The 144,179-nt window shown below is 41.8% G+C and overlaps 2 protein-coding genes and 1 long non-coding RNA gene across 3 annotated transcripts; 2 read left to right on the top strand and 1 right to left on the bottom strand.

The window, feature by feature from the left end:
* The first annotated feature begins 36,235 nt into the window (after nucleotides 1-36,235).
* LOC309502198 (E3 SUMO-protein ligase RanBP2-like) lies at nucleotides 36,236-139,967 on the top strand. The gene is given in 26 exon segments (XM_082174476.1): nucleotides 36,236-36,423; nucleotides 53,044-53,111; nucleotides 53,198-53,309; nucleotides 54,300-54,452; nucleotides 54,580-54,792; nucleotides 83,319-83,461; nucleotides 84,917-85,112; nucleotides 85,191-85,491; nucleotides 105,328-105,397; nucleotides 105,399-105,498; nucleotides 105,914-106,095; nucleotides 106,176-106,299; nucleotides 106,920-107,081; nucleotides 107,149-107,286; nucleotides 107,401-107,532; nucleotides 107,737-107,931; nucleotides 108,018-108,101; nucleotides 116,710-116,848; nucleotides 117,561-117,613; nucleotides 119,058-121,275; nucleotides 121,675-123,696; nucleotides 128,400-128,489; nucleotides 135,058-135,221; nucleotides 136,984-137,257; nucleotides 138,087-138,421; nucleotides 139,502-139,967. Coding segments are annotated over 26 exon segments (8,046 nt in total). The 5' UTR covers nucleotides 36,236-36,351; the 3' UTR covers nucleotides 139,808-139,967.
* Nucleotides 37,159-40,504, bottom strand: LOC309502203. Its single transcript, XR_014207188.1, has 3 exons — nucleotides 39,639-40,504; nucleotides 38,722-38,755; nucleotides 37,159-38,473 (listed from the first exon to the last, which is right to left on the bottom strand). It is a non-coding gene; the product is annotated as an uncharacterized lncRNA (long non-coding RNA).
* On the top strand, nucleotides 74,328-81,042 carry LOC309502195 (ranBP2-like and GRIP domain-containing protein 3). The gene is made up of 4 exons (XM_082174472.1): nucleotides 74,328-74,560; nucleotides 76,026-76,221; nucleotides 76,300-76,600; nucleotides 81,002-81,042. Exons 1-4 carry the CDS (start codon nucleotides 74,409-74,411, stop codon nucleotides 81,025-81,027), a joined length of 675 nt encoding a protein of 224 aa, XP_082030598.1. The 5' UTR covers nucleotides 74,328-74,408; the 3' UTR covers nucleotides 81,028-81,042.
* Nucleotides 139,968-144,179: the final 4,212 nt, after the last annotated feature.

Raw genomic sequence — 144,179 nt, 5'->3', positions numbered from 1 at the left:
CCCCTGGGGTCGGCGGTATCGCCGGCGATACCAGCTCGCTTTTTTTTTTATCAGTTCAAAAGAGATTCATTTTGCTCTGTTGACTTTGATATTACAAACAAGTTTCATACATCAATCGATTCTGTTAAATGTGTATTATTTTTGTGTATACTCACAATAAAAGCAAAGTGTTGTGCTTTTTGCCAAATATAGAAAAATAAACACGAAGCGAGTTCTGCCTTCTCTCTGTCAGTGAAGTCCATTCTGAAACGCGTCCGAAAATGAACAATAACTCAGCGAATACTCAGTCAAACAGGCATACAGACACACAGGCATGAAGCTTGAATTATCTTCTTTTAAATGAAGCAATTTTTATTAAAAAACAATATTCTCTGTTTATGTAATCTTTATGAAAAGAGAGAGATGTCAGTCGTTCTCATCTCAGCTCATTACGTTTTAATCTGCCCCGCCCACGGAGAGCGCGCGCTATTCAAACGCAAATGACTGAGACGATCCCATACAAACTGTGAACGCCCACATATCAGCTCGAGAAAACACATCAAGTTTATTCAGATAAGTGTACTTGTCTACACTGTCTCGCAGCGCTGTGAGGAATAATAATAATGGAAAATGTACCTCAGAAGTGCTGGTATTTCGAGGAGCAACGGATGGAATACTGTAGTAAGTTTTTTTTCATCCTCAAGTAAATCGCGTTTCTGTGTGAATGAATGAACGCAGAGATGCGCTGTTTACCACAACTCGCAAAAAGACGGTTTCAATTTGAATTGCGTTTCTGTGTGTGAATGAATGATCTGCTTTTAGCAAACTATTTTGCTATAAAAATCGACTGAAATATGTTGAAATAAAATGTATTTGTATAAGCAACGTATTAAACTGCAAATTAACATTTATATTCCTTATAATAAAAACGAAAGACCTATGTTACAGACAAATGAAAGACAACATTTCGTTGATTAGTTTTGGATAGATTACACATTTTTACAGTAAAATATCTGCCACCTCAAATAAGCTTTTGTTTGCCAATTTTTGCTAATATGTTAAATATAGTATGTTTTGTCAATCTAGGCTATATTCAAAGTAATGAATCCTTAACTTTGAAATATGTAAGATAAAATGTATACTTTAGTTTTTACAAAGAAAGATTACACTTCAATTGTTGTTGTAATTGTAACCTTTTTAATAAAAAAAATATATTTACAAGGTAGATGTAAACAAATTTTAAAAGGTAAATATAAGCCTTTTCTTTAAAAAAAATTTATTGTGTTTTATTATTGACAAATTTGGGGAGAGGATACATATTCCAAAACTGAAAATACAGTATGAGAATTAACTGCACAATTACTAGACATGTTTTCCTTGGATATTAAACAATTTGCAAGCAAAATTTGTGAAAAAAATTAAATTAAATAAAAATAATGGACATGCTTCCAACTGTGAACCAATTTGGTAGAATATATATATATATACTGTATATATATTGCTCTTGCATTCTTTCTTGTGGCTATAGGTGACACACCTGAATGAATGGCTCATTAAGTATGCGGGCCCCATTGTCTCCTCAGGTGTGAATCACTAAATATGCATGATGGTGTTGAATCGTTGACGCCCACTCGCATATGGCCTTTACAAACAAAAGTGTTTTACAAGATTTAAATCAATGTATTGTGTTATGTGAATGATTAGGAAGGATGATTTTCACATCATTTTGAAGAAAAAAATCTAGGCAACGACATCCATTAGTCAAAAGTCTTATTGACACGTATTTAGTATGTGTTTTGTGGCCTTATTTCAGAAACTTTAGTTTTTAGTTTTTTCAATAACCGTGCATAAACATTATTCTCTCAAAAATACAAACATGTACATGCATGTTGCTCACATATTATGGTAGCCCTGTTTGTGCTAAATAGAGTGTAATTATACCTTTGCCATTAATATGTTTATAAGCAACTGAAAAAAGCACAAATGTCAGGGCATGTCAGAACATCTCAAGGACCCCAAAAAACCCTCAGACCCCAGAGGGTTAAGAAGAGGATCTATGACCTCTGGAGGCATCTCTTTCAGTAGCTTAGTCAGTATAGGGTCTAATATACATGTTGTCGGTTTAGATGATTTAACGAGTTTAGCGAATTCTTCCTCTCCTATATCAATGAATGAATTAAATTTTCCCTCAGGGACACTACAATGCACTGCCTGATGTGATACTGTAGTAGATGGTTGCATAGTTATAATTTTCTCCCTGATATTATTAATCTTATAAGTGAAGAAGTTCATAAAGTCATTACTGCTGTGCTGCTTGGAAACTTCTGGGCTTGAAGCTTTATTTTTCGCTAGTTTAGCCACTGTTTCAAATAAATACCTAGGATTATGTTTATTTTCTTCTAATAGGGTTGAAAAATAAGCAGATCTAGCAGCTTTTAAAGCCTCTCTGTAAGCAATCGAGCTCTCCTTCCATGAAATGCGAAATACCTCTAGTTTTGTTTTCTTCCAGTTGCGCTCCATCTCTCTGGCTGTTCTCTTAAGGGCTGAGTGTGCTTGTTGTACCACGGCGTTGGACTATTTTCTTTAATCTTCTTTAAGCGCAACGGAGCAACTGTGTCTAAAGTGCTGGAAAAGAGAGAGTTAAAAGTTTCTATTGCAATATCTAGTTCTTCAAAGTTATTTGGGATGCTGAGATGATGAAACTGATTAGGAAGATTATTAATAAAGCAATCTTTAGGGGCAGAAGTGATAGGTCTAACATATGTGTAACACGGAGTCGGCTTTGCAGCCTTGGCTAAATGATGTTTACACGAGACTAGATAATGATCTGAGATGTCATCGCTCTGCTGCAGAATTTCAACGGCATCAACATTGATTCCATGTGATAATATTAGATCTAGAGTATGATTACGACAACGAGTAGATCCTGACACGTGTTGTCTAACTCCAATAGAGTTAAGAATGTCTTTAAATGCCAATCCCAATGCATATTTTTCATTATCTACATGTATAATAAAATCACCAACAATTATGACTTTATCTGCAGCCAGTAACTCTGATAGAAAGTCAGCAAATTCTTTGATGAAGTCTGTATGGTGCCCCCCAGCTAACAAAAATATGTCCTAAGAACGTTGTGGGAACGTTGACTTGAAACGTTCTAAAAATGTTGTAATGTCCAGTGTGCTTAATGTTGCTGGAATGGTATTTTAATGTTAGAAAAACATTGCTGGAACGTTAGCATAATGTTGTTGGAACGTTATCTTAAGGTTAGCATAACGTTGCTGGAACATTAGCACAACATTGCTGGAACATTATCTTAAGGTTTGCATAACGTTGCTGGAACGTTATCTTAAGGTTTGCATAATGTTGCTGGAACGTTATCTTAAGGTTAGCATAACGTTGCTGGAACATTAGCACAACATTGCTGGAACATTCTTAAGGTTAGCATAACGTTCATGGAATGTTATCTTAAGGTTAGCATAACGTTCATGGAACGTTATCTTAAGGTTAGCATAACATTCATGCAACGTTATCTTAAGGTTAGTATAACATTGCCGGAACATTGGCATAACGTTGCTGGAACATCATCTTAAAGGAGAAGTTCACTTTTAAAATGAAAATTTTGTCATCATATAATCACCCTCATGTTGTTTCAAACCTGTATGAATTTCTTTCTTCTGCTGAACAGAAAGGAAGATATTTAGAAGAATATCAGTAACCAGGCAGTTTTTGGGTCCCATTGACTTCCATAGTATTTTTTTTTTCCTACTATGGAAGTCAATGGGACCCAAAAACTGCCTGGTTACTGATATTCTTCTAAATATCTTCCTTTCTGTTCAGCAGAAGAAAGAAATTCATACAGGTTTGAAACAACATGAGGGTGATTATATGATGACAGAATTTTCATTTTAAAAGTGAACTTCTCCTTTAAGGTAAGCATAACATTCCTGCAACGTTCTTTCCCCCAAAATGTTATTAACAATACAACATTCAAAGAACATTAAAATGTCCACTTTCTTTCAAGTTAAAATGTTATTTTAAGGTTAAAAAAAAATTTCTGCACAATTCGTCCGACTTTATTTTTTATTAACACAACCATGTGAATTATAAGCGCACACTTTTACAGCACATCAAAAAGTAGAAAATTTCATGATTATCATACATTTTAAACACTACATTAAAGCTTGAAAAAACAACAACAAATACTTTCATATAAGCATTTACATGTAATGAAAACGGTGTTTAAGGGTTAGTTCACAAAAAAATTCTGTCAGTAATCACTCACCCTCATGTTATTCCAACCCCGTAAGACTCTTCAGAACACAAATTAAGATATTTTTGATGAAATCTGAGAGCTGGCTCACTCCTCAATAGGCTTCTAGGCAATTTTATTCTGGCGAGTTAATCAAGTGACGACAATAATTTTTATGCACAAAAAAACAAAATAAAGACTTTATTCAACTATTCATTTTCTTCCGTATGGGCCTCTGAGTGACTTCACTAGTGCTGGGAGAAAAAATCGATTTACCTAGGTATCGTGTTGTTGTTTTTTAAACGATCTTCAAATGGATTAAAATGTAAACGATTATTACAGAATCGATATTAATTCAAATTAAATTGCTTTATTTTTGTCCTTGCTTAGAGACGAGGTTGACCTAAGTAAGTCACTTTCATTCCAACTAGGGATGGAAATGGTTAATCGATTATCGATTAATTGTCGACAAGAATTTACTCAATTAAATTAATTGTCGGCTAATTGACCTATGGCTAAACCACGCCCCCTCAACTCACTCGTACAAACAGTCAACATTCGGTAACAAGCGCTATGGCAGCTGTCACAGTAGGAGACATTTCACAGGAGGCAATTAATGATTTTTGGAGACAGAAAGATTATATATCATCTCAAAGTCACCAAAAGGGCCTTAACTATGCATTGGAGGGTTATATTAATCATTTTATTTTGAGAAGGTCGATGAAAAGCTTCAGCTCCAGACAAAGATTTAACGTTACAGGTCAGTGTGTAAACGTTTGGTGCTATTTCGCTTTAAACGCTTGCTTTATATGCGCGTCCTATACGCTTTGGACGCGCAAATGGGTTCAAAATGTTTCAGCGTCGAACTAGACGCGTTACGCGCGAATTTGATGCTCTATTCGCGTTTGATGTGAACGCAGCATAATGAACAGGCTGCAATGTCAAGATTGCGCAATCCTGGAATGTGTGTGTGTGTGTGTGTGTGTCAGAGAGAGAGAGGCGCGGGCGCGACCGAACAGTGGAAACTTAAAAACATACTCCATTTTGTTCATACAGGACATCATTAAAACTGCAAAGTGTTTAGCCTACTTATATTTGTGTAAAACACAACATTGTGCTTTTGTCAAACTGTACTCTTGTCAAACTGCAACGCAGCTAGAAGCTAGGCTAACGTTACGTTAGAGATGTTAAAGATAACGTGCTGCTGCTGCTAATGTTTCAAGTTTTTCATTCAAGTAGTTTACCAGATAGATTATCATATGTAGGCTTAATATTGTAGACTAAGCCTACCCATGTAGATTTTTATTTAAACTTTATTTTATGTTGCTTTAAGAGGCTACATGCAACTTTTTCCCCAAAATAAACGTAACAATAGCCTTTTTATTTGACCATTTATGACTCAAACATCTCCTGATGAGCATACTGACACCTTGTCCGCTCACAGTGGGTGCACCTATAAGCCTGTATCCTATTTTTCCTATTTTCTGTCGGGTCGGATTTTTCGCGCGCTGTCTGCGGATGTGACGTTAAGCGCGTTCATGTTAAACGTTTCAGATCACTCTGCCACCACCGCTAGTTAGCAAACAAACTTAGTTTCTCAAACAATATATGTATTTGACTGTTCTTACCTCTGTAAACATAATGTTGACTTCTTTGCAGCGGATGACTTGTGAAGTGTGCACGTACGAGAGCGAGCAGAAAGAGCAGTTCCGTTTTTTTGGCCACAGGTGTCAGTCGCGAGTTTAAATTTCAGAAAATCGCATGTAGCCTCTTTAATGTTTCACATGCAACAGGTGAGCCAGTGCACAATTATTTTTTATGTATTTTCATTTTCTGTAGATAATTTATTTTGTTAAACTACAAAAATTATCCCAACTGTTACAATAAAACATCAATTAAGCAATATAACATGCATTTTTATTCAGTAGCCTATAAGCAATATTTAGCTTTTTATGACACTATTGATACCGTGAGAAATTTACATTCTCAGGAAAATAGCCGCTTATCAGTTAATCGTTAATCGACCGATAAGGTCAATCAATTAATGATTAATGAATTAATCGATAATTTGCATCCCTAGTTCCAACAAAGGATGAAATGTGTTGTTAAATTTTGAGTGTCGAGTAACGTAATATCCCTTTCAAGTGGACGCGTAAAAGCGACGTGAGATTGAATGCATTGATAAGCCATCACGCTACTCATATACTGGGAGAGAGATAAGACAATAGAGCTGCACGATTCATCTTTAAAAAAATGTGATCTCGATTCAAACACCCACACGATCTGCTTCCATTTTGTCTGTCTATTAAACCTTTGACAAAATCATATCGCAACATTTTAAGCTGTGCTGACCCGGAGAGAGTCGTCATGAAACAGCTTCACAATTAGTCTTTTTAACCTCACAGTATCATTAATTCTCCACCCCATCATCAACGAACACCACTAACAGGGTTTATACAGAGATTCTTAAATTGAATTTACTACCTTTTTACCACCTATTTTACTACCATCACAATATTTTTACTACCAACACGGCTTCAAACTTCAACTGTAGCAGTGTTAAGTAAAGTGACAAGTAAAGACATGAAATATCTTTCCAAAATGAATTAATAACATATTTAATCACAATTTAATGAGGCAATTATAACTTAATTTCAACACTGGGAGGGAGAGATAGAGAACCAGAGAGACTTAAACCTCTGTCTTTGGGTCCGACTCAAAATAAAAATAAATTCATGGAAGTTTAGTAAGGAAATAGGCCTGCACACGTAAGTTACCCTAATTGAAAACCATATAGACCAGGGGTGTCCAAACTTTTTTTAGTGAGGGCCAAATACAGAAAAAAAAACAAAGGGCCGGGCCACACACTAGAGGTGACATATTGACACAATACACAATACTGTATTTTTACAACCTGGCTATAAAACGCTATAAATCCATCCATATTTTTTTCCAAAACGCTATAAATCCATCCAAATTTTTTCCCAAAACGCTATAAATCCATCCATATTTTTTTCCAAAACGCTATAAATCCATCCATATTTTTTTTCCAAAACGCTATTAATCCATCCAGATTTTTTTTCAAAACGCTATCAATCCATCCATATTTTTTTCCAAAACGCTATAAATCCATCCAGATTTTTTTTTCAAAACGCTATAAATCCATCCAGATTTTTTTCCAAAACGCTATTAATCCATCCAGATTTTTTTTCAAAAGCTATAAATCCATATTTTTTCCCAAAAAATTGTCTTTTTAAAAAGTATTTTGTCTTTTATTTCGTGTTTGCATTTGAGGAAAAAAACATGTTATGTAGCCTAACCGTTCGTTCTCCATTAAGGATGCTTTTAAAACTTTCACAGAGACATCAAACAGAAAACACAAAGCCTCTCTTTGAAACGAATTTCGTTTTGTATTAATTTTATCTTAATTTTAATCCATGTTTCATTATTTTGTATAATCACAACACGTTCAGACATGAACCGAAACTCAGCGTATAGGTAGCCTAGGCTACTCGCCTCACAGACCTAAACAAATTAGAAATATCCTATATCTATTATCTACAGAAAGCTTGAAATTTCTACTTTTAAACAGAACCATTCAAAACTACATAAAAGTAGGCTATAGGCTAATCCGTAAGAAATGCATTTTTCTCCGGCGCGTTCACTACTGCGAAGATCGCGAGTCAGTGTCAACTTCATCTTTGCAGCTGACACAGAAACACTTGTTTATTAATAAACAATTAAAATGTCATAATATTTTTTTTTTACAGCGTTTAGGTGCCGTTTATATGAACGCGTCACCACTGCATGAGAGAGAGAGAGAGAGAGAGAGAGAGAGACAGAGAGAGAGAGACACACACACACGCAAGGTCTCTCCCTCTCTGCCGGGCGCTCGCTACACGGTTTGCATGCGCGCTTTTGCTCGCTCGCTCGCTCTAGATTCGCAGGAGATTTTAACTAATTTCCAGGCATCATAACATTACAAAAGGCAATTGTAATATTTTTTTATTACTATTTTGGTATGATGAACATTGACCCGCCAGTGTGGCGGATAGCCTTTTGAGATTTACTCGCCAAACGGAAAATCTGACCGCACTTGGCGCTTGTTAATTTCGGACCCTGGCTGCGGGCCAATAAAAACTGGACCGCGGGCCGAAGTTTGGACACCCATGATATAGACCCAGAGTTAGATGGGGCTTTGAAAATGTACTGCCTCGTCAGATGACGTTTACTACTTTTTACTACTTTTTACTGGCCTTAATTTGGCATAATTTAATTTACTACCTTTTACAACCCCGCGGAAACCCTGACTAACCACTCGGTGAGTTGCACAGTTTTGAAAACGAACGTTATTAGGGTTGTTTTAAGGACATGTTCGTGCATGCCCGTAGACAGCCACTCTGAAGCCATCAAAGGCGACTCTAAACGAGTCAAAAAGTCGAGACAGGACCCATCGTCAACATTTCTGTGTCCACCACTCTAGTTCATCCAAAACAAACCAGAAAAGAGACTCAAAGTGCTAAATATCAGAATTATCCTTTAAGGGGTTGGAACAACATGAGGGTGTATAATTACTGACAGAATATACATTTTTGGGTGAACTAACCCTTAAATATAAGTAGTGTGGGGGTGCCAAACTAGCACTGTGGTCCAGTCTCTTCATGCTGTGGTCCAGTCTGTGGTCCAGTCTCTTCATGCCCTGTCTGTAAAGTGAACAGATTGACTGATGTTACTAATGGTGATTTATTATTTCATAAACATTTAATAATAACAGTGTGACTACTCCATAAATGTTAACCCTTAAGTTATTTAGGCTGTGCTTTCAGTACTATAAATATTAAACCACACAAGATTAAAATGTAGGTTACAAATGTTATACAATGGAAAGGTTTAATAACACATTGTAAAGGATTAGCTACACCTGAAAATGAAAACTATGGAAGCTTATGTGTTGCAATATTCAATTTGAAATGTAATATGCAAAATGACAATGCAATATGTAAAATGGCAATGCATTTCTGAATTTAAATTTTCCCATACATTTGTGCAACGTTTGGTGCAAAATGAAAATGAAAATTTGATTATATAATTTACATTTGCCATTTCATACACTAGTTTTAATATGTAAATTGAATATATAATTTAACGCTTTATATGTTTCAAAATTAAAATTAAAATGTATTACAGAAATGATTAGATATGTTTAACATGTTCATGCAAAAACTGTGGCAAAATTGTAGTTTAAATGTAATTTTTTCTTAATTGCATTTACACTCACAGTTAAGACACTTGCGATTGCATTTCCATTAAGCGTCCCGCAATGAATGTAGCAAAATTCAATGTGCAATTTGAAAATGCATTCTGAGCCGATCACGTGCCCGCCCCGCCCTGTCAAGCATGCGTGAAGGCGTGGCTCGGCAACAGGTAAACATACGCTATGGTGCGTATCTAGAGGTGTTGGAAAGAAACAGGGCGGTGGCAGAGCTGATACGAGCGTTAAATTCACTAGCAGATGAAGTGGAGCGCGGACAGAGAAATGGTAGTGTTTCCGAAGATTATTACGCGTCTGCAGGTGATAGAACCAGTATGATGTTGGACCATCTGGGTCTGGGAGAGTGTTCTGCCTATCAAGCGTCGTCGACACACATGCTGTGCTGCTGTTGTCTGATGCTGGACTGTGTTGATGGTTTCGTTTTGTATAAAATATTGTCATTGTCTGATACGCTTATCTTTATTCTTATTAGCCTATTATTAACTGTAATACCCAATAATGTTGGAGATCCTAGTTTTTCCTTACAAATGCATAGGCCTATTACCCTGTGATCACATAATATGACAAAGCTCCATTGGTATTCGGTATTAATAGCTACCGAAAAATAAATGTGACCGCTCTTTATTTATCTATAACTGACTGTAATGTTCAATAAAGTGACGAATGTGATGTGACCATCTCTGTTTATTCAGCTGTATAATCATAAAATATGAGGCAGATTATGCGAGTCCCTTTCCATTTTATAAAGCATATTGATAAGGTATTACATGTACATGGTCACGGAATCTGACGGGTCAAATTCATCAACCTAGCCTTTTTTGGGTGAATGTGGAGCAGGTCGAGGGCTGGTGGCGTCATTGTCTATAATTCAGTGTCTAATATTTTAAACAACTAAGCAGCACACAAAACTTTAACCGGCACAAACGAGACTATTTTGGGTCAATGTGGAGCAGGTAGGGGGGCTGAGTGACCTCAGAATGACCAATAAATATTATTTTAATATTTAAGAAACCGAAGCAGCACAAAATAAACGTTTATCGGCGTAAATTAGAACAAACATGAGTCTATTTTGGGTGAATGTGGACTATTTTTGCATTGGGTTGGGGGCGGGGCCAACTTCACGCAGTGATTGACAGGGCGTGACGGGCACGTGATTGGCTCAGAATGCATTTTCAAATTGCACATTGAATTTTGCTACATTCATTGCGGGACACTTAATGGAAATGCAATCGCAAGTGTCTTAACTGTGAGTGTAAATGCAATTAAGAAAACTGCCACAGTTTTTGCTTGAACATGTTAAACATATCTAATCATTTCTGTAATACATTTTAATTTTGCTACTTATAAAGCGTTAAATTATGTATTCGATTTACATATTAAAACTAGTGTATGAAATGGCAAATGTAAATTTTATAATTTCATTTTCATTTTGCACCAAACGTTGCACAAATGATGGGGAAATTAAAATTTAAATACAGAAATGCATTGCCATTTTACATATTGCATTGTCATTTTGCATATTACATTTCAAATTGAATATTGCTACACATAAGCTTCCATAGAAAACTTCCATCATTGAGGAGAAAATAACATAACGTGCATCAAATTTCTGTACCTGCTAAACTTTTCTAATTTGTACTAATTTGCCATACTATGGAAGTAGGAATATAATACTTTCATTGTATGACAATAGCAGCATTGAGAAAGGTCTTCTGAAGCTTTTATAATAAAATTATAAAAATGTATAAACCAGGGCTTGGCATTAACCCTGGTCTTGTACTTGTCCTTTGGACAAATAAATCGTTCATTCAATTCACTCATTCACACAAAAAAGTAGCTTGTCCAGGAATATATCATTTTTTTGAAGTAAGGTTATTAATCTGTGTGTAACATAAGTTAACGTTATGTGTGCGGCTGTATGCTTAAATTAAAAGAGCACATTAATATAAAACGGTGATTCAACTGACTTACCTGCGAATTAAGCGGTTGCGTGACATTCATGTTAATAGAGGCATGATGGCATTATAAAACCCCAATTTGCCCTCCAGGTGGGCACTCCGTCACATGAAAATTATGAATTAACCATCCAGTGAATACTTTTTAGTTTACATCCATTCACATTGAAAAATTGCCAGCAAAACTTTTACAAAACCTCAAATCAACACATAAGATTAAAAGCCTAAAGTTACAGCTAAAGTCTAATCAACCTAACCACACCTCTAACGTTAGTTAACGTTAGCCTAAAAGTTGAGATGCTAACGGACTTTTCCCGAAGACACTAAACCATTTCTATAAAGTAAATATTCAACGGAAGCGTGTCATTTACATGAAAGAATGTGTCAGAAACATTTTTATGTACTATTTGTGTAATGTTGGTGACTAAACTCACTAAACTTACCTGAAATTAGCGAAGACAACAGTGAGAGACGGAGTTGCTGCTTGTCGTCAGTTGAGCTCTCCCCGCCCGTTTCCATGGTAACTCAGTTCAAATCTGGTTCAAATGTAACTGGAGTGCGCGCGCCAATTAAAAGACGTAACGTTAGAAGTCACGCAGAATTTACATAAAAGAAGAATTAATGGAGGGAATTATTTGATAATCAGATAAAATATCCTGAAATGTGAGGTTAACATTATTAAGTGTATGCTAGTGGCCATCACCAAACTGTAAGTGTAAACGGAATGAGTATATGAAGCATGAGTGTATGTTTACAAAATCATATAGGTTATAATAGGCTATGATATAATGTACTATGAATATGTAATAGCCTATAATATTATATAGCTTTATAAATGGTTAATGTGGTGTAGAAATAAAATTGCAAAAACATTTATTAAAAACTAAACATGATATAGGCTAAGGCATGAATATATTTTGTGAAATATACACATATTTACAGATGTAACATGAGGAACAATTTAAAAGATGTATGTTCAATGTATTTTTGAAACAATATTTTCAAAATGTATTTCAATATATTTAACAGTGCTTCACATATGTGATAGCATATATATATACATACATCTATCTATAAATTATAGGAAGGTCTGTCTGTCTGTCTGTTAACATTTTCAAACTTGACAGGTTTTTTGCTACGGGCACAAGTAAGTGCAGTGTAAAGTTTGATGTTGTTTGGATTAGAAATGCAAAAGATATTGTTAAATAAATCAGTAAAAGAAGGTAATTGTTTAAACATTCTGGCATAAACACTCTGTCAGCTACTGCTACACTGTTTACTTCTGAATATTGTATTTTATTCACAGCTTTTCTCGGAGTTCACTGTGTAGCCTGCTCCCTGAATCGTGTAGTTAAATTTTCCTTGGTGCTTTCTTCCATGCATAAATAAAAATGTCACTGAACTTTTGCTGTGTAATTGTAACAATGAGCACTCAAACACACCAAAACAAAAATTATTAAAAACACACACAAAAACTGATTTTGCACGGGCAGTTTGCCATCATTTGTAGTAACCTATTCACACTGTTTGCTCAAGCGTAGCGTTTTCTCTGAGTTCACTGTGTAGCCTGCTCCCTGAATCGTCACACTTACTCATTTGTGCATGTTAACCGAATCTGTAAGTCAGCTATGCTGTTTACTTCTGAATATTATATTTGATCAGATATTATATATATCTGAATATCATTCTGGTGCTTAACATTATCACTACTGTGTAATAGTAGCATGCTATTAACCAACAAAACATATCCTATTCAATGCGTTCACAATCTCTTTCACGGGCATCATTTGTAGTAGCCTATTCACAAACTGTTTTTACTCAAGCGTAGCATTTTCTCTGAGTTCACTGTGTAGTCTGCTCCCTGCATCGTTTAGTTCAATTTTCCACATTTATTTTATGTCATTATTTCAGGATCAGTATTTGCTTTCTACTATACCCAAATAAAAATGTCACTGAACTTTTGCTGTGTAATTGTAACATTGAGCACTCAAACACACCAAAACAACAATTACTAAAAACACACACCAAAAAAAAATATTTTGCACAGGCATTTTGCACTAGTTAATATTAATTTATTAATAGGCTATATAGTGCTGGTTTATTGGGGTGGTGTTATAAACTACTGTGATGTTTAAAATGTTTATATGGATATATATAGTCAAATTATACAAATCTAGTGATTGTAAACTGTTAAGAAGCAAACAACATGTTCCCAGAACGTTTTATGATAGCCTAAATATAACATTCAGAAAATACAAATAAAATTATAGGGATGTTCTGAGAACGTTGTTCTAAGAACGTTTTCTATCAACGTTAGAGAACTTTCATCAATCACAAATAACATCATAAAGACGTTCCAAGAATGTTGTTCTAAAAACGTTTTCTATCAACGTTATGAGAACTTTCATCAATCACAAATAACGCCATAAAGACATTCCAAGAACGTTGTTCTAAGAACGTTTTCTATCAACGTTATGAGAACTTCCATCAATCACAAAATAACGTCATAAAGACGTTCCAAGAACCATGTTCTAAGAACGTTTTCTATCAACGTTACGAGAACTTCCATCAATCACAAAATAACGTCATAAAGACGTTCCAAGAATGTTGTTCTAAGAACGTTTTCTATCAACGTTATGAGAACTTCCATCAATCACAAAATAACGTCATAAAGACGTTCCAAGAATGTTGTTCTAAAAACGTTTTCTATCAACGTTATGAGAACTTTCATCAATCACAAATAATGTCATAAAGACATTCCAAGAACGTTGTTCTAAGAACGTTTTCTATCAACATTATGAGAACTTTCATCAATCACAAATAATGTCATAAAGACGTTCCAAGAACCTTGTTCTAAGAACGTTTTCTATCAACGTTATGACAACTTTCATCAATCACAAAATAACGTCATAAAGACGTTCCAAGAATGTTGTTCTAAGAACGTTTTCTATCAACGTTATGATAACTTTCATCAATCACAAATAACGTCATAAAGACGTTCCAAGAACGTTGTTCTAAGAACGTTTTCTATCAACGTTATGAGAACTTTCATCAATCACAAATAACGTCATAAAGACGTTCCAAGAACGTTGTTCTAAGAACGTTTTCTATCAACGTTATGACAACTTTCATCAATCACAAATAATGTCATAAAGACGTTCCAAGAACCTTGTTCTAAGAACGTTTTCTATCAACGTTATGAGAACTTTCATCAATCACAAATAACGTCAAAAAGACGTTCCAAGAACCTTGTTCTAAGAACGTTTTCTATCAACGTTATGAGAACTTTCATCAATCAGAAATAACGTCAAAAAGACGTTCCAAGAACATTGTTCTAAGAACGTTTTCTATCAACGTTGTGAGAACTTTCATCAATCAGAAATAACGTCAAAAAGACGTTCCAAGAACCTTGTTCTAAGAACGTTTTCTATCAACGTTATGAGAACTTTCATCAATCACAAATAACGTCATAAAGACGTTCCAAGAACCTTGTTCTAAGAACGTTTTCTATCAACGTTATGAGAACTTTCATCAATCACAAATAACGTCATAAAGACGTTCCAAGAACCTTGTTCTAAGAACGTTTTCTATCAACGTTATGAGAACTTTCATCAATCACAAATAACGTCAAAAAGACGTTCCAAGAACCTTGTTCTAAGAACGTTTTCTATCAACGTTATGAGAACTTTCATCAATCACAAATAACGTCATAAAGACGTTCCAAGAACCTTGTTCTAAGAACGTTTTCTATCAACGTTATGAGAACTTTCATCAATCACAAATAACGTCATAAAGACGTTCCAAGAACCTTGTTCTAAGAACGTTTTCTATCAACGTTACGAGAACTTCCATCAATCACAAAATAACGTCATAAAGACGTTCCAAGAATGTTGTTCTAAGAACGTTTTCTATCAACGTTATGAGAACTTCCATCAATCACAAAATAACGTCATAAAGACGTTCCAAGAATGTTGTTCTAAAAACGTTTTCTATCAACGTTATGAGAACTTTCATCAATCACAAATAATGTCATAAAGACATTCCAAGAACGTTGTTCTAAGAACGTTTTCTATCAACATTATGAGAACTTTCATCAATCACAAATAATGTCATAAAGACGTTCCAAGAACCTTGTTCTAAGAACGTTTTCTATCAACGTTATGATAACTTTCATCAATCACAAATAACGTCATAAAGACGTTCCAAGAACGTTGTTCTAAGAACGTTTTCTATCAAAGTTATGAGAACTTTCATCAATCACAAAATAACGTCAAAAAGACGTTCCAAGAACCTTGTTCTAAGAACGTTTTCTATCAACGTTATGAGAACTTTCATCAATCACAAATATCGTCATAAAGACGTTCCAAGAACCTTGTTCTAGGAACGTTTTCTATCAACGTTATGAGAATGTTCAGCCATCACAAATAACGTCATAAAGACGTTCCAAGAACCTTGTTCTAAGAATGTTTTCTATCAACGTTATGAGAACTTTCATCAATCACAAATAACGTCAAAAAGACAATCCAAGAACCTTGTTCTAAGAACGTTTTCTATCAACGTTATGAGAACTTTCATCAATCACAAATAACGTCAAAAAGACGTTCCAAGAACCTTGTTCTAAGAACGTTTTCTATCAACGTTATGATAACTTTCATCAATCACAAATAACGTCATAAAGACGTTCCAAGAACATTGTTCTAAGAACGTTTTCTATCAACGTTATGAGAACTTTCATCAATCAGAAATAACGTCAAAAAGACGTTCCAAGAACATTGTTCTAAGAACGTTTTCTATCAACGTTATGAGAACTTTCATCAATCAGAAATAACGTCAAAAAGACGTTCCAAGAACCTTGTTCTAAGAACGTTTTCTATCAACATTATGAGAACTTTCATCAATCACAAATAACGTCATAAAGACGTTCCAAGAACCTTGTTCTAAGAACGTTTTCTATCAACGTTATGAGAACTTTCATCAATCACAAATAACGTCAAAAAGACGTTCCAAGAACCTTGTTCTAAGAACGTTTTCTATCAACGTTATGAGAACTTTCATCAATCACAAATAACGTCATAAAGACGTTCCAAGAACCTTGTTCTAAGAACGTTTTCTATCAACGTTATGAGAACTTTCATCAATCACAAATAACGTCATAAAGACGTTCCAAGAACGTTGTTCTAAGAACGTTTTCTATCAACGTTATGAGAACTTTCATCAATCAGAAATAACGTCAAAAAGATGTTCCAAGAACCTTGTTCTAAGAACGTTTTCTATCAACGTTATGAGAACTTTCATCAATCACAAATAACGTCAAAAAGATGTTCCAAGAACCTTGTTCTAAGAACGTTTTCTATCAACGTTATGAGAACGTTCATCAATCAGAAATAACGTCAAAAAGACGTTCCAAGAACCTTGTTCTAAGAACGTTTTCTATCAACGTTATGAGAACTTTCATCAATCACAAATAACGTCAAAAAGATGTTCCAAGAACCTTGTTCTAAGAACGTTTTCTATCAACGTTATGAGAACGTTCATCAATCAGAAATAACGTCAAAAAGACGTTCCAAGAACCTTGTTCTAAGAACGTTTTCTATCAACGTTATGAGAACTTTCATCAATCACAAATAACGTCAAAAAGACGTTCCAAGAACGTTGTTCTAAGAACGTGTTCTATCAACGTTATGAGAACTTTCATCAATCACAAATAACGTCAAAAAGATGTTCCAAGAACCTTGTTCTAAGAACGTTTTCTATCAACGTTATGAGAACGTTCATTAATCACAAATAACGTCATAAAGACGTTCCAAGAACCTTGTTCTAAGAACGTTTTCTAACAACGTTATGAGAACGTTCATCAATCACAAATAACGTCATAAAGACGTTCCAAGAACGTTGTTCTAAGAACGTTTTTTACTCAACGTTACAAGAACGTTAATAACGTTGTATGAACGTTCCGAAAACATTATTTTAATAACGTTTTGTGCTAACATTTACACAACTTTTAAAGAACGTTAGTGAAAGTTCTGGGAACGTTCCCTGTTAGCTGGTGGCCTGTATACAGTAGCCAGCACAAATCTCAAATGTGATTTATCATTTACACTATATATTGTTACATTAGGCACCAACATATTTGAAACTAGACTTCTTAGTAATTCTGAAGATATTTGTCATGATTCCTGTCTTGTGTTCCCCTTGTCTTGTGTGGACTTTTGTTATTTCCTTGTCTGTGTCATGTTTTGTAGTCCTTTGTAGTTTTTCTTGTTTATTAGTCTCCCCAGGTGTTTCTGATTAGCCACGCCCCCTTGTTATCTTGTTTAGCTTGTTTGCCTGTGTATTTAAACCTCTGTGCTTCAGTTGTTGGTTGTTGGTTGTTGTAGCTGTTTCATGTTCCGTTGTTTGCCCTGGATTACCTGTTTGTTTTATTAAAGTTGTGCTTGCATGTGGATTCTCTCTCTGCTTTGTCCTTGCCTATACATTACAGAACCACCGACCATAGAAATGAATCCAGCAGCACAAATTGTGTGTCTCCGTCAAGGAGATCGACCCATCAAGGACTTTGTGATGGACTTTTTAGAGCTGGCTCACTTGACCTGTATGGACAAGGTATGTCTAATGATCTTTTTTCGTGGAGGACGATCTGAGCCGCTCAGCTCTGTAATGCCATTGCATGACCCTAGCTGGGCTCTTGAACATTATATGATGTTTTATAAACAGTTTGGGAGGAGCACGTTCAAATAATCAATCCAATCAACTTGTCATCAAACAATTACTGTGTCTACCCTATCAGCATGAGAAGAAGCATATATATATTCACTCTGTCAACTCACCTAACATTCCTTGACAGTTTTTCAGCATCCCTCCACCACCCTGACTCCTCACTCTTGTCTCATTCTTTTACAGCCAGGAATACGGGGGAGTACTCTGGGTTCGGGCCAAATACCGATCCCGGAGCCCTCTCCTCGGACAGCACGCCAAATACGCTTTTATTCTATCTGACTTATTTGTAAGTGTGAAATAGACTTAGCATTACAGCTGAGTGGCTTTGAATTCACTGTGGGAGTCGCAGTGGATGAATGTAACATGGCCGCTGTTCCAGAGCCTCATCCTGTCATGGCTGCTGCCGAGCCTGAGTTCCACATCACGTCTGCCGAGCCAGAGACCGTTCACGTCCACGTCACGTCTGCCGAGCCAGAGACCGTTCACGTCACGTCTGCCGAGCCAGAGACCGTTCACGTCCACGTCACGTTTGCCGAGCCAGAGACTGTTCACGTTCACGTCTGCCGAGCCAGAGACCGTTCACGTCCACGTCACGTCTGCCGAGCCAGAGACCGTTCACCAGAGACTGTTCATGTCTGCCGAGCCAGAGACCGTTCACGTCACGTCTGCCGAGCCAGAGACCGTTCACGTCCACGTCCACGTCACGTCTGCCGAGCCAGAGACCGTTCACCAGAGACTGTTCACGTTCACGTCTGCCGAGCCAGAGACCGTTCACGTTCACGTCACGTCTGCCGAGCCAGAGACCGTTCACCAGAGGCTGGTCACGTCTGCCGAGCCAGAGGCCGTTCACCAGAGACCGTTCACGTCACGTCTGCCAAGCCAGAGACCATTCACGTTCACGTCACATCTGCCGATCCAGAGACCGTTCACCAGAGGCTGTTCACGTCACGTCTGCCGAGCCAGAGACCGTTCACATTCACGTCACGTCTGCCGAGCCAGAGACCGTTCACGTCCACGTCACGTCTGCCGAGCCAGAGACCGTTCACCAGAAGCTGTTCACGTTCACGTCTGCCGAGCCAGAGACCGTTCACGTTCACGTCCACGTCACGTCTGCCGAGCCAGAGACCGTTCACCAGAGGCTGTTCACGTTCACGTCTGTCGAGCCGGTACCGGTAGGTACTTAATTTCAATTAGTACTTACTTGACGAGCGCTAAAAGAGTAGGTACTTTATAGCCAGATCTCGTTAAGTATGAATGTGAGCTGTACATCATCCGCCATGTTGACGTTTTCATGTGACCTACGACGTTATCACAAGCTCAACAACTTAAAAGATATGAGCAACAGGTTTAACTCATCTATCTTGATGTTGACGAAACTTGCTCATTTTGTGTCTTGTTGAAGAAACAGCTGCCCATTTATTTTGTGAATACATTTAGGGATGATTTAAGTTCTTATATTTTAAACCCTACTAATGTGGCCCATCATCATCTCTTGAATATGTTGTTAATTTCTTTATTTTATCTAAAAATGTTCACCCACAAGCAAAAGTGGCTTAAATCTCCTTTATGTTTCCCTCCTTTTCTTGTTGAATTTACCTCTCGTTTCATCCCTCAGGCTTATAAATAACAAATAACAAAAAAACAAAAACATTTTATCACTCATGTGATGTAACACCGATGTCTCGTAAGGGCAGAGTGGAGTGATGGAGGGTCTCGTAAGGGCAGAGTGGAGTGATGGAGGGTCTCGTAAGGGCAGGTGGAGTGATGGGGGGGTCTCGTAAGGGCAGGTGGAGTGATGGATGGTCTCGTAAGGACAGAGTGGAGTGATGGAGGGTCTCGTAAGGACAGGTGGAGTGATGGAGGGTCTCGTAAGGGCAGGTGGAGTGATGGAGGGTCTCGTAAGGGCAGGTGGAGTGATGGAGGGTCTCGTAAGGGCAGGTGGAGTGATGGAGGGTCTCGTAAGGGCAGGTGGAGTGATGGAGGGTCTCGTAAGGGCAGGTGGAGTGATGGAGGGTCTCGTAAGGGCAGGTGGAGTGATGGAGGGTCTCGTAAGGGCAGGTGGAGTGATGGAGGGTCTCGTAAGGACAGGTGGAGTGATGGAGGGTCTCGTAAGGGCAGGTGGAGTGATGGGGGGTCTCATAAGTCTCTTAGCGCACTATGAAGACTCTGAAGGCATAACTTAACTAAAGGTATACCATTTCTAGACGTGTTCCCCAAACCATACCTCAGGAAGCTGCTTAGGATATGCCGCCTTACGTGCGACGTTACCCGGTGCTGTCCGTGGCGATGCTGCTGAATTGGTTGATATCGATGGCTCGAGAATCAGTTATTCTCTTGTCCAGGCGCTGCTTCACTGCATTATGTGAGAAAGTGGTGTTCTTTATAAAAGAAACACTTCAGAAATAGTTGAAATTGCATTTATTAGGACTCATGGGATATAATAAAAAATAATCCAAACTATAACAGCCTATAATAGCCTAGTCTATATATTTTAAAATTGTATCATATATTGCTGCAACAATAACCATTTAAAATTTGTACGTGCTTTCTTCTCTTTCCCATTTTTGTTCGCTGAGGTGGAGCTCCGATGAAATATTGTTCTTGTAAATACTTTCCAGCATTTCAGTATTAAAAGTGTACATCTTGCGTACGGTGCTCGGCAGTGATCAAAAAGGATTTAAACAGTGAATTTTGAATCTCACTGTTCAGATGTGGATTCAGACGGCAATTAAATTCCCACACGACCTGTTTGTCAAAAACCAGTAGGTAATTTTGCCAGGGATTTTTACGCAGGTTGGGTGAGAAAAAACACTGACATTATGGATTCGGACGGCAATAAAATCACTTATCCCTGTTTAAAATACCGTACAAGCCCATGAGAAACAATTAGCATCCGAATAGGACTTAACTGACAGTAGCCTATGCTTTCACTGGCCTTTAAAAGCGCTCCGTGGACGGCGCCGTCTTTTAGAACAACTATTCGCTGTATCGCTGCCATAGTTTGAGCAAACTCCCCACCACAATCATTCCCTTTAAATAGACTATTAAGCCTTTAATGTTTCGCCAGCTGATGTACCTTTGGATAATATAATTATAAATCTAACAACAATCAGTGTAATGACAATTTTATTCTTTGCATGAAAACACTTGAATTAGCCTAATTGAACACTGTCTGGGTGTATTAACTTCAGAATTATATTCATATAGACCTGCAACAGTGATAAGGTAAAGCTAAGAGTGGTCCAGACCAACCTTCCGAACGTATGACTTACAGAAGGTGTACTTAACTAAGAACGTTTCGGGAAACGCGTATTAATGGATAAGGTACAGCTTAATGTGTAACTTAAGAATGACGTAGCATTAAGAAGGTTTCGGGAAACCCAGCCCAGATAATTTATGGTCATGTGACCCAGTGAATACCCGTGATTCATGTTAAAGCTAGATGGCGGGAGAGTTCGAGTTGTTTTGTTTGTGATATATTTACACATTTTTGTCATGTTATGTTTAAAGAAATGTGTTAGGTAATGCAGGGTCAAAGATGGCACATCAAGTTTTAAAGTTGAGAGCAGAGAAATAGGCTACACACTCATAGGCTATATATATCTGGGTGATCGGGGCACAAACTAACGTGGGGCTAGTTGTCACACACTTGTCTTAAATACTTCCATACATGCCAGCATGACGAAACTTACTGTATTTACTAGTTGACATATCAACACTATATGGAGGAAAATTTGCGCCAAAATTCAGAAATATTTGGAAGATATCACTGAACATGTATTTAACCATAGCAAAAGTCATTTTCGTACTTATGTTATTTTTTCATCTCTGTTTTTTGTGTTTATTTAAAATGAAACTCCAATCTGTTATTTAACAGTTGAGATAGTCCTTTAATGCTGATCTGACAGCAGACACACTCGCCGGGTTTAAACCCCAGTTGTGCAGGCGGGGCATGTTGTCACGCTGCGTTACAATGAGCCTCTATTAGAACTATTCTATTATATTTTATACTTTTATGAATATTATTGAGAAAACATGAGAAAAAGGTGAATAAATACTGAGAGTCAATGTTCAGAAATTATTCATTATTATTATGTTTTGAACTATGCTGTATAGCTGTTTTCCGGTGTGTTTGTTGTCAAACTCAAAAATTTGTTTATTTTTAATTATTAAAAAATGCCATTATTTTATATGAAAAAGTTAATAATTGTATTTTATTGAGGAAATATTTTAGTTTCTCTCGTATATTTTTTTGATTAGATCACCTTTTTTTTTTTACTGTTTTTTTTTTTTTTTTTGGATTTTTCAAGTTAAAACAGAACAAATAACACTGTCGTTGTTTTCGTTCAAACAACGAAATCGACATCTGGAAGGAAGGGGGTGAGGGTGATTTCCAGTTTTTAAGCACAAGTCTCTTAGCCATGACCATACCCATCATTAGAGCCTGTTGTAATGCTCCTGACAGGCATGCGGTGTGCTGTGAGAGGCTAAAGATGGCGAGTTCAGCATCCGGTGAAAGAGAGTATTATTGTGAGCCTTGGAGTAGTGGCGGCGCCGGGGGGAGCTAGGTGGTGCTGTAGCTCCCCCTATAATAGCCATAGCACCTGCCCAGCACCCCCAAGAAATGTCTGTAATTTATTATATTTATATTTTAATGTCATGTTTGAATAGTCTTTTTCATGTTGTTAAAAATAGGAATTAAATAAAATTTTGCGAGCATGCAGGAACGGTAACGTTAGTGAGTTGTCGTCCAAAAAAATGGATAAAGCAAAAAAGCTGTCGGGGACTAAAAATAGAAAAAGAAAGAGGGCAAAGGAGATGGCATGTCAATTGATGCGACAGCAGCTAAATAAGTGGATGGTGAAAGGCAACAGGGAGGATTTAAAGTGTGACATCCAGGCATAGGCTATTGGCCATCGGGATTACCGGGAGATTCCCGGTGGGCCGACGTGCTTTTTGGGCCGATACATCTTATACTTTTTTTTTTTTTTTTGTCTTAATGGCCCATAAAACTCATACATCGGCGGCCCATTCATTTTGTTTTGCTTAATTGGTGGTGCATGGGTTAGTGCTTTATATACATGGTTAGTGCCGGTGTAATGCATTGATCAAAAAAAGTCGGCGTTAGTTTTTTTCTGACACCCCATGAAACACGTAGATCAGCGGCCCATTGGTTCTTTTCTTGATTGACACTGGGCTGGCCCAATCACATCTTTAATATGAAGTATTACAAATATACTCTTTCAAGTATAGAAATTAGTACAAAACTAATAATGAAAGTTTCCTTTATTTTTCAGTGCATTTGTTTTACAATACATGGCTATTACTATCATGGGATTAATATTATAACTATTATGATGTAGTAGTAGACTGACACTGTAACTAAAAGAGGTTTGGATTTTTCTTTGTTTAATTTGCACACTGAATATGGGTTGGAGCTTTTAATTTAACTCTCAAAGTGCACCAGATTGATGATTGCCAAAATTGTTGCTGCATACCCCTCTGACACTGGATAGTTGCGTCCCTGTCTATAGCCCTTTCATTAAAAACTTTTACATATATATATATACAGTATGCTTATAGTCGTGGAACGAGTATAGTTAATGCGGGCGTGTACGCATGTGTATACCAAGGGTGGTCCGATGCGACCTCCATAATGAAACGCCCCAAAATTCAAAGCACCTTCTCTTAAGTGTTGAGCATCCCCATAGCACCTGCAACAGAAAATCTCTGGAGCCGCCACTGAGTACCAGTCAAAAATGCTTGACCAAAATCCATGATGCAGTTTGGCTTTAGTGTAGTGTAAGCGGTGAATAACTTTAACTTGGATCAGTTGGAATCTGCTGTTGACTGTCTCGTAGCCAAGCACTTGTCCCATGGAGAGCTCAACTCCCAGGCCTCTTTAAATCTTACAGTAGCTGAGAGACAGCTTTCAAATAAACAAACACATTTAGAAATTAGATGCCTAGAGACAGGAGGATTAAAAAGGAGTTCCGGGAGGAGTTCAAAATTAAACATTTTGGACTTACATTTTTCATTCATTCATTTATTTCGGTTTGGTCATTTACAGATCATTCAAACAAATCATTCGAAACATGAAACACAATAGATGACCAGGTGCAGGCAGAAGCTAAAGCTTATTATGCCTGCCCTTAACTTTAGAATCATAAATGCAGCACAATAATGACAACATCTGTTCAAAAAACTAACACATTAATGGACCATTGTCCACACCAGAAGCAAGCCTATTTAATTAATTTTCATTCTGTTGAATATTTTTCCATTGTTATTCTCTTGTAAATATTTTTTAAACTGAAAAATCGACGTGGCTTGTTTTAACTCATTACAGCAACTATTCCATAATTTAACTCCTTTATTTGATAAACAGTGTTCTCTTAATGTAGAATGTACTTGTGGTTGATTAAATATACATAGTCCTCTGAGATTATATTTACTTTCTCGCTGGATAAACAATATTTGCAAGCATTTAGGAATTTTATTATGTTTAACTTGGTAAATAAACTTTGCCGTGTACAAATCAACTAAGTCATAAAACTTCAAAATTTTTGATTGAAGAAACAGTGAATTACTTGGTAAATTGTAAGGTGCATAATTAATTAATCTGATAACCTTCTTGTGTAATAGGAAAATTGGATTGGTTCTAGTTTTATATGTATTTACCCATATTTCAATACCATACGTTAGGTATGGTGTGACAAGTGAACTATAAAGTAAATGTAATGCATTTTTGTTCAAAATATATTGCAACTTATACAAAATTGCAATCGTTTTTGATACTTTCTTTTGTACGTTTAAAATATGCGGTTTCCATGTCATTTTACAATCAATAATTACTCCAAGAAATTTTATATGATATACTCTTTCTATTTCATTTTCGTTAATAGTAATCCTGATCTCATTATTTATCTCTTTATTACTAAATACCATACATTTCGTTTTATTTAAATTTAGTGACAATTTATTCAAATCAAACCAATTCTTTAGTTTATATAATTCTCTCTCTACCACCAACACAAGCTCTATAAGATTTGGGCCAGAACAATAAATTGTTGTATCATCCGCGAAGAGAATAAAATTAAAAACATCCGATACTTTACAAATATCGTTTATATATAACAAAAATAACTTGGGGCCCAAAACGGAGCCTTGCGGAACGCCACAATTAATTCTCTGTAAGCAGGACGCAACTCCATTTAAATTAACATATTGAAAACGGTCTGTTAAATAATTTTCTAACCAAGAATGTACATTTCCCCTAAATCCATATTTTTCCAGTTTATGTAATAATATTCTATGGTCGATGGTATCAAAAGCTTTCTGTAAATCTAAAAAAATTTCGATGGTATGTCATTTTTTATCTACTGATTGCGATATATTTTCTACCATTTTAACAACTGCCATTGTTGTTGACCTATGAGCTCTGAAACCAAACTGATGTCCATTCATTATATTGTTCACTTCAACATAGCTATCTAATTTTTTAACAAATAATTTCTCTAATATTTTTGAAAATTGTGACAACAGAGAAATAGGTCGATAGTTACAAAACAAATGTTTGTCGCTACCTTTGTACAATGGGAGAACTTTTGATACTTCCATTTGATTTGGGAATATGACCAGTTTTAAAGGATTGATTACAAATATATGTAAATGGATAAATAACATTTTCAATAATATTTTTAACCATAAACATATCAAGCCCATCATTATCAATTGACTTTTTATTCTTACAGTCTTTCACTATTTTCAATATTTCATCTTTATTAGTTGGGTTTAAAAAGAATGAATTTGGACTTTCATATGTAACCCCCATTTCCATTGCATTGTTTGGAATGGGTACAATCTTCTTTGCTAAATTATAGCCTATATTTACGAAATAATCATTAAACTCTTTAACTATTTCCTCCGTGCAACATATTGTGTAGTTGTCTTTATTAAAGTAATTAACACTATCCGTATTGCTGTGTTTTTTATGTATTAAATCCATGTTCCCTGAATGTTTTGTCAACAATTTTGTGTAGTAATCTTTCTTACTATTTCTAATTATATTAACTAGTTTATTCATATGTTTTATATTTACTTTCAGCATCTTGAGTTCTGGAATGTATACATTTCCTGTATAGTAAATTTTTCTTCTTGCAGGACTTTATAATTCCTTAAGTAAACCACGGTTTCTGCATATTACATTTATATATTATCGTTTTAAATGGGCAGCATTTGTTATAGATTTCTAGTAATCTCTCCAAAAAAATACCATAGGCTTCATTTGGATTTTCATATCTATAAATCTCATCCCAGTTACACTTATTTAATTCCATTTGCAGTGTTTCAATTGCTTCAGATGTTCTATGTCTCACTGTTCTTGAATATATGGTTGGACCTGATGGTGATTTAAACACATTTTGAAAACATGCAAAGACAGGCAGGTGGTCACTAATATCGGTCATTAAAATACCTCCATCAATTTTACCAATATCATTTGTAAATATATTATCAATTAATGTTGCTGATACTGTTGTTATTCTTGTTGGCTTTGCTATCACTGGGAATAATGTACTATTATAAAAGGCATTATTAAATTCTGTGGTCTTCTTATGTCCACCTGGATTAAGCAGGTCAACATTAAAGTCACCACAAACAATATTTGTCTTATTTCCATTTGAGTTGAACATGTTTCCTACAAACTCATTAAAAATATCCAATGATGAACCAGGGGCCTGTACCATGAAGCCGGTTTAGGTGGCTAGCAGGGATGTAGTGGAGGCTAAACGCACGTAAACGCCGTTTACGCACCTCCCAAAATTTGGAAATAGCGTTTGCCCAAAATTTCGTGCTCTAAATTTCACGATATTTGAGCGGACTTTGCTTTTCCAGTGCGTGATCGCCGATCGGCACATGATGCGAGCATTTGGGCCGTTAACCCTTTAGGCGCCAGAGGTTTTTAGCCAGACAAAATCCCCTTGCCTTTCCTGATAGTTACTTGTATGAAAGATACAGATTTTCCACGGAAGGAATGTCTTATGTTTGCGAACTTCTTGAGCCGCACATAAAGAATTTAACACGTCGAATTCATGCACTTACTGTACCGCAAATATTGCGTTTTTTTTTTTGTTGCAAGTGGTACATTCCTCCACGGTGGGTGACGCACAGAAGCTATAGGGGAAAACACATTTTGTCGAACCATTCGTAAGGTGGCCCTCGCTCTGCAGGAGTACATGAATAGTTTCATTAATAGTGTTCCCCGGACATTTATCGACCATGTCCATAAAAGAGGGCTTTTATAAAATTGCCGGTAAGATATATTGATAGGGTGACATCACATGAACACATTTTTTTTTTTTTTTCAAAAAGCAAATTGCACAAATGTACTATACAATATAATAAATGTTAAGAATTATTTTAAATCTTTATTATTATTCTGTTAATCTTATGATAGGATTCCCTAGCTTTCTTAGTAGTACAAATACGTTCTATATTTATGTAAAATTATGTATGTATGTGTAGCCTGTGTGTAATATAGCCTATTTTTATAATATATAAAAAATGTGCATGTATCATTTTTTATACATTATAAAAATAGGCTATAGGCTATATTACACATACATACATAATTTTACATTAAATATAGAACGTATTTGTTTAACTTACACATTAACAATCAGCAATCTTTCTCCAACAGTCTTCTCTTGCTTTGGCAGCAGAGACCGTATTGTTTCGAGCTTGAAATACATATTTAAATTCATCGTAATTATGAATGATTATCTCTTGCTCCTCCGCAGGAAAATATATCACTCTCGCTCTACTACCCGCTATTGGTTGTTCAGTGTCGACGTCACTCTTTTATGTGCACGCGCGCGTGGAGTAATCATAGCTTGAGGATCAAAGCCTGAGTTGACAGAGAAAGTTGATGAGCTGCATCATGGTACCAATAAAGCCTGATTACATCGGTTTGGTTTTGTCAACTCAAAACTAATCCTGTAACCCCGAGTTTGTTCCGCTACCTTCATGGTACAGGCCCCAGATGTTCTATATATACAACAAACAATTATTTTCTTTTGTTTTTCCATATGAATCTCAACAGTAACACATTCCAATATATTTTCAATAGTGGTTGACATACTAGCCATTATATACATTGCAAACTTGAGTCCACATAAAGAGCGACTCCACCTCCTCTCCTATCTTTTCTATTCATTACAAACATTTGATATCCCTCTAATTCTACATCTGCCAATTTGTCTTCGTCCAACCATGTTTCAGAGACAGCTACAACACTAAATTTTGGAAGCAGGTTCAAAAAGTCTTTGATTTTTGAAAAGTTACTCCACAAACTTATACTATTTAAATGTATTACAGAAAAGGCATGTTTCATATTCACTCCTCTCTTAAACTGTTCTTCCGTATAATAGTGACAATTTGGCTGACTACACAAATATTTGTCCGGATCAATATCTCGTTCAATGTCATACTTGCTATAATTTGTATCATCTATCTCGACACCTAGATGTAATATATTGTCCTCATCAATATTAGGCTACATACTGCCATTTATAAAAAATAGACTAATAACAAAAACAAACGTTAACTAAAATAAATACTCTACAAGTCCGTACGATAGTCCTCATGTCCATTAACAACAAAAGAAATAAATCTTCATAAAGTTCATCACCCATTTTTGCAAAGAAAATTGTAATCTTCTTATCTTGAAAAGTGGTCTGATCGACGGTATTGAATAGGTATCTCGTGCAATTTACAATTAGAGTTACTTGAACTGTTCCAAATCTTTTGTTTCCCTTACCGCGATCACCTTTGATTCTTCTGGCATCCCATTTGTACGGACAAGAACACGACCATTTCTGGTCCATGTCGCCTGTATCTTCTTTTGTTTCCACAAACTCCTCGCTTGCCTCGCAATATCTGCATTCTTTCTGGTAAGGTGTTCGTTAATGTACACGCCACTTCCCCTTAGCTTGCGTGCTTGTCGCAGTAAATCATCCTTGCGCTTTCTGTTCGCAAAGCAAACTACTATCGCCGGATTGGCAGGCTTTCGCTTACTGGGAAGCAGGTGACAAGCCGATATATCCTTCGTGTCAATGGTGATGTCCTTTGTTGCAAGAAAAATTTTCACTTGTTGCTCCAGTGTTTGTAGCTCCTCTGCCGGTGTGTTTTCCCCCTCCATAGCGCGCCCGGTGCCAGCTGCAGCTACTCGGGCGTAACTACGGTGCTTTGTTTCCAATCCATGATTACTTCGTCTACTCGCATACTGTTCTAGGTCATCAATTCTTCTCTCTAGCCCATTTATGACCTCATCCTTCTCCGAAAGAAGTACTTTTAGATTCTTCACTTCATCCAACAGCGTCACTATCTTATCTTGCTGCTGCATCAGGGTGAAGATATCTTTAGACATAGAGTTTAGCGATCTCTTGATTTCTTCCAACTCATGGTTTACTTCCACCTGTGGATCTATTCTCTTAGGCGGCATATTTGATCCAGTTGAACATCAATAAATGACGATTTTAGATCAATTTTAGATCAGTTTGCTTCTTCTGGTTCACCAGCGTGCAGCGTGCTGATCACATGACATATAACCATATAAGATAACATTTTAATCTGTCATATGGTCATGTCACAATGGCCCTCATTTATCAATCTTGCGTAGAAACGGGCGTATATGTTGGCGTAAGATTATGCTTACACTCCTCTCACCGCCTGATTTATGAAGCTGTGCTTACCTTTGAAATCCAGGTGTACGCAATACCTGCCTTTGATAAATGCCGCGGCTGAAAACGATCGTCATTAGAATAACACGCCACTATATTCAAGTCTCCGCTTCCCCCACGCCCTCATTTTACGCCATGGACACACGGAAGACGGCAAAGAAGAGAAACTTGGATGAGCAAATGACCTATCACAATGCATTATTTTACAGCACGTGTTTTGAAACAATTAGCATTTAATTTCGTATCACGTCACATGTATTGGGGTGTACAATAGTGATGATGATGTGATGTGGAGTACCATTCATTCACATGAATAATTGCATGACAATTTGTAATATTCTTCTTATTATTATTATGGTTTTTATTATTAATGACGCTTATTGTTATTTAGAAGAAGAATGTCGTTATTATTATTATTATTATTTGTATTATTATTATTACAGTATTATTTAAAAGAAGAAGAATGTCATTTTTATTATTTTGTCAGTCTGAGTTATTTTTTGGTCATTGAAAGCCTTTCATTACAGAACCCAGTCCGTGCGCACCTGCCGGGCCTAACCATCGTTTCAAAGAATAGTACGACGGCGAGCGCGTCGAGTATAGAGTATTACCAACGCATTCTCATCCTAGGGCGTCATATTTGGGGAGGTGCGCGCGCAGTCTGCGGAGACTCGCGCTGCGGAGCCAGGCCAAAGTATAAACAAGGCTTGAAACATCAGGTAAACCGCACAGGCTCGCAACTGAAGGAATACATATGCCTACAAATCAAATGCTTTGGTAAAGTCACACAAATTAAACATTGAAGTCCATGTTGCACAAAAATAAACACTGAAGTTTATAATTACTATATTGTTTTGTTTTTTGTTTTTTTACAGTGGGTCATAATATATCATATATTTTAGTTTGTCAGTGCGTTTTGTGGTGTTAGGAATTGTTTTTCTGCGCATTTCCACACTCAGTCAAAACGTGCGTACACCACCTCCTGAGCTGGCGTAGGATTTGAGCGTGCCGTACGCCAACGTCCATATTGATAAATCTCAAAGTCACCATGGTTTTGGGTGTACGCTAGGTGTACGCTGGAAATTTGGTGTACGCACTTTTGATAAATGAGGGCCAATGTGCCCAACCTATGGGGCATGTTGTCACATTTCACTTCCATTCTTTCGGGGTATATCAAGAAAAAGTATACACTGTATTAATAAAACAAAACCACTTAATTGTACTAGATGTGTGAAATTTTGTGCCAAAAAATAAATAGGCTACTCTGAAGATCCAAAGTAGATTTACACAAACTGAGAAATTCAAAAAGCGTTATGTTGTGCCCTGCTCTCCCCCTATATATATATATATATATATATATATGGGTGATTCTTAGACTATAGTCACTTTTATGTACTTTGGTCATATTTTTAAAAATACATATAATTTTGGACAAATTCCACTTTCTTTGTCAAACTAACAATAAAACCACCTTAAAAACTTTTTACCACCTTTCTATTATGATTTTTTTCATACTTTTCAACCTCCTTATAGGTGTCAAAATCACTGTTTTCTCCTTGTCCCAGACCCAGTCTTTTAAACTTCAACATTGAAAATACAGTTTAAAAATATGACTTATCTGGTAACTATGAATATACCGAAATTAAGCACTAGTAAAATAATTAAAATACATTATAGTATTTAATGTGAGACCACTATCAATATTACTTTTTCACATCTATGCATTTGGCAGAAGCTTTTATCCAAAGCAACTTACATTGCATTTCAAGCTACACATTTACATTCTTATCAATTCTTGCTTTCCCTGGGAATTGAACCCATGACCTTGGTGTTGCAAGTGCCAACGCTCTACTGTTTGAGCTACAGGAAAGCTCAATTTATACAAAATATTGCTGTCCCACAGATTAATGTAAGTTTGTGTGAAAGATCGTTTAGGTGGTTTCTATGGAAATGTTCAGTGACATCAGAGCACATGTTGGACATGGAGGCAATTAAAATTTTCATCAAGAACAAAGGAAGAAAAATCAAGGTAAATATTGCTTGATCAGTTCATATATTTATTCTACGTCATTTCCAAACATGCTGTACCTTCAAGGGTGTTTTTAAAAAGTAAACAAAAAAAAGTTAAATAAGAGTCATTTCCACCACAGTCATTTCCAGCACACTGCCCTCTGTGGTGGAAATGACAGCATGTGGTGGAAATTACATTTATGGTTATAAAGTACAATTGATTGATTATATTATAATGTATTACAATACTTTTTATATTTATATTTATATTATGATATTATGTATATATATATATATATATCCCTCCTCCTTGAACTGCCACCTTATCGTGGCGGAGAGGTTTGAGTACCCGAATGATCCTAGGAGCTATGTTGTCCAGGGCTATATGCCCCTGGGAGGAGTTCGGTGAGGCCTTGGAGAAGGACTATCGTTTGGCCTCGAAGAGATTCTGGCAAACCACCCAGCGCCTCAGGAGGGGAAAGCAGTGCTCTACCAACACTGTCTACAGTGGAGGTGGGCAGCTGTGGACCTCAACTGGGGATATCGTTGGATGGTGGAAGGAATACTTTGAGGATCTCCTCAATCCCACCGACACGTCTTCCATTGAGGAAGCAGAGGCTGAGGGCTCAGAGGTGGACCCGTCCATCATCCAAGCTGAAGTCACATAAGTAGTCAAGAAGCTCCTCAGTGGCAAGGCACCGGGGGTGGATGAGATCTGCCCTGAGTACCTCAAGTCTCTGGATGTTGTGGGGCTGTCTTGGCTGACACGCCTCTGCAACATCGCGTGGCGGTCGGGGACAGTACCTTTTTAAAAGAAGGGGGACCGGAGGGTGTGTTCCAACTACAGGGGGGTCTATGCCAGGGTATTGGAGAGGAGAATTCAGCTGATAGTAGAACCTCGGATTCAGGAGGAACAGTGCAGTTTTCGTCCCGGTCATGGAACACTGGACCAGCTCTATACCCTCTACAGGGTGCTGGAGGGTTCATGGGAGTTTGCCCAACCAATCCACATGTGCTTTGTGGATTTGGAGAAGGCATTCGACTGTGTCCCTCGCGGCGTCCTGTGGAGGGTGCTCTGGGAGTATGAGGTCCGGGGCCCTTTACTAAGGGCTGTCCGGTCCCGGTGGCTGCGTGATCCCTTAGAGATAGGGTGAGGAGCTCGGTCACTCAGGAGGAGCTCAGAGTAGAGCCGCTGCTCCTCCACATCGAGAGGGGCCAGCTGAGGTGGCTCGGGCATCTGTTCCAGGTGACTCCTGGAAGCCTTCCCGGCAAGGTGTTCCGGGCATGTCCCACCGGGAGGAGGCCCCGGGGTAGACCTAGGACATGCTTGAGGGATTATGTCTCCCGGCTGGCCTGGGAACGCATCGGTGTCCCCCCGGAAGAGCTGGAGAAAGTTTCTGGGGAGAGGGAAGTCTGGGCGTCTCTGCTTAGACTGCTGCCCCCACGACCCGGCCCCGGATAAGCGGAAGAAGATTGATGGATGGATTATGATATTTTTTTTTTTATTGCTAAATTATTGTAACGACAATGACTATGACATGCGGTCACATGCTGTTCAAATTAGTAAATCCTGATCTCCAAGTCTGCTTGAACGGTCAAAATTGCATCTTTGTGGCTCCCCCGAGGGACATTTGAGTCACATAAGGAAACCCTGTTTTCTTAGAATCCCCTCTAAAACCCCCATTTCAGCTCTGGACTCCCTGTGACTTTTACAACCTCACAGACTCGTGACATTCCAGAACACACACACACGTACACACACACACACACACACACACACACACACCAACATCCTTTTGTGTTTAACTTAAAATGTGTGTAACTCAGACTGGTATCTGAACTTCCTGAATGTATGTGTGATTAATGTTGTTTTGATCATATAGTTCTGATCTTCGAGTGTTTGGATCTGAAATGTATTTTTGAAGGATGTTCTCCCAGTAGAATCGCATTCCGTAACCCGAGCTCATTGGCAGGTCATAAAATTTGACCACAGAGCTATCCAGCCCTATGCATGAGATAACAGGGTCGCAACATTCCAACACACACACATACAAACACACTCTGGACTGTGAAACAGAAACCCCCTACAGAAAAGGACTTTTACCCATAAAGTCACTCTTAAAGGTACTAAATATATAAAGTTGTGTGTTAAGAGGTGTGTGTAAACCATAGGAAAGCATATGTCCTATTTGTGACCTTAATAGAACTGCTATTGCCTATACAAATGCATAATAATGTATCGTTGCATGGCTACAACGCCTAGATTCTATTTTTGATATCTCTGTAATCCTCTCCAGCTAACGGAGTTGAATTCCAATAACAGAATTCAGTGATGCGCATTGTTTTATAAGTTCATATGTATGGAGAAAATCCTCTCCAGTTAAAGTCAATCATGACTCATTCGAGTGGGCGTGTCTAACCGGACAAAGGAATCTTCCCGCTCGAAAAATCTCGACAGCTGATTCGTCCTACACGAAGGAGGGGACGGCACCTGGGACACTGATAAAAGTCCAAAATCTCTTCTCTTCGCTCTCTCTTCCCCCTCTCAACTCATCCAACTTCTCTGGACCCTCTTCCTCGGCGCAGCGCTTCTCCAAAGGAACATCTGGAGGAGGCCCTGGCCTTCTCCATCGAACGAACCCATGTTCGAGTCGTAACAGCCGGTCTTTGCAACTAAGATTTCCAGCCTCTCCCATCCCGGGAGACGAATCTGAACTTTCTCGGTAACGTTAAATTCAAGTGAGCCTTTACATCGTTTTTCGAAACGACCCAGAAGACAAAGCTAGACGCAAACCAGCCGGACACGCGCACGCGCGCGTCCCCTTTTCAGCATCACACTGAAAGAGTACCACATCTCGCAAGTATATTGATTCCTATAAAAGCTGTTCCAGGTGTCTAGGTCTTAGGTCTGTGATTTAAGTTACCCTCTATCTTCCCTCTATATCTTTCTTTCTTTCATTTCATTTTCATTCTGATCACGCTATGTTTATGTTTTTGTTCGGTTAAATGTTTAAATGTTTGTCTGTTTTATCGTTTGCATTTTACGTACGTTTATATTTGTAGCTTATAATCTCTAGCGTGTGCCATTTTATTAATAAACCCATTTATACTTTTAACTGTCTCTGTGTTTGAAAACCCACTTTTTATAAAGTCAATGAAACAAAAGATCTATAAAGCTACAGGCTCTATATTATAAAACTACTTTGAGTAGTTTTAATTTATAAACCCAAAGAGGTTTTGTCTTCGTGGCCAGAAGACAAACTTTCTTGGAGTTTTGTAAACAGGAATACTTCTTCTTAACTGTAATGATCAGACAGTACAGAACGAGGCATTTCCTATAATTGATAAAGTAAATGCATATGCGATTTATGAATTATGACCATGCGTTATAAATATTAATATTGCCAAAATTCCCTATATTCTTGAGCTAATTCGCATTAACCCAGAGGCATTTACGCTACATTATATTACTATATATTATTATATTATTCATTGATTTCATTTTTATCTATTTTTATTTAAGTATGCACTGTAACCGTTCATCTGTGAGACAAATCAGTTTTCTACATCAAACTCCTCAGTACTCAGGTGGTTATGTTTAATGACTTGATTAATTCACTGTCATTTCCACAACACCCTGTCATTTCCATCACCACACACATTTTTTAAAAATATTTAAAAAAACTCATCACACATTAAAATTGTATCCACAATTTATGAGATCATGCTCTACTTAATATAAAAATTCAAGTTATTTATTTTGTAATAAGCTCTTGCCCAAACCAATATTACATTTCAGAGTGTGACAGGTGTACAGTTCAGCATTTTGTCCTTAGGGCAGTTAATTTATCTCATTGACAAAGGTATAATTATTGTACATTGTGGAAAAACTGATTTAAAAAAAAACTGATTGTTACAAAAACGATCTTAGACAATTCTTGAGTGACATAATAAGTTATTCTATTGTTAAATAACAGCTGTATATTGAGATGTGGTGGAAATGACATTTGTTCATTGCAGGTCGGAAAAAAATAACAATTTCTCTTGTAATCTAAGTTTGTCCTCTCTAACAGACCTTAAAACTATACAAATTATTAAACTTATGAGACTGTGCTAGTTTTATGCGACTTTTGAACAAGTTTTTTTTTTTTTTACTTCACGAAGCCCTAGTTGAAGAAACGCTCATGTATGTGTGTGTATATATATATATATATATATATATAATATCGCCCACTTCAAGGGCTCCCTTGGAAGGGAGGAGGGCAATAGGGATGATCACTTCCGCTTGGAATGTTCCCTAAATTGTGCCATTGCGCGATAGTGTGTCATTGGTCATCACAGACGCTGCTCCGTGTTTAAGTGATACTCCGCTAAAACAGCGACGGAGAAGGAGAGTGTGTGACAGGAGCGTGTGTGACAGGAGACATGAAGAGAAATAAAGCGGAGGTGGAGAGATACATTTCTATAGTTCAAGGCTCCTTTCCCTCTCAGAAAGAGGTAATTATGATGATGTCAGGAATAAGACGACGGTGTCTTCATTGTTATCTCGTATGAACTTTCCTTTAGTAGGTCATTGTTTCAAAGTCACTAAGCTTCGCTTTTCTCTTTTCCACGCAAATGTTGTCAGAAACGCCTCAGTGAAGTGGCTTTCAGAGAGGTGTATTTTTTTGGTTCTGTTTACAGTACACCTGTTCACTTCATGCGTTTTTTGCTGATCCGATAGCTATCTGATTTGTCAAAAATATTTGATTTACACTTGGTCACATTTAAATGTGTCTCGGGAAAATGGATATAAATCCGACCTTCAATTCCTGCGCTCTAGACTATGCAGTTCTCCGTTTCAACTGCATTCACCGAAAAGCAACAAATATGAGCTGGAATGTATTTTTCAACAGCTAATTTAAAAATCAAAAACTGTAATAGGAGAGAGCGGCAACAGCACTGCTAAAATAATTTAGTTTCTTTACTTTTAATGATGATGACTGTGTATTGAACATCTGCGACTTATTGTAGCTGACTTTCACTTTCAGTTGCGAGTTTGCTGAATAGATACCTACCCAGCTAACACACGACGTAACAGTTACGTAATGTATTCGTACTTTTTGGTCATATGACTTGACGAATTGACGACCTAACTAATTTCATTACCATTAAATAACCAACTCAGAACGTCGCCTCCAGAGGTGGACAGTAACAAAGTAGGCTACATTTACTGCACTGTAAAAAAAAAAACCGTGAAAAAACGGTATTATTCCGGCAGCTGGGGCGCCAGAAAATTACCGTAAAATAACGGCAAAAAACAATCTCGTTAAAATACAGTAATTTTCCATAATTAAATAACAGATTATATCTTTAATATTACATAAAATCTTATGTAATTATTGGGATTTTTAACGTTTAAAAAAAGTCATATACACCTTTAAAACAATTAAATACTGTAAATTTAAGGTTTTATACAATTATTTTATATAATAATGCTGTCTATCTACAGTAATTTTCTTTTAATATAGTTTTTCTGTGTAAAATAACAATGAAATTATGTATAAAAAATGCACACAAGTACATAAATTCAAATACAAATGTTTGTAAATTTACAGTTTTTATTTTTATTTGTACCGATCCAATTTCACAACATCTCTAATTAAGTTCTTAATAATAGCAAATGTACAGTCAATTTCTTTTAAATTAACTAAATGTATGAGTACAGAATACCTGCATATTTACAGTATTAGTAATTGAACAAACACTAAACATCAAGATAAGTGATTGATAGGAAATAGATGCTTAGTATATAATTTAGAACATGTAAATATATCCACAATAAAAAGCAATTACCGTATACCTTTACAGTGTAACTTATTTTAACATTTACAATTACATTTTATCCAAAGTGACTAACCAATTAAGATAATAATTAAAGATAATAAAAAGCAACAAGTGCAGTGACAAGTCCCAGTTAGTCGCACAGTACACATAGCAAGGTTTTTTTTTTTACAAAGATATAGTATTATTGGGTGAAGTGTTTATGAAAAAGATGGATCTTTAGCAGTTTCTTGAAAATGTGTTGAGTTGCGCCGGTCATTCCACCACCAGGAAACAGTCCAGGTAAATGTCAGTGAAAGTGGTTTTGTGTCTCTTTGGGATGATGGCACCACAAGGCGCCGTTCACTTGCAGAACACATGCTTCTGGAGGACACATAGATCTGAAGCAGTGAGTTTAGGCATAGGGCTACCTTTAAAGACAACTCTTGCTGCAGCATCTGGATCAGTTGCAGAGGTTTGACTGATACTGGAAGAGCTGCCAGGAGAGCATTACAATAGCCCAGTCTGGATAGAACAAGAGAGTTGTGTAGCTCCGATAGGAAGGGCCTGATCCTCCTAATGATAAGGCAAATCAGCAGGATCACAGCAAGTATGTTTTGGCTGAAAGTTGAACCATAAGCAGTTCTGTCTTGGCAAGGCTGATTTGAAGGTGAAGGTCATTCATCCAGCAAGAATTTTCCATCAGGTAGGCTGAGATGCGAGCAGCAACCGTCAGATCATCTGGCTGGATTAAAAGGTAGAGATATGTGTCATTAAGATATTAGTGATAGGAAAAGTCATGTTTCTAAATGACAGAGCCTATAAAAAAAAAGAAAGAAAGATGGGTGGAATCTAACACAATCGTAATCTTGCTGTAGCAAATCCAAACCTTGTGCATACTTTTAGTGCAATCATATGGAATCAGAAGACTGTTATGAACATATGGAATCAGAACCATTATGATTTTTATGTTTTAATGAATTCTTCCCATACCTTGTTTGCCATGATCATCTGCTTTCCACGTGACCTGAAATCACACACACACAAGTTATTTTAAAACTCAGTATTAGATTTACACATGTCAGAATATGTTCCATTGGGACAATGCAAAAACTCAACGGACTATGATCTTGAAGCTGAGCTGGAAAGGCCAGCTGTAATATTTTGAGCTGCCATGTGATTTTAGCTAAGTTACATTTATAGAAAGTAACATTAAATGAATATGATTTACTGTGACCTAGACCTAGATACACCTAGGGGTTCATCATGTTGTATTCCTATTCTAGTCTTCCTGTTCTAGGCTTTCCTATATCATCAACAAGTACGTTAAGTTACAGACAGTATTTCGATTTCTTAACGGTCTTAATAAAGTTAGTCATGTTAACTATTACGATATAAACAAAAGAAACACAGTAGGCCTATTTTTAGTAAAACTGTGGCTATTACAATGGTAAAAAAATCAGCTAAAAACGTGTTTACTACAATTTTACTATAATAAAATAAAGTAAAAAAAAAATGTTTACAAAAAAAAAAAAAAAAAAAAATTGAAAAATAACGTTTTCAGCTTCCAGACATGGTTTCAAAATGTCCCGCCATTTAAGAGATTGGTTTAATGTTACTGACTATCATAACGAAGATTTTATACACAATTATGGACTTTAATATGAATAACAAGTCTACTAAAGATTGTTTTAGGTCTATAAGTTAACAAGTAAGTTAGAGTGGGTTCAACTGATCTTTCTTAACACAGATCGATAATTGAAAAGACCCATGCTGCATTTGTGTTTTGCCCTCGACGCCAGTTATGACTGAACATAATTTAAGAATGCTAACGTTAGCATGGAAACAGTCTAACCACTTAACACAAATGTAATATAAAATATCATTTACATGTAGTATTAGACTCTTACCTCAGCCGTTGATCGGTCGGGATGAGGTCTGCTGTGACGAACCAGGCTCACTGAAAAAGGGCGCGTTATTTCCGGACTGACCGACACCAGACTACAACTAATATGTGTTCAGCAGCGCTCCTGCTCACGGCTGCTTCTGTCGAATACGATTATAGCTCTGAATTCAAATCTCCCGCTTGCCCTTGACACAGATCGACGACAGAGACAGATTTGTAGCTAACCGTTGTGGGCTGGGCGGGACTAAGCAACGAAACGTAATGGCGGATAATTTGAATCTGCGCGCGGCCGCGCGCGCGGGCACACACACACACATTCAAACGCACACAAAGCCACGCAATGTGCAGCAACGCAGATTTGGAAAAACGATTCATAAAAGACATAAAATATAGGCCTAAATGAAATTTACGGGCAAATACAAATGATGATCAAAATGAACATCTATTTGCAAGACAAAATTAAAAGATTATAAATAATTAAATAGGCCTGCCTAATGTGTGGACAAATCTTAAAACTCACTTTAACCCCCACATGCTTAATAATCTTTAAGGAAAACATGTTAAGTGACTGCTGATTTCTGCAGTTATACCTTATTTTCTTTGTTTTCTAATTCCACAGAAATAATCTGTAAAATATTACTTAATTTTTTATGTAAAATTACACATAACCCTATAAAATTACAGATAATTTCCTTTAAAAAACGTTAAATTAATGTAAAACCACAATAAAAGCAATTACCTGTAAATTTAATAGTGGATCTTTAAATTACAACAAATATCTGTAAAATAACAGGTATTCACTGTATAATGACAAAACGGCAAAATTCTGTAAAAAATACAGACAGTTTCCTGTAAATTTACAGTTTTTTTTTACAGTGTGTACTGTACTTAAGTACACTTTTTTGATAAGGCCTATCTGTACTTTACTTGAGGATTATTTTTTTCTGGGAACTTTTTACTTTAACTTCACTACATTTGAAAGGCAAATATCGTACTTTTTACTCCACTACATTTCTGTCAAGGTCCTTGAGTAGTAAACGTCAGTCAGGGGATGTTTTGGTTGCAAGGGTTGCATTTAGGTTGGAAATGAAAGTCGGATTTAAACCGATTTTCATTTTCAACAACAATACAATGTCTATATCCAACGTTGGAGATTAATGTCAATCTGACGCTGGATTCTGATATAAACCTGATTTTAATTTTCAGCGTTGGGTTTGGTCTTCTAAATGTGAATTTTGACATTGTTTTGGAGCACACTAGCTTACAGATAACTGTAAGGATAACATATTCATACTAAAAGCCAAAAAAACTTTAAATTGGGCACTATTTGATGAAACCATTGTGGACGTTTTTGAGTGCACTTATTCAATCTCACATTCAATCCCACTACTGGAACTGTGTTCTTGAAATAAATGTGATATTGATATGAGGGAAGGCAGGCATAGATTCAGAGGCATAAGATACTGTAAGTATTACACACAACAATGCAACAATAATAAAACAATGCATTGACATTTACTTTTTACTTTTGATACTTAAGTTCTTTTAAAAACGAGGACTTTTACTTAAGGAAAAATCGGTCCTTACAACTTTTACTTGTAATGAAGTAATATTTGACCAGTAGTGTCTGTACTTTCACACAAGTAAGGAAGTTGTGTACTTTGTCCACCTCTGGACGCCACTACGTTCTCCTAACATTATAAGATTACTAAGACCGTTCCAGATAGGTCAAGGTCACTTTTATTTATATAGCACCTTAAAACAACATTTCTGCTGACCAAGGTGCTTCACAAAACACAATAAAAATAACAGTCACACAAAAATACAGAGTATAACAATTTTAATTAGCAACTTAAACCATACATTTTAAAAAAAATCAAGATTAAGAATTAACTCACTAAGACTAACATATCCAAAGTTATTAATAGACCTGAGAAAAAAAATATATATATAAGTTTAAAAAATATATATATATAAATATAAGTTTTTTAGAGATGACTTCAATTCAGATAAAGAAGAAGATAGCCTAGCAGATTGAGGTAGTGAATTCCACAGCTTAGAGGAACATATGGAGAAGGCTCTGTCTCCTTTAGATTTCAAGCGAGACACTGGGACGATTAATAGTTTGTCAGAGGATGATCTGAGAGATCTTTGGGGAGAGTATGGACAAATAAGGTCTGAGATGTAAACTGGAGCCAGACCGTGCAAGGCTTTAAATACCAAGGTTAAAAGCTTGTAATCAATTCTGTATTTAACTGGTAGCCAATGTAAATGTAACAAAATAGGGGTGATATGCTCAGGCTTTTTCTTCCCCATTAAGAAGCGAACTGCAGCATTTTGAACCAGTTGCAGACGTGATAGGGAAAACTGGTTAATACCAGCATACAGAGCATTGCAATAATCAAGTCTTGTTGAAATAAACTGGAAAAAACTGGCTCTGACAACAGAGTTCATTTGTTTGTTGAATTTTAACTCTGAATCAACCACAACACCCAAGTTCTTTACATGAGTGCGGATATTGGCTTGCAGAGGTCCTCTAAACTAGAGCTCAGGACGTCCACCAAATGGGGGGAGCCAAATAAAATGACCTTAGTCTTGTTTTCATTTAACTGGAGAAAAGGATCGCCCATCCAACTTTTAATGTCATTTACACAGGTTAACAAATCAGATAAGGACGTAGACCCAGGTTTTATTGACGCATATGATGCATGTATCATCCGCATAAATGTGATCTTGTGAGATTCAAAAGTGTAATGAAGAGGGAGGATATATAAAGAAAAGAAAATCAGGCCCAAAATGGAGCCCTGCGGCACTTCACCTGTGACAGAAGCAGGCGATGAATGAAATTGACCTGTCTCCAAAGAGAAGCTCCTCTCAGAGAAATAGGACTCAAACCACTCTGCTTCACTTCAGTGTAACGACGAATTATTATCTTTTTTCCGAAGTGTTAACAACTTAGTGTTAACTAATAATTGTTGCAAACTGGTACTACCAACAAAATATTAGTGCATTCCTGGAACTGGGCGTCGTTACACTACATCCTTATGCATCGCTTTCTGCCAGGACTTTTACGGGCTTTTCCCAAATAAGTGAAGTGATGTCGACGTCAGGGTTAGCGGTAGCATGAGCCGTCAGGCAAGTGTTATTTAAATAAACTCCTGATGTACCTAGTTTGGTACTATTCTGGGCATTATTAGTGGGGTAATTTACGAGATACATCCTTGGCTCCATTAGCGCCTGCACTAAGCCATTCGGCTGATATCTCTAGATAAGCTCTAACTTTAATAATGTTCGACCAAGGGAAAAAAGGCTTCTGGGGGGTGTTTGGCTCGAGGTCATGGTGCAAAGGACCCTAGGTTGAAATTACTCCGAACTATCCCTTTAACAAGCTCCTCACCTAACTTCTCCTGTATTCTACATTTACATTTACATTTATTCATTTAGCTGACGCTTTTATACAAAGCGACTTACAATTGCTATATATGTCAGAGGTCGCACGCCTCTGGAGCAACTAGGGGTTAAGTGTCTTGCTCAGGGACACATTGGTGTCTCACAGTGGATTCGAACCCGGGTCTCTCACACCAAAGGCATGTGTCTTATCCATTGCGCCACCACCACCCCTATTAGAAGACTATTCTATTAGTCTTCTTATCTGAAACTAGTAAAGCAGCATCATCCGCAAATATAAAAACATACTACACTCACACACCTCTTGGATATAATTTATATATAACAAAAATAAAAGAGGGCCAAGTACACTACCCTGTGGGACTCCATTATTCACATTAATACTCTCAGAAAGTATCCCTCCAACATCAACCTTTTGCACTCTCCCTCTTAAACACGACGCCATCCATGAATTTACAGTACTCAAAAAACCCATAGCACTTAATTTATTCAATAATATTGAATGGTTCACCATATCAAAAGCTTTTTGATGATCCAGCAAAACCATTCCACACAAATTTCCTCTATCAATCTCTTTCCTAATAAAATCTGTCAAATATAATAAGCAAGTATCTGTTTAATATGTCCTTTTGAAACCAGATTGAAAATCATAAATTAAACTATTCTTGCTAACATAATCATAAATCTGTTTATACACAACTTTTTCTATTATTTTAGAAGCTACACTCAGAATAGAAACTGGTCGATAATTACTTGAATCCTGTCTGTTACCCTTCTTATGTATTGGATTAATTGGATTATGCGTGTTTAGATGTAGGTTGGATGTCCAGATATCGGACATGTGTCTGATTTTAAAACCACATTTGGAAGTTGCTCAGATCAAATGTGGAAAAAAAAACCCAGATCTCGTGCGTATATTTGCGTTTACACGTGTGCAACAAATTCCGATCTGTGTCAGATGCGAGTAAAAAATCTGATTTTGTTCAGTTTTTACTGATGTGGTTTGAGTGAATCCGTCTCAAATGCGTTTCGGAGGGCATTTACACCTGATCTGAGTGACCAGGTGTAACAGGCCCTTTCACTCGGTGTTTGTTCTGTGACTTTATCCTGTCCTGAAGAGAAACTCTCTTTTACTGCTTTAGCTGAAGTTGACCTTTAACTAGAACAAAACCTTTAATCCTTGCCTGTTCTAGCTCATCATATTCTGAACCATGTTCAAAACTTTATTACTAGCACGTGTTTATTATTTCAGATCAATCTCTTGTTCCTTGCTTTGGATAAAAGTGTCTAAGTTAATAAATGTTACTGTAGATGTCTACTTGTTCACTGTAAACCCATATAATTGAGCAGAACTCAACATTTGAGGTTATAAGTTACATCTATTATCAAGTTTATAAACTTCATGATTATCTTCAGATTTTGATTTAGTTAATTGCACGATTTGAAGTGTTTAATAAGATCATAACTCATACAGTTTTGGGGCGCGTCTCTAATAAATGGAGAAATGATGAATGTTGATGGACTGATTGATTGTGTTATTGTAATGGTCTTGTCTCTGAACACTTACAGATGATGTACCTGTAGGGCTGAGTAAAAATAATAGATTTCTCAACATGTATTAATCAATGCATGCTGATGAATAGTTGTCTTAATCTGCATACCCTAGTTTTGCACTGATGTAAAAAGACTGACTGTGACACGAGACCTCATGTTGGTCAAATGTTTTCATTGGAGGTCGACCAATAGTGGATTTTACCGATACCGATAACTAGGTTGGACCGTACATGCCAATAATGATTAATCAACCGATAGTTTTTTTTAAAAAAGATACTGGATAAAAAAACAAACATAACACTCCACAGTAAACAGTGCTGAACTTTATTAAAAAAAAAACAACAAAAAAAACATTACTGAATCATGAAAATGTGCTAAATGAAATCAATATATAAATATATTATAAGAATAAATATTGAAGTAAATAAAATATATTAAAATAAACAAAGGTTTCTAGCAATATATGCTCTTATAAGACCTGACCTGAACGAACCATCAACAATTAATTGGGTGGGTTATTAAATGCACCAGTTCAGTTAGAGTCTGGAGGATACTCGCTTTTGTCTTTGCATTCCTTTGGGGATTCCCTTTGTCAGTGTTGCTTGAAAAGGGGGTTTCCCGGGCTGGCGGTCTCCTTGTGTCTGGATTGTTGGGCAGCCAATCACGTGGTGTGTTGGCGATGGATGGAAAGTCTTGTGAATGAAGTTGGAAGCTGGAAGCAGGCTTTGCTGTTGAATCGTTGACCGAAACTTTGCAGCAAAACTTAGTTTCTTTTCTTTTCCGCTGAGAGTCTCGGTTCTAAGTAAGAGAAAGAAAAGTGAAACAAGAGTAGCTAGATGGCTTGAATGAAATTGTTTAACTCATGTTCTTCTGATCTTGATCTGCCTCTTCATTTGCTCGTCTAACCGTCTACATGTCTCATCTAAGATTTTAAACTCAAATGTTTGTCCAGCCTCCTGGATGAGTTCTGACCAATTAGACACTATCTTTAGTTCAGAGGTGGGTGATTCTTCCCCTCACTGTAATCATGCGTTATCTGTGGTCTCCAGCTCTAAGCAGAGAGTACAGTTCAGACATGATTTCTTATAATAAGAATGACACATCTTACACAGATTTCAATCAAGTTATGAACAGACACACACAATGGTACCAAGCAAGACACCCACAAATAAAAATTCTGTTCTCATTTACTCTCCCTCATGTCGTTCAAAACCCATATGACTTTCGTTCATCTTCAGAACACAAATATTTTTTTGATGAAATCTGAGAGATTTCTATCCCTGTATTGACAGCTACACAACTGAAACTTTGACACTTCAAAAAGTTCATTAAGAGATCACAAAACAAATCCATGAATTGAGTGGTTTAGTCCAATTTCTTTCTGAAGAGGCACGATCACGTTATATGATGAACATTTTTATATGAACACACTATATATGTGATGAACACATATATAGGCTTTTATTCACATATAAGTTTGATCAACTCGCACATCAGTTGTGATAAACTCGTGTTACGCAGCACGTTTGAGCTTCAGCAAGAGCCAATGAGGTTCATTCTCGTGATACGCAGAACGTTTGAGCTTCGGCAAGAGCCAATGAGGTTCATTCTCGTGTTACGCAGCACGTTTGAGCTTCAGCAAGAGCCAATGAGGTTCATTCTCGTGATACGCAGAACGTTTGAGCTTCGGCAAGAACCAATGAGGTTCATTCTCGTGTTACGCAGCACGTTTGAGCTTCGGCAAGAACCAATGAGGTTCATTCTCGTGTTACGCAGCACGTTTGAGCTTCAGCAAGAGCCAATGTGGTTCATTCTCGTGTTATGCAGCTCGTTTGAGCTTCTGCAAGAACCAATGTGGTTCATTCTCGTGTTATGCAGCTCGTTTGAGCTTCTGCAAGAACCAATGTGGTTCATTCTCGTGTTACGCAGCACGTTTGAGCTTCAGCAAGAACCAATGAGGTTCATTCTCGTGTTACGCAGCACGTTTGAGCTTCAGCAAGAGCCAATGAGGTTCATTCTCGTGTTACGCAGCACGTTTGAGCTTCAGCAAGAACCAATGAGGTTCATTCTCGTGTTATGCAGCACGTTTGAGCTTCAGCAAGAACCAATGTGGTTCATTCTCGTGTTATGCAGCTCGTTTGAGCTTCTGCAAGAACCAATGTGGTTCATTCTCGTGTTACGCAGCACGTTTGAGCTTCAGCAAGAACCAATGAGGTTCATTCTCGTGTTATGCAGCACGTTTGAGCTTCAGCAAGAACCAATGTGGTTCATTCTCGTGTTATGCAGCTCGTTTGAGCTTCGGCAAGAACACATGAGGTTCATTCTCGTGTTACGCAGCACGTTTGAGCTTCAGCAAGAGCCAATGAGGTTCATTCTCGTGTTACGCAGCACGTTTGAGCTTCAGCAAGAACCAATGAGGTTCATTCTCGTGTTATGCAGCACGTTTGAGCTTCAGCAAGAACCAATGTGGTTCATTCTCGTGTTATGCAGCTCGTTTGAGCTTCTGCAAGAACCAATGTGGTTCATTCTCGTGTTACGCAGCACGTTTGAGCTTCAGCAAGAACCAATGAGGTTCATTCTCGTGTTACGCAGCACGTTTGAGCTTCAGCAAGAGCCAATGAGGTTCATTCTCGTGTTACGCAGCACGTTTGAGCTTCAGCAAGAACCAATGAGGTTCATTCTCGTGTTACGCAGCACGTTTGAGCTTCAGCAAGAACCAATGAGGTTCATTCTCGTGTTACGCAGCACGTTTGAGCTTCAGCAAGAACCAATGAGGTTCATTCTCGTGTTATGCAGCACGTTTGAGCTTCTGACGTTTGAGCTAATGATTTTACTCATCATTATTTACAGGCCTCCAAAATACTCTCCAGCCTTTGCTGAGGACTTTACAGAATTGTTATCAACAATTACCTCAGAGTTTGACTGTTTTGCCATTGCTGGAGATTTTAACATTCACATAGATAATGCAGAAACCAATATGGCAAAAGAAATCAAAACTGTTTTAAAAACTTTTGATCTGAAGCAGCATGTACATGGACCCACACACAATCATGGACACACTCTAGATTTACTTATTAGTAAGAGTCTAAACATCTCATCGATTGTCATTAAGGATGTAGCACTGTCTGATCATTTCTGTATTTTCTTTGATATATTGATCTCTCCTGCCATTGAAGCTAGATCTGTGTCTGTCAAGAAGAGATGCTTAAATGAGAACACTAGTGTACTATTTATGAAGGCTATATCCTTAACACCAAGCATATCTGCTGACTCTGTTGATTTTCTCCTTGATTCTTTAAACTCAAAAGTTAAAAGTGCAATTGATGATATTGCTCCTGTGAAAGTCAGGAAGAAGAGTGGCAGACAAAAAGCACCTTGGAGAAACTCAACAGCAGTGCAAAATATGAAAAGACAATGCAGAAAAGCAGAGCGCATGTGGCAGAAGACAAAACTTGTAGTCCATTATAACATCTACAAAGACAGCCTTCATGCTTTCAATATGGAACTAGGCAAAGCTAGACAGACTTTCTTCTCAAATATTATAAACTGCAATTTAAACAATACACACACTCTTTTTGCTACTGTAGAGAGACTGACAAACCCCCCAAGCCAGATTCCCAGTGAAATGCTCTCAAACAGCAAGTGCAGTGAGTTTGCTTCTTTCTTCTCTGACAAAATCAATAATATCAGAAAGGTGATCAGCACATCCTTGAGTTGCGCTGGGGTCAGACAGATCAGACCACCTGAGAAAGTAGTAACTTTGTCTGATTTAAAAAAAATTGATGGCAAAATTTTGGTAGAAACCGTACAGCACCTTAAAACATCAGCATGCGCTCTTGACACACTTCCCACATCTTTTTTTCAAAAGTGTGTTAAACAGTTTAGAAGCAGATCTTCTAGAAGTGGTAAATGCCTCACTTCTTTCTGGGAGTTTTCCAAACTCCAAACTCATAAAGATAATAAACGATATTCGCCTAAATACTGATTCAGGCAAATTATCAGTGCTGGTACTACTCGACCTCAGTGCTGCATTTGACACTGTCGATCACAACATACTTCTTGACAGGCTGGGAAACTGGGTGGGGCTTTCTGGGATAGTCCTAAAATGGTTCAGGTCATACTTAGATGGGAGAGGTTATTATGTGAGTTTAGGAGACCATAAGTCTGAGTGGACATCCATGACATGCGGAGTCCCTCAAGGCTCAATTCTTGCGCCACTCCTGTTCAACCTGTATATGCTCCCAATGAGCCAAATAATGAGAAATAACCAAATTGCTTACCACAGCTATGCAGATGACACACAGCTGTACTTAGCCCTATCGCCTAACGATTACAGCCCCATTGACTTCCTGTGCATGCATTGATGAAGTCAACAGTTGGATGTGCCAAAACTTTCTTCAGCTAAACAAAGATAAAACTGAAGTCATTGCGTTTGGAAACAAAGATGAAGTTCTCAAGGTGAACGCATACCTTCACTCCAGGGGTCAAACAACTAAAAATCAAGTCAGGAATCTTGGTGTGACACTAGAATCAGACCTTAGTTTCAGTAGTCATGTCAAAGCAATAACTAAATCAGCATAATATTGTCACAGTGTCTGGTTTGTGTTTCCCTGGTTAACCACTAGAGGTCCTCTTCCCCCACGGTGTCATTCACTCTTACTACATTTCCCATCATCCTGTTCTGTCACTCATTGATTCATTGCACACAGCTGTCTCCCGTCACCTTGTTAGTATCTGTGTACATGTATATATATACCCTGTTTGTTTCAGTGTTTGTCACGGAGTCCTTGTATTATGTCAATGCACTTCCAGAGGTCTTCTTGTTTCTTGTTTCTTGTTTCTTGTTTCTTGTTTCTTGTTTCTTGTTTCTTGGATTGCTTTCATGGTTTTGACCCTTGCCTGGACTGGATACGATTGTGGATTACCCAATAAAGAATACTGCACTTGGATCTGTCTTTCTTGTGTGTGTGTCGTGACAACTATCATCTAAAAAATATTGCAAGAATTCGATGCTTTGTTTCCAGACAAGACTTAGAGAAACTTGTGCATGCTTTCATCACCAGCAGGGTGGATTATTGTAATGGACTCCTCACTGGCCTTCCCAAAAAGACCATAAGACAGTTGCAGCTCATACAGAACGCTGCCGCCAGGATTCTGAGCAGAACCAGAAAATATGAACATATCACACCAGTCCTCAGGTCTTTACACTGGCTCCCAGTTAGATTTAGGATTGATTTTAAAGTATTATTACTGGTATATAAGTCATTCAATGGCATAGGACCTCAATACATTGCAGATATGCTCACTGAATATAAACCCAACAGATCACTCAGATCATTAGGATCATATCAGCTAGAAATACCAAGGGTTCATTCTAAACATGGTGAGTCTGCTTTTAGCTATTATGCCAGCCACAGCTGGAACCAGCTTCCAGAAGAGATCAGATGTGCTCCTACAGTGGTCACATTCAAATCCAGACTCAAAACACATCTGTTTAGCTGTGCATTTACTGAATGAGCACTGTGCCGCTGTTCGTCCGACTGTACTGTACTGTACTGTATTTCATTTTATTTTTCTAAACTGTTTTAATTATTCTTATTTCTTTTTATTATTTTAATTTCTTCTATGTAAAGCACTTTGAATTGCCATTGTGTATGAAATGTGCTATATAAATAAACTTGTCTTGCCTTGCCTTGCCTTCTGCAAGAACCAATGAGGTTCATTCTCATGTTACACAGCACGTTTGAGCTTTAGCAAGAACCGATGAGGTTCGTTCTCGTGATACGCAGCACGTTTGAGCTTCGGCAAGAACCAATGAGGTTCATTCTCGTGTTACGCTGCACGTTTGAGCTTCAGCAAAAACCAATGAGGTTCATTCTCGTGTTACGCAGCACGTTTGAGCTTCAGCAAGAACCAATGAGGTTAATTCTCGTGTTACGCAGCACGTTTGAGCTTCGGCAAGAGCCAATGAGGTTCATTCTCGTGATACGCAGCACGTTTGAGCTTCTGCAAGAACCAATGAGGTTAATTCTCGTGTTACGCATCACGTTTGAGCTTCAGCAAGAACCAATGAGGTTCATTCTCATGTTACGCAGCACGTTTGAGCTTCAGCAAGAACCAATGAGGTTCATTCTCGTGATACGCAGCATGTTTGAGCTTCGGCAAGAACCAATGAGGTTCATTCTCGTGTTACGCAGCACGTTTGAGCTTCGGCAAGAACCAATGAGGTTCATTCTCGTGATACGCAGCACGTTTGAGCTTCAGCAAGAGCCAATGAGGTTCATTCTTGTGTTACGCAGCACGTTTGAGCTTCAGCAAGAACCAATGAGGTTCATTCTCGTGTTACGCAGCACGTTTGAGCTTCTGCAAGAACCAATGAGGTTCATTCTCGTGTTACGCAGCACGTTTGAGCTTCGGCAAGAACCAATGAGGTTCATTCTTGTGTTACGCAGCACGTTTGAGCTTCTGCAAGAACCAATGAGGTTCATTCTTGTGATACGCAGCACGTTTGAGCTTCGGCAAGAACCAATGAGGTTCATTCTCGTGTTACGCAGCACGTTTGAGCTTCGGCAAGAACCAATGAGGTTCATTCTTGTGTTACGCAGCACGTTTGAGCTTCAGCAAGAACCAATGAGGTTCATTCTCGTGATACGCAGCACGTTTGAGCTTCGGCAAGAACCAATGAGGTTCATTCTCGTGTTACGCAGCACGTTTGAGCTTCGGCAAGAACCAATGAGGTTCATTCTCGTGATACGCAGCACGTTTGAGCTTCGGCAAGAACCAATGAGGTTCATTCTCGTGTTACGCAGCACGTTTGAGCTTCGGCAAGAACCAGTGAGGTTCATTCTCGTGATAAGCAGCACGTTTGAGCTTCGGCAAGAACCAATGAGGTTCATTCTCGTGTTACACAGCACGTTTGAGCTTCGGCAAGAACCAATGAGGTTCATTCTCGTGTTACGCAGCACGTTTGAGCTTCAGCAAGAGCCAATGAGGTTCATTCTTGTGTTACGCAGCACGTTTGAGCTTCAGCAAGAACCAATGAGGTTCATTCTTGTGTTATGCAGCACGTTTGAGCTTCAGCATGAACCAATGAGGTTCATTCTCGTGATATGCAGCACGTTTGAGCTTCAGCAAGAACCAATGAGGTTCATTCTTGTGTTATGCAGCACGTTTGAGTTTCAGCATGAACCAATGAGGTTCATTCAGCAAGAACCAATGAGGTTCATTCTCGTGATATGCAGCACGTTTGAACTTCAGCAAGAACCAATGAGGTTCATTCTCGTGTGTTACGCAGAGCATCAAGCAGAATCGTTGAGCTTCTGTTTATGTTCGCTGATCAGTGTTTATATTTGAGTAAAAGCCTAAATTAAATACGTTCATCATATAAAGTGATCGAGTCTCTTCAGAAAATTTTGACTAAACCACTCAATTTATTTGGATTAGTTTTACGATCTCTTTATGAACTTTTTGTCAAAGTGGTAGTTGCGTAGTGGTAGTGTTTGTCCATATCGCACAGCCCTAGCATAGGGTAATGTCTGGCAGTTGCAGTTTGTTCTTGGGTGTAAATTGCAGAAATGAAAAAATAACTTGACTGTTTTTGGGCAATTCAAATAGGGACGTTATCTTATTGATATTGATGGTTATCCAATGAGATTAATGGTAAATAGTTGGCAAAGCTGTTTTAAAATGTTATTAGTTACTCTATTTTGTAATTGCCAATTCCAATGCCACCTTGTAAAGTTACTGTCAGTGTTACTGGACACTTTTATTTCCTTATTTAACATTGTTGCTTCCCATTGATGTATGTTAATCCGTTGCTACAAAGTGGAGTTCTGAGGGTCAGACCACCGTTTTTTATCTAAGTTCTAGTTTTTCTATTAAACCACATAGCTTATCATTAATTAATTAAGATACAGTATGCTGTTTGAACATGGATTTTATCTATTTATTTTATCGATATTATTTTACATACACAGATGTTTCATGGAACGTTAGGTCATGAATATTTGCCTCAAAAGTCATGCAAAAGTCATGGAAATGTATTGGTAGAAATGTGTACGAACCCTGAATTATCCATTTGAGTCGCAGTGCATGATGGGAACTGAGCCCCACCTAGACCGTGTTGAATGCAATCAAATAGTATGAGTGATCTCGCTCAGTATTTCTCATTAAGTGCAATGAACTTTGAGTTCAGCAGCTTTTCCAGAAACTCCGTTCATCAGATGTGCCAGATTCATGAACTCTGTTCTAAATACTCATTTAGATTCATTCATTTCAATTTCATTGAAGTATAATAGTTTCCTCTGCTCTGTACATTTAATTACTTTCAACTTTAGGGTTTACAGTGTTAAAGATTTAAGCTGAATATTATATGGTATACAGTTCATATATACATCATTACACAGATATTGTTTAATTGTGAGACTAACCTGTTTTGTGTCTTGCAGAAGTCAGTGCAAGGGTTTGTGTTTGCCAAACTATACTTTGAGGCTAAAGAATATGAACTTGCTAAAAGGTAGGCTAACTCCTTTGCTCTGTCTTCTGTATAATGCCTGGTTTCTCTGTGAAGTGATGTGTTTCTCTTACACCATTGGGTCATAGGCATGTTTCTGAGTATTTGACTGTTCAGCCAAAGGATGCTAAAGCGCACGAGTTCCTCGGGCAGCTGTTCGAACGGGACGGGGAAACGGACAAAGCAGTGGGATTTTACGAGGTTTGAATTCCCTTCACTTACTCTGACATGTTTCCCTACAGCTTAGTCTTGGAATACACACTTCAGCTGTGGAGTTTAACGATAATAGTGCTGGAAAATATACATACAAATATATCTGAGAGGTTTTCAATGCTGGTTTTCCGGAGTGTCGATACACCGGTAACTCCTGCGTTTCCTCTCTCACACACACTACAGTCTGTGAGTGAAGCGCGGCTCTGTGTTCATTTACACGCCGTCAGCTCATGATCCGGTGTTTTCACCGTCTCAGAGCGGCTTCACAGTAAGTGAATGCAGTGAACTCCATCTGTACGTGAGCTGCCTGTCCAAACCTGCTCTGGGTTCATCAGCTGAAGCTGTTATTACCTTTTAATAGCCAAATAATAGTTAGAAAAGAAAAAAATTTAGATATCATTCTGCGTATGTGATAAACATCGGTTATGCTCATCTTTAGTAACTCTATCTTGAGTAAAACTGCTCTATATTGAAGTGCTTACAAAACACCTGAACCAGAAGTGATGTGACCTGTTTTACAGAAATGGACGTTTGTTGATCATAACCCGTGTTGGTTTATCTCGTGGGTATCAGTTTCTCACATTCAGTTTACATTTACATTTACATTTACATTTAGTCATTTAGCAGACGCCTTTATCCAAAGCGACTTACAAATTAGGACAAAAATTCAGCGAGTCATCATAAAGAGGCAAAAACAACAACAACGCAAGAAGTGCTCAAAATACGAAGTTCAGGTATTATTCAGAGTAGCATAAGCCTGATAAGTGATGTTTCAAAGGGAAAGGATTTTTTATTTTATTTTATTTTTTATTTTTTTTATAAGGTTAAGTGCTCACGGAAGAGTTATAAAACAGTTAGTCCAGGTGAAGCACATCAAGATTATTCTGCCCTTTGTTTCCAAGGTTGTTGTATTGTTGAACTTCTAATGCACTTTTAAAGTTTAAGCATGTAATGCTGATGTTTGTTTCTGAACTCCAGCGTTCAGTGGATCTGAATCCGGCTCAGCCAGACCTGGTTCTGAGGCTGGCGGAGCTGCTTTGCGGGAAACCAGAGCCTGACAACCGGGCCGAGTTCTGGGTGGAGGAAGCTGCCAAGCTGCTGCCGGGACATCCCAACGTCTTCAACCTGAGGGTCAGTGCACACATCCCATCACATTGCATCCCATCGCATCGCATCACATCCCATTTAATCACATCACATCGCATCACCTGCTCTCTCTCTCTCTCTCTCTCTCTCTCTCTCTCTCTGTTTGATGCAGGAGAAGCTTCTGAGCACACAAGAACAGCTGTACGAGCTGCTTCAGTCTGAGCTCAAGCTGCGGCCCGACGACTCCTACATCAATGAGCGGCTGGTGCGTCTGTACAGCGCAGACGGCCGGCAGGAGGCGGTGAAGCACTGTCTGGAGGTGGAGAAGACAGGCCTACTGAGGGACCGTCTGGAGTGGTACGAGCTTCTGGTCAGCACCCTTCAGGTCAGTGATCGTCTCATTTCCTCTTATGTTAGACGAGCTGACTCTTAACTAGGTTGCTTTTTGGGAGAGTTTACCCAAAACTTGACAATTTGCTCATTTATTCCCCTTCATTCATCAAACACATGAGACTGTACTTCATCTTGTGCTCTACAGTCATTTATGACAGAAAAATATTATGTTTGGTTTATTTAGAATTTTTTACTTTTGTAGAATGGTTTGAAACTTGGTAAAGGTTTTGGCACTTGCTATGTGAACACAAAAAAGAAATCATGGATATGATACGAAAAGGCTAAATGGTCCTGAAAAAATCATCACACTTGTGTTCCTCGCGGTCAAAAATGAGTGCATTGGAAACGAATGGGAGACTGATTTCATCTAGTGAAAACATTTGGTACTCCGACAAAACAAAATCTTGCTGAAAGCGAATTTTTTGAGATATCAAGCTCAAATTTGTAACGCAACTTATTTCGATTTTTGTAATTTTTTTTGCAGTTTTAGAGCTAAAAGTGTTTTTGAAAATCTATATTTCATATAAAAATTTAAAACGCCTAGGTTACGACTGTAACCTCGGTTTCCCTAAAGAGGGAACGAGCGTTGCGTCGAGATTGACACTATGGGAACACTTCGCGTGATGACGTCTTGAAGTACATGTAAAAACATGTAAAATCCAATGGTGTGACGGAACGTCAGATGCGGGTGACGTCACAAACCAGGAAGCTATAAAGCCTGCTCGAAAACAGAGAGCGTCAGCTTCGTACAGTCTGAAGTAGTCGCTGACAGGCATGAAGGAGATATGGCAAGGTGACGCAATGCTTGTTTCCTCTTCAGGGAACCGAGGTTACAGTCGTAACCTAGGTGTTCCCTTTCAAGGGAACTCACGTTGCGTCAAGATTTACGCTATGGGAACGTCTGTACCAATGCCACCATAGCTACCAGTGTCTGTCCAGTGTGAAATCCAGCGAGCAGCACTAGGACGACAACACCTGAGACCCTGGCGAAAGTGTGCGGTGAGGACCATCCTGCCGCATCACCGACGTCTTGAAGAGAAACTCCTGATATAAGGGCCTTGGAGGCCACCATACTCCTGGTAGAGTGAGAACGAACAGCCATAGGGGAAGGCTGTCCGGCTGACTCATAAGCAAGTGAGATAGCCTCAACCACCCACTTGCTCATTCTTTGCTTAGATGCGGTGGACCCCCTGTTAGGGGACCCAAAACACACAAATAGCTGATCAGTTTTACGCCACAGGGCAGCTCTGTGGACATAGGCATCTATCGCCCGGACTGGGAAGAGCAAATTATTCTTTTCCTGGTCCAGATTCTGGAAGGGAGGAGGACAGAAGGCCTGCAGAACAATAGGTCTGACCACATTAGTGGGGACCTTAGGAACATAGCCTGGTCTAGGATGAAGGAATGCTTTAACCATGCCAGGTGCAAATTCCAAGCACGAGGGAGCAACCGACAGTGCTTGCAAATCTCCTATCCTTTTAAGAGAAGAAATGGCGAGGAGGAACAGAGCTTTCAAGGTCAATAACTTGTCAGAAACCTCCTCTATTGGCTCGAAGGGGGCCAGGGAAAGGCCTTGAAGGACAATGGCTAAATCCCAAGTCAGCACCCTGGTACGAGCTGCAGGCCTCAGCCCCAGAGTGCCATGGAGGAAACGAGATACCAGAGGGTCCTTCCCTAAAGACATTCCACCCAAAGGAATGTGGTAAGCACCTATGGCCGCCACATAAACCTTTAACCCTCTGAGGTCTGAGGTGTTTTTGGGGTCCTTGAGATGTTCTGACATGCCCTGACATTTGTGCTTTTTTCAGTTGCTTATAAACATATTAATGGCAAAGGTATAATTACACTCTATTTAGCACAAACAGGGCTACCATAATATGTGAGCAACATGCATGTACATGTTTGTATTTTTGAGAGAATGTTTATGCATGGTTATTGAAAAAAATAAAAAATAAAGTTTCTGAAATAAGGCCACAAAACACATACTAAATATGTGTCAATAAGACTTTTGAGTAATTGATGTCTTTGCCTCGAGTTTTTTCTTCAAAATGATGTGAAAATCATCCTGCCCTTATCATTCACATAACACAATACATTGATTTAAATCTTGTAAAACACTTTTTGTTTGTAAAGGCAATATGCGCAAGGGGCGTCAACCATTCAACAGCATCATGCATATGTAGTGGTTCACACCTGAGGAGACAATGGGGCCCGCATACTTAATGAGCCATTCATTCAGGTGTGTCACCTATAGCCACAAGAAAGAATGCAAGAGCAATATATATATATATTCTACCAAATTGGTTCACAGTTGGAAGCATGTCAAATTTTTTTATTTTTTTTTCACAAATTTTGCTTGCAAATTGTATAATATCCAAGGAAAACATGTCTATTAATTGTGCAGTTAATTCTCATACTGTATTTTCAGTTTTGGAATATGTATCCTCTCCCCAAATTTGTCAATAATAAAACACAATAAAAATTATTTAAAGAAAATGCTTATATTTACCTTTTAAAATTTGTTTACATCTACCTTGTAAATATATATTTTTTTATTAAAAAGGTTACAATTACAACAACAATTGAAGTGTAATCTTTCTTTGTAAAAACTAAAGTATACATTTTATCATACATATTTCAAAGTTAAGGATTCATTACTTCGAATATAGCCTACATTGACAAAACATACTATATTTAACATATTAGCAAAAATTGGCAAACAAAAGCTTATTTGAGGTGGCAGATATTTTACTGTAAAAATGTGTAATCTATCCAAAACTAATCAACGAAATGTTGTCTTTCATTTATATTACATAGTATATTACCATTAGTCTATATGAATAACTGATGCAAATAATTGTAGACACGTGCTGTAGGCATATATTGTGTGTAATGGGCCATTACGGAGATAGCACAACGCAAACATTAACACATTTGCAATTCATCAGCTGGGCATATTTACACATTTCAGCACATACACACATTTGCAATAGATATTTGCAAGCACTCTTCATTTAAATATAAATTACTCTGAATGGAAAGTATGGAAATGGTCCAACCAGTAAAATCTGTAGCCTACGTTTATTTAAAATAGCTTGTCAACTAATTTCTCTGTACTGTAGGCTAATTGGCCTACGTGTTGTAGCCTAGTCATTAAATAAAACAATTTAGTTCATATTTAGGTTTAAATAAAATCATAATTTTTTTTTATTTCATTTATGTTGATTATGTGAAAAGTGAAAAGCATGAGTAAGATCATGCGCAATCGCGAGACAAATGGATTGGGCAGAGAAGATTTTGACCATTTCATTAAGTTTATTTTTTGTATAAAGCCTTTCTTTAAAGTGAATTTCGTTTTGTATTAATTGTATCTTAATTTTAATAGTTGTTTCATCAACCAAATGCCTGTATTTAAAACATAAGAATTAAAAATAGCAGGAACTGGAGGCCTCATAAATGAACCCAAACTCATAAGCTTTGCCTAAAATACCAGAGAAATATATAGAAAGCTCGAAATGTGTTATTTTAAACAAAACTATTAAAAACGAAAGAAAACAGACTGCATGAAGCCTCTCTCCTACTTTATAAAGCATAGCCTAGACAATTTAAATATAATTACTCTGAATGACAAGTATGGAAATGGTCCAACCAGTAAAATATGTAGCCTACGTTTATACAAAATAGCTTGTCAACTAATGCAAGTAAATTTAAAAAGACTTACTCATCCGAAATATCCACGCCTGGATCAAGTCGCTCTTCAAAATACAAACGTTCATTGTCAGAGTCCTCTTCTTCTTCTGAGGAAAAAGTGAACTCTTCATCACTATCCAGGACGAGCTGAAGGGCTGTGTGTCATCTTCCAACGGCGCAGGAAAGTGAATGAATGAAACTTGCTGGTTTTAAAGCATTTCAGGGGGCTTTTTACCTTATTTTGCATAGATCACCTCAGCACATTATCTTATGAATAGCGCGCTCTGCGAGTGGGTGTGAACTCATTTCAGGGGGCGTTTACCTTATTTTGCATATCACCTCAGCACATTATCTTATGAATAGCGCGCTCTGCGAGAGGGCGTGAACTAATTACAGATAATTAGATGAGACGGGAGAAACGTCTCGGTTACGTATGTAACCCTCGTTCCCTGAGTAGGGAACGGAGACGTTACGTCGGATGACGACGAATGGGGTTTCGCTTAGAATGCCTATCAACTTCGAGTATATAAAACGAGCCAATGGCAAAGAAATGCCATGGGTCTGCGGAATTTGCATAGCGTAACTCCGCCCCACCCTAGGGGTATATAAGGAAGTACGCTGCAACATGCAGATATGTCTTCGCTGAGGAGCCGAGACTGAACTCAGGCGTTCCAGCGGTACAGCGGAAGTGGCAGGGAGACGTAACGTCTCCGTTCCCTACTCAGGGAACGAGGGTTACATACGTAACCGAGACGTTCCCTTTCGTTGTCACTCCGAGTTACGTCGGATGACGACGAATGGGGTTCCCAGTGTAATCACGCCACCTCCCGACTGTCTTCCAGTGCCCTGCGTAAGTGTGAGCTCCCTGTCGTGAGACTGGCACGGACGAAGGACTCCTACTTAACACAGGATTAAACCAAGGTACACTGGGAAGCATATCTCAGTGGAAATATGCAAACATGCCCAACCCAAAGGGGGGGACTTGGAATACACATATGACCCCGGAGGGCTGCATATGGAGAAATACTGGGGTATCCAGCCGCAGGTGGAATATCTCAACCCCAGGGGTGGCAAGGTGGCTTGCCAAGGGAAAGACACATGCTCAGAGAGGCTTACAGTGGAAATACACATGTGGGGGTCGCCCAGAGGGGGAACCATGCACATGGAGGCACCTAGCCAAGCGCGAAAGCTGCCGGTGGCAACTCTGGCGATGACATCGTCAGTGCTGGAGGAGACTCAGGGCTTATGAGGCTCACCTGAGGAATAATCGCACGTATCCCATCCGTGGAGAGGAATGGCGAGCAAGCGAAGACACCTGAGCAGAATCTATTACCGGCTAGTTGAAGCGAGTACACGAGAAGAAACTGGCTCCACTCGGAGATTGTAGAATCTCGCGAATGTGTTAGGTGTCGCCCAGCCTGCAGCTCTGCAGATGTCTGTTAGCGAGGCGCCATGCGCTAGAGCCCAAGAGGATGCCACACTCCGAGTGGAGTGGGCCGTCACACCAAGGGGGCATGGTCGACCTTGCTGCTGGTAAGCCAAAGCAATGGCGTCCACTATCCAGTGAGACAACCTTTGCTTGGAGAGAGCCTTTCCCTTCAGCTTCCCACCATGACAGACAAAGAGCTGGTCAGAGGTCCTGAAACACTGCGTTCTGTCTACGTAAGCACGGAGGGCGCGTACTGGACAGAGCAGTGCCAAGGCTGGGTCTGCCTCCTCCAAGGGCAGCGCTTGCAGGTTCACCACCTGGTCTCGAAAGGGTGTGGTGGGAACCTTGGGCACATATCCAGGCCGGGGTCTCAGGATCACGTGAGAATTAGCCGGCCCGAATTCCAGGCACGCTTCGTCAACCGAGAATGCCTGCAGGTCCCCTACCCTCTTGATAGAGGCCAATGCAACCAGGAGCGCTGTCTTCATAGACAGGAACTTAAGCTCCACTGATTGCAGAGGCTCAAAGGGAGCACTCTGCAGGGCAGTTAAAACCACTGAGAGGTCCCAAGAGGGAACGAGAGGAGGGCGAGGAGGATTCAGTCTCCTCGCTCCTCTCAGGAACCTGATGATCAGGTCGTGCTTTCCAACGGACTTACCTTCGACTGCGTCGTGATGTGCGGCAATGGCGGCAACATACACTTTCAGGGTGGAGGGAGACAGCCTTCGCTCCAACCCTTCTTGCAGGAAGGAAAGCACGACACTGATCGGGCATTTCGTGGGTTCTTGATGTTTAGAAGAACACCAGTTGACGAAGAGGTTCCACTTCAACGCATAGACATGTCTCGTGGACGATGCTCTAGCGGAAGTGATGGTAGCCACCACCGCTGGTGGTAGGGTACTCAAACCTACCTCGTCCCGTCCAGGAGCCACACGTGGAGGTTCCAAAGATCGGGATGAGGGTGCCACAGGGTGCCCCGTCCCTGAGAAAGCAGGTCCTTCCTCAGAGGAATAGGCCAGGGAGGTGCTGTCGCGAGGAGTACTAGTTCTGGGAACCAGGTGCGGTTGGGCCAATACGGGGCAACCAATATCACCTGCTCCTCGTCCTCCCTGATCTTGCGCAAAGTCTGCGCAAGAAGGCTCACTGGGGGAAACGCATACTTGCGTGGGCCCCGCGGCCAGCTGTGCGCCAGTGCATCCGTGCCGAGCGTGCCCTCGGTCAGGGAATAAAACAGGTCGCAATGGGACGAGTCGTGGGAGGCAAACAGATCTATCTGAGCGTCCCCGAACTGATCCCAAATCAGCTGGACCGACTGGGGATGGAGTCTCCATTCTCCAGCGAGAGGCCGAAACCGAGACAGCTCGTCGGCCGCACGGTTCAGCTCTCCCGGGATATAAATGGCTCGAAGCGACCTCAGATGCTTCTGACTCCATATAAGGAGGTGGCGGGCGAGTTGCGACATACGGCGGGAGCGTAGACCACCTTGACGGTTGACGTACGCTACTGTGGCGGTATTGTCTGAACGGACTAGTACGTGTTGACCCCTGAGCAACGCCCGGAAGCGGTGCAGGGCAAGGCGTACAGCCAGCAACTCGAGGCAATTGACATGCCAAAGGCGTTGGGGACCTGTCCAGGAGCCCGCGGCAGCATGTCCATTGCACATGGCGCCCCAGCCCGTGGTGGAGGCATCCGTTGATACAACAACATGCCTGGAAGCTCGTTCTAAGGGCACTCCGGCCCGTAGAAAACTGAGGTTCGACCACGGGGTGAAGGTCTGACGGCAGGCCGGAGTCACTGGGACTCGGAGCGTGCCGTGTTGCCATGCCCACCTCGGGACTCGATCGCGAAGCCAAAGCTGAAGCGGTCTCATATGAAGCAACCCGAGCGGCGTAACTGCGGCTGCGGATGCCATATGCCCCAGGAGCCTCTGAAAAAGTTTCAGTGGGACCGCACTCTTGCCCTCGAATTGACGAAGGCAAGTCAGCAGTGACTGCGCGCGCTCGCTCGTAAGCTGCGCGCACATGGCGACCGAGTCGATATCCATACCGAGAAAAGAGATCCTCTGCACGGGGCAGAGTTTGCTCTTCTCCCAGTTGACCCGAAGGCCCAGACGAGCTAGGTGCCGGAGCACTAGGTCCCTGTGTTCGCAAACCTGATCTCGAGAGTGAGCTAGGATCAGCCAGTCGTCGAGATAGTTCAGGATGCGAACCCCGTGTTCCCGAAGGGGAACAAGGGCTGCCTCGACGACCTTCGTGAAGACGCGAGGAGACAGGGCTAGCCCGAAAGGGAGAACCGCGTACTGGTATGCCTGCCCCTCGAAAGCAAACCGTAAGAACGGTCTGTGTCGAGGAAGAATGGAGACATGGAAGTAGGCGTCCTTCAGGTCGATCGCTGCAAACCAATCCTGCGGCCGCACACATTCGAAAATGCGTTTGGCCGTGAGCATCTTGAACGGCATCCTGTGAAGGGAGCGGTTCAAGACGCGCAGGTCCAGGATTGGCCGTAACCCACCGGTTTTCTTCGGTACAATGAAGTAAGGGCTGTAGAAGCCGGACCTCATTTCGGCTGGAGGGACAATCTCGATCGCACCCTTCGCCAGTAGGGTGGCGACCTCCGCTCTCATGACAGGGGCATTGCCACCGACCATTGTGAAGCGGACTCCCCTGAAACGGGGAGGAGATCGCGCGAACTGAATCGCGTAGCCGAGCCTGATGGTCCTCGCGACCCAGCGGGACAGTCTGGGAAGCTCTAACCAGGCTCCCAAAAACTGTACCAGCGGGGTCATGCGGACCACAGACGTACCCTCGGTGGTGCAGCGAGGCGGAATGACCGGCCCAGGCGTGGGTGGCATAGCGGCCCGGTGCGGGGGCACGGTCATTAGCCGCGTCCTGCCAGAGGATGCCAGGGGAGGACCAGCGTCCCACGGGGGCATGCTCTGGCAGGGGTCTGGCGACAGAGGGGGATGAGAGTGGCGAGGCCCGTGAGCGTCGCGCACTGCCATCCGAGAACTCTGTGTGCTCAGAGATGGGTATGTCAGTTCTGTCTTTAACCACATTAGGGTGCTGCCCGTCGAGGGACGAGCAGCGGGGGTGGGAAAACCAAGGATTCTCCCCCGGCCCTCCACCGGGGGAAGGAGCGGCCCTGCTACCGTCTCCTGTACAGAACTGAGCGCCAACTCTGAGCAGCCCGTCTCAGGAGCGCCGCTTGGCCTGGCGTTTAGCGGGGCGCGGGGCTGGAGGGGGCTGTGACGCCTTCCTACGGTTTCCTCCACGAGGCGGCCCAGATGGAGGCTGCTGCTGGGGCCGTCCGGGAGGGAGGGGAACCGCGGGAGGGCGTCCACGGCGGCGAGCGGGCTGAGGCGCCTGTGCCGACGGCTGGGGGGCAGCAGCGGGCCGTCGGGGCAGGACATGCTTGAGAGCCTCAGTCTGCTTCTGGGCAGCCGAGAACTGCTGGGCAAAGTCCTCGACTGCCCCGCCGAAGAGGCCAGCCTGGGATATGGGGGTGTCGAGGAACCGGGTTCGCTCGGCCTCCCGCATATCAGCCAGGTTGAGCCACAGATGTCTCTCCTGGACCACACAGGTGGACATCACCTGACCCAGGGAGCGTGCGGTCACCTTCGTCGCCCGGAGAGCGAGGTCGGTGGCGGCACGCAGCTCATCAAAGAGCCCTGGGTCAGTCCTCCCCTCGTGCATGTCACGCAACATCTGGGCCTGGTAGACCTGGAGTGTTGCCATGGCATGCAGTGAGGAGGCTGCCTGCCCCGCAGCTCTATAGGCCTTCGCCACAAGGGTGGAGGAGAACCTACAGGCTTTGGAGGGGTGCTTTGGGTCACCGCGGGAAGAAGCACTCTGAGGACACAGTTGCATCGCAACAGAGCGTTCAACCTGGGGAACCCCAGTGTACCCTTTGACAGCCCCCTGATCGAGAGGAGGAAAGGCGGAGGAGGCCGTCGAGCGATCACGGGAAGACAGGGGTGCCTTCCAGGACCTCGAGACCTCCTCATGCACATCCGGGAAGAAAGGAATCGGGGTGGGGCGCTGACGAGGATCAGCGGCCGCACCCAAAAACCAATCGTCCAGCCGCGAGCGCACTGGACCGGGTGGCGGGGACCACTCGAGCCCAATGGCCGCGGCTGCCCGGGAAAGCATGGCCGTCAGCTCGGGATCAGACTCGGGCAATGCTGGGACACCCGAAGGTGGCAGCACAGCCGAATCTTCCTCTCCCGAGGACTCCTGCCCACCTTGTGATGCAGCAATCGACATAGAATCCTCCTCTGGAGCGCCGAATGAGACCCGCGGCAAGTCAGAGGACTGTACCGCGGGCTCATTCGGACAACTCGCGGGTTGCACGGCGCTAGAGGACGGTGTGGAGCGTGGAATAGTCGGCGCTTTGTTCCACACCGTAACCCTCAGATCACCCTGGCCGCCAGCCGAAGTACCAGCCCTCTCGGAGCTGCTAGATCGGGGTGCGGATGAGGGGACTCTCACACGAAGATCATTGAGTCTCGATCGCAACCGTGCGATGGGCATGTTCCCGCAGTGGGAACATGACTCATCCACAAACGCTGCCTTAGCGTGCTCAATACCCAGACACACAAGACAGCGATTGTGCCCATCAGAGTCAGAAACCAGAAGACCGCAACCAGAAGTGCACGGGCGAGGCATCTTTAAAAAGACGTGCCGCGTGCAAGCTCTTTTAGAAAGGAGATTTTCTCCACAAGTGTTGAAGCGACCAGGGAGATGAACACACAAACTCTGGCAAATCACTGCACAGATAAGCAGGGAATGTGCACTCGCTGGAACTCGCTGTCACACCAACACCTGGAGAGAGGCTCGTCTCGAAGAGAATAGAGATAACTCAGAATTGGCTGTGGAGTGAAGTGAATCAACTTGGCTCCGAAGCGAAAACATATCTGCATGTTGCAGCGTACTTCCTTATATACCCCTAGGGTGGGGCGGAGTTACGCTATGCAAATTCCGCAGACCCATGGCATTTCTTTGCCATTGGCTCGTTTTATATACTCGAAGTTGATAGGCTTTCTAAGCGAAACCCCATTCGTCGTCATCCGACGTAACTCGGAGTGACAACGAAAGGGAACTGTACTTCACTTTAGTTTCATACAGATTACATTGCAGGAGAATATTTGTTTTGAATGTGAACTGTTTTATTTAAAAGTAGAAATTTAAAGCTTTCTTTAGACGCATGTTTCATGGTTGTGTGATAAGTATTCGCTGAGTTGCAGTTAATTTCCCAGACTTGTTCCAGAAAGATTTTTGCGGAGACAGAGTGAGCTGAAAGCGCACCCTGTTTATTTTATTTATTTAAAAATAAAAACAAGGTTTTGATGTTAATGTGAGTGTACACAAAAAAAAGAAGACCCTCTATAGTTTATAATCATGTATTTATTTTATTTATATGACCATAAATGACGGATTTTTTTAAGTTTATGTTGCTGCTATGTGAAAAAAATCCAGCAAAACGCGTGGGCGCGTTTCTCGACCTCAGAGGGTTAAAGTGGACGGGGTTAGACCTGCAGTGAACTATTCCTGCAGGAACTCCAGCACTGTACCATCTGGGCAGTTAACTGGGTCCAACTGACCATCACTACACCATGAAGTGAAGACTCTCCACTTCAAAGGCATAAAGTTTCCTTGTGGAGGGAGCTCTGGAGTGTAGAATGGTCTCTACAACCTCAGTTGAGAGACATGTCCCTATGAGCTGGGCCCCCTCAGAGGCCAAGCCCACAGGTTCCACATTTCTGGTCGGGGGTGAAATATCGAGCCCCCTGCTTGGGACAGAAGGTCCCTCTTGACGGGTAGCTCCAGTGGAGGCCCGTCGAGGAGAGACACAAGGGGAACCATACTCTGCCCGGCCAGCTCGGGGCTATAAGAAGTAGGCGAACCTGGTCCCTGCCTCGGCCACGTCTGTACCATAGCATCCAGTCCCAGAGGAGCTGGATGTGTGAGGGAGAACCAAAGTGGACAGTGAGACGTCTCTCGAGACGCAAACAGATCCACTTGTGCTTGTCCAAACACCCTCCATATCTTCTCCACCACCTCGGGGTGGAGCTTCCATTCCCCGGGCCTCAGCCCCTGTCTCGACAGAATGTCTGCTCCTAAATTCTGGGCCCCAGGGAGGACCACAAGAGGATTTGGCATGCCAGTTTGCATAGAGGGCGTGAGCTCAAACCCCCTTGGTGATTTATATAGGTGACTACCGATGTGTTGTCTGTGTGGACAAGAACATGGTGTCCCCTGAGATCTGTGAGGAAATTCTTTAGAGCAAGAAATACAGCCAACATCTCCAGACAGTTGATTTGCCATGAAAGATGATGGTCCTTCCACAGACCTTGAGTTGAGCGACCCTCTAGGATCGCTCCCCAGCCCGTGAGAGAGGCATCCGGCATTAGCAACTTGCGACGACAAGAAGCTCCCAACACGGGACCTTGGGACAGGAACCACGGTTTCTTCCACATAACCAGGGCACGTAAGCATCGCCGCGTGACCTTGATTGTGCGAAAGGGGTTGCCCCTCAGGGAAAACCCTCTGGTCCTGAGCCACCACTGCAGGGGCCTCATGTATAGCAGTCCAAAAGGTATCACGTTGGAAGCTGCTTCCATTAGACCCAACAGTCTCTGAAACTGTTTGACAGTGAGTGACTGGCCTAGCTTTATACTTTTCACAGCCGAAAGGATGGATTCTATACGTGCCGGTGACAGGCGCGCCTGCATTGACATTGAGTCCCAAACCACGCCTAGAAAAGTGGTCCTCTGAAGTGGAGAAAGCACACTCTTTTAGGTGTTTAGCCGTAACCCCAACTCTTTCATGTGGGCGAGAACGACATCTTGATCCCGAACCACCAACTGATGCGACTGAGCTAGAATCAACCAATCGTCGATGTAGTTCATAATCCGAATACCCTAAAGGCGCATGAGAGCCAGAGCTGCATCCACGCATTTGGTGAAAGTGCGGGGTGATAATGCTAGGCCAAATGGAAGAACTCGATATTGGTAAGCTTTGCCCCCAAAAGCGAACCTCAGGAACTTCCTGTGACATGGAAGGATGGAAATATGGAAGTATGCGTCCTTGAGATCTATCGTGACAAACCAGTCCTCGGATCTGATCTGTGGCACGATTTGTCTCAGTGTTAACATTTTTAACTTTAGTTGCATAACAGACTCGTTTAGAACTCGAAGATCCAAAATGGGACGCAACCCCCCGTCCTTTTTTGGAACTATGAAATACCGGCTGTAGAACCCTGTTTCCCTGTTGGAGGGAGGTACATATTCTATGGTCCCTTTCTCTAACAGAGTCTTCACTTCTTGTTCCATAACCAGAACCTGCTCGGGGTCCACAAGGGTGGGTAGGACCCCCAGAAACCGAGGGGGGCGAGACCCAAACTGTATTTGATACCCTTTTTCTATGGTCTGCAGTAGAGCTTAAATCGGGCCCAAAAAATCAAGCCCGACCCAGCCCGAGCACGTTGTGTCCGAGCCCGGCCCGACCCGACACGTTTACTGTAATTATGAGCCCGAGCCCGATTTAAACCCGACCATTTTTAATATGTGGGCCGTTATAACCAGGGGCGGCGCCAGAATTTTTTTAAGCAGGTGCTGCTGTGCTCATTTAGGCTACAGGGGGAGCTGCGCAGTTATATATATTATATAAATACTATTTAATAAATGAGCAATTAAAGTTTTAATTTTATTAAATTGAACAAGCACAACATTCAGCATTCAATCAAATATTCTTAAAGATTTATTATTATTAATAATGTTACTTCAACATATTGTTATTTCAACATAATATGTGTGAGCAACAAGCAAGATGTGCATTTGTAAATTCGGTGACAGCGTGTGTTACGAGTTTCAAATGGTGTGACCGCGGCGCGCCGGCGACTTCATGTCATGATTATAATGTCTGCTATATTGCTTTTTATTAAGCTTCACCAGTGCGTCGGCGCACTGAAGCGTTTTTTTATTTATTTAGTTCAAAGTTACTATCAGATTAAAGGTGAACTAAGTAACTTTTTTTACCTTAACTGAACAGCTTCGGAGTCATTGGAATGGTTATATTACTTATTTCGGGTTGAATGGTGGTCGTTTCGCACCCCCCTGGTGCCCGTGAGCGGAAAATACGCACTTGCAACTTTGAGCCGGCGGGCCGCCGGCCGCTGCGTCAGGAAGTCTCGCGTGATATCAGGTCTCGCGATGTAAACAATTGCTTTACGGCAGGGTGGGAATTATACCGCGGCCACGCGGCCATGGCCGCCGTTGCCCTACACTTTGGCCTTCATGCCCCGTGAAAAAAAAATCATCGTACGGCCACAGTGGCCTGTGTGCCCTGGCCCTGTCCAAGTTCCATGTATAAAGCGCCAGTGCGGCATAGTGGGCTTGCTTTGAATTACAGCGAGCCACCCAAGTAGTCTCTGAACTTCAATTAGTTCGTGGATTCGCGCAGGTGCAGTGTAGGGCTGGGCGATATATCGATATAAAACATATATCGATATATTTTTGAAATGCGATATGGAATTAGACCATATCGCATATCGATATAGTTCAAATGTCCTTGCTCCCCGCGCCTCCTTTTCCACTCTGCGTGCGTGTTTAGAGCATGTTATGTTATGAGAGGCGAATCATGACTACTTCAGAAAACCCAGCACAATCGCTGTATCGCCTCACTGATCAAGTGCAAAAGAAACTACGAGCATGCAACGCCGTTACGTTGTAAATTACACGAAATAAAAGTAATGCAGGTATGATTTTCATTCTATTCACCAGGAGCAGTTTCCATGTTTCATTAACAGTTATTGTTAATATTGTGTATTCACCATGTTAACTGTCCTTTCCATATTAACCCCAAAATGCCACTATTTTTTCTTTGTGTTATTTTTTATATTTTTAAATGACTGTAGTGGCTCATACCAACATTGTATTAACAAAAACTAGTTTGGGACTGCTATTTAATAACTTTAGCATAGGCCTAATGTTTATTTATTAGTACTAGTCTTTACTATTAGTCATATTCTTACAATTTATGTTATATATGTATATGTATGTATGTATATATATAGGCAAATTATAACATGTTTACACAAAATTTGTTTATAGCCTATATTGAATGTAAACTTTGATAATCATAATTAATAACTCACATTCTCACATGATATAGAGGACTGAATGAATATTTTGAATGCTTTTATTGGCATTTATGTTGTTTCTATTGTTGTGAGGGTGTATACCTTCTGGATGAAATGGTTCTCTCTCTCACACTCACATGATATAGAGGACTGAATGAATATTTTGAATGCTTTTATTGGCATTTGTGTTGTTTCTGAATGCTTTTATTGGCATTTGTGGTGTTTCTGAATGCTTTTATTGGCATTTATGTTGTTTCTATTGTTGTGTGAGGGTGTATACCTTCTGGATGTAATTGCGCTCTCTCTCTCTCTCATTAAAAAAAACATTTTTTATTAAAAAAGTAATAATCCATGTCTTATTCCAAATTAGGATGTTATGGTATCAATCTGAATGGGAAAACCATCGAATTGTACTCAATGGCCTTTGTGCCCTGTCATATGGCCTTGGTGCCCGTAAAAAAAAAAAAAAAGGTGGAGGCCAAATGGCCTTGCCCCTAAAATTACATAATTCCCACCCTGCTTTACGGCCAAAAGAAATCTGCTAAAATGCTGTCATTATTGCGCTCCCTCACGCTGTCCGAACCCGAATGAAGAAGACGTTTTAAAGAACGTCCCATCTGCTTTGATGTCGTTGATCTATAGCCTCTGGTGTCTGAGAATCACCAACGAGTTTTTACGACAGTGTTGTCAAATATCTATTCCGAAGCTGTGGGGGGAGCTCTAGAGAGAAACCTGCGAGCAAAAAGCGAGAATACAGCGAAGAAGTCCCGAAGCTACTGAGCCCTGCTTTAAATGTTATACCAGAGAATGTCTAATATGGCGAGAAGTTTCACTCTCACTACACTTCCGGCTTCTGAACTGGTTGCAGTTCCACTCTGATTCCATATGAGGGCGCTCACAGGACGAGTGCAGAATGAATGGAGGTCAATGGCGGTATACCCCTCAAAATCCACTTTTCTCAGGATATAATTTTTTGTCTAGTAATTTGAATGTTGTATTCGAAAGGAGATGCAAAGAAATTACACATTGCTGGGTGTTAGATTTTTTAGAGTCACTTATTTGATTTAAAAAAGTCTTTCAAAATGTCAATGACGTCAGAATGCTGACGTCATTAGCAGAATGCTAGCGTGTTATGGGCAACAACAACTCAACCTGTAAGAAATCAAAACGACATAAGTACTCGTTCATTCAACTTTCGACCTAAAACCCATGTTGAACTTGCAAAATCTACAATCACATCTGAGATTTCTCAACGGCAATCGGGTGAAAGAGACAAATTTAGCCGTCTAGCCCCATTGACTCCCATTCATTTTGCACTCATGGCGAGCGCCCCCAGTGGAACTCTGGTGGTACTACAACCAAAATTCGGTACAATAGGACTTAATAGGGAGTGGACAGGCTCTCCGTAGACGGGCTCTGGTTATACTTTGACAAACTATGCATCATTAAAAAGATATAAGACTCAAGTTTCAGTATTTGACCACTATTGTATTCTGAGAAACTTATAGTGACAGTTATGTCTTAATTTGTGTCAGGAGTTATGAAATGAAAAAATGCGTTGATCCCTTTAATATGAATTATGAGCGTCAGCTGGTCCATTCAGAAAAAAAACTCAGTGCTGTTGTCATGACAGTGCTATACAAAACAACGTCCCTCAGGACTTTTAGCTCAAAAATGTGCAGACTTGGAGAAATATTGATATATTCTCATAGATTCACATCATATTTCTATAGACAGGAATAATATTTATTGAATTTATACCCAAATGCGTCGATGTAATCATTATGAGCGCTTCTTACTGAGATGTGCTGTGTTTTCAATTCATACCTATAGCCTGAGGGCGCTATATGCACAATAATACTCCATAGGCTATATGGAACATGAAGAAGAGCCATAATCATGTGACCTTCAAGGACGTCACTGATAGCAGCTACACACAAAGCTAACACAGAGATCGCTGTAATATGCAGATACAGACGTTTTGAAGACAATAAACATGATTGCAAATGATATTTGATTTGCCTGTGTTCTTCAAGCAATGCCAGGTATTTTTAGAATAATAGATTATATTTATAATGTAATGCTAATCGATATAGACTTTATCATTGTACATAATTCTATAAATAATATATTTTCTGTCTGATTTTTTTTTATCTGAAGCCAAATTAGATCACAGAAGATTATTTAAAACACTCAACTTGCGTTATAAAGTACGTTTGGAGCACAAACATGGTTTTAATCTCATAAATGGTCGTGTATTGATGGTGTGCTAAGCTAACATGCTAGCTAGGCCCAAAATAAAGTAATTTGACATGATCTTGAAAAACATTTAACTAAATACAGAGTTTTAGACTTATCATTTTCAGATTTTAAATATAACATGGTCACACATATGGCTTTAGCTGCAGTGCATTTCTAGATTGCTCCAGGGCCCACTTCAATTTTATTTTCATGAATATGTTTCATAAAAATAAATTTATAATAACTTTACAAAACTTTGAAGCTATTTAAAAAATGTTTTTTCATTATGACAATAATTAATTCTACATTTACAATAAACTACCAGGTGTCAGCTTTCAAATGAGATCATACTTGTGCTTTTAGTGCAAAGGGTTCATGAACTGTATGTGTTTCAGTTTGGGTATGTCATTTCTGGGGATTTTTCAAAAGTGGCGTTGCAGCTTAACAGCCAGGCAAATGGTTGATGAAAAATGTATTAAAATTAAGATACAATTTATACTAAACGAAATTCACTTTAAAGAAAAGCTTTCTTCAAAACAAAACTTAACAAACTTGAAACTATGTGCTTATTTAATGGCTAAAACACGTAGGCTACTACAGACTCTCTTTTTGTACAAATTGCAGCACATTCATTTAATTCTGAATTTTGCACATGTAAGTTGAAAGGCATTTGTTTGTGCATAGTAAAACATATCTGTAACATTTATCAAGTTCATGTGCGTGCAATTATCTTAATGAATAGACCTAATGCGACAAGGAAGAAGCATGCAAACTGCGTTGTTTGTTTATTCAGAAATAGTTGAATGGATCGGAAAAGTAACAAAAGCGGGTATTGAGGCCTGAGGCTGACTACTATAATAATTTCTGTCATGGCAAGACTGCTTGTCTGTTCATCATCGAAGTCCCGTTTTTTTTTTTTTTTTTTTTTTTTTTTTTGCGCTGTCATAGGCGAGCAGCGTGCACATTTAATGCACGAGACAAAGCCAACACATTATGTTGTCACTCCCCACGACTAGTTTAAAGATATAACTTGCTCAAAGTTAATTCTCCTGTTTTCATTTTTTTCTTTGCTTCTTCAAGATCCATGTCGCACTTAGAATAGCAACTTAGAATAGCAACAGAATAGCCTACAGCATACAGAATTAAAGCTCTAGTCTGCAGGACCCAACGAGAAACATTTGGCAGTAGCTTACACACTGCCAAAGATTCTACTAGAGTTACCAGTCTCTCGAGACTGGCTTCTGGATTTTGTTGTTGTTGAGTAGTCAGTCCGTCGGCCCTGTAACGGTGGACCGGCAGGGAACGACTGAACAGACTGCTCTGGGACCCTCCTCAGAGGGGGCGGGCATCCCGAGGTCCGTTTTCGGGTGGTCCTATGTGCTCGCCGGAGACCGCTGCGCCCTGAAGCACATGAGGTGGCAGGGTTGGCAGAACGGTCCCCTGAGGGCACCGAACAAAGAGGTGTTGACCGCTCTACTTTGGGGGGGACTGCCCTCACTGGCCTGAGCCCTCAGGCGTCAGGACCTTTTCCCCGCAGTCTTCTTAGCTATAATAACGGTCCTCAGATCCACTTTACCCTTCGAAGGCTGTGGCTGAGAGCGCCCTCCGTATCACCAGGACTTCTGTGGGGGAGCACGGGAGGCAACGCTCTGCTTTTGGGTGGCACGGTGGGAAGAGCTGGCTTTAGAAGATTGGGGCTGCTCCCGCTCAGCAGCCCCAGGATGAGAGTGACGGGGGAGGAGTTTCTGAAAGGCAGCTGCCTGTTTCGATGCCTCCTGAAACCTCTCGACAACTGACTTAATGGCGTCGCCGAAGAGGCCAGAAGTTGACAGAGGTGCATCCATAAGAAAATATTTGTCTTTTTCTTTTATATTGCTGAGATTGAGCCACAAATGCCTCTCAGTGGCCAACAGGGCTGCCATAGACCGGCCGATAGATTTAGCCATCTCCTTGGTGGCCCTGAGGGATAAATCTGTGGCTCTACATAGTTCGCAAACTACCTCAGGTCCGATACCCCCGCCCTCATCTAGATCTCCTAATAATTCAGTCTGGTAGGCCTGCAGGCCTGAATAAGGTTTGCCCACCAGCAAAGATGTAGTTCTGACCGGCTTGGTGGGCAGGTGAATCAGGTGAAGGTAGAGATAAGGCTGGGCCCATCTCAAACCCCTCTGATAGATCCATTTGCAAACCCCAAGACCGCGATCACCCCAGAGCCCTGGGGAACGCGAGCCTGAGCGTCCTCGCGAAAGAACGGCAGGCGGGATCGGAGCGTCCGCATGGGAAGCAGATTGCAGTGCTCACAGCCAGCACCCTCGAGTCACCCAAACAAGCTACACAAAGAACGTGTGTGTCCCTACCTGTTATATAACGTGGGCAGGGGTGCACACATGATCTAAACTGCTGCTTGCTTGCCATAACTTTATATGATATAAAGACAGACAACACCAAATAAGACTGGACAGATTTCACAAAGCGTGCTACTGAAGACACAGAAACTGACGCTCTCTGTTTTCGAGCAGGCTTTATAGCTTCCTGGTTCGTGACGTCACCTGCATCTGACGTTCCGTCACACCATTGGACTGATTTTACATGTGCTTCAAGACGTCATCACGCGAAGCGTTCCCATAGCGTCAATCTCGACGCAATGCGAGTTCCCTTGAAAGGGAACAGGATTTTTGTGCCGTTTTCATTACAATAAATTTTTAAATCTGTAACTTTTTTAAAGTTAACTTTTTAAAACTGTTTTCACTTCAGCAATAATCTGCCAAGTGTTGTCTTTGAAAAGAGATCAAACTTAAGTCTGTGCTCTAATGCGACATTTACAACAGTTTAAGTTGGAAATTAAATTTTCAGGTCTGTGCTAAAAAAGTGAATAAATGGATTATAACTTTAGCGTAAATTTTATTTAGTACCATAAAATCCCCTGAAAATACAAAATATTAAATAAAAAACATCAGTCTTTTGACGATGTAATCGTGCAGCTCTAGTGTCAGTACATGCTCTTCTGGGATAAAGAAGGATGTTTTGCGTTCTGTCTGTTTTGATGTGACCATGAAAGGTTTGAGCAGATCAGGGGAAGTTGGTGATATCGAAAGAGTGATCAGTCTTCTATGTTTCAGGAGCATCTCTGCCGGCCGAGCGTGGCGTCAAACAAGCAGGCGTTGCGCAAGTTCCACAAGGAGTTGCTGTTAGCGCTCTGCAGCCGCGTCCGACTGACGCTGAAGGTGAAGAGCTGCGAGGAGAGCGCTGATGCTCTCTGGAGGTACGGCAACACCAGCCTGTCTGGACACTACCACAACACTGCACACATGCGCACAAGATTTCACCAACTCAACGTATTTGCACAAATCATATAATCCCTTTAATGTGTGGAGACATCGCTGTTTAACCGATCATCTCTTCCTCTATACTACTATTTACAGCAGCAAATAAACAGCAATGAACATCAGAAGGAACAGCTTACTGAAATCAATCATGCCTCATGTAATCAATCAATCAGCGTTTCAACCACGGAAAAGATGCCAATAAAACAGCTAGAGAACAATAATGCCACTATAAGGAGATAATACAGTTAAAGACCCAAGGACCAGATATGATTAATGAAGACCAGGAGTTAGAAGTGCAGCCAATTTAAGACAAGATTCAGAATTAAAATAAATTGAAGATTTTTTTTACACAAGATAGTTTGCCGTTTCATTAGCAAAAGTCAGCTTCAAGACTCATAGGAGTTCGTAGGCTCCTCTTACAGTTACAAAGATCACAGCAGTTATACTTCACCACACACACACACACACACACACACACACACACACACACACACACACACACACACACACACACACACACACACACACACACAGCAGTTATACCCTTCACCACACACACACACACACACACACACACACACACACACACACACACACACACACACACACACACAGCAGTTATACCCTTCACCACACACACACACACACACACACACACACACACACACACACACACACACACACACAGCAGTTATACCCTTCACCAAGGTCTAAGCTACATCATCGCTTCAGGTTGAGTGATTCTCATTGGCTAAGAAATAGATAAACAAACATTTTCCACACATGGACAGATAGACTGAATCTGTAATCTCCATCGATTATGCAGCCCTGGATTTAGGCCCGTCGTGACCTTCCACGTCGCAGATCTGCGTTTCTGTCCATCTCCAATAATGACTTCTGCAAGTCTGTCCATCTCCAATAATGACTTCTGCAAGTCTGTCCATCTCCAATAATGACTTCTGCAAGTCTGTCCATCTCCAATAATGCAATGTTTGGAGTGAACTTTGAGTGTTGATTATTAAATGAATTTGATTAATTTATCATTAAATAAACTTTATTCACTTCAGAGCATCACTAGTTTGTAGCAGTATCAGTAACGCTTGTCTGTGCTATCACTACTAGTCTTTCTGTTTGGTTTTTTTGGTTTTTGCTCGACAGGTTCTATATGTCAGAAAGACTTTTTTTTAAATGTCTTTTTAGTTACAACAAATTAATCAGATTTTTAATTGACAGTAATAATTTCATAAAGCCACTTTGGCTGGTAAAGGATAGTGGCAGTTTTCACCCAGACTCATAGATGTCTTTTTTTCAGTGTTAGCCTGCTAGATAACGTCAGTGCTTCAGTCAGCAGACTTCAGGTTCACGCGTTCATGAAATGTTCACGGCATGTTTCTGCTGCAGTTTGGACCGTGCGATGCAGTCTCTGAAGAACACGGCCACAAACACTCTGGACGAGCTGTCGGAGGTGTTCACGGAGACGAGGGCTCAGCTGTACCTGTACGCCGGGACGCTGCTGCTGAAGACGGCGCAGGACGGGCTGCAGCAGTGGAGGGCCGTGCGGGATTTAGCCGCGCTCTGTTATCTCGTGGCCTATCAGGTATGATTTGTGTTTCCTCTGCTTCATGCAGCTCGTGTGATCAGCCACTGGACAGTGTAATGTTCATGCTTTCCTCAGGCTCCGAGACCCAAAGTCAAGAGCTTGAAAAGTGAGCATGCGTCCCATGAGCCTTTGGAGCTGCTGGCTTCGGACCGCCAGAGCCAGGCGGGTCACATGCTGTTGAATCTGAGCCGGGACGTGGAGCAGCTGCTGAAGGACGTGGTGGAGGCGTTCGGGAACCGGAACGGGCCGAGAGTTCTGTTCGACGTGCTCTTCGGCTCACAGGCGCACGACCAGCTCTCCTTCATCTGCAACGAAGGAGTGCACATGGTCAGCCCACACGTGCCCAGCACCGACGATCTGGCCAAGTGGGACAGCGGTGAGTGTCCCACACTCTAGATCAGGGGTGGGCAAACTTTTTGGCTCAAGCGCCACACTGGGTTTTAAAATTTGACAGAGGGCCGGCCCAGTAGCAGGTCTCATGAAAGTGCGTATCTATACCACTAATTTTATTTCTCGTGCCATTTATACGCCAAAAATGTTTTTTGCGTGCATATGCTACGCACTGTAAACCCCTTGGTTAGGATTAGGGGTGCGGAGTGCGTGCCTATTACACGCCATAAAGTGCGTATCATATGCATGCGAAAACTGCGTATCATAAGCACTACAAATACAATTCGTGGTATTCGCACTTTCATGAGATCGGGCTGAGCAAACACATTTACGTTGTGGCAACGTCTGCATGAACGTTGCGTCTGCGTCTGCGGCTCAACGTCTGCGGCTGCGGCTCAAATATCCAAGATGGCGCCGCGGATGGCTGCCTCGGTGTTGAGCTCTCCAGTTGTTACACTGTTTTTGTTAGTTTGTCCTGTTTTATGTTTGTCATTCGCTATCAGTTATACCAGGGACGAACTGCTGAACATTCGGCAGTGCACACCAACTGATCACCAACCAGTTTTTGATTCTTCTGGCGTTTTGCGGAACATTGTCGTCGGTTGCGCCGCTGCACTGTGGAAACAGTATAAGACGCGCAGGCGTGGGAAGCGAGCCGGCACACTCGTTAAGCTCAGGCAGCGCGGATTCAGAACGGCGCTGCCTAGCATCCATCTGGCGAATGTCCGCTCTCTCCCTAACAAAATGGACGAACTACTTCTGCTCTCACGCAAAAACAAGGACTTTACCAACTCTGCTGCTCTGTGTTTCACGGAAACCTGGCTGAACGAAGCCATTCCGGACAGCGCGTTACATCTACCGGACTTTCAGCTGTTCAGAGCGGATCGCGATATGGAGTCAACGGGGAAAACGCGCGGTGGTGGGACATGCTTTTACATCAACAGAAGGTGGTGTACTGATGTAACTGTGTTAAGGAAGATGTGCTGTCCTGATGTGGAAGTGCTTTTCATTAACTGTAAGCCGTTCTACTCGCCGCGGGAGTTTTCCTCGCTCGTTCTCATCAGTGTTTACATTCCACCGCAAGCACACGTGAGTACGGCGCTGCAACAGCTGGCTGATCTGATCACAGAAACAGAACAACAACACCCGGACTCTGTTCTTATCATTCTCGGAGACTTTAATCAGGCAAAACTCACACGTGAACTGCCTAAATTCAAACAGCACATTACATGCCCCACCAGAGACAATAATATTTTGGACCATTGCTACACCACAACAAAGGATGCATATCGCTCCATCGCCAGAGCAGCTCTAGGACTTTCCGATCACTGCCTGGTTCATCTTCTACCAACTTACAGGCAAAAACTTAAAACTGCTAAGCCAGTAATAAGGACTGTAAAGAGATGGACCAACGACACAGAGCAGGTCTTACAAGCCTGTTTTGAATGCACTGACTGGAGTGTTTTTGAAGCTGCTGCCAGCGATCTGGACGAGCTCACAGAGACTGTAACATCATACATCAGTTTCTGTGAGGATTTATGCATCCCTACCAGGACTTACTTATCATTCAACAATGATAAACCATGGTTCACACCAAAACTCAGACAGCTTCGTCAGGTCAAAGAAGATGCCTACAGGAGTGGGGATAGGATCTTGTATAATCAGGCCAGGAACACACTGACAAAGGAGATTGAAGTGGCTAAGAAGAGCTATGCCAAAAAGCTGGAAAACCAGTTTTCCTCCAACGACCCTGCATCAGTGTGGAAAGGCCTGAAAGACATTACCAACTACAAGACACCATCCCCCAGCATCGACAGCAACAAGCATCTTGCGAACGAGCTGAATGTCTTTTACTGTAGATTTGAGACCCCCGATCAGACACCCCATACCCGCCCTGACCATCTCTCTACACAGCCATCAACACCTCCAGCCATCCCCCTCCCCTCCCCCCCTGCACTTCAGATCAGTGAGGATAATGTGCGTCAGATCTTCAGGAAACAGAAGAGAAGGAAAGCACCAGGCCCAGACGGTGTTTCACCAGCCTGTCTGAAAACCTGCGCTGACCAGCTGGCCTCTATCTTCTCACTGATCTTCAACAGATCACTGGAGCAGTGCAAAGTCCCTCTCTGCTTTAAACGCTCCACCATCATCCCAATCCCGAAGAAACCAAAGATCACAGGACTCAATGACTACAGACCTGTTGCCTTAACATCTGTGGCCATGAAGTCATTCGAAAGACTGGTGTTAGCATATCTGAAGGACATCACTGGACCCTTGCTGGACCCCCTGCAGTTTGACCCCTATGCAAGGATTCTGTTCGTGGACTTTAGTTCTGCCTTCAACACCATCGTCCCATCACTGCTCCAGACCAAACTGACCCAGCTCTCTGTCCCTAGCTCCATCTGTCAATGGATCACCAGCTTTCTGACAGACAGACAACAGCTAGTCAGAATGGGCAAAATCACGTCCGACAGCCGCACCATCAGCACCGGTGCTCCACAGGGATGTGTTCTCTCACCACTGCTCTTCTCCCTGTACACAAATGACTGCACCTCTAAAGACACCTCTGTCAAGCTCCTGAAGTTTGCGGACGACACTACTGTTATCGGACTCATCCGGAACGGTGACGAGTCTGCGTACAGACAGGAGGTGGAGCAGCTGGCTCTTTGGTGCAGTTATAACAACCTGGAGCTGAACACGCTCAAAACAGTGGAGATGATCGTGGACTTCAGGAGAAACCCCCCTGCACTCCCTTCACTCACCATCATGGACAGCACTGTGACTGCAGTAGAGTCATTCAGGTTCCTGGGCACCACCATCTCTCAGGATCTGAAGTGGGACACTCACATAGACTCTATTGTGAAGAAAGCCCAACAGAGACTGTACTTCCTGCGTCAGCTGAGGAAATTCAACCTGCCACAGGAGCTGCTCGTACAGTTCTACTCAGCTGTCATCCAGTCCATCCTCTGCACTTCCATCACCGTCTGGTTTGGCTCTGCTACCAAAACCGACCTCCGTAGACTACAGCGGATAGTTCGGACTGCTGAGCGAATCACTGGCACTACCCTTCCCACACTCAAAGTACTGCACTCATCCAGAGTGAGTAAAAGGGCTCGCAAAATCACTCTGGACCCGTCACACCCAGCACACTTTCTGTTTGAACTGTTACCGTCTGGTCGACGCTACAGAGCACCGAGCACAAAAACAACCAGACACAGGAAAAGTTTCTTTCCCCAGGCCATCTACCTCATGAACACTTAAATGTTCCCCTACTGTGGAACAAACATGTGCAATACTTCCCTCAGACATTTCATTATAGCACCTTATAACTTTATATATATTTATAATTTATAATCTTTTATTTTTATTTTATTTTAATTTTTTCTATTTTTTTATTTTATTTATACCTATGTTACTTGTCACTTGTCTTGTCACTTTATATTGTATGTGTACTGGAAGCTACTGTCACCAAGACAAATTCCTCGTATGCGCAAGCATACTTGGCAATAAAGCTCTTTCTGATTCTGATTCTGATTCTGATTCTGATGAAATTCAACAACTGAGAGACGACATTCTGACAATACATTTTTTATGCTAGATATCTCCCATTTAGCATGTTATGTTTTGAGGTTAATTTTGAATTAGTCAGATGTTAGATAATTATAGCATATACTTTTTAAATATTGTTTATCCTTATTATTATTTAATGGGCCTAACAGTAAATTAGAAACAAAACACCTGCAAGTGTACACTTAGAAGAGTAAAAATGACAGAAGGTTACGTTAATTCAACTTTATTAAAACTGCATATGTGGCAATCAATTTGCACTTCCAAAAGTCATACATTTGTGGAAAAAAACGAAATAAACGAATATACAAATTTATTTTAAGTATAATAAAATAAAACATAAAAAGCAAAGGCAGATCAGAACATTTAATGAACAAAACCGGGTTCACGTGGCAGACAGGGGAGCGTAGTCGAAAGCCGGGCGATAAAGGTCGGTAAACGGAATCAGTCAGGATACATCCACAAATCCAGAGGAGCAAAGAAACTAAATAGCAGACAAATCAAAAGAAAAAACTATTCAGGTGTGCAAGCGGTTACCAAACATTTTTTTTTCTCTGTGAGTTTCCAAAAAAGGAAAAAACATTAACGTGCAACAAGCCTATACGCTTAAGTCGCTGTCTGTTCAAGGAGTGCTGAAATGTCAATTATTCAATCGTGTGCAACGTTCTGTGTTTGCTGGGATATTAGTTAAGTTACAGTATATGATGAACTAATATAAATTACATATGAAACTCAATACCTAAAAGGTAAAGATTAGACTACCTACCTACCTTATTCAGTTTCAATGAGAACAGTGTTGTTGATCACCCTTTTTTGCCAGCGCATCGAAGTTTGGTGTCAGTTTAGTTGTGGCAATTCTCAGGACCGATCTCAGGTGATCATCAGTTAACTGGGATCTGTGGCGTGCTTTGTTGATGTTCATCATGCTGAACGTCTGCTCACACACGTAAGTAGAGCCAAACAACACCAGCATCTTCTGTGCCAACTACCGGATGTTTGGAAACTTGGTTTCGTTGAGTGAAGCATAAAACTTATCCACGTTCAAGGAGTCGAACCTCTCCTTTAAGACAGAGTCACACTGCAGATCTATCAATTCCAATTGCAACTCCTGCGGCGCTGTTTCAGAGTCCAGTGAACAGGGGACATGACACCAGCTGAAGTGACTTCTCAATTTTTTCAAAATCAGAGAATCGACGGCAAAATTCTCTGTGCAGGACATCCAGTGATTTGCTGTATTTCTTCGCATGTTGAGAGGCCTCTTTCAGCGTCGCTAGTGTGGGGAAATGAGTGAATGTGTTGTTTGAAATTTGCCTTGAGAATAAAGTCAGTTTGGTTTTGAAGGCTTTCACATTTGTATGCATTTCATGCACAAATTGATCTTTCCCTTGCAGCTTCTCGTTCAGCACATTCATGTGTGCCAATATGTCAACAGCGAACGCAAAATCACAAAGCCAGTCGGTGTCGCTCAGCTCAGGAAAATCGTCAGCCTTCCCCATTAACTCCAAAAATGAGCTTATCTCCCCTTTGAGCTCCCACACTCGTTGACATGCTTTCCCCAAACTTAACCACTGGACATTAGAGTGGCACAGTAAGTCCTGGTGATCAGCATCAGTTTCTTCAAGGAATTGAATGAATTGACGGTGGTTAAGTCCTCTTGCGCAAATGAAGTTAATGAGCTTTACGACTACCTTCACTACATGATCAAGCTGCAATACAGACTTGCACAGAACTTCCTGATGGATTATGCAGTGCAGGAAAATTATATCCAACTCAGGGTTTTCCTCTTTCACCTTATCCTGGATTCTTTTCAGCAGCCCGACGTTTTTTCCTGTTAAATTTGGCGATCCATCTGTGGTGACATTCACAAGTTTACTCCATGGCTCTTTTATATTGCTGAGATTGAGCCACAAATGCCTCTCAGTGGCCAACAGGGCTGCCATAGACCGGCCGATAGATTTAGCCATCTCCTTGGTGGCCCTGAGGGATAAATCTGTGGCTCTACATAGTTCGCAAACTACCTCAGGTCCGATACCCCCGCCCTCATCTAGATCTCCTAATAATTCAGTCTGGTAGGCCTGCAGGCCTGAATAAGGTTTGCCCACCAGCAAAGATGTAGTTCTGACCGGCTTGGTGGGCAGGTGAATCAGGTGAAGGTAGAGATAAGGCTGGGCCCATCTCAAACCCCTCTGATAGATCCATTTGCAAACCCCAAGACCGCGATCACCCCAGAGCCCTGGGGAACGCGAGCCTGAGCGTCCTCGCGAAAGAACGGCAGGCGGGATCGGAGCGTCCGCATGGGAAGCAGATTGCAGTGCTCACAGCCAGCACCCTCGAGTCACCCAAACAAGCTACACAAAGAACGTGTGTGTCCCTACCTGTTATATAACGTGGGCAGGGGTGCACACATGATCTAAACTGCTGCTTGCTTGCCATAACTTTATATGATATAAAGACAGACAACACCAAATAAGACTGGACAGATTTCACAAAGCGTGCTACTGAAGACACAGAAACTGACGCTCTCTGTTTTCGAGCAGGCTTTATAGCTTCCTGGTTCGTGACGTCACCTGCATCTGACGTTCCGTCACACCATTGGACTGATTTTACATGTGCTTCAAGACGTCATCACGCGAAGCGTTCCCATAGCGTCAATCTCGACGCAATGCGAGTTCCCTTGAAAGGGAACAGGATTTTTGTGCCGTTTTCATTACAATAAATTTTTAAATCTGTAACTTTTTTAAAGTTAACTTTTTAAAACTGTTTTCACTTCAGCAATAATCTGCCAAGTGTTGTCTTTGAAAAGAGATCAAACTTAAGTCTGTGCTCTAATGCGACATTTACAACAGTTTAAGTTGGAAATTAAATTTTCAGGTCTGTGCTAAAAAAGTGAATAAATGGATTATAACTTTAGCGTAAATTTTATTTAGTACCATAAAATCCCCTGAAAATACAAAATATTAAATAAAAAACATCAGTCTTTTGACGATGTAATCGTGCAGCTCTAGTGTCAGTACATGCTCTTCTGGGATAAAGAAGGATGTTTTGCGTTCTGTCTGTTTTGATGTGACCATGAAAGGTTTGAGCAGATCAGGGGAAGTTGGTGATATCGAAAGAGTGATCAGTCTTCTATGTTTCAGGAGCATCTCTGCCGGCCGAGCGTGGCGTCAAACAAGCAGGCGTTGCGCAAGTTCCACAAGGAGTTGCTGTTAGCGCTCTGCAGCCGCGTCCGACTGACGCTGAAGGTGAAGAGCTGCGAGGAGAGCGCTGATGCTCTCTGGAGGTACGGCAACACCAGCCTGTCTGGACACTACCACAACACTGCACACATGCGCACAAGATTTCACCAACTCAACGTATTTGCACAAATCATATAATCCCTTTAATGTGTGGAGACATCGCTGTTTAACCGATCATCTCTTCCTCTATACTACTATTTACAGCAGCAAATAAACAGCAATGAACATCAGAAGGAACAGCTTACTGAAATCAATCATGCCTCATGTAATCAATCAATCAGCGTTTCAACCACGGAAAAGATGCCAATAAAACAGCTAGAGAACAATAATGCCACTATAAGGAGATAATACAGTTAAAGACCCAAGGACCAGATATGATTAATGAAGACCAGGAGTTAGAAGTGCAGCCAATTTAAGACAAGATTCAGAATTAAAATAAATTGAAGATTTTTTTTACACAAGATAGTTTGCCGTTTCATTAGCAAAAGTCAGCTTCAAGACTCATAGGAGTTCGTAGGCTCCTCTTACAGTTACAAAGATCACAGCAGTTATACCCTTCACCACACACACACACACACACACACACACACACACACACACACACACACACACACACACACACACACACACACACACAGCAGTTATACCCTTCACCACACACACACACACACACACACACACACACACACACACACACACACACACACACACAGCAGTTATACCCTTCACCACACACACACACACACACACACACACACACACACACACACACACACACACACACAGCAGTTATACCCTTCACCAAGGTCTAAGCTACATCATCGCTTCAGGTTGAGTGATTCTCATTGGCTAAGAAATAGATAAACAAACATTTTCCACACATGGACAGATAGACTGAATCTGTAATCTCCATCGATTATGCAGCCCTGGATTTAGGCCCGTCGTGACCTTCCACGTCGCAGATCTGCGTTTCTGTCCATCTCCAATAATGACTTCTGCAAGTCTGTCCATCTCCAATAATGACTTCTGCAAGTCTGTCCATCTCCAATAATGACTTCTGCAAGTCTGTCCATCTCCAATAATGCAATGTTTGGAGTGAACTTTGAGTGTTGATTATTAAATGAATTTGATTAATTTATCATTAAATAAACTTTATTCACTTCAGAGCATCACTAGTTTGTAGCAGTATCAGTAACGCTTGTCTGTGCTATCACTACTAGTCTTTCTGTTTGGTTTTTTTGGTTTTTGCTCGACAGGTTCTATATGTCAGAAAGACTTTTTTTTAAATGTCTTTTTAGTTACAACAAATTAATCAGATTTTTAATTGACAGTAATAATTTCATAAAGCCACTTTGGCTGGTAAAGGATAGTGGCAGTTTTCACCCAGACTCATAGATGTCTTTTTTTCAGTGTTAGCCTGCTAGATAACGTCAGTGCTTCAGTCAGCAGACTTCAGGTTCACGCGTTCATGAAATGTTCACGGCATGTTTCTGCTGCAGTTTGGACCGTGCGATGCAGTCTCTGAAGAACACGGCCACAAACACTCTGGACGAGCTGTCGGAGGTGTTCACGGAGACGAGGGCTCAGCTGTACCTGTACGCCGGGACGCTGCTGCTGAAGACGGCGCAGGACGGGCTGCAGCAGTGGAGGGCCGTGCGGGATTTAGCCGCGCTCTGTTATCTCGTGGCCTATCAGGTATGATTTGTGTTTCCTCTGCTTCATGCAGCTCGTGTGATCAGCCACTGGACAGTGTAATGTTCATGCTTTCCTCAGGCTCCGAGACCCAAAGTCAAGAGCTTGAAAAGTGAGCATGCGTCCCATGAGCCTTTGGAGCTGCTGGCTTCGGACCGCCAGAGCCAGGCGGGTCACATGCTGTTGAATCTGAGCCGGGACGTGGAGCAGCTGCTGAAGGACGTGGTGGAGGCGTTCGGGAACCGGAACGGGCCGAGAGTTCTGTTCGACGTGCTCTTCGGCTCACAGGCGCACGACCAGCTCTCCTTCATCTGCAACGAAGGAGTGCACATGGTCAGCCCACACGTGCCCAGCACCGACGATCTGGCCAAGTGGGACAGCGGTGAGTGTCCCACACTCTAGATCAGGGGTGGGCAAACTTTTTGGCTCAAGCGCCACACTGGGTTTTAAAATTTGACAGAGGGCCGGCCCAGTAGCAGGTCTCATGAAAGTGCGTATCTATACCACTAATTTTATTTCTCGTGCCATTTATACGCCAAAAATGTTTTTTGCGTGCATATGCTACGCACTGTAAACCCCTTGGTTAGGATTAGGGGTGCGGAGTGCGTGCCTATTACACGCCATAAAGTGCGTATCATATGCATGCGAAAACTGCGTATCATAAGCACTACAAATACAATTCGTGGTATTCGCACTTTCATGAGATCGGGCTGAGCAAACACATTTACGTTGTGGCAACGTCTGCATGAACGTTGCGTCTGCGTCTGCGGCTCAACGTCTGCGGCTGCGGCTCAAATATCCAAGATGGCGCCGCGGATGGCTGCCTCGGTGTTGAGCTCTCCAGTTGTTACACTGTTTTTGTTAGTTTGTCCTGTTTTATGTTTGTCATTCGCTATCAGTTATACCAGGGACGAACTGCTGAACATTCGGCAGTGCACACCAACTGATCACCAACCAGTTTTTGATTCTTCTGGCGTTTTGCGGAACATTGTCGTCGGTTGCGCCGCTGCACTGTGGAAACAGTATAAGACGCGCAGGCGTGGGAAGCGAGCCGGCACACTCGTTAAGCTCAGGCAGCGCGGATTCAGAACGGCGCTGCCTAGCATCCATCTGGCGAATGTCCGCTCTCTCCCTAACAAAATGGACGAACTACTTCTGCTCTCACGCAAAAACAAGGACTTTACCAACTCTGCTGCTCTGTGTTTCACGGAAACCTGGCTGAACGAAGCCATTCCGGACAGCGCGTTACATCTACCGGACTTTCAGCTGTTCAGAGCGGATCGCGATATGGAGTCAACGGGGAAAACGCGCGGTGGTGGGACATGCTTTTACATCAACAGAAGGTGGTGTACTGATGTAACTGTGTTAAGGAAGATGTGCTGTCCTGATGTGGAAGTGCTTTTCATTAACTGTAAGCCGTTCTACTCGCCGCGGGAGTTTTCCTCGCTCGTTCTCATCAGTGTTTACATTCCACCGCAAGCACACGTGAGTACGGCGCTGCAACAGCTGGCTGATCTGATCACAGAAACAGAACAACAACACCCGGACTCTGTTCTTATCATTCTCGGAGACTTTAATCAGGCAAAACTCACACGTGAACTGCCTAAATTCAAACAGCACATTACATGCCCCACCAGAGACAATAATATTTTGGACCATTGCTACACCACAACAAAGGATGCATATCGCTCCATCGCCAGAGCAGCTCTAGGACTTTCCGATCACTGCCTGGTTCATCTTCTACCAACTTACAGGCAAAAACTTAAAACTGCTAAGCCAGTAATAAGGACTGTAAAGAGATGGACCAACGACACAGAGCAGGTCTTACAAGCCTGTTTTGAATGCACTGACTGGAGTGTTTTTGAAGCTGCTGCCAGCGATCTGGACGAGCTCACAGAGACTGTAACATCATACATCAGTTTCTGTGAGGATTTATGCATCCCTACCAGGACTTACTTATCATTCAACAATGATAAACCATGGTTCACACCAAAACTCAGACAGCTTCGTCAGGTCAAAGAAGATGCCTACAGGAGTGGGGATAGGATCTTGTATAATCAGGCCAGGAACACACTGACAAAGGAGATTGAAGTGGCTAAGAAGAGCTATGCCAAAAAGCTGGAAAACCAGTTTTCCTCCAACGACCCTGCATCAGTGTGGAAAGGCCTGAAAGACATTACCAACTACAAGACACCATCCCCCAGCATCGACAGCAACAAGCATCTTGCGAACGAGCTGAATGTCTTTTACTGTAGATTTGAGACCCCCGATCAGACACCCCATACCCGCCCTGACCATCTCTCTACACAGCCATCAACACCTCCAGCCATCCCCCTCCCCTCCCCCCCTGCACTTCAGATCAGTGAGGATAATGTGCGTCAGATCTTCAGGAAACAGAAGAGAAGGAAAGCACCAGGCCCAGACGGTGTTTCACCAGCCTGTCTGAAAACCTGCGCTGACCAGCTGGCCTCTATCTTCTCACTGATCTTCAACAGATCACTGGAGCAGTGCAAAGTCCCTCTCTGCTTTAAACGCTCCACCATCATCCCAATCCCGAAGAAACCAAAGATCACAGGACTCAATGACTACAGACCTGTTGCCTTAACATCTGTGGCCATGAAGTCATTCGAAAGACTGGTGTTAGCATATCTGAAGGACATCACTGGACCCTTGCTGGACCCCCTGCAGTTTGACCCCTATGCAAGGATTCTGTTCGTGGACTTTAGTTCTGCCTTCAACACCATCGTCCCATCACTGCTCCAGACCAAACTGACCCAGCTCTCTGTCCCTAGCTCCATCTGTCAATGGATCACCAGCTTTCTGACAGACAGACAACAGCTAGTCAGAATGGGCAAAATCACGTCCGACAGCCGCACCATCAGCACCGGTGCTCCACAGGGATGTGTTCTCTCACCACTGCTCTTCTCCCTGTACACAAATGACTGCACCTCTAAAGACACCTCTGTCAAGCTCCTGAAGTTTGCGGACGACACTACTGTTATCGGACTCATCCGGAACGGTGACGAGTCTGCGTACAGACAGGAGGTGGAGCAGCTGGCTCTTTGGTGCAGTTATAACAACCTGGAGCTGAACACGCTCAAAACAGTGGAGATGATCGTGGACTTCAGGAGAAACCCCCCTGCACTCCCTTCACTCACCATCATGGACAGCACTGTGACTGCAGTAGAGTCATTCAGGTTCCTGGGCACCACCATCTCTCAGGATCTGAAGTGGGACACTCACATAGACTCTATTGTGAAGAAAGCCCAACAGAGACTGTACTTCCTGCGTCAGCTGAGGAAATTCAACCTGCCACAGGAGCTGCTCGTACAGTTCTACTCAGCTGTCATCCAGTCCATCCTCTGCACTTCCATCACCGTCTGGTTTGGCTCTGCTACCAAAACCGACCTCCGTAGACTACAGCGGATAGTTCGGACTGCTGAGCGAATCACTGGCACTACCCTTCCCACACTCAAAGTACTGCACTCATCCAGAGTGAGTAAAAGGGCTCGCAAAATCACTCTGGACCCGTCACACCCAGCACACTTTCTGTTTGAACTGTTACCGTCTGGTCGACGCTACAGAGCACCGAGCACAAAAACAACCAGACACAGGAAAAGTTTCTTTCCCCAGGCCATCTACCTCATGAACACTTAAATGTTCCCCTACTGTGGAACAAACATGTGCAATACTTCCCTCAGACATTTCATTATAGCACCTTATAACTTTATATATATTTATAATTTATAATCTTTTATTTTTATTTTATTTTAATTTTTTCTATTTTTTTATTTTATTTATACCTATGTTACTTGTCACTTGTCTTGTCACTTTATATTGTATGTGTACTGGAAGCTACTGTCACCAAGACAAATTCCTCGTATGCGCAAGCATACTTGGCAATAAAGCTCTTTCTGATTCTGATTCTGATTCTGATTCTGATGAAATTCAACAACTGAGAGACGACATTCTGACAATACATTTTTTATGCTAGATATCTCCCATTTAGCATGTTATGTTTTGAGGTTAATTTTGAATTAGTCAGATGTTAGATAATTATAGCATATACTTTTTAAATATTGTTTATCCTTATTATTATTTAATGGGCCTAACAGTAAATTAGAAACAAAACACCTGCAAGTGTACACTTAGAAGAGTAAAAATGACAGAAGGTTACGTTAATTCAACTTTATTAAAACTGCATATGTGGCAATCAATTTGCACTTCCAAAAGTCATACATTTGTGGAAAAAAACGAAATAAACGAATATACAAATTTATTTTAAGTATAATAAAATAAAACATAAAAAGCAAAGGCAGATCAGAACATTTAATGAACAAAACCGGGTTCACGTGGCAGACAGGGGAGCGTAGTCGAAAGCCGGGCGATAAAGGTCGGTAAACGGAATCAGTCAGGATACATCCACAAATCCAGAGGAGCAAAGAAACTAAATAGCAGACAAATCAAAAGAAAAAACTATTCAGGTGTGCAAGCGGTTACCAAACATTTTTTTTTCTCTGTGAGTTTCCAAAAAAGGAAAAAACATTAACGTGCAACAAGCCTATACGCTTAAGTCGCTGTCTGTTCAAGGAGTGCTGAAATGTCAATTATTCAATCGTGTGCAACGTTCTGTGTTTGCTGGGATATTAGTTAAGTTACAGTATATGATGAACTAATATAAATTACATATGAAACTCAATACCTAAAAGGTAAAGATTAGACTACCTACCTACCTTATTCAGTTTCAATGAGAACAGTGTTGTTGATCACCCTTTTTTGCCAGCGCATCGAAGTTTGGTGTCAGTTTAGTTGTGGCAATTCTCAGGACCGATCTCAGGTGATCATCAGTTAACTGGGATCTGTGGCGTGCTTTGTTGATGTTCATCATGCTGAACGTCTGCTCACACACGTAAGTAGAGCCAAACAACACCAGCATCTTCTGTGCCAACTACCGGATGTTTGGAAACTTGGTTTCGTTGAGTGAAGCATAAAACTTATCCACGTTCAAGGAGTCGAACCTCTCCTTTAAGACAGAGTCACACTGCAGATCTATCAATTCCAATTGCAACTCCTGCGGCGCTGTTTCAGAGTCCAGTGAACAGGGGACATGACACCAGCTGAAGTGACTTCTCAATTTTTTCAAAATCAGAGAATCGACGGCAAAATTCTCTGTGCAGGACATCCAGTGATTTGCTGTATTTCTTCGCATGTTGAGAGGCCTCTTTCAGCGTCGCTAGTGTGGGGAAATGAGTGAATGTGTTGTTTGAAATTTGCCTTGAGAATAAAGTCAGTTTGGTTTTGAAGGCTTTCACATTTGTATGCATTTCATGCACAAATTGATCTTTCCCTTGCAGCTTCTCGTTCAGCACATTCATGTGTGCCAATATGTCAACAGCGAACGCAAAATCACAAAGCCAGTCGGTGTCGCTCAGCTCAGGAAAATCGTCAGCCTTCCCCATTAACTCCAAAAATGAGCTTATCTCCCCTTTGAGCTCCCACACTCGTTGACATGCTTTCCCCAAACTTAACCACTGGACATTAGAGTGGCACAGTAAGTCCTGGTGATCAGCATCAGTTTCTTCAAGGAATTGAATGAATTGACGGTGGTTAAGTCCTCTTGCGCAAATGAAGTTAATGAGCTTTACGACTACCTTCACTACATGATCAAGCTGCAATACAGACTTGCACAGAACTTCCTGATGGATTATGCAGTGCAGGAAAATTATATCCAACTCAGGGTTTTCCTCTTTCACCTTATCCTGGATTCTTTTCAGCAGCCCGACGTTTTTTCCTGTTAAATTTGGCGATCCATCTGTGGTGACATTCACAAGTTTACTCCATGGTAACTTCAGTCTCCCGATGACTCCAGTCAAGCTGTCATACAGGTCCACTCCTCGTGTTGTCCCCTTTATGGACTCCATGGCCAAAAACTCCTCCGTGATCTCAAAATGATCATCAATCCCTCTGATAAAAATTAAGAGCTGCGCTGTGTCTTTTATGTCGTTACTTTCGTCCAGTGCTAACGAATAGAACTTAAATGACTCGGCTTTTTTGTTCAAGTCGCTGGTCAAATCTTCGTCAATTAGTTGTATACGGCGGGTCACTGTTTTGCGTGATAAACTAATTTGTTCAAATTTGTTTTTGCTCTCTGGACACAAGAGACTCGCAGTCTCTACCATGCATTCTTTCAAAAACTCCCCTTCGGAGAAAGGCTTGCTGGCCTTTGCTAATTTGAATGCCAGCAAATAACTTGCCTTGGTACTTGACTCCTGAATAGTAGCTTGTCGAAGAAAAATATTTTGCTGAGCCTGTAAATTGGCTGCTAACCTCTGAGCAGTAGCCTTCCTTTCTTGCTCTGACTGGTTGCTAACATGGTTAGCATGCTTGGTGGAAAAGTGGCGGCTGATGTTGTATTCTTTGAAAACTGCAATGGTCTCTTGGCAAATAAGACATACGGCCTTTGATCGGACTTCGGTGAAAAAATATTTAGCTGTCCACTCCTTATTAAAAACTTGGCATTCACTGTCCACTTTTCTTTTCTTTGATCCACTCATTATTAATTTCACTCGTAAATGTAAGATATTTCGGCTGAATCCTCAGCGTGAGTGCTTCAAAGCGACCGTTTGTACTTTGGTTTCCATGGTGACGCGTCATCGCTTGTTACGTGACACTCCGCAGCCACAACAGAGCTGAATGAATGATGATCTGCTTTTATGTCATTTTTCCTTTTTTACATTTGTTAGCTATGGTATGAAATATCTGATATTCCGATTGTCAAATATATGCAACGCAAAGTATTGCAAGAAAAAGGCAAAATGAATGCGATCTTAAGACAATTTTTGAAATAATCGACGGGCCGGATTAAACAGCCTAACGGGCCGTATGTGGCCCGCGGGCCGTAGTTTGCCCACCCCTGCTCTAGATCCAGTCCGGTCTAGTGCTGCTGAAAAATTCTCTGATCTGTAACTCAAAAACCATAAAATGATTATTTTATGGTTTTTGAGTTACAGATCAGAGAATTTTTCAGATAAGCAAAAAAGGGGGAGATAACTTTGCTTTCTGTTTATTATGTAAAGAGCACTTAGGTACTTTGATAGCACAGCAAAAACTATAATATTAGAACATTATTAAAGCAAGTGAACAGTCAGTAATAAAAAATAACAAGTAAAAGATAGACCAAAGATAGGAGAAATAAAGTATTAGTAAAATTAGTATTAGTATTAAGTAAAATAACTGTATAAATGTAGATTTTTGTTTAAGCTGTGTTTTGTTGTTTGATTAACATTGACAGCAGGTATTTATTGGCTGCTGTTACTTTAAAGGTTTAGTTCAACCAAAAATGAAAATTCTGTCATCATTTACTCACCCTCATGTCATTTCAAACCTGTAAGACTTTCATTTCTCTTCTAAACACAAATTAAGATGTTTTAAATTAAGTCAGAGATTTTTGTCCCTCCATTGACAGTCCTCACAACTACCACTTTGACGAACCAATGAGGTTCATTCTCGTGTTATGCAGCACGTTTGAGCCTCAGCAAGAGCCAATAAGGTTCATTCTTGTGTTACGCAGGACGTTTGTGCTTCAGGAAGAACCAATGAGGTTCATTCTCGTGTTACGCAGCACGTTTGAGCTTCAGCAAGAACCAATAAGCTTGTGCAAGCTCAAACGGGCTGCATAACATAATGCCCCTTATTGGTTCTTGCTGAAGCTTAAACGTTCTGTGTAACACGAGAATGAACCTCATTGTTTTTTGCTGAAGCTCAAACGTGCTCTGTAACCCAAGGATGAACCTCATTGGTTCTTGCCAAAGCTCAAGCGTGCTGCATAACATGAGAATGAACCTCATTGGTTCTTGAGGAAGCACATTTAGTGGGTTAAAGTGGCTGAATGACCCCTTGAACCCCCGCTGGCCGCTGACTCCCCAATCAGTTTGGGGGGTCAGTGGCCACAACATAATGACGAACACGGTTGCCCAGCCCTGTTTGTTTGAACCGCGAGAGGCGTCAATTGCCATCATTACATTGTGCGTCAAGTTCAAGGGTTAAATCAATGCATACGGCCGTATGCCGGAAGCTAGTTATTTTAGTCGAAAAGTTTTAAATATGGATCTTTTTCTTACACAAATGCATCGCTTCACTTCAGAAGGCCTTTATTAACCCTCTGGGGTTCTGGGCTCGATTTTTTTTTTTTTTTTTTTTTTTTTTTCACATGGCAGCAAAATAGGCTTAAAATACTCTGTCATTTATGGTCATACAGACTTAAGAAATATGGGGAAAAAAACGTTCTTGGTTACTGACGTAACCTCGGTTCCCTGAGAGTAAGAGAACAAGTATTGCATAGCTAATACGCAGTGGAGAAACTCCTTTCCTCGAGAAATATTGAAGTTAATAATTTAAAACGCAGTGCAGCTGCACAGTGAACACAGCAGAGCGTCTTGCTCGCCCATTGGCTGAGAGGGGGGGTCATCCTCCTGGCTCCTTTAAGGAAACGAACAATGAGGTTGTTTCTCCCCATTGACTGGCCAGCCACAGGAGCATGGTAAGCTGCTATGGCTGCCACATACACTTTGAGCGTGGATGGGGAGCGACCCGCATCCAAAAGCTCTTGCAGGAAGGAGAGTACCACCGACACTTCGCATCTCCCCCGTTAAAGTGCCCCTCGATCTTCCTCCTGTAGGCCACTTTTGCTTCCTTGATGCCTGTCTTTAATTTGGATCTGGCGGTGCTGTATAATTCCATGTCCCCGGCCCTAAAGGCTTTATCACGGTTTTTCAGCAGCAGCTTGACCTCATCCATGGTTTGTTGTTTTGATAGCATTTGACCTCTCGACAGTGACGTTGTCAATGCAGGTCTTAATATAGTGCAGAACAGTGCAGGTGTAACCCTCAAGACTCTGCTGTGAGAAAAGTGCCCAGTCAGTGCACTCAAAACAGTCTTGCAGTTGTGGAATCGCAGTAGCAGGCCACAGTTTTGTTAGTTTCACTGTGTGCTCAGATCTCTTAAACACATGTCTGTACGCTGGTGTGAGAAAGAGGGTCAGGTGGTCAGACTGCCCTAAATGGGGATGAGCGGAGATCTTGTATGCCCCTCTGATGTTACTGTAAACATGGTCCAGAGTTTTATCACCTCTGGTTGGACATGTTACATGCTGGTAAAATTTGGGAAGGACAGTACGCAGGTTAGCATGATTAAAGTCCCCTGCCACAATAAAGATCCCATCTGGGTGGGTGGACTGGAGTTTTTTCACACTAGTTTGCAAGATATCCACAGCTACACTAGCATTAGCACTGGGTGGAATGTAAACACCTGTGACAAAAACAACCATGAACTCACGCGGCAGGTAGAAGGGTCGGCATCTCAGTGTGACAAACTTCAGGTCTGGTGAGCAGTGTCTTTCAGTCACTGTGGCATCGGTGCTCCAGCTGTTATTATAGTAGATGCAGAGCCCCCCTCCTTTGCTCTTTCTGGAGTTGCCGGTTCTGTCGGCCCGGTGTGCTGTACAGCCCGCTAGCATGATAGCTTCGTCCGGAATCCCAGAGTGCAGCCACATCTCTGTGATCACTACCAGCGACCAGTCTTTAGCATATCTGTTTGCCTCGATGATCATCGCCAGCTCATCCATCTTGTTGCATAGTGATCTGGCGTTGGACACAAGAAGGCTGAGTAGCGCGCGGGCCTGTGTGGTGCCCTCTTTAGCCGGACCATAATCCCTGCTCTGCAGCCGCGCTTCTGTCGTCGGTCTCTGCGCCGCCTCCTGCGTCTGCCTCCCGGTGTAATAATCCACTGGCTCCCCGCTGATCGTGTGATCTCCGATGGTAGATGTTCAAAGCTGTAAGTCTTGCTTAGAGCTAATTCACCATACAGTGTCCCAGTCTTTAAAAGTTCCTGTCGATTATATGTCCGGGTGTTCGTAGACATGGTGTCCCCTGAGGTCTGGCAGAAATGTGTTCAGGGCCAACCAAACTACTCTCATTTCCAGATAGTTGATATGTTAGCTCTTCTCCGGGCTCAATCAGAGGCCGGAGACAGATTTGCCCACGCACAGCGCTCCCCAAACCTGGTTGAAAATTACTCTCCTCCTGGAGGTCACACCCATAAGTACGTCCGACTGGTACCAGTTCTGGGCTTTCCAGGGAACCAGAGCTCTGATGCAGCGCTGGTTCACCGCAATGTGCAGGCGTACTGACCGCCACGCATGGGCTGGTACACGGCGCTTTAGCCAGTGCTGAAGGGGGCGCATATGCAGTAATCCTAGCTGGAGTACTGACGATGCAGCGGCCATGAGACCGAGAAGCCTCTGAAACTTCCTGAGGGGCGTGCGTGCACCTACCCTGGAGGCTATCAGCTGTTGGATAAAGAGAGCGCGCTCTGGTGTGAGCCACGCTCTCATCATTGTAGAGTCGATAACTGTGCCCTGAAAGATTACGTTCTGGTTGGGTAACAGTTTGCTCTTGGAAAAATTGACCCTGAGCCCCAGACATTCCAAATGGTTGAGGAGCATGGATCTGTGTGTGAATAATTTGGTCTTCGACTGAGACATAATGAGCCAATCATTGAGATAGTTCAGCACGCGCACTCCCTGTTGCCTCAGGGGAGAAAGCGCTGCGTCCATGCACTTCGTGAAAGTATGAGGTGCTAGGGACAGACCGAACGGTAGGACCGTGTATTGATAAACCTGCCCCTCGAAGGCGAATCTCAAGAATGGCCTGTGATTGGGCGTTATCTGAATGTGAAAGTAAGCATATTTCAGATTCACAGTAAAAAAAAAACAATCCCCCCGGGTGAACCTGTGCGAGGATTTGTTTGGTAGTTATCATTCTTAACGACCGTCTCATGAGAGCTTTGTTCAGATGTCTCAGATCTAAAATGGGGCGGGTGCCACCGTCCTTCTTGGTACAAGGAAGTAACGGCTGTAAAACCCTGACCGGCTCAGCGAGGGGGGGCACTAATTCTATCGCCCCTTTAGTTAGCAGATGTTGTACTTCTGTGCAAAGCGCGTGAGCCACGTTGCTTCTCACCGAGGTCTTGACGACCGCCTGAAACCGCAGGGGTCTGTGAGCGAATTGGAGCGAGTAGCCTTGCGTTATAATGTTCAAAACCCAGTTCGACACTCCGGGGATGGCTTGCCAGGCCTGGGCCCTTGTGGCTAGGGTTTGAATATACATTAGGGCTAGGCCGCCTAGCATAGGGGGACCTAATACCCTTGTGTTGTGTTTTGTGCACATTTTAGTGAAGGGGGACCGATTACCCGGGTGTTGTGTGTGTGAAACATACTCATTTTGTGCTTTATTTGGGCCGCTGTGAAAACAGCGTTTGTTTGTAGGGGCGCATGTAGTGCAACGGACCCATTGTCTAGAGTATAAAAATCTCCAGCCGCCTGAGCTGAACAGGGAGCTGTGAGATTTAGATGAGGTCTTTTCGAGGGCGGTCCGGCTAGAGCGAGACTCTGACCCTCTCTCTTTCCTCCTGTGGCTAGGAGGGCTTCGGCGGCTCAGGGTCCAACACAACGTGGGGGCAGCGGGTAGCGCTTAGCTGATCTTGAGCGATGACGGGTATCAGCCCCAGGGCAGGGCTGAGAGACCTGAGGCACTGGTTTCGCTTGCAGAGGAGGCGGCGGGCTCTTGTGGCGGCTCGAGGCAGAGCTGGATCGCTTAGGCAAGAAGTGTGTCATAGCTTGTGAAGACTTCTGTGCCTGTGTGAATCTCTCAGAAAACCCTTCACAGCCGGACCAAAGAGACCGGTGCTGGAGATAGGTGAGTCGAGGTAAGCCGTTTTATCTGCCTCTTTTATGTCCGTGAGGTTCAGCCAAAGGTGGCGCTCGAGCACTACGAGGTTAGCCATACCTCTGCCGATCGCTTGGGCAATAGCCTTTGTAACGCGCAGCGCTAGGTCTGTGGCGCTGCGCAGGTCACGGAACGCCTCGGTTTGGGCAAGACTCGTCCATTGTCTGGAGAAGCTTGGCCTGAAACACCTGCAACACCGCCATGGTGTGCAGAGCCAATGCAGCCTGACTGGAAGCAGAGAAGGCGCGTCCAGCGAGGGCTGAAGTGTTTCGGCAGGGCTTTGAGGGGTGTACTGCTCTAGATCTCCAGCCAACAGCAGTGGGCGGGCATAGATGGGCGGTGACTGCTTCCTCGAGCGGTGGCAGCTTCTCATAACCTTTTTCCACTGCGCCGTCAACAGAGGAGAGTGTAACGGAAGTAAGTTCATCGTGGACCTCAGGGAAGAAAGGGGCTAGCTTGTGATGGGGGGCCTGCTGGCGCCCTGGCAAAAACCATCCATCCAGCCGGCTCCTAGGTGGCTCCTCAGGCGAGGCCCATTCGAGACCAAGGTCTGAAACGGCCGTAGTGAGGATGCGCAGCATATCGGCGTCCGAATTAGTTCTGGTAGCAGCAGCGCTAGCACCAGACTGTGAGAGGGCGGGGTCAACCGAGCCCGACCACTCTTCCTCAGACGCAGCAATGGAGAGGCTGTCGTTTTGTTCTTCGTCCGATCTGCCGAAGGAGACGAGACCTGCCGCTCGCTCGAGACCTGCCACTTCTTTGTTTACTTTCGTTATTCTGTTTATATATAGTCTTTGTTTAAATGTAGTCGTATATTTTTATAGTTTAATTTATTAAAACCCATTATACGCTTGATTGTCTCTGCCTGCTGCTCACTGAACAAAGCCTCTTAAATGTGGGACCTTAATCTACAAGCTTTATATTGATGAGTACTTTGGCTAGTAATCTTATAGAACAGAAAGTTATTCTTCATGACCTGAAGAATAACCTTTCTTAAGAGTTTATAAGAAGAATAATCCTTCGGTGGACGAATGGATTATTCGATGTGAAATTAATTCTGTAAAAAGTTATTCTGAAATTTGATCTATAGCATATCTGTATATTCATAATTTATTACAATTCTTTGTAGTTAAATATCTATATATAGATACCAATACATGGGCTATGTATTCCTTTTTGGGTGATTTAAAATGTGTAGGTAATAATTGATCATAACCAGTATGATTAATTATTAATTATATATTCCCCTCATTTGATCTAATTCGCTACATCACTTGATTCAAATCAAATCAAATCAAACTTTATTTCTATAGCACTTTACAGCAGCCACCAGGAGTCCAAAGTGCTTCACATAGTGCAAATATCGCAACATCCAACACTACACAACATTATTAAAAGAAAAAGAACAATATTAAAAGAAAACATGAAGCATAAATGTTACACAGCTACTGCATATCAAAAGCCTTTTTAAACAAATAAGTTTTAAGTTTTGCTTTAAAAAGGACAACATCTGTTGTAGTACGCATGTCAGGTGGGAGCTTGTTCCAAAGTTTAGGGCCAGCTACAGCAAAGGCCCTATCGCCCCACTTTGTATACCTCGACTTAGGAACCTGTAAAATTCGTTGATCCGAAGACCGCAGCCGCCGATTTTGTCCACCCAAAGTTAAAAGCTCAGATAAGTACTCGGGGGCTAACCCATTCAGAGCTTTAAAAACAAACAATAAAATCTTAAAATCAATTCTAAAACGCACTGGAAGCCAGTGCAAAGTAAATAAGACTGGAGTAATATGTGCTCTTCTAGGTGTACTTGTTAAAAAGCGTGCAGCAGCATTTTGTACAAGTTGCAGGCGTGAAAGGGATGTTTGACTCAGACCGACATAAAGAGCATTGCAATAATCAAGCCTCGAACTAATAAAGGCATGCACCGCTTTTTCCAAATCACAGCTGCTAAGAAAAGGCTTTACTTTACTCAACAGACGGAGTTGGAAAAAACCTGTTTTTACCACATTGCTAATCTGTTTTTCAAATTTCATGCTGCAGTCAAAAGTCACGCCCAAATTTCTCACAGATTGCTTGGCGCATGAAGTCAAAGCTCCCAAACTTAAATTCGAATTTACTGATCCGAATTTTGTATTGAAGACAATACATTCAGTCTTGTCATCATTTAACGTAAGGAAATTTTGAGAAAGCCACTGCTTGATATGGTTAATGCAATTTTGCAAGCGGTTTAAAGCGGTACTGTCATTTGATTTCATAGGGAGATAAATCTGCAGATCATCTGCATAGCAGTGAAATGAAAAATTATGCTCATTTATTATAGCCCCTAGTGGCAACATATATAAAGAAAACAGTGTGGGGCCCAGAATTGAACCTTGAGGCACGCCACAGTAAAGGGGAGCAGATGATGATGAGTAATCTCCTATGCTGACAGAGAAACTCCTATTTGTCAAATAGGAGGTGAACCATTTAAGTGCAGAGCCTTGAATGCCTACACAGTGCTCAAGACGTGCAAGAAGAATTGAATGGTCCACAGTGTCAAAAGCTGCCGTTAAGTCAAGAAGCACTAACACCATAGGGTTTCCTGAATCTACAGACAGTGCTAGATCATTTTGAACCCTTAACAGTGCAGACTCAGTGCTATGACGTGTTCTAAAACAAGATTGAAATTTCTCAAAAATAAAATTCTGTTGTAAGAAATCTTGTAATTGATTAAAAACAAGTTTTTCTAATACCTTCGACATAAAAGACAGATGTGAGACTGGTCTAAAATTCGACAAAACATTATGATCGAGATTAGGTTTTTTAATCAGGGGTCTGACCACGGCATGTTTGAACGCATCCGGGACAGAACCTGAACTAAGACAAAAATTAAAGAACGCAAGTAAACTCGGCCCAATAATACTAAAAACCTCTTTGAGCATCCAGGCGGGAACAATATCTAAAATGCAATTTGTAGATTTCATGAGTTGTACTACCTGAGAAAGCAACAACAATGAGATAGGTTTAAAATCTCCTAAAACAGCTGAGTATAAAAAGGATCAGCAGGTACAACCACACTAAGATCGATACTGACATTTTGCCTAACTGAAGCTACTTTATCAATAAAGTAAGATAAAAACTTCTCACACATACTGGTTGAAGCCTGTGTCAAAGCTAAATTACATGGATTTAAAACAGAGCTAATAGTGTTAAATAAGACCTTAGGTTTATGGCAGCTATTTTCTATGACCGATGCGAGATAGTCCATCTTTGCCACCTTTACTGCCCTTTGATACTCAACAAGACTATCCCTTAACATTCCCAAAGAAACCTGCAATTTATCCTTCTTCCATCTCCTTTCAGCTTGTCTACAATGTTGCCTTTTGGCTCTTGTGTCATCGTTTAACCAAGGGTCCGGTTTAGCTTTAAAAGACTTAAACCGGTAAGGGGCAACAGAATCAAGGATTCTGGTAGTTGTAGAATAAAACGCAGAAAGCATGTCATCTGAGGAAGATGGAAGAACCATATCATTATTAGCATAAAACTGAGAGCCCAAATACATTGAAACAAACTCTCCAGCTGAGGAAGATGTGAAATAGCGACGCTTAGAAACTATAGGTACAAATTTAGGAGGTTGTGGGACAGTAATCCCAAATTTGATGGGGAAATGATCCGAAAAGCCTGATTCAGATATTTCAGTGACTGAAACTGAAAGACCAACAGAAATAATAAGATCCAAAGTATGGCCAAGATTATGTGTTTGCCCATCTACACACTGATTGAGGCCAAAAGAGTTTAACAGATTTTTAAAATCATTAGCAAAAGAATTTAAAGGGCAGCAAACATGAATGTTGAAGTCCCCACAGATCAGAAGTTTATCAAATTTTGAAACAACATCAGCTAAAAACTCAGAAAACTCACAAATAAAATCTTTGTTAGGTTTTGGTGGACGATAAATAACAGCAAATAAAACAGGTGAATTTAGGTCAACCACTAGTGACTGTACCTCAAAACTGGCGTAACAGTAAGCAGGTAATAATCTACATCTATACACATCTTTAAAAAGAGAAACCAAACCACCACCTCGACCTGAAACTCGCGGGGTATTAAAAAAAAAGAGCAACCGGGTGGGAGGAGCTCCGTGAAAGTACTACTCTCCCCAGGTTTCAGCCAAGTTTCGGTCAGCATAAAAAAGTCAAGATCATTTGTTGTGAAGTAGTCATTAAGGATAAAAGTCTTATTCGTGACCGATCTGGTGTTGACCAGAGCCATACGAATCAGACACGGTTCAGTATTTTGTGTTGCCCGGCTAAGCGGGCGGAGATTCCCGAGCACACAACCACGTTCAAAAAGTCTCACCGACCGGCAGCGAGGGAACAGGCATCCAGAGTCAGACAGATCCATAGTATCCATAGTAGGCTGAAGCCACCGATAACAATATGCCAGCGATTTCCGTCCCTTGTAGCCGGCAAACTCCGCTGGAAGCCATCCCCAGGAATGATCCTGATCGCAAGCAGAGATTGAATCCAGGTAGGCTCGAAACCTGACACGAACTCCGCCTCTCTTTCCTCGTCCCCTACGACGATTTTTATTTTTACTGTTTCGAGGTGGAAAGCCAGGTTGACGCTGTAGAAAAGCCGGTATAGATTCAAGAAAGGGCGGTAAGGTCTTTGCATGTTCGTCAGAACCGTAAACAGAAGAAATATAATCCGAATTTCCAATAGTTAAGAGAGTCAGGCGATCATACACCAGCAGCGGTGACACATTTTGCGTAATTAATAATATAAGAAAAATAATCAACACAAGCCTCAGCAGAGGCAAGCGGCATGCCACACACGGTGCCATCTTGGATCAGCTTTTGTAACAACAAAATTTTGTTGCGCGATTGGGTCGCGCATCAGAGGCACTTGGCCATAGGATGTGCAGTTGCCGTAGCACAGCCAATGGGCGAGCTAGACGCTCTGCTGTGTTCACTGTGCAGCTGCACTGCGTTTTAAATTATTAGCCTCAATATTTCTCAATTGCCAAATTCTGTTAATATATTAAATATATAGTATGGGATGTTTTGTCAAAAATAAAGTAGGTATATTGAATTATCGAATTATTATAAGTTGTTATTGTAGATTTTGTTCCAATATTCAAACTAATGAATCCTTAACTTTGAAATATGTATGATAAAATATATACTTTTTACAAAGAAAGATTACACTTGAAATATTGTTAAAATTGTAATTGTTGTAATTGTAAACTTTTTAATAAAATAGCTAAATATATATTTACAAGGTAAAACAACAAAATCTTAATAGGTATAAGCCTTCTCATTAAATAATTTTTTTATTGTGTTGCACAATTACTAGAAATGTTTACCTTGGATATTATACAATTTGCATGCATACAAAATTTGTGGGAAAAAGACAATCTTTTTCAAGATGTTTCCAACTCTAACTTTGAACCAATTCTGTAGAATATATGTATGTATATACTCCTTTTGTCCTCACATTCTTTCTTGTGGTACCCTCTCAGTGACACACCTGAATGAAAGGTTATTATGCAATCATTTTCTTTTCAGGTGTTAATCACAGCATTATTCATGATCATTCACACCCCCTCGCATATTGCCTTTCCAAACAAAAAGTGTCTTACAAAATTTAAATCAATGTATTGTTTTATGTGAATGATTAGGCAGGATGATTTTCTGATCATTTTGAAGCAAAAACTCTAGGCGACAACATCCATTAGTCAAAAGTCTTGTGGACACATATTTAGTATGTGTTTTGTGGCCTTATTTCAGAAACTTTTATTTTTTGTTTTTTAAATAACCATGCATAAACATTATTCTCTCAAAAATACAAACATGTACATACATGTTGCTCACATATTATGGTAGCCCTGTTTGTGCTAAATAGAGTGTAATTATACCTTTGCCATTAATATGTTTATAAGCAACTGAAAAAAGCACAAATGTCAGGGCATGTCAGAACATCTCAAGGACCCCAAAAAACCTTAGACCCCAGAGAGTTAATCCCCGCAGAGCCGTGTCGAGCACAATCATCCCACTAACCCATTAAAGTGATCCCCATTCAATACATTGCAACTGGACACATATGCCATTTGCATCTCATTGAATGGGGCTGGGGCTGGGCAGTGGTGGTCAAGGGGTCATTTGGCCAATTTAGTGGGTAAGTGGTACAAAAAGTGGGTTTCATGGGATGAAAAAGTGTCCACCCCCCATGTAAATGAAGGCAACTGTCATAATCCTGGAGTTGGACAGCTTTGTGCCACCTTGTGGGGAAAGACTGAACTGCTTTTGGGGGCCCCAAACTTCAGTGGGCTCCCGCCCAGGCCCCTTGGGGGATCAGTACCCCCAAAATGGGCCAGGGTCGGTCGGGCGGCTGGCGAGGTTCAATCTCGAGTGTTACGCAGCACGTTTGTTCTTTGGCAAGAACCAGTGAGGCTCATTCTTGTGTTATGCAGCACGTTTGAGCTTCAGCAAGAACCGTCAAGGTTCTTTCTCGTTTTACGCAGTACGTTTGAGCTTCAGCAAGAATTAATGAGGTTCATTCTCGTGATATGCATCAGGTTAATTCTCGTGTTACGGAGCACGTTTGAGCTTCAGCAAGAACCAATGAAGTTCATTCTTGTGTAACGCAGCACTTTTAAGCTTCTGCAAGAACCAATGAGGTTCTTTCTCGTGTTATGCAGCACGTTTGAGCTTCGGCAAGAACCGACGAGGTTAATTCTCTTTACGCAGCACGTTTGAGCTTCGGCAAGAACCAGTGAGGTTCATTCTCTTTACGCAGCACGTTTAAGCTTCTGCAAGAACCAATGAGGTTCATTCACGTGTTACACGGAAGATATTAATGATGAAGAAAATATTTTTTGGTTTCAAACGACATGAGGGGGAGTAAATGATCATAGAATTTTATTTTTTGGGTCAATTAAACCTTTAAGAGCGAATGCACGGATCCAAGATAATGATTAGGGATGGGACGATTACCGGTTTCACTATAAACCACGATAAAATGTACTGACGGTTAGTATTATCGTTCAACATTTAATTATCATTAAAACCGTGTTTGATTATCGCGATTTTAATAACTCACTGTAAATCCTGTCCAGCCAGCAGCAGTCTGACGCAGGCGCAGCGCGCAATGTTGTTTTTTTTATTCGAGAAGGAATGGCGAAAGGCAGTGACCGTACTAGGGAGATTTTTCAGCGTTTTAAGAGGACCAAATCTGAGGTGAGGTCATATTTTGGCTTTTACAAAAGTCCTGAGTGAAACTTAATCGAGGATGGTCACTACAATAGGGGGGAAACACTTCAAATCTGCCGAGTCCTCTTGTGTGACCATCACCCACTGTTTATAGCGAACGCAAGGCATGTGAACTTACCAAAAACTACGTCTGGGAAATAATTGGGCACCAAATGTTGTTTTGAGTTGAAATATTTTATCTCACTCACTTGAAATAAACGTGAAGCTTCCGCGAAGAAAAGTTCGCAGCAAGTGGCTTTGAGCCAAAGACGAACGAACAAGTTCAAACAAGACTATCATTGTACACTTATTACAATGTTTTTTTTTTTTTTTTTTTTTTACCACACAATTACGGGGACATATTGAATTGAGATTAATGTTTTAAATCTTACCTGTTTATAAATCCATTTTGTACAGCGTACAAAACAATCGCCCAAGAACGGAGACGCAAGACAGCAAGTTGTATTTGAATGAAACGAGAGAGCGCGTGCGCGTCCGTTGCGATACATGGATGTGCGCTGTGTTATAATGCGTTGCTATTGACGCCGGTCATTATAAGGAAGGAAATGCCACAGAATATAATCTTGCTTAAAAAAGTGCATAGAGCTGCTTGTTTTATTTGTTGTTTGTTGATTTTCAAATATTAAACTGTTTTTAGTGTGAGCATCAGTTCTTTTTGAACACTTTCATCTCGTTTTAACAAAACCGTGATAATATTGATAATCACGATAATTTTGGTCACTATAATCGTGATATGAAATTTTCATACCGTCCCATCCCTAATAATGATACACATCCGAACCCCCGGGGTTTGAAATTACCTCCGAACCATCCCTTTAAGACCGACTGTGTTTGAGGATACTCGCTGAGGCCGGTATTTTGAAAGAATGTGTGTCTAAGTGCAAGGAGATGGAAAAGAGAACTGAATTCTGTTTGCACGCTCTCTGAAATGCGCCTCTCTCGGTGTGTGCACATATTACAGATATCTAAATTGAGTTGTCTTTCGTGTCTTTGTCTACTTGCGCATGAATGTTTAAATTGACAAGATTTACAAACACACGCAAATAATAAACTTTTGTTCTTTGATGGTTAAACTTTGCAATAATCCACGGGTCATATGCGTGTCGATCCGTGGGGCGTGATGCGTACAGCGCTGCGATCCGTTACAGCACTAGTGCTGACGGCGGGGTGTGTGTTCACACAGGTGCGGTGCTGCTGCACGCGGGCGATCTTCAGCACCTGGCGTGGCTCGGCCTGCAGTGGGCGCTGATGGAGCCTGCAGCGCTGGCTCAAGCAGCTCTTCCCTCGCCTCACGCTCGAGACCTCCAAACTAGACACATACTCACCCGAGTCCATCTGCCTGCTCGACCTGGAGGTGGGGCCACCCCTCCTCATCCTCAATGAGGCACGGGGGAAACATTCACCCACATTTGCACATGCATTCATGTCTGATGATTGTTTTAGATGCTGTTATAGGTGATGTAGCCTCTCTAAAATGCTGTGTTTTTAGTTTCAGTAATTTAATGCCTGTGTTTGTATAATGCTGTAAAGCTTTACCTAACATACATGTTTGGCTCAACAGTTTGGCTGATGGCATTTTTAGAAGATTGACGTATTGTTGAAATTTAGGAAATCAAATGTATTTCTTAGGGCTGTAGTCCATAAGCACAGCACGTTTGGGACTATAGTCTTGGCTGTCATACTGTCGTAAAGGACTGGAAGTGGAAGTATCTCAGTGGACCTGATGAAGCACCTCAGCTGTAACTCTGTGTATATGTGATGTGTTGCAGGTGTTCTTGTGTGGCGTTGTGTTCAGCAGTCAGACGCAGCTACAGGAGACGGCATGGATGGCCTCGTGCTCCTCGCCGCATCAGCCCCGGTGTTTGCCTCTGCACATCATCAGGCTCCTGTCGTCCGCCAAGCAGCGCGAGTGGTGGGACGCCGTCTACCGCCTGATCCACAAGAGAGCGCTGTGAGTGACTGCTCTGCTGTGAGTGAAGGCCTGACACACGGCTCTCTCTGACTGAGTGTTTTCTGGTGTGTGTGTGACAGGCCGGGGACGTTGGCTAAACTGCGGATGATGGTTCAGCGCGGTCTCGGCACGCTGCGCGCTGGAGAGAAACACGGCCTTCAGCCGGCGGTGCTCATCCACTGGGCTCAGCATCTCAATGAAGTGGTACGTCTGCTCACAGCTGTCCTCATGATGCTCGTTCTGAGCCAGGAATTATGGGATGCTCCGGTCTGATGAGTGTTTTTAAGGGGATAATGGTTGTTTTCTTTTAGGAAATAATTAATTTAAAAGGATTTAAGGGAATATAGAAAAAGTAACAAAACGGCTAAATAATTTATTGTAAAATATCCATTGAAACTATTTGCAAAAAATATTTTATTTTTAAAAATGCACATATTCACTCCGAAAAAAGCGTCTCTGCAGAAGACAATAGTGTCACTATCATTAAAGTAAAGATGTGACAGGAAAGCGAGTTCACTGTCATACTCTGAACACTTCATAACCCACCTCTGTTCTTACCTGACATCATGCATGTGTAAATATGCCTCTGATTAGGCCAGTTATTATGCTCTCTCTCAGTAATAAAGCGCACATTGTTTCTCAGATAGTACATCTGTAAACATCAGGAAGCAGCTCATGCAGTTGGTCGAGGGAATGAGCAGAGCTGGATGAATTAGAGTGTTTTCATCTGTTTGATTCCCATACTTTGTTCGTAGTGTTGATGACTTCAAAAGTGTGAGAGTACTGAGTAGGTGTGTCCTGACGTTGGCGTGTGTGTTTGACAGGGGGAACGGGTGAACTCTTACCATGACCAGAAGCACTATGCAGGCCGCAGTGTGCACTACTGGAAAGTTGTGCTTCCCTTGCTTGAGAAAATACAAAACAGACGTATCATTCCTGAACCTCTGGAGCCGATGTTCATGCACTTTCACAGTAGAGACATACAGGTATGTACTCTCTTCCTGCTTCTGTTTCATATGGTGGTTTTGTCTCTAATGGTCTCTTTGTCTTCAGCCTTCTCAAGTGCGAGTATATGAGGAAGAGGCCGCCATAAGCTCTGCCACACTGCTTGACATCGATGGCAACACCGACAAGGCCATCACAAAGCTGGAGAAGCTCAACAGCATCTCGTCTAACTGGCATCTTGCTAAGGTAACAGTGCTTTCTCTGGACGACAGTCACACTGGCTCAGCTTCAGAAGTGAAGTGATTAACATCGGTCTGTGAATGACCCTGACCTGATGAGTTTGTGGATGCGTGTTGTCAGATCTATCAGAGGCTGTCGGAGGAGGCGGGAAACGGGATGGAGGAGACGCAGGACAGGAGCATCAACTTCCTCCTGCAGTTCAGGAAATACCTGACAAAGATTTATCAGGCCAGTCCAGAGGACATGGACAAGGTATGTTAAACACCTCTGATGTTCGTGCTGCTCACTTTACTCCAGGGTTCCTCAAATCTGATGCTGGAGGGCCACTGTCCTGCAGAGTTCAGCTCTAGCATTAAACAAACACACCTGAAGAAGTTAATCAAGGTCTTCAGGATTGCTGGAAAGCTTGAGTTTTGAATGAACTAGTCCTTTAATTCTGTCTCTTCGTGTTTTAAGTTGCCTATATCTATAGAGAATGTGATGGATTTGCTGAACGAGGTCAACCAGCAGCTTGCAGATGATGGCGAGCGGGATAAAGATCAGGTGGACTATCCGCTGACGTCCAGAATCAGTCAGCCCACTGAGCCACATGTGAAGTTCTCCACTCCGTCTCCATCCAGAAGTGCCACATCTCCTTCTAAAAGATCCATGGTATGTCATGGCACTGGTGCTTCTGCAGAAGCTTTGCTTGTTGTTTACAGAGCGTTATGGTTCCTGACTATTGTTTCCCTCTCCAGTTCTCGCCTAAAACGCCTGCTCACTGGGCCGAGGACCAAAAGTCCCTCTTGCAGATGCTGTGCCAGCAGGTCGAGTCCTTGAAGGTCAGTCGCACATCCACCGCTTGTAGCAGAATCAGTCAGTGTTTGCTTTTGCTTTGCCACAGACAAATGGGAATTTACCTTCAATACTGTGAATTTTATTTTTATGTTTTATTAATGGTTTTGTCATTCCATCAGCATCTTACTGTAAAAGAACCACGCCAGCACCATAAGCACCGGATTCAACTGCAAGGAGAAACGGTTTCTTAAAATCAGGTGTAACGAGTACAGGAGCGTTAGCTAACAGGGCGTTAGCATTATCAAAAGTACACTGGCATTGTTCTGACCACTTGAATGGTTTCTTTGGACTCAATAAATCAGTCAAAGGAGTAACTACACTGGCAAAATTCTGACAAAACCCTCGATAGTAACCTACCATTCCCAGGAATCGACGGAGATCACGATGGGTACTAGGTGTAGGGCAGGGGTCTCCAACACGTCGCTCGCGAGCTACCAGTAGCTCGTGGCCTGATTGGAGGTAGCTCGCCAAGAGGCCGTTCACATATCGCGTCTTTTGCGCTCAAGTTCGTTAAAATGTAGGCGCGCGGGAAGCGCGCTCATAATTGAAGCGACGCGCTAATTTTTTCCAGGCCCAGCGAGATGAAAAAAATCGCAACTTTTCAGAATGCCACAAACGCACCGCGGTCATATGACAAGAACCAACCAATCAGCTTCACCCTCTCCGTAACAACATTGAAAGCTCCGTCAACAGGGAGGATGGGGGTGCACCCAAACACTACAGGTGTTTTTCTCTTCTCCGTAAATGAATCTTGTAGCAGAGCTACAGCAAGCGTTTCTCGGTGGTGGAAATCCATTAGCTACTAAAACTTCTTTGTCATTGTGGAGAGCGCAGTGCTTGGTTGCATAGTAACGAAAGACGCCACGGGCAAATCGGACCGAATCTTACTATTAATAATAAAAGATAAGCTAAATGTGCATTGTAAATGTCAGTAATTTATCTTTTTTGACTTTTGATTTAAAGGCTGAAATATGTGAGGTTTATCTTTTTATAAAACCTTTTTTTTTTTTGTCAAAACTTTATTTGAACTTGTAGTAGATAACATGTTGCAAGAAGACACTCTTTTAAAATCTGGCTATCATTTTTAATGTTATTATTTTAATGTTTATGTAAACAAAAAGTGCATATTGATGCTAATTTCATTTGTTATTTGCTGGTTTTCGACATAAAACTTGGTGAATTGATGTCATTGTGTAGTATTAGTACTTTTTGAACAGGATTCTGTGATAACTGTGATCATTTTTGTCACTATAACCATGAAACTATAATTATGTTTTTACAGTATAATATGCAAAGTGCAATTTTCTATTAAAAAAAATCTCTTATTCTGTTCTTTTCTCTGACATTTAAGGGTGACATATATAGGCCTACAAAAACTATTTTAGGTCTAAAACAGTTTGGATAGTTGTTAATATGAGAGTTATGAGACATTATTTAAGAGATTTAAGTATTGTATTACATGAGTAGCTCTCGTCCACTTTCATTTTTAAAAAGTAGCTCTCAAATGAAAAAAGGTTGGAGACCCCTGGTGTAGGGAAACTACCAATAGCATCAACATTAGCGTTGATTGGTTTTACACAACCCCGACCAACCACCTTACCCAAATATGTCACGGTGGATTTTCTAAACTCGCACTTGGCAAGGTTAATTGTTAATTTGGCTTTGGCCAGAAGTACAAAAAGTTCTTTAATCTGGTCAAGATGTTCGGACCAGGAAGAACTAAACAAAACAATATTGTCTAAGTAAACCTCGCATCCTGACAACCCAGACAGTACTCGATTTACCAACTGCTGAAACGTAGCGGGAGCATTTCTGACCCCAAAAGGCATAATGGTGTACTGCAGGGACCTATCAGGTGTAACAAAAGCAGACAATTCCTTAGCAGGAGATGTCAAGAGCACTTGCTAATAGCCTTTCAAAGGGTTGAATTTGCTGTCAGACTGTGCAGAGCCAACACGATCCACGCAATCATCAATTCTAGGTAAGGGTTTTTGTCAGCGTATTAAGCTTCCTGTAGTCAGTGCAAAAACGATAAGAATTATCAGGTTTACTTACAAGAATACAGGGAGAGGTCCAAGAGCTAAAACTGGGTTCTTCTAAATTATGAGCAAGTAAGTAATCCACCTCTTTCTGAAGAAACTCCCTTTTTACAGGGTTTACTCGATATGCACTAGAAACACCTTTTACTTTAAACTTTAAACTATTTCAAACTTTAAACTACTTTAAACTTCAAACTACTTTAAACTTTAAACTAAATTAAACTTCAAAAACTACTTTAATCTTCAAACTACTTTAAACTTCAAACTTTCTGGTCCAAATTTTCTCAAGCCAACTTAAAGTGTCTCGACAAACTTTTTAATCTAGTTCTATCTTGTTGATGTGTTTCGGGAAAATAGTTCATAGGCTCGATGGATATTACCAGTAACTTGTATTGTTCAGCCCATGGCTGTCACATCGTTTCGTTTTTCTATGCTGCCAATAATCTAAAGGGGGTCGCACACCGTACGAGAAGCGCAACGCGTCTAAACCCTCTATGACAACTCGAGGAATCGCACATGACGCGCACTTTGTCAGTTTATGGCCAGCAATGTAGTTATGTTTAAGGATATTATGGAATTAAGATAATGCCTGTACTATGTTATGATTGTACTGTACAGTTAAATACAATCATTGCTTGGTCTGCAGTCTTCACTTTACCTCAGAGCGTCCGTTAGCAGAAAGAATTGAGAATCTCTCCTGAAAATCTGATAACATCAGCAGTTTTCATTCAAGCAGCTGATTTCTGTAAATGAATGTAAAACTGAATGTATATTGCAGCACAGGTGAAGTCAGTATATACATTAATGACGAATTGAGACAATGTACACTCAGAGAATAATGTGTTCGAATTTTAAAGACGTGGCGCTGTGCTTCTCGTCTGGTTTGCGACCCCCTTTAGACATTCAGAAATATAGTAGGCTAATTCTGACATTAACTGATCTTTTAAACACAAACACAGATCTGGTAACCTCCTACTGTCATGCTCATCTCAACACTAAATTAAAGGCCTGTCTCATATAGACGCCTGTCTCAAATACAAGCCGGTGCAGTTTGGCGATTTGAGAAAATAAAAGCCTGGGCTATTATTTGAAGTTTTACGGTAATGATTATAATGTTTTTAGATGTGATAGAGCAAAAAAGGGTGGAGGCGTCTGTGTGTTTGTACATAAGGATGTTAAGGCCACACAATCTTTTAGTATTTCTGTTCCTAAACAATATGAGCTTCTTGTTATTAATGTAGACATTTTTCATAATGTGTTTGTCTCTGTTGTTGGAGTTTATCGCCCTTAATCTGCTGAACAGGAAGCAGTCACTTTGATTTTTGAATCGCTAACCTCCTTTTTAAATAATGAGATTGTGATACTTGGTGATCTTAATTTAAATTGGTTATCCCCTTCTTCTGCGTATTTTAGAACAGCTTGGGTTGACAGGAACTTGACACAATTGATCATGGAACCTACTCGAGTTCATTTAAAAGACCCTTTAAGATCAACTCTGATAGATTTAATCCTTACGAATAATCCTCATAAATACCCTCACAGTGGTGTCTTTGCTATGGGCCTTAGTGATCACTCCACCATAGTCTGTGTTAGAAACACTAAATTAATTAAAACCAAACCCCGCCTCGTTACAAAAAGGAATTTAAAAAATCTAGATAATGAAGGGTTTCTCCATGATCTTTATTATTCTGATTTACCAAGTGGTTTTAATATTTCAGATGTGGAATTGGCTTTTGAAACATTTAAAAGTATTTTTAATTCAGTGGTGGAAAAAAATATGCTCCTATGAGGACATATAGAACTAAAGACAGGATAAACCCATGGTTCACTACAGAACTACAGAAATAAAGCCTGGTCTAAAGCCAGACACACTGGACTGGCTGGTGACTGGCTGATATTTAAACAACTCAGAAACAAGTGCACCATCTCTATAAAAAAAAAGGCAAAATCAAGTTATTATTTAAATAAAAATGTTAGCAGTCAAGGTGATCCGACTAAATTCTGGAAAGCTATAAAATACCTAAAACAAAATAGCCACTCCTCTCTGCCTAATACAATTACATTTCATTCTAAAACTGTAAATGACAAAATTGAAGTATGAAGTATGAAATACTTCATGAAGTACAAAACAAGTATAATGCGTTCAATCAACATTTTGTTACAGCTGGTAATTTGTTTGAGGGTGGAAATTGTAATGATGTGGTGCTCCCAGAAAGGACTGATTGTGAAGCTAGTACCACGTTAAGAGAAACGGCTTTCTCTTCCAATATTTTGTCAAATGAAGTTGTGAACCCATCTCATTTCAGGGGGTTACCTCTGAGGAAGTTTTTAAAGCTCTTTTAATTATTGATATAAAAACTGCTACTGGGGCAGATGATCTTAATCCCTGTCTCTTGCAGTTTGCTGCAACTATTATTGCTGAGCCACTTGCCCACATTTTTAACTTATCCATTTTAACAGGAACAATTCCTAAGCTTTGGAAGACAGCCCTAGTACGTCCACTTTTTAAATGTGGTGATCCCAGGGATTTAAACAATTATAGACCCATTTTCAGGCTTCCATGTCTTGTGAAAATATTTGAGAAAATAGTAAACCTGCAGCTGCGCTCCTTTTTAGATGAACATTGCATTTTGAATGCATATCAGTCAGGCTTTAGACCTGGTCATAGCACCACCTCCGCTGCTACTCTGGCACTGGATGACATTATAAGTGGCATTGATAAAAAGAAGCATTGTGCAGCCCTGTTTATAGATCTGTCTAAGGCTTTCGACACTGTGTGCAGATGGTTTGAAAATTATTTAACAAATAGAACACAGTGTGTTTCCACTGATTGTGTCAAATCAGGTTTTCTTGATCTTTTGAAGGGCGTTCCACAGGGCTCGATTTTAGGTCCGGTTCTTTTTTTCTATTTATATCATCAATATTGGCTCTGCTACAAACAACTGTCAACTTCACCTCTATGCTGATGATATGGTTATTTATGCTGTTGCCCCTACAGCTGACCAGGCCCTTTTTGAGCTCCAATCTGCCTTTATAGCCATACAGAAGGCTTGAATTGAAACTGGTAGTTAATGTAGGCAAAACAAAGTATATGCTTTTTTTTTTTCAAATAGACAACAGAAATCAACATAAATGATGATTTATGTATTTGCATATTGGATGGTGCCTCCATTGACCGTGTTCATGTTTTTAAATATTCGGGGATCTGGATTGATGACAGGCTCTCCTTTAAAATGCATGTTGATGAGCTGGTAAATAAACTAAGAATTAGAGTGGGTTTTGTTTATAGAAACAAATCTTGTTTGACTCTAAATAATAGAAAACAAATAGTTGAATCCACTTTTTCACCTGTCATTGATTATGGAGACACTATCTATATGCATGCCTCTGCTTCTGTTCTAAAACCTCTTGATGCTGTATATCATATAGTGCCATTCGTTTTATTATGGGAGACAGGTTTAGTACCCATCATTGCACACTTTACCAGAAAGTAAATTGGCTGTCCTTAAAATCTTGTAGAGAAATGCATTTTGCACTTTTGCACAAACTACCACCTTTTATTCATTCACATTTAAGGTAACACTTCATTTCGATAGTCCACTTTAGGCATTCTACTAACTATAAGTAACTTTGCAACTACATGTCAACTAACTCTCATTAGATTATTAGTCGGCTGCATGCTTGATATCTGCTAACACTTTAATTTGATGGTTCCCCAACAGATATTCTACTGACTATAAGTAACTTAGCAACTACAAGTCAACTTATTCTTCTAACCCGAACCCTAACACCTAACCATAACCTAACAGTCTACTACAGTCTACTAATACTCTATTGAGAGTTAGTTGACATGTAGTTGCAAAGTTACTTATAGTTAGTAGAATGTCTAAAGTGGACTATCGAAATAAAGTGTAACCACATTGAACAGTTAGATGGTCTGGCTACCAGACCAGAGCTCAGGGATGGCTATTACTACAGATCCCTAAGATCTCCTCTGAATTGGGTAGATCAGCTTTTAGTTATTTTGCCCCTCACATTTGGAATGAATTTTAATGTAATTTTAAACTGGATGAACTGGTGCCTTTACGGCATTTTAGACGTTTGCTTGAGGATCATTTTATTACTGACTGTGTTTGTTTTTTGTGATTGTTTTGGCTTTTCTTTTTAATTTCTTTTAACTTATTTTGCTTACTGTACATTGTATTCCTGGCTGTATTTTGTGTGACTGTAAATGAGAACTTGTTCTCAGTCAACTTACCTGTATAAATAAATAAATAAAGGACCAACACAATCAATAATCAAATGCTCAAAAGGAGTTGTGACAGCAGCAATAGGCTGTAAAGGAGCCAACAGAATTTTCTGATTTGGCTTCCCGGTCATTTGACATGTATGACAGGACTGTATTTAGTTAATCACATCACGTTTGACCCTAGGCCAATCGATTTTTCTCAAAATCCCATATGACCAGCGACACCCTCATGAGATAGCTGCAGGATGGCTTGACGAAAAGTAACAGGAACCACAATTTAGATCCTAGGATCTAGTAAAATGTCGGAACGCATAGGTTGTTTCCTACAGAGCAATCCGTTTCTAAGAAAGTAGACAGGAAATGAGTTCTGGTCACCTCCTTCATTCATTCACCAAAGAAAACAGATCTTGGACGGTGCAATCCCACTGCTGTTCTTTGATTAGTTCATCTCGAGTTACACTATAACGTGGAGATAAAGAATAAGCATTAACATGGTCATCACAGTCAAAAGGACTTTCAGGGATGGAATCAGACTTTTCCACATTGTCAATGACAGACTGTAATCCAGACACAGGGATCTCATCTCCAGTACCAGTGCACACAGTATTACTTTCTGGCTGAGAGGAATTCACAGAAAAAATAAAAGTATCACTAAGAATAGTTTCCCATTCGTCTGATATAATTTTCTTGGCCTTGGCTAATAAGTTAGGACAGTCAGGGGAGTCATGCATTTTTCCTACGACAGGAACTACTAAAGGCGGATCCCTGTTGCAAACACCGCCTTGTTACAAGATTGATGAAGACTTACCACCAGTCGTTCCCCACATCATCTTCATGCTCTTAGCAGGCATGACAAACAGCACAGACACGGAAAACAGCAAACAAAGTGTCACCTTCAATGAAAATGAGAGACTTCAGTTCCTAACTATAAACAAAACTAACTAAACCTACCTAATCTTCAAAGGTGTACCGGACTCGAGGCGGCATTTAAACGCCGAACTCAAGGACAGTTGGTACATTTGAACCAAAAGCCCGAAGCGTACCCCCAACAGAGATTTAAAACCTCCGCCCAGAATAACCTTCAAAAATGAGTTTTTGACAAAGCAGTACATTTTTCTAGTGGTTTTAAATTCAACCATGTAAAACTGGTCAGCAGCTCTTTGTGAAAGTGGTACAGACAAGTTTCAGATTTTAGGGTTTGTAACATTCTTGTAACAACTTTTATTTATTTTATATACAAATATGTGTCAAAGCATGTATGATAACAGAATTATCATAAAGTATGCGGATGACTCAGTTATTTTGAGTTTACTTAAGGAGAATGAGACCTCACATGGCCCAATTATTGAGGATTTTGTCAATTGGTGTGAGGAATCTTACTTACAGCTTAATATATCAAAGACCAAGGATATGATCATTGATTTTAGGAAAAGTACTCATCCAAGTGAACCTACCTCAATTAAAGGCCAAACAATAGAGTATGTACAATCATACAAATACCTTGGGACTATTATTGATGAGAAACTGAATTTTGAAAAGAATTGTGAGGCTCTGTGCAAAAAGGGGCACCAGCGTTTGTATTGCCTAAGGAAATTATCTGTGTTTAATCTTGACCGAACAATAATGAAAATGTTTTATCATGCTTTTATTGAATCTGTGTTGTCCTTCTCCACTGTAGTATGGTATGGTCATATATCCATAAAGGCAAAAAATCAGTTAGACCAGATAGTAAAATGGTCTGGTCGTTTGATAGGTGAGTCTAAACCAGGAGTGGCATCCCTGTATACCAAACAGTTACAAAGGATGGCCTTCTCAATCTTAGATGATGACTCTCACCCCCTGCACAGTGAGTTTCAGTTATTGCCGTCTGCGAGGAGGTATAAAGTCCCAAGGTGTAGAACGAAAAGATATAAGAGCAGCTTCGTACCAAATGCGATTAATATGATTAACAAAGTGTAGAGGTGGTTCTCAGAAATGTTGTACTAGGGTTTTATGATTTTTATCTGTTTTTAGTTTAAATTGGGGTTTTTTTTATTTTTATTTTTTTATTTTTATTTATTTTTAAGTTGTTTGTTTTTAGGTTCTTTTTTAGGTTCTTTTACAAAGACCACATTTAATGTTTTGAGAGCACTTTACTCAGTATGAGTATTTACTTATTTGTCCCTATGTGTTGTGGAGTGTTCTGTGTTTGTGTGTTTTTGTATTGGATGCCATAGTCATTGCACTGTAAAACAAATTTACCTACGGGTACAATAAAAGTAACCTAACCTAACCTAATTCTGTTTTGTTTTCCGTCTCTCACAGAATGAGGTTCATGACCTGCGCCTTAATTCCCCTGAAGCGACAGCATCCTCATATAGGACGTACAGAGATAGTTATCCTGCAGAAGGACTTCAGGATGGATTTCCTGGAGCGCAGGCATTCCATGGTGCTCCTCATACTGGTCAGTTCAATTAGTTGCTTCATTCCCCAAATCTGCTGTCTTTGAAATTGTTAGTGTATTCCAGTGGTTCTCAATGTGTGCCCCCCCCCAACATATCTCAAATCTTGTTCACTTTCAATGCGAGCCAATGAGGTTTGTGCAGTTTTTTTCAATGTGCTTATTCAACCCCCCAAAAAATATATATGTTCTTGTTGGCAAATCAGATTTGAATGGGGAGGACAAGAATTTGAGTGAAAATACTTTCAATTGCGATGTTTTGCACAATGCAAATCACAATCACATGGAAACCTTTTATGGTGCTTTTATGTGCCATTTGAGCTTGAAGGTTACAATCCTCATCCTCTCATCCTTGAGTTTCATAGATAATGTCTTATGGGTTTAGAGAGAAAAACTATTTTTCATATTGCTCCTGCAAAACAATATCGCTTATTTATTCAATGTATCTTTTGCAAGATACACGGAAAAAGCAATTATGTAGGCCTACTTACAAAAGTTCATTCAGTTAACTTCATCAGAATAAAAAGAAAAATATAAAGCTGGAAGAAGATGCACAGCAGTTTTTCAACAAAAAGTTATATTGTTGACTTCTGTTTTTGTTTAAAAAAAATTCATTCATTTATGAGTTTTTTCTGCTTCTAAATGGGGGCATCACCAAAAAATTTAGAACCACTTGTGTATACAATATTTAAGACCCATTTATTTTTTCTTTCAGCATATAATTCACAGTATCTTCTACGCCCTGCTGCAAATGTTACACCAACAAAGGTAGTGGAGTGATTTTCATGTAAATGTGTTAAAAATATATATATTATACTGTGGCGAGCAGGACGAGGTCGAGGGCCGTGGGAGAACGGCACGAGGCCGGTGGCGTGATTGCAAATGAGTGACACCTGCGCGACGCACCGGTCTCGCATCTCTCACGGAGGAGCGGAAGCATAAAGGAGGAGCGACGACAGTGAAGAGCGAGAGAGGACAGGCCTGATTTTTAGTTCATGTTTTGTTTCTGTTTGTGTTGCCAGCAGTCGTCCGTGAGGGGCTGCTGGCTTTTACTTTCATTTTTGTATTTGTGTATTTATTTATTAAATATGTTTGAATGTTCGCCGGTTCCCGCCTCCTTCTTCCCATAACATCTGAACCCCGTTACATTGGTGCCGAAACCCGGGAAGAAGGAGGGACACGCTGTCGGAGAGCCCTCGCTGCTGGGAGGAATCGCGGTGCTGAGGAGGTCGGGCAGCACGAGGGAGCGTCGGCCGCCGATTGCTGCCCGAGGCGATGGTGCTGGATCGAAAGAAGATCAGGTGGGACGGAGAGCTCGCTGCCGTCCTCCTGGGTCGAGGAGGGATGGCTGCCATCCGCGAGGGAGCGGAGGAGTCGCTCCCGTTCGCCGTGGGCCGGAGCCTGTTGCCGTCGGCCATGATGGGGGCGGAGCAGGGGACGGGAGGCTCGCTGCCGGCTGCCCTCGACAGGAGGAGCCATCGCCGTCCGCCAGGAGGCGGAGGAGCGTCGAGCCGTCCCCCAACGGATGTCCAGTACCATCGCATGGCACCGCGAGTGAGTCTCTCAGCTGGTTGAGGGCCGAGTGGCAGTGTGTCCGGGAACCGGATCAAAGATTTTTTTTTTTTTTTTTTTTTCTCTCTCCCCTCTCTCGTCTCTGTCGCTCCTCATGCTTCCGTCTCCTGTACTCTCGCCTCGTCTGTCCATACCCCCAGGTACCGCAGCCGCCGTGATCGGTCCTCCCGGGGAGGGGGGGGGGGGGAGTAGGCGCAGCCTCGGTGGTACCCCCCGGCCTGCGAGGGGCGATGGGGGTATGTGGCGAGCAGGACGAGGTCGAGGGCCGTGGGAGAACGGCACGAGGCCGGTGGCGTGATTGCAAATGAGTGACACCTGCGCGACGCACCGGTCTCGCATCTCTCACGGAGGAGCGGAAGCATAAAGGAGGAGCGACGACAGTGAAGAGCGAGAGAGGACAGGCCTGATTTTTAGTTCATGTTTTGTTTCTGTTTGTGTTGCCAGCAGTCGTCCGTGAGGGGCTGCTGGCTTTTACTTTCATTTTTGTATTTTTGTATTTATTTATTAAATATGTTTGAATGTTCGCCGGTTCCCGCCTCCTTCTTCCCATAACATCTGAACCCCGTTACATATACCTTTTTAGTAACCAAGAAAAAGCATAGAGAATCAACATCAAAGTATTGTTTGTTTACCTCTGCAGGGCCCAGTATACGGGATGAATCGTCTTCCTCCACAGCAGCATATGTATGCCTACCAACAATCAACATACACACCACCTCTTCAGTCAACTCCTGCATGCATAAATCCTCAAGAGCAGGTCTTTGGTGCTCCAATCCGGTTTGAGTCTCCAGCTACATCCTTACTCTCTCCATACAGTGAAGAGTATTATGGTCACAATTTTCCTCAACCTACAGTCAATCCAACATTGCCAGAGCCAGGTGGGGTTGCCGTTGCCCCATCAACATCGGCAACAACTGCATTAAAGTTCAACTCCAATTTCAAGTCCAATGATGGTGATTTCACCTTTTCCTCTGCTCAGTTGAAAAATAGTGAAAGCCTCTTAGGACTTCTGAAGTCAGATATTCCTCCAAAAGCGGACGGACCATCAGAACCGAAACATCAGACCCAAGAGCATCCGCCTAGCCAGAGTGGAGTCTTTACTTTTGAGAGTAAAAGTGCCACAGGGTTTTCATTCACCGATGCTGCTCAGAGCAAAATTTATCTTTTTGGCAACACTGACCAAAGATTTAGCTTTGCAAGTGGAACCAAACCAGTATTAGGAAATCCAGAGGCTCAGGAAGAGAAAAGCGGGGAAAGTGATAATGATAGCACCCATGTGGAAGAGGAAGAGGATGGACCTCATTTTGAGCCCATTGTGCCTCTTCCTGATAAGGTTGATGTGAAAACTGGTGAGGAGGAGGAAAAGGAGATGTTCTGCAAGAGAGCAAAACTCTTCCGGTTTGACCCTAAGACTAAAGAATGGAAAGAGAGGGGCATTGGAAGTTTCAAAATTCTAAAACATAGAACATCCGGGAAAGTTCGTCTGTTGATGAGGAGGGAACAGGTTCTCAAAATCTGTGCTAATCACTATATCACTGCAGATATGGTCCTCAAACAAAATGCTGGATCTGACAAGTCCTGGGTGTGGTATGCTATGGACTATGCAGATGAAATGCCCAAGACTGAGCAGTTGGCCATTCGTTTTAAAACTGCGGATGAGGCCGCACTGTTTAAATTCACATTTGAGGAGGCTCAAAAATTCATTCTAGAGTCCCCACAAGGCCAACAGTTGGAAAATAAATGTGAAACTCCGAAGCCTCAGGTTTCATCCAAAGAAATGGATCTTAAAAAACAGTTTTCTAAGAAGCAGGGTGAATGGGACTGCGATGTGTGCTGTGTAAGAAACGCTCCCACATCTGCAGTGTGTGTTTCTTGCAACAGTGCAGCTCCTTCTACAGCAAAGAACAAACCTGTAGAGTTCCCACATGGCCAACAGTTGAAAAAGAAATGTGAAACTCCGAAGCCTCAGGTTTCATCCAAAGAAATGGATCTTAAAACACTATTTTCCAAGAAACAGGGTGAATGGGACTGCGATGTGTGCTGTGTAAGAAACGCTCCCACATCTGCAGTGTGTGTTTCTTGCAACAGTGCAGCTCCTTCTACAGCAAAGAACAAACCTGTAGAGTTCCCACATGGCCAACAGTTGAAAAAGAAATTTGAAACTCCAAAGATTCAGGTTTCATCCAAAGAAATGGATCTTAAAACATTGTTTTCCAAGAAGCAGGGTGAATGGGACTGCGATGTGTGCTGTGTAAGAAACGCTCCCACATCTGGAGTGTGTGTTGCCTGCAACAGTGCAGCTCCTTCTACAGCAAAGAACAAACCTGTAGAGGAACTGTGGCCTGTGGCTCCTCCTGCTAAATCTTTTTCTTTTGTGCTTACTGGAAACACTGATGTCAGCTCAATGGGCTTAGCATTTGGGTCTCAAATACCAGTTTCTTTTCAATTTGGATCAAATGATGCTGCAGTAACATCTGTTGACCTTGCAGCTCAGGCTGATAAGAAAACTATTCAGGTTAAAGCACCACAACATGCGAAAGTGTCAGCAACTCTAGCACTCCCTTTTGGCTCTGGTTTTGGCTCTCAATTTGTCAAGAAAGAGGGTCAATGGGACTGTGACACCTGCTTAGTGAGGAATGATGCTTCAGCAACTGAATGTGTTTCTTGCAAAGCCCCCTGCAGCACTGAGTTAGCTGCCATGTTTGGTAAAAAAGGGGGACAGTGGGAGTGTGACACTTGCCTGGTAAGAAATGAAGGTACAGCTAGGCAGTGTGTCTCATGTCAGGCAGCAAACCCAAATATGAAAGGCAAGACCTCTACTGCACCATCAAGTTCCTCTTTTTCATTCAGTTTTGGTAGTTCTAGCAAACAACCTGCTGCAACGGGATTTACAGCCAATTTCAATCCAGGTCCTGCTTTTCAGTTTGGTACAAGCAAGGAAAAAGCATCCTCAGAAGGTTTCAAGTTTGTTGAGTCCTCTACAACTCAGGCTGATAAGTCAAGCAGTTCCAATTTTTCGTTTTCCATGCCAGTACCCGCTGGTGGTTTCAAGTTTGGCATTGCAGGATCTGAGGCAAACGCATCAGATGGACAGTCAGAAAATGGATCTGCATCTCACCTCCTGAAAAATATTGCTGAACTTCACAGAGAGAAGGAAAAAGAGGCAATCGCAAGTTCCTCGGATGAGCCCGTAGATACTGGTAGTCACGATAAAAATCCCCTCTTTACCGTTAAACCTAGCTCCTTTGGTTTCACAGAATTGGCTAATTCTTCACAAGGTAGTTTAAAGTTCGGCCAGAAGGATATTGCTGAACTTCACAGAGAGAAGGAAAAAGAGGGAATCCCAAGTTCCTCAGATGAGCCCTTAGACACTGGTAGTCACAATAATAATCCCCTCCTTACCGGTAAGCCTGACTCTTTTAGTTTTGCAGACTTGGCAACGTGCTCAAGTAGTTTTCAGTTTGGCCAGGAGGATCCCACTTTCAAAGGCTTTGCAGGGGCTGGCCAGCAGCTGTTTATAGGAATTAATTCCAGCTCCAAGACAGACACCTCTGTCAATCAAGAAGATGAAATGTACAAAACAGAGGATAATGATGATATTCAGTTCGAGCCAGTTGTTCAGATGCCTGAGAAGGTTGACCTTGTTACAGGGGAAGAAGATGAGAAAATCTTGTATTCACAGCGTGTCAAACTCTTCAGATTTGATACAGAAACAAGCCAATGGAAAGAAAGAGGAGTTGGCAACCTTAAACTGCTCAAAAATAATAAGAATGGGCGGCTTCGAGTTCTTATGAGGAGAGAGCAGGTGTTGAAGGTATGTGCTAATCATTGGATCACAACCACAATGAACTTGAAGCCCCTCTCTGGGTCAGACCGAGCCTGGATGTGGATTGCCAATGACTTTTCAGATGGAGATGCCAGATTAGAACAGCTTGCGGCAAAATTCAAAACACCAGAGCTTGCAGAAGAGTTCAAGCAAAAATTTGAGGAGTGTCAGCGCCTGCTATTGGATATTCCTTTACAGACCTCTCACAAGCTTGTGAATACTGGCAGAACCGCCCAACTTATACAGAAAGCTGAAGAAATTAAATCTGGTCTTAAAGACCTGAAATCATTCTTGACTTACCAAAGCAAGGATGATGAAAGCAGCATTGCAGGTATCAGTACCTCTTCAGTCATAGTCAAGCTCAACTCTGAAAGCACCGCAACTGCTTTAGAATGGGATAATTACGATTTGCTAGAAGAAGCGCTCGATAACTATGCTAATTCTTCTGTGTGCAATACCTCTTCGCAACCTGATCCAGTAGCAAAAAGTTTGTTCCATTTTGGCGAATCGTCCACAGGCTTTAGTTTCAGTTTTCAGCCTATTCTCAGTCCCTCCAAGTCTCCATCTAAGCTAAACCAGAGCCAGGCTTCTGTTGGCACAGATGATGAACAAGAAGCATCGCAAGAGGAAGAGCGAGATGGTCCGTACTTTGAGCCTGTTGTGCCATTGCCTGATCTTGTCGAGGTCTCAACAGGAGAGGAGAACGAGCAAGTCATTTTCCATCATAGGGCCAAACTATACCGCTATGATAAAGAACTTAGTCAGTGGAAGGAACGAGGTATAGGAGACCTTAAAATACTACAAAACTACGAAACAAAGCGTATTAGACTTGTGATGAGGCGGGACCAGGTCCTGAAACTGTGTGCAAACCATTGGATTGCTTCGAATATGAATCTTGAGCCCATGAAAGGATCCGTGAAAGCATGGATCTGGAGTGCCTTTGATTTTGCTGAAGGGCAGGGCAAGGTTGAACAGTTGGCTGTACGGTTTAAACTGGAGGAAATGGCAAGTACTTTCAAAGAAGTCTTAGAAGAGGCAAAGACTGCCCAGGAAAAAGACACTCTTCTCACCCTGCCTTCTGCAAGAGTACCTGCCATCAGCCAAGAGCCACTTTGTGGTAAGGCTGCTGTTGCTGTACTTGAGGAAACCACAAAAGAACGTACTGCACTTCCTGAGGTTGAAAACAGTCCTAAACTAGATGGGTTGCCTGGGGCAGAGCTTGGTGCTCAGGTTACCAAGAGTCCCATGTTCTCTCTGGTCTCTCCTCCCAAGTTCGTCTTTGGGTCAGACTCTGTGCAGAAGATTTTTGGGAGCCCTTTGTCATCAAAAGAGAAATCTCCTGTTATGATTCCCAGTCCAAAAGATGAGGAAACGAGTGCCTCAAGACTGAAAACCTCTGGACAGGCTGTGTCCAGTCAGCCATCCAATGGGAATCCTTTCAGCATCCCAACAAGTAAGCTATCTTCTGTGCCCATAGTTTATGAATAAAACTGTTTAGACCTCTTAGTTAAGATCAGGGATGTCCAGCCCTGTTCTCAGAGGGGTACCGCCCTGTAGTTTTAGTTCCAACCCTGCTCCCTGCAATTTTTCAAGTAGTCCTAAAGATGATGATTAGCTGGTTTAGGTGTGTTTAATCAAGGTTGTAGTTAAACACATCCCTAGTTTATATTCTAGTTGTTTGGTTTCCTGGTTTATTTAAAAGTTCATGATCTTATTGGGCACTGTTCATTGGTGTATGTTTTTCCTACAAAAAAAAAAAAAGGTCCTTTCAATCTGCCGCCTCTGAAATGTCTCCTTTACAGCTGATGTCATTAAGCCCATGTCTTCTGTCGTATAGACACTGATTTTCACCATCCACTCAGTAACTGAGATAAAATCAAGTCCCTGACAAGAATAACAAAAAATCTTTAACACGTAACTTTGTTATAGGTTTGGATTTTAGGCTTTTCAAAAATAATCCAATGGCATTTTGGAGCTGCACATCAGCCACCCAGTTTGAAGCCCCAGGTATTTCAGGTCACAGTTTACTGTGGCACACCGAGTTCTCACTGACTGGCATGAGCCGAGAGACCTGACCTTGGCTGAATGATGTGATAACTTAAACATTGTTTCCTTGGCCTCAATCAAAATGTTTGCATGGTCTGAAACTGGCTAACCTTTAGCTGTTTGTTTGAAACTTTAGCAGAATTTACAATTAAAGTGGACCGGTGGCTTCAAAGCCCTTAAAGTATTCAGCAGGGAGTGTCTTGTAAAGTTATTTTCCCATCTTGAAGTGTGACACCAACAGGTGTGGTTACTGGGATGTGGTGTTGCAAGGTTTTTTGTCTCTGCTATATATTGTACGTGTAGCAGACGTTTTCCAACATTGTGGAAGGCTGCTTCTGTTGATGTAGTAAATAACAAAGAGCTATTTGGCCTATTTGGATTTCAGTTATGATGTGGTTGCCCTTTACTGTCTTAAACGCAGTGGTCAAGATACATGATAGGGCTGCATTATTATGACCGCCGCTAGCGTAGCTAGCGAAAGCGGTCATATAGGGATTGTCAAAGTTTTTTTTTTTTTTTTTTTTCGTCACCTTACTGAATTTTTCGTCAACGATACCAGGGACACCGAAGCACCGGGGAACATGAAATTTGGTGGGCATGTAGCCCCACTAGACTTCTAAGGAAAAATTTCGTTTGGTCCCCGGGGGCCACTCCCCCCCCGCGCTGGGCCCCCCCAAACCCCAAAAAATGCAGTTTTTCCTAAATAACTACCTGAACCGTGGCACCGAGGATGAAGAAATTTTTATGGTATGTTGGTCTACTAGACTTTTAGGGAAAAATTTCGTTTGGTCCCCGGGGGCCACTCCCCCCCCCCCGCGCTGGGCCCCCCCAAACCCCCAAAAATGCAGTTTTTCCTAAATAACTACCTGAACCGTGGCACCGAGGATGAAGAAATTTTTATGGTATGTTGGTCTACTAGACTTTTACGGAAAAATTTCGTTTGGTCCCCGGGGGCCACTTCCCCCCCCGCGCTGGGGCCCCCTTAAATTTTTCGTCAACGATACCAGGGACACCGAAACACCGGGGAACATGAAATTTGGTGGGCATGTAGCCCCACTAGACTTCTAAGGAAAAATTTCGTTTGGTCCCCGGGGGCCACTCCCCCCCCCGCGCTGGGCCCCCCCAAACCCCAAAAAATGCAGTTTTTCCTAAATAACTACCTGAACCGTGGCACCGAGGATGAAGAAATTGTTATGGTATGTTGGTCTACTAGACTTTTACGGAAAAATTTCGTTTGGTCCCCGGGGGCCACTTCCCCCCCCGCGCTGGGGCCCCCTTAAATTTTTCGTCAACGATACCAGGGACACCGAAACACCGGGGAACATGAAATTTGGTGGGCATGTAGCCCCACTAGACTTCTAAGGAAAAATTTCGTTTGGTCCCCGGGGGCCACTCCCCCCCCGCGCTGGGCCCCCCCAAACCCCAAAAAATGCAGTTTTTCCTAAATAACTACCTGAACCGTGGCACCGAGGATGAAGACATTTTTGTGGTATGTTGGTCTACTAGACTTTTACGGAAAAATTTCATTTGGTCCCCGGGGGCCACTTCCCCCCCCCCCCCCCCCCCCCGCGCTGGGGCCCCCGTAAATTTTTCGTCAACCATACCAGGGACACCGAAACACCGGGGAAAATGAAATTTGGTGGGCATGTAGCCCCACTAGACTTCTAAGGAAAAATTTCGTTTGGTCCCCGGGGGCCACCCCCCCCCCCCCGCGCTGGGCCCCCCCAAACCCAAAAAAATGCAGTTTTTCCTAAATAACTACCTGAACCGTGGCACCGAGGATGAAGAAATTTTTATGGTATGTTGGTCTACTAGACTTTTACGGAAAAATTTTGTTTGGTCCCCGGGGGCCACTTCCCCCCCCGCGCTGGGGCCCCCTTAAATTTTTCGTCAACCATACCAGGGACACCGAAACACCGGGGAACATGAAATTTGGTGGGCATGTAGCCCCACTAGACTTCTAAGGAAAAATTTCGTTTGGTCCCCGGGGGCCACTCCCCCCCCGCGCTGGGCCCCCCCAAACCCCAAAAAATGCAGTTTTTCCTAAATAACTACCTGAACCGTGGCACCGAGGATGAAGACATTTTTGTGGTATGTTGGTCTACTAGACATACGGTGGGCACTTCTACGGAAAAATTTCGTTTGGTCCCCGGGGGCCAAATCCACATGCACAGACACACACACACAAACACACACGCGCACACATGTACGCACACATACATACACGCACAGACACACACACACACACACAGACACACACATACACAAACACACACACATACACACACACACACACACACACACACACACACACACACAGACAGACATGCACATACTATTACTTTTTTTAGGTATATACATAAACACGCAATACAGCCAAATTACTCCACGTCATTTATTTTTGTGGAAAGCCAGTGCAGGCCTGAGCGGCGGTCATATTTTGTACCGCGATGCGGTACATCTAGTTTCTCTATAAATTGTAATCATATAAATTTATCAATAGAATTTACATTAAAACAGACGTGGCACATTTTTCTGACACACTACAGAGATCAGACTCGGTGAAGAGGAGACTAAAAACAGGGATTAGTTAGGGCTGAGTTAGGAGTTAGTGGAGAGTGTGTGTGTGTTCGCAGACTCTGATGGGGAGAGTGTGTGTGTGTTTGCAGACTTTGATGGAGAGAGTGTGTGTGCAGACTCTGATGGAGAGTGTGTGTCTGCAGACTCTGATGGAGAGTGTGTGTGTGTGTGTGTGTGTGTGTGTGTGTGTGTGTGTGTGTGTGTGTGTGTGTGTGTGTGTGTGTGTGTGTGTGTGTGTGTGTGTGTGTGTGTGTGTGTGTGTGTGCAGACTCTGATGGAGAGTGTGTGTGTTTGCAGACTCTGATGGAGAGTGTGTGTGTGTTTGCAGACTCTGATGGAGAGTGTGTGTGTGCAGACTCTGATGGAGATTGTGTGTGTTTGCAGACTCTGATGGAGAGTGTGTGTCTGCAGACTCTGATGGAGAGTGTGTGTGTGCAGACTCTGATGGAGAGTGTGTGTGTCTGCAGACTCTGATGGAGAGTGTGTGTCTGCAGACTCTGATGGAGAGTGTGTGTGTGCAGACTCTGATGGAGAGTGTGTGTGTTTGCAGACTCTGATGGAGAGTGTGTGTGTTTGCAGACTCTGATGGAGAGTGTGTGTCTGCAGACTCTGATGGAGAGTGTGTGTGTGTCTGCAGACTCTGATGGAGAGTGTGTGTTTGCAGACTCTGATGGAGAGTGTGTGTGTCTGCAGACTCTGATGGAGAGTGTGTGTGTTTGCAGACTCTGATGGAGAGTGTGTGTGTTTGCAGACTCTGATGGAGAGTGTGTGTGTGCAGACTCTGATGGAGAGTGTGTGTCTGCAGACTCTGATGGAGAGTGTGTGTTTGCAGACTCTGATGGAGAGTGTGTGTCTGCAGACTCTGATGGAGAGTGTGTGTTTGCAGACTCTGATGGAGAGTGTGTGTCTGCAGACTCTGATGGAGAGTGTGTGTGTCTGCAGACTCTGATGGAGAGTGTGTGTGTGCAGACTCTGATGGAGATTGTGTGTGTTTGCAGACTCTGATGGAGAGTGTGTGTGTGTGCAGACTCTGATGGAGAGTGTGTGTCTGCAGACTCTGATGGAGAGTGTGTGTGTTTGCAGACTCTGATGGAGAGTGTGTGTTTGCAGACTCTGATGGAGAGTGTGTGTTTGCAGACTCTGATGGAGAGTGTGTGTTTGCAGACTCTGATGGAGAGTGTGTGTTTGCAGACTCTGATGGAGAGTGTGTGTCTGCAGACTCTGATGGAGAGTGTGTGTGTTTGCAAACACACTCCATCAGAGAAATTAGGGCTGCAGAATATATCAGAATATCGCAACGGCTTGCAATAACTGGGGTCATGAACAAAAGACAAAGAGAAATTCACTCATTGCTCTAGGCTGAATAATTTTTGTAACTTTATTAAGAATCAGTTTTACATTTTGATTATTCAGTTTCTGTTGTTAAATAAACCTAATGTAGGCGTACCTGGAGGTTCATTCAAACTCGAGCAACATCTGCCTTCTGAATGATTGTGTTCGGTCTCGTCTGACGTCTTTGCTCTTCTCCAGCAGGTCTTCCTTTTGCTTTTGCATCTGAGAGTGTGTTTACATTTGCAGACCTGGCAAACACTTCAGGAGAATTTGCTTTTGGCAAAAAAGGTGAGTTCTGTTTACATCTTAAATCTTTCTGACTGATTCATTAGATTTTATTTTCCATAATAAAGAGTGCAGTCAAATTCACAATTCTTTCTGTTGAGTTGTCTAACAGGGCTGAGCTTCGATCAGTGCGATGCTTACATTTTTCTTGTGCTCACTGATTCCTGTATTTTCATTGTATTCGTAATTTTGGAAAAATATTGGGTAGAGAAACCAAATGAATATGAATCAAATTAGTTGGCTTAATTCATATGGCAAATAGATATTTCCTTCAGCTCTTTTCATGCTTAATTAAGCCTGTTCAAATATATTGTAGGAGCTTCTGTTACTGTCACTGTTCATTCTATTGCTGAATCATATATTATCACTGTGAAATATCACAATTCTCTTTTCCAATTTTGATACTATAGCAAAAACTACAAGCCTAATTAATGTACATTTAAAACTTTATAAAATAAAGTAATCAGTCAATAATAAAATAAGGACAAATAATCCAATTACAAGCAAGTACAAATAAATACAATAGAACAAAGATACAAATGAAAGAAACAGTGTTTTTCAGGTTCTCTTTCGGTCTACTCGCTCCATCTCACTATGGGAAACCTCTTGTGGTCATCCATGAAGCCCTGTACAGTCAGGCCTATCAGGCCGGAAAATAGCATCATACGGTTACACTTCATTTTAAGGAGACGTAGTTACATTGTACTTACTTTACTACATTAAAGTCTACATTTTACCGTCCAGCGGATAACCGGTTTGGCATTGACTACATGTACTTAATATAGAGTTAGGGTTTGGTTTTACTTTTATTACTGGAGTAAGTGCATGTAGTAACGTGTAACTACGTCACCTTAAAAAAGAGTTACCCTTCCATTCACTCGCGGCATCCAAGCTACGGGCCCTTTTCAGTACGCTTAGTGTTTAGTGGCAAGATTAAACTGTCCGAAAGACAAGTTACCACTTGTCATAGGGCGTCAGGCCGGATAAAACATTAAGCATAGTGAACTGCTTTACCAAGAAAATAAAGAAATATAAAAAATAAAGAAATATCAACTTACCAGTTAACCCTCTGGGGTCTGAGCTGTTTTCTGGGCCCTGGAGGTGTTCTGACATGCTCTGACATTTGTGTTTTTTTCTGTTACTAGTGACATTGTCATGGCTAAAGTCTTATTACACTGTATTCAGCACAAACTCTGCTACAATAATATATCAGCAGCATGTATGTAAAAGTTTGTAGTTTTGAGATAATGACATTTATGCGTGGTTTGTGAAAATACAAAAAAAAATTCTCACTGAAATAAGGCCATGAAACCCATACTGATTATTTCTTCACAAGACTTTTGAAAATTGTATGATGTAAAAAAAGAGCACATTGAAAACAATGATCCAAAGACAGAGACCTTTGTGCCATTCCTAAAAACATTGTACATACCTTTCATTTCCAAGGTGTTTGATTTTCACTTTACCATGTTCATGTACAGAGACTCATGTGAATGTTGAAGTCAGCAGGACTCAGTTGCATCTGGTCCCTGAAAGAAAAAAAAAAAAAGAAAAAACTGTGAACATACTGATATCAAGAGAAACTATAGGGCTGCACGATTTTGGGAATAGATTTTAGATTTTTCTGGTTAAAATTTCTTTTTAAAATTCACAGAATACACACACACACACACACACACACACACACACACACACACACGTTTCCAACAATATATAATGAACACCAGGTTTGTTGTGCCTTGTAGGCATAGGCTACGCAGTGCTGCATAAAATAATAATAACAATAAATTAAATCTTCCAAAAGATTTCAAGAACAACTACGCTAGAGAAAAATATATTGATTATCATATGTTACTTCAAATGTTTCCATTCGTTATGATGATATGAAATGAGATAATAGTAAAAACATAAAGCCTAATGTTTGGTGCATTTTTCCTTTCAAACGCAATCACTCTCCAAAATATGATACATTCAAACGCACAGCGCGCTCCAAAATATGATACATTCAAACCCACAGCGCGCTCCAAAATATTAAACATTATGGTTATACATATCTATGTTTGAGCAGATATCCACAAACAGTATTTAACAGTAAACACGGGTCTAAATAGTATAATATTCACCATATATCTAGCAACAGTTCAACTGCAATGTGAAGTTTATGCAACAATACCATAAACTAATAAGTAAGAATTTCTTACCTTACATCTTTCTTGTCTTCAAATCGCGTTCTTCTTCTTCTGGGGGTAAATCCAATGTAAGCTCAGACGTGTCTTCCAAACTCGACGAAAAGCAGAGACTTGTGAAGTGTTTTGGTGTTTTGTGTTTGAGGTAACGAGGGCGTTCGCGTTCCATGTGGACGATTTGCATGTGAATCTCTTTTGCGCGAGTGGGTGTGTCGAATTAAAAAGTAATTAGCAAGCGTTTGAGATACTGGACATCCTGTTGGTTTTATACAAATTACTTAAACAGAGAATATTTGTTTTCAGTTTGAATCCGATCATTTAAAAGTACACACTTAAATGTGTATAAAGGTATATGGCTCATAAATGTGTGACAAGTATTCGCTGAGTTTTGTTTCAGTTTATAGACGTGCTCAAGAAAAAAAAGTTCACCGCGACGGAGAGGCAGAACGCACACCCTGTTTATTTTCTTTATTTTACAAAAGCACAATGTTTTGATTTGATTGTAAGTGGACACATACAAAAGTAGAAATATCACAGAATCTTTTTTTATATTTCTTTTTTCTGTATAACCATAAATGACGGAGTAATTTAAGTTTATTGTAATACAATGTGAAGAAAATTCAGCAAAACGCGGGGGCGCGTTTGCCGACCTCAGAGGGTTAAACATGGCTTCTTCTATGAAGTTAAACAAGTCAAGCGCACCTTCTCGCACTTGCCCTGGGGGAGCTGGACTCTTTCAAGATGGAAATCGAGCCATTCCCTGAGGTCCCTTAGACGAACGGCAGACAGCAGCAAAGTGTGCGACTGCATGAGGCTTGCCGTCCAGCGGCTAACTGTTTAGGTATTGTGCCGTCCAGCGGATAACCGGTTAGGCATTGTGCCGTCCAGCGGATAACCGGTTAGGCATTGTGCCGTCCATCGGATAACCGGTTAGGCATTGCGCCATCCAACGGATAGCCGGTTAGGCATTGTGCCGTCGAGTGGATAACCGGTTAGGCATTGTGCCATCCAACGGATAACCGGTTAGGTATTGTGCAATCCAACGGATAACCGGTTAGGCATTGTGCCGTCCATCGGATAACCGGTTAGGCATTGTGCCGTCCAACGGATAACCGGTTAGGCATTGCGCCATCCAACGCATAACCGGTTAGGCATTGCGCCATCCAACGGATAACCGGTTAGGCATTGCGCCATCCAACGGATAACCGGTTAGGCATTGCGCCATCCAACGGATAACCGGTTAGGCATTGCGCCATCCAACGCATAACCGGTTAGGCATTGTGCCGTCGAGTGGATAACCGGTTAGGCATTGTGCCATCCAACAGATAACCGGTTAGGTATTGTGCCGTCGAGCGGATAACCAGTTAGGCATTGACTTGCCGTCCAGCGGATAACCGGTTTGGCATTGACTGGCCATCAAGCGGATAACCGGTCAGGCATTGTGCCGTCTAGTGTATAACCGGTTAGGCATTGTGCTGTCGAGTTGATAACCAGTTAGGCAGTGGTTGACCGTTGAGTTGATAACCGGTTAGGCATTGTGCCGTCCAGTTGATAACCGGTTAGGCAGTGACTGACCGTTGAGCGGATAACCGGTTAGTCATTGACTAGCCGTCGTGCGGATAACCGGTTAGGCATTGTGCCGTCAGCTCAATGTCTCAGCCGAATGTCTCAGCTCAATGTGTCAAACGAATGTCTCAGACGAATGTCTCAGCCCAACGTCTCAGCTCAACGTCTCAGCTCAATGTCTCAGCCCAGTGTCTCAGCCCAGTGTCTCAGCCCAGTGTCTCAGCCCAACGTCTCAGCCCAACGTCTCTCAGCCCAACGTCTCAGCTCAACGTCTCAGCCCAATGTCTCCGCTCAACGTCTCTACTTAACGTCTCAGCCCAACGTGTCTCAGCCCAACGTGTCTCAACCCAATGTCTCAGCCCAATGTCTCAGCCCAACGTCTCAGCCCAACGTCTCAGCCCAACGACTCAGCCCAATGTCTCTCAGCCCAACGTCTCAGCCCAATGTCTCCGCTCAACGTCTCCGCTTAACGTCTCAGCCCAACGTGTCTCAGCCCAATGTCTCAGCCCAACGTCTCAGCCCAACGTCTCAGCCCAACGACTCAGCTCAACGTCTCCACTCAATGTCTCCGCTTAACGTCTCAGCCCAACGTCTCAACCCAACGTCTCAGCCCAACGTCTCAGCCCAACATCTCAGCCCAACGTCTCAGCCCAATGTCTCAGCCCAACGTCTCAGCCCAACGTCTCCGCTTAACATCTCAGCCCAATGTCTCAGCCCAACGTCTCCGCTTAACATCTCAGCCCAACGTCTCAGCCCAACGTCTCAGCTCAACGTCTCAGCCCAACGTCTCAGCCCAACGTCTCAGCCCAACGTCTCAGCCGTCTCTCAACCCAACGTCTCAGCCCAACGTCTCAGCCCAACGTCTCAGCCCAACGTCTCCGCTCAATGTCTCCGCTTAACGTCTCAGCCCAACGTGTCTCAGCCCAATGTGTCTCAGCCCAACGTCTCAGCTCAATGTCTCAGCCCAATGTCTCAGCCCAATGTCTCAGCTCAATGTCTCACCCCAATGTCTCAGCCCAATGTATCAGCCAAATGTCTCAGCTCTATGTCTCAGCTCAATGTCTCAGCCCAATGTCTCAGCCCAAAGTCTCAGCCCAATGTCTCAGCCCAATGTCTCAGCTCAATGTCTCACCCCAATGTCTCAGCCCAATGTCTCAGCCCAATGTCTCAACCCAACGTCTCAGCTCAACGTCTCAGCTCAACGTCTCAGCCCGACGTCTCCGCTTAACGTCTCATCCCAATGTCTCAGCCCAATGTCTCACCCCAATGTCTCACCCCAATGTCTCACCCCAATGTCTCAGCCCAATGTCTCAGCCCAATGTCTCACCCCAATGTCTCAGCCCAACGTCTCGGCCCAATGTCTCAGCCCAACGTCTCGGCCCAATGTCTCGGCCCAATGTCTCAACCCAATGTCTCAGCCCAATGTCTCAACCCAATGTCTCAGCTGGGAATTCCTGATGGAAGGGGTTATAATGGGAGTGATTTCAGACAGCAAGGTGGTCACCACAGACAGGTCCTCACAGGGTTGGGGAGTGATAATGGTTTGCGCGTCTGTGCTGCTGCACTCTCAGTCTACTCCTCGTGTTTCGCTTATCAGCTCACACACAGCAGCTATGTAGGCATATTTTAATTTGTTTAATATTCTACTAAATAGACACATTTACTTTTTAGACATCCTTGTCTCCATTATGCTGTCTGTTTACTCTGTTGTCAGTTTGACACAAACACTGTACACACTCTGCGAGGTATTGGTTTTATGTATCGAAGCATTGTAATGAGTGCGAGCACACGAGCGCAGTATTGGGCCCAATACGATACTGGTATCGAATCATTTTTGTATTTAATAATAGTGGATTTCTCCAAAGGCTGTATTTTCTGATTGTCGTCCTAGCCCTAGTATCTAATTGTGCTGGACACTAAAAGCATTTTGTGTTTTTATAAGCCACTCATATGTGTTTGTTAGGGGTGGAGCCGAACCCGAATACGGTATTCGGAAAGACACAAATAATTAGTTTTTTACGAATACTTATTTCGAACAAATACTTCAAAATTGTATTCGGGAACAAGAAAAACTTTATTTCAAAAAGCTGCGTTTCCTGACCGGCGGTGCTGCTGATGTGGTGGCTGTAAATCCACTTGTTGATAAGAAAGGAGGAAAGAGCCACATATGGAAATATTTTGGATTAGGCTAATGTCACGTTGTCATACGTTGTTCACATAGCGCGTTTTTTGCGCGTGCAGATTTCAAATGAGCGGCGCGGTTGCATAGCAACGACAGACGCAACGAGAGAGCAAGCGCTTGTGGAAAGGAGAAAGCGGTGCGAACTGCGCTCTCCATGATGACGAGGAAGTATCAGCAAAGAATTTATTGATTTCTAGCCCTTGCATTAGCTTTATATTTATGGAGATGAGAAGTGAAATAAAAAGCCGTCATTATGTTATTAATATCAGTCCGTCAGAAAAGCAGTTATGTTTTTTTTTTTCAATGACATTTGTTGTTACATGTTCATTGCTGGATTTAAGGAAAAACATCCACCAATATTGCATATCCATAATTATTATAATGGATATAATTAAAGAATACTTACACTATAACATAAATTAGAAGTGTAACGCAAAAAAACTGGATTTTTACACCTATTTAGAATTTTACTCGAATACAAATACAAATACTTTTCCCCCCTCAACAAATACAAATACAGATACAAATACCGGCTGCTTTGCACATCCCTAGTGTTTGTACACACTGCTGCTGTCAGTATAGCTTTTGGCAGTGTAATGTTTTTAGTGTTTTCACATGCTCATGTTTATTTCTGTAGATCCTAATTTTGTGTGGTCAAACACCGGTGCCACGGTCTTCGGTAGTGCACCAGTGCGAAATGAAGGAGGGGAAGCACACAATGGAGGAGAAGAGGAGGGCAGTGATGACGAATCTCCCCGTAATGAGGAGATCCACTTTGAGCCGATCGTGTCCTTGCCAGAGGTGAGTGTGTGTGAGGTGAATCCAGGGCCGCACGATTAACCGGAAGTAAACCTGAAATCACAGAGTTTTATATGTGCAGTGTGTTTGCTGAAGCGCAGCACTGAGATCAGAGCGGATCCATCAGTTTGCAGTGAATCTGCTCCATCTCAGCAAGCACTGGGAGTTTGAGTCATTCATAACCTGCATCTTTCCACACTTGAAGCATTTACAAACCTGTTGTCCAACAAATGAGAACATTTAATGAAATGTTTTACTCACTTCACTTCATAACGTCAGTCGAGTGTTTGAATAACTTACATTTGTGGTGTAACGTGGCTTCATATCTTAGATTGAGACAGAATGATATTATTTTTATTGTATTCTAAAGGCTATTTTAATTAGCATTACATTATAAATGTACTTTAAATTCCCAAGATGGCTTGAACACAGATGAACCATATATTGTCACAATCGTGTTTGTTTTCATGTTTCGTCAGTCAATAGATCTCTGTCTGCATTTTATTCTGCTACGCTGGATGCCTTTGCCCATGTAAGAGATTATTTAGATGTATTGGACTTTTAGCACGAGGGACCCATATGGCTAAAGGTACAAATGAAACAGGTTTTACATTACATGTGTGTACTCTCTAATGCTCACAACACACTATTCTGGGCAAACAAAAAATAGGAAAAATAATACTTTTCTCTAACGAAATTTAGTGAACATGTCGTTTTTTTGTTTTAGTTTTTTGTTTTTTCAGTGGATGCATAAGATTTATTGACAGCAAAATAAGAAATAACCATCACAGATTTTATCATAATAATTTAATATTTTATTATAAAACCTTAGACCTTTGCTTGTTAACAGGTCCATAGAAAGCCTTAAAAAAACTTGAATTTTTAAATTTGTCAAATTTAAGGCCATTAAAAGTCCTTGCCAGAGGTGAGTGTGTGTGAGGTGAATCCAGGGCCGCACGATTAACAGGAATTAAACCTTAAATCACAGAGTTTTATATGTGCAGTGTGTTTGCTGAAGCGCAGCACTGAGATCAGAGCGGATCCATCAGTTTGCAGTGAATCTGCTCCATCTCAGCAAGCGCTGGGAGTTTGAGTCACTCATAACCGGCATCTTTCCACACTTGAAGCATTTACAAACCAAATGTTATAAGAAAAGTCTTTATTATAATTTCAAGAGGTCTTATGCAAAATTGTTTAATGTTATTGCTTATTAAACATCAATGAAGGAGAAGAGGCTATGGTTTAATATGGCTATGATTTACTTAAATGTGAGCGCTGAAAATGCAAAAACATGATGCTGTTGCGCCTTCTACTGGCCCAGGCTTTCACTGTTATATGATTGTATTCAGAAAGTTTTGATGGCATTTTTGCCCATTTTATCTCCGTATAATGTGTAAATCGTGTTAAGAATCGGGGCGCTGTTTAGATTACAGATCTACCCGGGGTAACCAGTGTATTTCTGCTGTCCCATCTACACAATCCAATAGAGTGAGTTTTCACTCAGCACGTCTGCACATCTAAACATCTGAAGCATACATTTTAAAATTAATATAAATATAATTTATAATTTTGTCTCATCCCTTTTCTTAAAGGTTTAACATTTATAAAACGTTGTTTTTGTCAGAGCCTGTGTTTAAGCTTGTAACAACGGTAACGGTTACATTTAGAGGTTATGCTTCTCCTCGCCATTAGGGGGCACTAGCCTCCCTCTTAGATGGGTATTTATACAGGTAGCTGACTTGACGTGTTGACATGACTCCTGCAGGTGGAGGTGAAGTCTGGCGAGGAGGATGAGGAGATCCTGTTCAAAGAAAGAACCAAACTCTACCGCTGGGACCGCGAGCTCAACCAGTGGAAGGAGCGCGGCGTGGGAGACATCAAGATCCTCTTCCACCCCCTCAAGAAGTGTTACCGTGTGCTGATGAGACGCGAGCAGGTGCTGAAGGTCTGTGCTAACCACACCATCAGCCAGAGCATCGAGCTCAAGCCCATGAACACCTCGGCCAACGCGCTGGTGTGGACCGCCACCGACTACTCAGGTACAGCCCTCGCACCGCATCCGCTGGAAACTAGGGCTGGAAAAATGGCGGAAAAGCTAAATTCGAATTTCTTTCTTAAATATTGGCAAAATTCAAATGATATTCAAATTCTTTAGGCAATACTTAATGTTACAGGGAAAAAGTACTGTATTGTATCCAATGCCCACAAGAGGGCGCAAGCGAGCGCAATAAGCAACTTTTGGAAATGAAATTACTGTAAAAAAAATTATTTTACTTTTTAAAGTGCATTAACTTTTGAAAAAATTTTTCTTGAATAAAATATAATTTCCTTAATGTGCATGCAAGGAAAATTAGGTTACAGTAGTGCATAAAACTGTTTGTGCATCAGTTACTAGAGAAAACACACTTTCAACACACAGCGTAATGAACTACATGAACACACATTAGCAAACTTTCATTCAGAAACACTTCACTTCTACTCACTACATCTACATATAGTTAATCAAAAACACCAGATGCTCAACTTGATCTGAGCGAGTGCTGAGCGCTTTCTGTTGGCAATGCTTCCAGCTGATGAACACACACACTCAGCTCTGACCGATGTGTAAGTGTGTCGTTGCACGATTTTTGCCTCCAACTGAGTGGGTTGTCGTCAGCAGGAAGCCTTTTCCCGCCATATTTCAAATTAACAACGCAGCCTCACCGCGCTGTGTACTGGATAAGCTTACAAACACACATTTTTCACATTAGAATGTGCAGGATTTTTTTTTAATTCGATGAATAAAAAATAAAAAAATAATAATTTTGACAGCCCTAGTGGAAACTGTGCTGGGCAGTGTTGTTCACATGTGTGTGTTCCCACAAACAGAGGAAGACGGAAAGGTGGAGCAGTTTGCGGCCAAGTTCAAGACTCCAGAGCTGTCCGAGTCCTTCAGACGAGCGTTCGTCGACTGCCAGAGCCACATGTCACGGGCCGACAGCGCTCAGGTGTCCGTGGCCGAGGCGCATTCACGAGACTCCAACCCTGTGGTGTTCTTCAACATGGCTGTCGATGGCGAGCCAGCTGGGAGAATCGTCATGGAGCTGTTCGCTCACATCGTTTCCAAAACGGCGGAGAACTTCCGGGCTCTCTGCACGGGCGAGAAGGGCTTCGGTTTCCAGAGCTCCGTCTTCCACAGGATCATCACTGACTTCATGTGTCAGGTGAGGCCGCACCATCTAAAAACACAGCATGTCTCCTTAAAAAATCATAACATTTAAGGCCTTAAATATGTTCTCACTAAATGTAAAAGAAAAGTCATAGTTATCGCTTTAAGAGGTCTTAAATTTGGGGACTAAAAAACAGTAATCATGATGCTCTGTTTACCGGGGTAACCGCTGTATTTCTGCTGTTTCATAAGCGCCATCTACTGTCAGAGAGCGAGTCTGCATTATCATTCATTCACTTATTTCAGGGTTTCTCAAACTCGGTCCTGGAGGGCCACTGTCCTGCACAGTTTAGCTCCAACACTGATCAAACACACCTGAGCAAGCTAATCAATGTCTTCAGGATCACTAGAAACTCACAGCTAGGTGTGTTTGATCAGGGTTGGAGCTAAACTGTGCAGGACAGTGGCCCTCCAGGACCGAGTTTGAGAAACCCTGACTTATATGAACTGTGACGGTTGAAATTGTGGGTTTTACTGTTATTTTATTGTTTAAGATGTTTCATAAAAAAAAAAAATTCTCTCAAATTCTTAAAAAAGCCTTCAATTTGGTTTGAAATGGGACCTATTATGTCACTTTTTACAAGATGTAATATAAGACTCAGGTGTCCCCAGTATGTGTCTGTGAAGCTCTAAATACCCCACAGATCATTTGGGGGAAAACACATGCAATAATAAATGCAAATGAGCTGCTGCTCCCCGCCCCCTTTCCAGAAGAGGGCGGAGCCTGTACAGTTTGTGCTTCGGATACTCAATAACAAAACTGGAGAATCTCACAGTAGCCAAAATGTCTGAAACTTGTCAGTAGCGATGTTCAGACTTACATGTTCGAACCGGGGTCACTGATGGAGAGAATTTATGTACTGTAGTTGTTGTGGAGTTAACTTAAATTCCACATATGGATTAGCATGTTCTGTCATGATCATCTGGAAATTGTTGTACAGGTGCTCATGTGGGAACTGTAGTGGGATGTTATATGGAGAATATAACTAAATGAGTGGGTGGATTTTCCCATTATAGGCTGGTTTTTAACGCACAAAGGTAAATTAAAGGTGAATTATCGTCTGTTGTCTCTCAGGGTGGCGACATCACCAGCGGGGACGGGACGGGAGGACGGTCCATCTACGGAGGGAAGTTTGAGGACGAGAACTTCGAGGTGAGGCACACGGGCCCGGGACTGCTGTCCATGGCCAACCGCGGCAGAGACACCAACAGCTCGCAGTTCTTCATCACACTCAAGAAAGCAGAACACCTGGACTTCAAGCACGTGGCTTTCGGCTTCGTCAAAGAAGGCATGGATGTGGTGAAGAGAATAGCAGAGCTGGGCAGTAAAGACGGCAAACCCACTAAAGCCATCACTGTCTCAGACTGTGGACAGTTGTAAATTTTTCTACTTTTGGCAAACTTCTGTTCATGTTAGACATTGTTCCTTGAACTTTTGTGTAAATGTGTGAGAGATCTTGTACATGCAGTGGTTTTATCTTTGTCCTGTTTGTATTAGACTGCATTAGTTGACAATAAAATGTATGCTTTGCAAAAAAGAAGTTACTTTTATTATGAAAACTTGTTTACCCCAGAGTTACCTCCATGTGGATTGAGTTTACCCCAGAGTTACCTCCATGTGGATTGAGTTTACCCCAGAGTTACCTCGCTGTGGATTGAGTTTACCCCAGAGTTACCTCGCTGTGGATTGAGTTTACCCCAGAGTTACCTCCATGTGGATTGAGGTCAGGGACTTTCTCAAGGTTGGCTTAGCTTGCATTTCACTAGTTATACAGTGTCATTATTGATGATAAAACATTGAATACAACTACAGGAGAAATAGAGCAGCTTGGCTTCACTTTATCCAGAAGAGTTTCACTGTTTCAAGAAAACTGGTAACCAGTATTTAATATACCGCTGTATAACCAGCAGAAGTCAGGAGTCATTATTTGTTCAGCAAATCCACTCATTTTTTTTCTTTACTTCATAGGAAAGACCTACATGAAACTGACCAAAAATGTATTGATTAAATATCAAAGCATACTGAATTTCAAAGTACACTATAATTTTTTGGTTCACAATTGTGAATTTAAATAAGCGAGGACATCATGAATCCATCTTCCATAAGATAAGCCTATTAAAAGTGTTTATATTTTAACCCTGTCTGGATGGATTGTTTTTTCTTGGGGTCAGAAAGCCTCAAAACTAAAATCAAACTGCTCTGACATCATCACATGTTGTTTGGGAGTGTTTAAAGAAAAGAAAAAATTCCAAAAACAAACTCCAGCATATTCAGTTGTCAGACACGAACATAAAGAGTAGCCCATGCCAACGGTTCAATACACTGCTGGATCTTTAATGTTGTGGGCTATATGTTCTGCTGGAGGTCCTGGACTTCTTGTTCTGATACATGGTATTTGTAATGAGGAGTCATCGGATTGAGGATCCATCTGCAGCTTTATTAACACAGTCGAAAAACAGATACAAACAAGGTCGAGGCAGGCAGCAAACATTCACAGAACTAAGGACAGGCAAGAGGTCTGGGCAGGTAGCTGACAATCGTAATCCAAAAGACAGGCAAAGGTCGAGGCAGGCGGCAAGGAATCAAACAACGAGAAACAGTCCAAGATCAAACACAGAAAATAATCCACAGTAGAAAACGCTCAGAAATGATCACCACAGCAAATCAAGACTTTGCAATAGTGGTGTGTGTGTGGAGTGTTTAAATAGTGTTTGTGAGATGAGTTGCAGGTGTGTGTGTAATCAGTCCCAGGTATGAGGGCCTATGGGATTTGTAGTCCGAATAGCAACAGTCAATATTCTGGTGATAGCTCCCTCTGGTGACCTAGAGGAGGCGGAGAGGAAGTCTCTCCTGTAACAGAGCCCCCCCCCCCTGCGAGCGGCTCCTGACGCGAGGAGGACGACGACGCCGGGGTCTTCCACGCGGTCGAGGGGCCGGTTTCTCCGGGTGCATCCTATGGAACTCCTCTGTGAGGGTAGGGTCGAGGATATCATCCATGTTGACCCAGGATCGCTCTTCCGGACCGTACCCCTCCCAATCCACCAGGTATTGTAGAATAGCGCCCCGGCGTCTGGAGTCGAGTGACTCACGAACTTGGTACGCCTCCTCGCCTTCAACCAGGATAGGCGGGGGGGCCTGACCTTCGGCTCCACTCTCCGACTCTCCTCCCGGAACACCAGCGGGTTTAAGCAGCGAAACATGAAATGTGGGAGAGATACGATAGTTAGCAGGTAACTCTAAACGAAATGAAACTGGAGTAATTTGTCTAAGAATTTTGAAAGGACCCACATACCTAGGGCTGAGTTTTCTGCATGGGTGTCTAAGGCGGAGGTCCCTTGTGGAAAGCCAAACCCACTGCCCTGGAGTGTACTCTGGACCTGGACGGCGGTGACGATTGGCCTGTTGTTCTTGTCTGTGTACTGCATGAAGTAGATGAGTGTGTGCTCGGTTCCAGACCTCCTCGCTATGCTGAAGCCAGTCAGTGACAGATGGTAGATCGGACGGTTCACCGGACCAAGGAAACAAGGGTGGTTGGTAGCCCAAGATGCACTTGAAGGGGGTCATCCCAGTGGCGGGTTTCTGCAGTGAATTTTGTGCATATTCTGCCCACATTAGGTATCTACTCCAATCAGATTGGTTGTGTTGGCAATATGACCTGAGAAAACGGGTGAGTTCTTGATTTAATCGTTCAGTTTGCCCGTTGGACTGCGGATGATAACCAGAGGTGAGACTGATGTTCACGTTGAGCTGTTTAAAGAAAGCCGACCATACTCTGGAGGTAAGCTGTGGACCTCTGTCTGACACAATGTCCTCAGGTAATCCATAGAAGCGGACGACGTAGTTGCATAGGACCTTGGCTGTTTCAAAAGCAGTGGGAAGTTTAGGCAAAGGAATGAGACGACATGCTTTGGAGAAACGGTCAATAACTGTCAGGATGGTGGTGTTTCCCTGGGAGTTGGGGAGGTCGGTCACAAAATCAATGGCGATGTGGGACCAGGGACGCTGAGGAATCGGCAGGGGTTGAAGTAGACCAGCGGGTGATTGACGAGGGCTTTTGGATGTGTTACATATGGTACAGTTCTTTACAAAGGTTGTGGTGTCTGTAGACATTGTGGGCCACCAAAATCGGTTAGTGAGGAGATGGTGAGTTGCTGTGATTCCAGGATGCCCTGAGCTGGGAGTCAAGTGGACCTGCTGAAGGAGTCTCTGCCTCAGTTGTTCGGGCACAAAGGTGAGATTGTGTGGGCAGTTTGATGGTGGAGGATTTTGGGTGTTGTATTGGTTAATCTCCGTCATGATGTCCCACTGAACTGGAGCAACGAGCAGTGTTTCGGGGATAATGTTCTTGTCAGGGTTATAATGAACTGGGTCTTCAAGTTGTCGTGACAGTGCATCAGCTTTGGTATTCTTGGTACCAGGTCTGTAGGTGACAATGAAATTGAAGCGAGTGAAAAACATGGCCCACCTTGCTTGACGAGGATTTAGTCGTTTAGCTGAACGTAGATATTCCAGGTTCTTGTGATCAGTGATTACTGTAAATGGATGCTGTGCCCCCTCCAACCAGTGACGCCATTCTTCTAGGGCGGCTTTCATGGCCAAGAGTTCACGATTGCCGACATCATAATTTCTCTCTGCAGCGGATAATTTCCTGGAGAAGAAGGCGCATGGAAACATCTTTGCTGGGGATCCATGGCGTTGAGAGAGTATGGCCCCTATGCCTGTGTTGGAGGCATCCACCTCCACGATAAATGGAAGATCTGGATCAGGATGATGGAGAATGGGCGCAGAGGTGAAGCGTGTCTTGAGATCCTTGAATGCTTGCTGAGCATCAGGTGACCAGGAAAGGCGTGACGTGGAGCGTTTGGTCATGGCGGTTAGTGGAGCAGCGATCGTGCTGAAATCTCTTATGAATCTTCTATAGAAGTTCGCAAATCCAAGAAATCTCTGTAGCTCCTTCACTGTGCGTGGTTGAGGCCAGTCGAGCACTGATTTTACCTTTTTCTCATCCATTGCTACTCCCTCTCGACTGATGATGTATCCCAGGAAAGTTGTTGCCGTTTGGTGGTATTCGCATTTCTCTGCCTTGGCGTACAGTTGATGCTGGATTAGGCGATGGAGTACTGACCTTACATGCTGGATGTGTTCTTCGAGAGAATTGGAGTAAATCAGGATATCATCAATGTACACTATTACCCATCTATCGAGCATGTCACGGAAGACATCATTGATGAATGACTGAAACACAGAAGGACTATTTGCCAGGCCGAATGGCATAACCAAATATTCGTAGTGCCCCGAGGATGTTGAAAAAGCTGTTTTCCACTCGTCACCTTCTCTGATACGGATCAGATTATATGCACTGCGCAGGTCGAGTTTAGTGGAGTATTGTGCTTGACGGAGTTGTTCGAGTGCAGTAGGAACCAACGGCAAGGGGTATCGAAATTTAATGGTGATGTCGTTAAGGCCACGATAATCTATGCAAGGTCTCAAACCACCATCTTTTTTCTTGACGAAGAAGAACCCAGCTGATGCTGGGGATGTAGAGGGTCTGATGAAGCCTTTAGCCAGTTCTTCCTTGATGTAAGATTTCATGGATTCTGATTCAGGTTGTGACAATGGAAATATTCCTCCCCCTAGGGGGAGTTGTGCCGGGTAACAGATCAATGGCACAGTCACTGGAACGATGAGGTGGCAATTGTGATGCTTTCATTTTACTGAATGCTTCACTTAAATCCAAGTATTCGGTGGGCAA

This window comes from Leuciscus leuciscus (genome assembly GCF_965113295.1).
Source record: "Leuciscus leuciscus genome assembly, chromosome: 7".
Lineage (NCBI taxonomy): Eukaryota > Metazoa > Chordata > Actinopteri > Cypriniformes > Leuciscidae > Leuciscus > Leuciscus leuciscus.
This window is presented reverse-complemented; position numbering and strand designations above follow the sequence as displayed.

Excerpts from the sequence above, each read along its gene's own strand:
- LOC309502195 (XM_082174472.1), top strand. The coding sequence starts at position 74,409 with ATGTTTCAGGAGCATCTCTGCCGGCCGAGCGTGGCGTCAAACAAGCAG. Across the intron at positions 74,561-76,025 it reads AGCGCTGATGCTCTCTGGAG|TTTGGACCGTGCGATGCAGT; the intron begins GTACGGCAACAC and ends TTTCTGCTGCAG. Across the intron at positions 76,222-76,299 it reads GTTATCTCGTGGCCTATCAG|GCTCCGAGACCCAAAGTCAA; the intron begins GTATGATTTGTG and ends TGCTTTCCTCAG.